The 134,496-nt window shown below is 42.6% G+C and overlaps 1 protein-coding gene and 1 long non-coding RNA gene across 5 annotated transcripts; one reads left to right on the top strand and one right to left on the bottom strand.

Moving 5' to 3' along the window:
* Positions 1–13,938: 13,938 nt before the first annotated feature.
* LOC124175423 (N-acetylgalactosamine kinase) lies at positions 13,939–87,771 on the bottom strand. Of its 4 annotated transcripts, none has more exons than XM_046555664.1 (10): positions 87,662–87,771; positions 33,637–33,811; positions 31,079–31,246; positions 27,312–27,513; positions 23,059–23,167; positions 20,006–20,163; positions 18,567–18,707; positions 18,209–18,323; positions 16,797–17,001; positions 13,939–14,695 (listed from the first exon to the last, which is right to left on the bottom strand). In XM_046555664.1, the coding sequence occupies exons 2-10, from the start codon at positions 33,807–33,809 to the stop codon at positions 14,530–14,532; spliced, it is 1,437 nt and encodes a 478-aa protein (XP_046411620.1). In that variant the 5' UTR covers positions 33,810–33,811; positions 87,662–87,771; the 3' UTR covers positions 13,939–14,529. The 4 variants fall into 4 exon arrangements, with proteins under 4 accessions (XP_046411620.1, XP_046411619.1, XP_046411621.1 ...); XM_046555663.1 differs by lacking the exon at positions 87,662–87,771 and adding an exon at positions 37,721–37,890; XM_046555665.1 differs by lacking the exon at positions 87,662–87,771 and adding an exon at positions 35,396–35,414.
* Positions 43,988–133,357, top strand: LOC124175425. Its single transcript, XR_006869161.1, has 4 exons — positions 43,988–44,096; positions 79,575–79,656; positions 107,292–107,500; positions 133,289–133,357. It is a non-coding gene; the product is annotated as an uncharacterized LOC124175425 (long non-coding RNA).
* Positions 133,358–134,496: the final 1,139 nt, after the last annotated feature.

Below are 134,496 nucleotides of genomic sequence, written 5' to 3'. Positions count from 1 at the left end.
TTACGGTTTAATTATTCTCGTATAACGATTCGGAAATTTTCGTCTGATCATGTACGGAAGATGACGCGGCATTACGTGGACACGAAATCGGGGGCGTTTGTGAAACGGGTCGTAATTTTCTTTACAGTCAATCGGCAGACGCCGGTACTGCGTAATTACGATTAATTGGATAAAAAATTCGCGTGGTTTGACAACCGTCGAATAATTCTCAACTGATACAAGTTAGGACAACGTTCAACGGCTAATCATTATTTTTTCACTTTCGATCGACGTGGAATATTCGAGCTTTGAAAGCTTTTTTCTCGCGTTTATGAATTCGCAATTTCGATGGTATGGGCGCAAGTTTGGTCGACCGCTACTGCCTGCAAGATATAAGTGCGTCCTAAAAGGCGGTAGCGAGTTTTTTCTTTCATGTTTCTTGAACGTGGGCGATAATCTCACACCGGAGTAAACTTTCGACGATTTTTACTTCTGAGAAACCGATGCTTGAGTATATCTGAAAGCTGGAGCTTCTCTCTATGAGTCTGTGTACTTTGCACGCATTCGGCGCCCCCGCACTCCTGAAACCCTTTTACGATTAATCGTGACAAGTTTTAATTGGTCAATCATACCGAATGACTACTTTCGCTATTAAGAGTGATCATTGTTAAATAGCAATCCTTCAGGTATATAAAAAAAAAAGAAATGTTCTGGTCGAAATGGCAGAGAAACGGAATTTTCATGATTTTTTATCACAAAATGCAATTTCGGCAATCATTCCACATAAGCTACACCCCTCATCTTTTGAGGGGCTTATTCTTTTTTGGCCAAAACAAGCTTTTCAGGGTACAAGTGCGATGAAAAATGCGATGAAAAATTCAGAATTGAACGCAGAATTTTCGGTAATATTTTAAGAGTGTTCGAAATGTTGGGATATGGTCATTTGTTTGTTCAAAATGTTAAGAGTGCTGAAAAAAAAATAGAAGAAAATATCGTCATGGGATGGGTGTCAGAATAATCAGGATGAAAGATAAGATTTTTGAGAATTTTCTCGGGTTTGAATAATCATAGAGTATTAATGGTTGGTGGGAACAATCTGAAAAATTTGACGAGTGCTTTTTTGAGACCGTAGAATCGTATGAAAAATCGTGAAGCGAATCGAAAATGGTGAGGGAATGTCGTTGGTCGAATTGACATGGAGAGACCTATGTACAATAAAAAAAATGACTGAATACTGCCTACTATTCGAAAGAAAAATGAAAAAGAAAGATTTGTTGCACCTGAAAATGTCAGGAATTAAAACGCGGGTTTACATGATCGATGTTACAACTTTTTGTCTCTCTCACTTTCAACCGAGATCCGACCGATCAGGAAAGCCATTATACACACAATGTATTTTCTTTCTATCTCTACTCACGTCACGGCTCCGAATCGTATCTCACCTGGTGATACATCGCCCAATTTTACTGACACGCGTCTGAGATACCGCGACTCTATTTCACACGCGTGAATTACGTGACTGTTGAACGATCGATAGATCCGCCATTTCGAACAAGATGGCGTTCACCGTACCGATCAGCTGATCGATTTGTGCTCAACTGTGCGAACGCAGTGAATCTAATAACTTCGTTACGAACTTCCGGGCTTTCGTTTTATTGCGTCAAGTCGATACTCGGTAAAAAATGCAATAATATAAACGATTTATTATAATAAATTTGATGCTCTTGAAGTGAAATATCTCAACCAACCATGTAAGCGTATTTTTACTTATTTTTATTTTTTTCTCTCCTTGTAGATATTTCGGACCCTTGTATATTATAGAGTTTCTCGACGTTGCTCAGGCGTAAGAATTAAATTGCGTGCGCGAAAGTTTAGACAACCTAATTACACGTATAACGTCGTAGACTGATTTGCACGGTTTCTCTAATGAATGTATAACTTATATACGGATAATATAATACTTGAATCGTCAAGTTTATACTCGGTAGAAACAGTGCCTTCGTTTGGTATGCAAATTGAATAATTAACAGGTGGAAGTCGAGCGACGAGTAGAATAACAGAGGGAAAAGTGAGAGGTAGAATTTTTGTTTTTCAAATCATTTATCAACGATCACCTGGTAAAATACGCGCGTTTAGAAATCAATATTTTCAACTGAAAGCGCGCATTGCATATACCGTTGCTGTCGATGTTTTTTGACTCAACAAACAAACAACGAAAAAATAACAGTTGTTTAACAGGGCGAGCATCACTCGCTAACCATTACACTCGACTCGTCGTTTTTCGAGGGAGAATTCATCTCGTTAAACCTATATCGTCGAGCAGCAGCTGCAATTCTGTTTCGCATACGCGTGTTTGCTATAACGAGGATAAAAGTTGGCAAACTGATATTATTAGAAGGCGAATGAATGATTGAATTTCATTTATTATGCCGTGGTATCAAGTTGGATCAAAGGCCAATGAAAGGATACAAGTAATGTACAAGTGGATGAAAATTACAAACTAGAAAGCAAAGACGACGTTTTTTTTTGAAAATTGACTCGTTTCGTCTTGTTTGCGTATTTTCGCATCGAAATATACTTATAAATATTATGAAAATTGTGTTGTCGATTCGGATCTTAGAAAAACTGATGCTTTCTATATCAAATTTTTTTTTTTACAGATGTTTTAAATTTGTTCCAGACTTTTTATCAATACGAAAATCAATTGGTCTTATTATATTTATATAAAGTAGTCCTTAACGAAACTGTGCGTAATCTTTCGACTAGAGTGTAACAATTATTGTATCTTATTGGAGATTACAAAATCAGTATTTTTGGATTTTTACACCCAGCAATACTACACTCTTATTGATCTGTATTAAAACGTGTTATATATACGAAGGAGAGACAGATAGATAGACAAATAGATTGATAGATAGATGGATATTTTATTATTATTCGCAACAATATTGGACAAAAGTACTATATTACGTAAAAGTTTACATACATCACGTGGTGACCAAGAGAAAAGAAAACAATTTAAAAAAAAAAAAAAATAACATAAAGAAAGACAAAATCGTTAAATTGTTTTCAAACTAAAACTTGCCTAGAGAGAGAGAGAGAGAGAGAGAGAGAGAGACTGTGATATATCGACACGCAGGCAGCAGCTAGTGACGAAAAGTAATTGGAGTAATTGGGTCTCTGGAGGGGCAGCAAACTTCTACATTTTATTGATAAATTACCTTTCACCTTGTCAATCATTTTGTGCAGGCGTGAATTTCATCCTCGGAAATTTTGCTCAGCAGCAGCTGTGTGATGAGATTTCGACGATTGATTTCGGCTAGAACCGGTTTCATATCTAGCCTTAGGTACAGCATCTTTCTATCGTAAGATCGTTTAACACTCGAATTGGATGACCGTTATAACTGCTTAAAACCCGGGTCAACGATCTCGGCGATCCAAGCCTGAGATACCTAACTACTTTCGTCTTGATATATTACGCTAGAAATTATCGGGCTCAAGTTAGTTCGCTTTACCGATCATTGCGAAATTCGTTCACAACTCTCTGCACTTTCGAGCGATAAAGTCCCTTCAGTTACGACAAGACTGATTGCCGGAGATAAACTTTATACATCGAAGATTTTCGAGTAAAGTATAAAACGTTCCCTAACGACCGGGCCATTTGAATCGGCGAAACTTTTGGGTCGAACAGAGTCATTATCCTTTCCAACAGAGGGCTTTCATCATACTTAATATACATCGCTGATTTAACGCCGGAGATCGAACATCAACGTTCAATTTACGTTGACATAACTGGAAGTCGTTTTACAACAGGAAACGATCTGCTTTTATGTACCTATAGATGTCTACAACGTATAAAGATCGCAACGATTAACTCTACAGGCAATTCCGTATAACTATTTGAATTGAAATTATATTCTCTTCCGACTCTGAATGAAGAATTTTTCATTTTTTTTTTTTTTTTTTTGCGTACTTTGCAAATCAAGCCTGAGCTTGTAAACAGAGTTCTGAGAGGGTGACTTGATGTATGGTATTTTTCTCAAATATTCTTCACGTCATGTGGTCATATATGCACCTAACGCTGCGAGATAAATGCGAAAACGTTGTTGAAAATTCTTCATCCGAGATACATATTTTTTTACTTCAAGGGGGATATTAATCGCATTATATACGGAACATTATTATACCGGATTTATTATCCGACGTCAAAATGTATAATACCTTTCGTTTCTTTTCATAGGATTATTATTATTATCGTCATTGTTATCAAAAATTTTTCATTTTTTTCCCCCCTCATTGTTCTTGTGGTAAATTACAAAAGTTGGGCTGCGAAATGAGTTACACTGGTAAATGGTTCGAATTTGTCAGGCTGCAGATTGAGGGAGGGATGTGGCGGTGTATTTAGGTATCCGAAAATCAAACCGAACTCGAGAGTTTCTAAGCCCGTGGAATCAATACGGCGTAACATGACTCTTGAATAAATCTTGTAACCCCGAGGGGCGCTGGATCGGAGAAACGTTTCTTTCTCTCTCGCTTGCCTGCTCTGCCATTTCTTTTTTTTTTTATCTCGACATTGCTGGAAGAGAGACACAGTGAAAAAATTGGAACGAGCAAAGATCGACGACTAGCGTGGATGAAAAATAACTTCGAGGAGGATGGCGGCAAGCTCCGGTATCACCTTCCAAATCATCCGGCGTTAAGATTGACGTGAAACTTGGTCCGCTGGTTTCGATTCGTCGATTCCTCAAATTTAAGCCCTCGGCGACTGGGTTTCAAATATATACCAAAAACGAATAAAGCAGTCGAAGCGTGAGGCTACGCGTTGAAAATGTATCCAAGAATTGATTAAACGTGATTGACAAACTGCGCGAATATGTCGTACCTGTAGAAAATAAATTAATGGTACACTGCGTGTCACATCATCGCGTAAAGAAAAAAAAAAAAAAAAAAAAGAAAATGCGTCTACTTTGAGAAAAGATTAAATTTGTTTTGAAATGGTATAATTCACACTATATGCTACGCCTCTATATAAAAATCCAGAAAATAATCTGCGGGAATAGAGGAGTTTTCCCTCTGGTGAACATGGAAAAGTCACGGAAACTCATTTCGAAGTTCGAGTCGTGGTTATGAGTGTCCAACCGAGTTAAGAAGTGTTTGGAAATAGAGGGAAAAGGTCGCATCACACGACATAAACTTATATGTCGAAGAGATGTATCGACTGTTAAACATATGAATTGGCGATCAGTCACCATGAATTTTATCCACCTCTCGGGATTTCGTGTATCACCGCCGTCACGTGTGGATAGGTATGCATACACGTTATTCATTCCTGCGTGCGATATTTGAACGAGATTGACAAATAGTCGACAGCTGACACTTACCGCAGACAACTTGAACTTATAGAACGATCCGATTTTCAACAACGTTTCTTCCCGTCATATTTTTCTAAAATTCTGATGATAAATTTCTGATGGAACGTCGCTTTACGCGTCAGAGGTTAAAAAAAGTGTCTCATTTTTACCTCACGTGGTGATCTACATTCCATCTACACGGTATTCACACGTCGTATTGCTGTTTTTTTGTCTTATACGCTGAAGTATGTAGACAATGAAATTTTTCATAATTCACAGCGATACGTGCCGATTTACAGTCTGAAAAGGAAATTATCTGACAGAATATGATCGTTAAAACTGAAAAGGCCTAAAATTGTCACATTTTTCTAACTAAAAAATTTGCAAGTCAAAGTACTGTCACTTCTAAGGCAAACGAAACCTTTACAGTCCTTGAGAAAGTTGACGTTCCAAGAAAAATCGTTCCTATGTTTATGCTTATGCTATTTTTAAGCCAGCATGTAGAGAAAAAAAATGTTTCTCCATAACATTTTAAAATATTTACCAAATTTGTGTAATTACTACGCATATTTGTCGAGACATGGCCCGGCAGAAAATTGAATTCAAACCGAAAACCGGAGGATATATTGAAGCTGAAGTTTCGCAACCCAAGGTTGAAATTTTTGTATCCTCGAAAAGAGATAAAGTAAATCATAGTGGGCATATCCTCCACTTTCGAACATTATAGAAAAGGGTTTGTGTCTTGGCTAAGTGTCGGTAAGTGTCGGTAAAGAAATCGGTATCCAGAACCGGCCTTGTATATTATCTACTGTAGAACAAAGTTGTTTAATATCGACGCAGAGTACCGTTTGCAACGACCCTTAAGATGGTCTTGATGGATTGTTTGAAAGTTCTTGTACATACGTGGTTTGGAACGTGAAATACCGAGCTGCCGTATTATCATTGCACATATTATGCAGAGTACAGATCGAATGTTGGCCAAGGTGTGTAAGTGCTTCGTCCGTGAATTGCACACATACTCTTAGATGGTACACCGAGTCCGCGTCGCGAAAACTTTTCCGCTGCGGGGGCCGGTGGCTGTAGGAAAACTTTTCGTTCCACGGAGTAAACAAATTGTCCATAAGGGAACGTGCGGCGTTACGTAACTGATCGCTCGACTTTACACATCCATGTGCAGTATCACCAGAGACAAATCACTACGTTTCGTCGTTATTTTTTCGATGTCGCGTACACTTGTGTTACTTATTGGGAAATATCGATCCCTCTTGAACACGGATGTAGGATATACGCAAAAGACGGAGAAATTTTTACCTCGTTACGTAGCCATGTTTACCCACCGTGGATCATTATGGCTGAAGAATGACGTCTGATGATCACCCCGTGGAGAGTTCGAACGCGATTTTACTCCGCGAGCACTTTTTCTTATACGCCCCGTTTTTGCTTCTCTATTTTTCTTTCTCCACGTCTTTTTCTTCAATGCGGTGGTCCAAGCGGACTCGGACCAGGCCGAACGAACTCCGAGACGACGAGCTGTCATCCTGATTACATTCTCGTTCAATTTACCCTTTCGTCGGCAAATTATTATAGTCGGGTAGTCACTGCGGCTATATCTTCAACAGCTAGTAGAGGTGGCTGGAGATATAGAAGGTCGTCAAGAGTAACTTCAGACCGTAGATATCAAGAAATCAGCTGTATTATAGACGATGTAACGAACCTCCTTTTCAATAAACTTTTCATCAACAAGGCTTCAACATACCGGGAGTCTTATGTTGAACCCGTCGTTTAGTTTCGTAAATCTCTTCAAGAAGCACCTATGGTTGCCTGGTCCTAACATTGAGCGGGCAGTTTCACAAAAAACTTCTGGCAAAATAAGAGGTTACCGGGACAAAGTAGACGGAGCAAAAAAGAACATGCCGCTATGGTTATTTGAATTACACTTGTCTGTTTCTATTCACTCAAAATTAACCAAAATATTATTTCAGTGGGATTTAAATTTAATAAATTAGGATACGATCACTGGTAAAAATTATTCACGTTTGAATTATTTCGTGCAGCAGAATTAGCTGCAAGGAACAGAAAAACGGATCTAAATGAAATTGGGATTGAAAATATTCTTGTTCGACCTGCGCATAATTGAAAGGTATAATAATAATATTAATAATAATAATCACGTCAACAGCGGCTCTCTTAGAAACGGCCAGCCCAGGTAATAGCATGCGGTTTATTACCTGCAAGATAAACGTGGGTGTGGCTTTTATAGGTTGTAAAATCCTTGCAGAGCTCATTCGAGGTCGACTTGATGACCGCTACCACATTTCCACAAGATTTTCTTTGCAGCATTTCTCCATCTTCTTCTTCTGATTACTCTTCGTTACTTATACTTTTTCTTGTTGAAGAGAGCAGGTTTTTACTTTCATGGGCTATTCGTACCCCACTTGGTGGGCTACTTTTTTATGATCGTTAAAAAAAAGTGTGCAGTTGTTATTTTTCACCACTTATCATTTGGTGACTGCACCTGTATAGTGGGTGACGAATAAAATTGAAAAAGAAGAAAAAGCAACAACGTAGATCGGAGAAAAGTGAAGAAGTATCTAATAATCTTGGAACTCAACTCAAGTCTGAATTTTTTATTCATACGGCAGTATAAAATCCGACCAAGCATCACGCTGTAAACTAACTTGGACATCTGGTCTAATGGATAGAATTAAACTATATTATACTAACCGCATGTCTGACACACAGACTATTTGTTTTGAAAACTTGTGCTACGGTACTCCATCAGGACGGATGGAAATGAAGGGCGTACGTTAGGTGTACGTGAAACTATTCTGCGACACGAATAACTGTGTATAGATAGGTACTCGTGATGTTACAGAGTCGAAAAGTTAAATTGCGTTTAGTAGACGCACGAAACTGCTAACGTTACGCAAACAACGCTGCAACTATTGAACGACGTTGAGACGAAATTAATTTTTAATTATACCAAATTACTTTGTGAATAAAAAAAAAGCACAATAAAGTTTTTGCAATCTCGTATACATAATGTCCCTCGCAAAGTTTGTTTCATGATTGAGTTTGTCGTGTAATTTTTTTTCATGCTCTCAATCGATAACTCCGTGTATAAGTAACGGTGCAAAATATATACATACATTATTGTAGAATCTGTGTTGAGTGTTGTACCTAACGCCGATTTATGACTCTAAGGTGTTTCAAACAGTTTTATTAATAGCGCGTTAGCGTCAAGGCATTATTCAGTATATCCGAAAATATACTTCAGACTACCATTCTAACATGAAATTAAACCCAAATTTGTACACCTTTTTACGTTTGGTCTCACGAATTGATAGCTGATTTGAACGATTTTTTTTTTTTTTTTTTTTTATCAACAAATCAAACTCGTCAAACGTAGTTTTCACGGCATGAATTTTAAAGTTTGAAAAAAGTGTCCAATTGTTTATTCCTCGCGAACGGATACTATTAAAGAAAATCGCCAGACGGTGAGACGTTTCGTATTTTCTACGTCAATCATACACGGGATTGCAAAAATTATAATTTGCAACAAAAACGAATTACACCAGAATGTCAGACGATTGTTGTATAAAATGTATCTGATACACGAGTAATAAGGTAGAGTGAGGGCACAAGAGTGATGTGATATCAAGTAATATAGTTTTACCAGAGTTGGAAAACATTTTATTGAGCTTGGATATTGTGTAAGGGCTGGTGAATCCACGGGTGACGTTTCTCCTCTTTTATTCTGTCGTTCCGAGTTTTTATTCTACATTTTTATTTCCCTCTTTTTTGCTGCCATTTTTATTTTTCTTCCGCTCTTTGGTATTGTACGTATTATTACAAGTCCAAACAGAGGCAAGTGATTTTAATACTTGCAACAACTGTGCTTTGTACAGAAAACCGTAAAGTACGGTAAAGGAACGAGGGGAGAGATTTACAGGGAATAAAATTGCTGTAGGTATCGCTTTATACCTACGTTTTCTCGGGTCACTTTTTTTTTTACTCATTCCAAAAACACAAAAACTCGATTTGTGAACAAATGGCTATAATCATTTGGTTTTAAATTTTTTTCAACAATTCGAACGAGACAGTTAGATTAGGTTAGGTTGGGTTAATAATAAATTTAAAATATATAAATTTACCCTTATACGTTTTTTTCTCACTTTTTAATTACTTCTTTCGCCTGTAGCTTCTACTACAAAAGCTTGCCCACTTCCATCTTGGTCTAAAAATTTTTGTTTCTCGACAAAGAATTCACGAGAAAAACTTTAAGCTAATCTATTGCAGTTATCCGTTCGAAAATTGATTTTTTTTTTTTTCTTTGGAACAGCAAAAATCACACCCATGGTAAAAAAAACTCTGAAACCAGGTGAAAGATGTTTTTTTGTACACTACATCATATTTAAAAATAAAAAAATGTCACCAATGGTGAGAGTCACACGTAGTTCGGTTTGGTGTGAAATGTCTCATGATAAAATAAAGTAAAACGTCGATTTTCATCGATACTCGAATATCGCCGTTAATATTTAATTATTCCTTATTCGCCCCTCTTCGGTTGCTATCCTTCGTCTTATTGTTAGATATAGTGGCTGAATGATTGCCAGACTCGGCAAACGCGTTGGAACGAGACGCAGGGGTGAAACGGCTGATAAAAAGTAGGAGAGCCGCTTGAGTCGCCTCATGACTTTATCACAGCACACCGAGACATGAAAAAAATGAAAACCCTGAAAATAAAGCAAGATAAAAAATATAGGTGAGTGAAGAAAAACACACCCTTGGGTACTGATCCTCGTACATACTCCGCAAGCTATTCAATTTCACCGACAACTTTTTCATCCCCAAAGGAGCCCTTTACCTTTTCTTTCATATTTCCTAATTTCATAAACTTGGAAAATTAAACGAGATGTCCAAACTTTCGAACCCTGACATTATTTTTTCGTTCATTTCTTGTGTTGTTTTTTTTTTTTATTGTATCTCTCTCTTTCCGGTATTTCGATATCAAATCGCAATTTCATCAATTGTTTGTTGTAAGTACCTCATACATCGAGTATTTAGTTTTTATCTACTTGAAAAACTGTTTTTGTGCTTCTCAGCTTTAAGAAAACTTACCCTCGTTTCGCTTCATCGATAAATGTATTTACGTTTGCACCCTGGTTTCCCGTCTCTGCAGTTCGTCTTGTCAGCCCAGTTTTCTCCTGTATACATATATTTTCGTTGGGTTTGTTAACGATTTTGCGCCCGCCCTTTTTGGGCGGTAAAAACGGCAGATGGCTGGTTGAAAGAGGAAAAAGCAGAGATGTATAGATATATCGAAGACAAGAAAAAGGGAGAAAGCAGGGTGAAAGCTCGGTTCATTTTCGACCCGTAAAGTTTGATCCCTTGGCTTTTCGTTAGCTCGACTCTTTCCTTCCGGCGTTATCCGCGGGCTTTCACTTCGCTTCCTGCGAACACGCTTCTGTATATTATACCTAAATCAAATGTTCGGTACGGAAAAGTTGGAAAAAATTTTACGGGTAAAAAAAAAAGAAAAATAAAAATGGAAAAGAAGAGGAAGAGATGACGAGAAAAAACCGCGTCAATTTCCTCGACCTTTCACCCTGATTATCACAAGTCGTGTTTACCACGGGCTCTGTGCACAAATATAACGTGTCCTAGTACTTCCGCCTATGCAAACTTAGCTATGACTCGGAGAGCTAGGGTGGCCTTTGCACACAAATTCATCTCTCTAAATCCATCCCATTGTGTATAACGGGATCGTAAACATTTACGGTAAACGGAGTGAAGGGCTTAACTGTGTTTGCGCTCCTTGAAATGAGCTTGCATGCACTATACACTCAGGTTCACGTGATCGACGTTGACACGGCGACGGGACTGCAAGCTGCATAAATGCGGATCAGGAAAGCTGATCAACCCTTACTCGACAAAGGCGGTGAGGATGATTCGGATAATCTTCGTCGTCGTTACTGCTGTTTAATCGCGTTATCAATCGGCGGGATGTACGCGAGCTTTCGTGCGAGCGTGAGAACCGTCCGACACGGGTTGAGTCGTTTTTGGTGCTCATACCTTACCGGTCCCATCAGCATCATCCAACCACGCGGTGCTCGTCGTTTTCGCCAATTATCAAAGCCCCTGCTACAGTACTCTAACGGAATTTAACCAAAAGCTGAACCTAGATCAAATCCCTTCACTGATGCTCTGTTGTGAAGCTTCGTAATCTCGTTTCGGAGATTGGCACGTGATGAGGGTGGTTCCTGTTCAACGGAGGCAGAATGACCTCTTTTTATTTATCTGTTTCAACGTCCGTTCGATTCAAACGACGATTTTGATAGTGTCCAACCCTAATGCCAATCGCTTGACAAAATTATACGCATGCAGGAAACGGATCTTGTTTCGCGACAAAGACACGCTTGGATCGAGTCTTTCTATTTAATTTTCACTATCCGTGCGTATAAATTAATCTTTGCTGAAAATGTAAAGTTGAGAAAATCAGATTTTCCGCACTGAAGCTGGAATTATCGACTTTATTGCCCGCAGTATGCCTGGAATGGTTTTAAAGCAGGCAAGAAGAGCACGCTCAGCGAGAGCACGTAAAGGACGTTGGAAAGATTTTCTAGAACTTTCGAACGCCACGGTACCTTAGATTGCCAATATAAGTTAGTGCAGTTTGAAGAAAAAAAAAATCTTTCACGTTTTATTCAATTCTTCCTGACTCGAATTTATTCTATATTTATTGATAAAGTTCTCGGTCGCTTTATTATACTGTAATTTTAATTTCTTTCTTTTCTTTTGCAGTATTACATTTTGTTAATTGCATTGTTTTGCAATAACTGAAGTCCTGTTTCTAAATAATACTACAAGAGTTTTAGAACAAATCTTACTACAATCGTATATGCTTGTACTTCATCTTTATGAGAAATAGTCAGGAATAATGTAACCACCAAAAATTGATGAAGAAAGCAAAGCTTTGTATTTTATTATAATGAACGTCAGAAAATTTATTGTTATCTGTAGGTACCTACCTTTTTTTTCTCACCCCTCGAATTCTATTCTCCATTTTGGGTGGGTCCGAAGCCATGATCCAACGTGATCTACGAGACCGAGTGAAGAAAAGCTCTAGATTTCGGCTGAATAATATATATATATATATATATATAAGCCGCAATAGGCGTAACACAAATAATTTGTGAGCCCTTGGCATTTCTTCTACGTTTCAGTTTTTTTTTTTTCTCATTTCGTTTTCATCGAAAAAGTTGCGTGTGCGTTAGAAAAAAAAATACGTTCGTTAACCGAGTATTCATTACCTTTCTTTTTCAGTCCAAGACCCTCTAGTTCTTCCCACCTTCTAATCAGTCTTCTTCGCTTTGAGATATTCTCGGGACGCACCATAGGTATAGGTATACATATATGTATACACCGATAGACGCCGAGTACTTGTAGATTCGACGCGAGTCCAAGGTTCTTCATGGCGCATAGCTGTCGTGGTTCTAGAGCAGCGACTCTCTCAGTCTTTTCATACGCTTAGATCCCAGGTATAATTCACCTATTCATGGATGTATATGTTTTGTATTTAGACGCGTATGTATAGGTACTTAATTCCGGCGAATGAAACACGTGTGTAGACGATTCGTACAACAGATTGCAGCGTGACGGGCAGCGGGCTACCTCAAGGTTCGAGAAAATGAAAAGCTACGTTACTCGAAAGCACAGATTATGCTCAGTTCTGTACGAATTATCGTGTAGACGTATATAAAATTTTACTAAGGCCCGCATAGCTTTCCTTTTCACGGTTTATATACCTCAACCTTTCAAAGTCTCTTTCATTTTTTCAGACTGTTCAAGCGATTTCTGTTAGTAGATAGACAACGATACCGATTGCGAATGTAGATTCCGTCAGTGACTTTTACCAACAGTTAAGCCAAGACGCAAACCTTTTCCTAGAATGATCGGTGGTGGGGCAAATTATTATTAAAGAAATCATTTGATGACCGATATAGTCAGCCAGAGTAGGGACTCGAAAGTTTCGAAATAAGGCTTGTGACTTGGATTAAGTGTCGGTAACATGTCGGTAACGAAATCTGTATCCAGAACTGGCATTTCCCATCAACTTCTGTTATGTCAACTTTCGTTAGTTGGATTTCGAGTCATTCAAAAATTTACTATTTGATGACTTGTCCCTCTTCTCCTTTTTTTGGATTAATTCCGTATTCTCTAAAATCTGTATTACTGCGGTATTGACCGTAGTTGTAATACAATTGCTCGAAATCGCGTGAAACGATGTTCAGCGAGCTGGAAATTGGCATATAATTATTCCTACTATAAATTGGCGTTTTATCTGTACACGAGGCAAAGAAATTCCTGTTTTCATTTCTTCTCTCCGTTCTTCCGCTTGTCGTATTGAAAGATACTAAGAACTGCAAAGTTCATTTCCATACATTACTAATTAATCGCATGACCATAAATAATGCTTGTCAAGTGATAAATGTAACAAGGCTGCGTGAACCTTACGCGAAACACCCGCCGTGTTCCGTTGCGTTTTTCTTGTTCTTTTTCCACCCCGCTATTCGACCGCAGGCCATGCGGATAAACACAAGATTAATTTAATCAGCGAGCTGTTTGTTTTATCGTTTACAACTTTTTCATCATATTTGTCATAACAACAATAATAAAGTAAAACAGGTGTACAGTATTATATTATATTACAAGAAATGTAATTCATTTGCTTGTGATTCATTTATATTTTTTCGATGTTCACCATGTATTGTTCCGAACGAAAAACAAAAAAAAAAAAATAAATAAATAAAAAATACGGAAACCCTGTTAAAAATAAAACTACTGTATAGGCAAGTCTCACTTCTTTTTTTTTTCTTTTTTTTTTTTGTTCTCGTCAATGACAAACGAATACCAATTATTCACTCGTTTCGGTGAGACTCAGAGACGCGCGGAACCGCAGCTGCGGAGCGGGGATTAGGGTTTGACAAAAAAAAAGTGAAAATTAATCGGTTAAATTAAACGCTGGCCGTAAAGTAGATATAAAGGTATGTGTTTATTTAGTGAGAGATTGAGGAACTTGACCTTGGAAAATAGCAGGCTGCAAGGTGGTACAGAGTAAATTTACGAGTAATTAACTGCAATTACGGCCATCCCAGTAGCAGCTGCGCTATACGGCGTGCTGGACGAAACAAATCACCTAGGGGATGTAGATGGCCGCGCCCTGATTGGGTTCCGTTGGGAACAATAGACCCTCGGTTTCGGAAGGCTTTATGCCTCGGCGATGGTAGAATTTCTCTTTAAGGGACTCCAAGAACTCTGGGACCTTCTCCTTTGTCGTGAGAACTACTGCGCATCCGCCCCATCTGCAACCGCATTACGGAAGTGTTATATGGTTATTGATAATTAACTTACCGAGAAATCCTCAGAGGTATATGTACAAAATGTGATGTCCGGTGAAACGAATCACGCCGTTACTTTCCCATTGCTAATTATTGGGCAATATTTGATTCTACGTTGAAATGGTTTTTTGATGACCTGCAACGGAATTATCACGCAGGAAGTTTTAAAATACGAGTGATGATATAATCATGAAAGTCAAATCAATGGATAGGATTAAGTATTTACAATATCGAAAAAGAATAGAATAGTTTCATTTCATGTTGTGGAAAATTTTTCTGATAGATTTTGTATTCGAAGAAAATTCCTTTTACGCATTTGTCCAGATGTTAAACAGAATAGAAAAATATGCAACCCGCCGTCACTGAGTAATGATTGTGTAATAGATTCTTGGTGGTGTCTATTCGGTTAGAATCAGAGGTGAGAACACATCGATTATAAACTGTATTACGTGACATCTATGTAACAGAGTTGATTGAAATTTCCATTAATTGAGTAAACGTATAACAGGAAACCCGTCGCGATCGTTACGACGGTTCGTCAACGTGGTTCGCTCATAACGAAACTTCTCTCTATTAATTGTAGAACATTGATTTTCACGAGCGATCGAACCCGTCTCATATATTAGTCACAAAGTTACTTGCAGACGTGGCCTGTAATTAAACTGTTTCAGGTTAACACAATATTTTTACTTTTCCCCATCTTTGGTGATACGAGGCAAGTATTAGTTTTTATCGAAAATCACTTTTTCTAACTTCAATGAATCTTCACGTTTTCGAATCTCTAGAACCCATACAACAGATTTTTGGATTTCGGTTTGTCCGACAAACTCCCGCGATGATCTCGGAAACGACTTGCTGAAAAGATTTGAAACTTATTGTTAGAGTATTTTATAATCGAATGATGGACATGAAAAATTGCTATTAATGAAATCATTTCATGATTTCAGTTTCAGATTTTTCATTCGTCCGTTGTCGAGATCAAAGCAGAAGCTTGTCTGACAGACCGACAGACTCTTACCCCTTTTCGTGGCGACGAAAATTCTTTTTTTTTCCCCCTTTTATTGGAACGAAGTATAAACATTAGTTTATGCCGAAATAAAAATCTTCCTAAAGTATAGTAGTTACGTTTTGGCAATTAGACTGGCTTCATTTCAATATAAATAATAAGACAGTCGTTTACGAAGATCTGTATCTGGTTTTTCCAACTTAAAGAAACGTGCTGTTGTCATTTTTAAGATAATTTAATCGTCTGCACTACGAGTCTTATTTATCCGTATAAAACCGTAGTCACAATTATTTTAAAAAATTTTCCGAAGATACTAAAACGAGTGTCTTTGTCTGACACATGTTACTTGAATAGGAAAAAGTCATTTTCACACTCACATTGTAATTTTGGTCATTTTTTTTCTTATATTCCATGCAAAATCCTGATTTTTGTTTTTAATTCAGAATGATTAGGATATTTTGTGAATCCATAATTGTTTACAATCGTCGTAAATAGAAAGATAGAAAAAAAGGTATAATCGTGAATGTAATTCGTTAGCGGAAAAATTTGATAGTAAACGTATATTAAAAACGCTGGGAATTCATTGATTGACAAAACAAAGATCTCAGAATGCCGATTAAATTAACAATATTCAATGCATAGGTTTAATTTTCACCCTCCTTAGGGGTTCATATAAATAGTACCGAAGGTTGCATCTATTCTCGGTCTAAAATTGTATTCCGTAAAAATAAACATTCACGTAAATCTCATTCAAGAGCATTATCTAAAACAATGTTGATAATTCACCCGGTATTCACCCCATTTTAGGGATTCTTTACAGTTTCAATAAATTTTTCACATCAAATTCGCATTCAGTATCGAAGAACACTCAGGACACGTGTAATTGCACTTCCTTACCAACAACGACTGATTAGCGTGAATGAAGGGGTTAAAAAACTCCTTCGCGGGACATCGGCGTGGTTATGTCGACAAATTATATCGTAAGGGTGACACCACGGACAACCGTATGAGAGAAAAGAAGAGAAGGGGGGATAAAGGGATAAAAGGGGGTCGACTCACCCAGCTCCAGTTAGGCGAGCTCCAAGGGCTCCGCACTCCATCGCATCTTCGACCAGACGATTTAGCTCCGGATGACTACACTCGTACATCTGGTCCAGGCTCACGTGACTTTGGGTCATGAGATGTCCGAGATGACGGAGACGCTCCTTATCGCTTTTCCCATCTCGCTGGTTTATTTCACGAAATTCAATCACCCTCGCTGCCTCTGCGGATGTAATTATTGTTATAACGCGTCGTATCGAGGCCGGAATTTGACACTTGTGTTATTCGGAAAAAAATACCACCCATCCTGACTGTCGGGAAGAGAAAAAGAGAAATTCAACGTTGAGAGATTGAGGATAATATTGATCGACTCATTTGTTTGGAATGTAAATATTTTAATCTTCATCGCGAATAGAAGATGTCTTCACTACAGATGGAATAAAAATGTTGATACAGTTGTTTCGTTTTAATTTGAACGAAACAAAACATTTTATTTCATGTTCGAAACGAGCGGTACGTATATATTTTATCGCTACAACTTATCTGTGAAATATTCGTCGAGTAACGTAATTGGTTAAAAAGACTCGTCTGCTTTTTGCTTTATCTCAACAAGTTACCAGCGAATCAACAGGAGCTGCTTTTAAAAATTTCTAACATTTATGAGGCAGGTACAATTTTTGAAAACGATTTGAAACTTGAAAAAAGGGAGGGTAAAAAGTTACAACGAACGACCGAATTCACTTTATTGTTAGATATGAGATCAGGGAAGATAAATATCGTTGAGCAAGAATTTATCATGGATTGACTCGGATTACGACATTTCAATTTTCGTATCCCATTACATGGTACGGACGTACTACATAATACGTAACTTATGTGTGTTGGAGAGCGCTGACTTGCGTAAGAAAAGTTGTTGTGCAACGCAAAGACGATTTATTGGCTTGCAATGAGTATATAATACACATATCAGATACCTATGTATAATAGAATGGATGGAGTTTTTGGTAAAGTAAGAAATCGATAGAACCTTGGCTGCAGAATTGCGACGAAACGGTTCGTCGCTGTTTCGGTAATATAAAAAGTTATGGCATCGTATAAAAGAGAGAAGAATGGCAACTGCAAGATTGATTGTACAAGCGGTACGTCGTATATTGCGTTATAATTAACGAAGACGAAACACGCAACGTTGAAGAATTAGGGTAGGGATTGTTTTCTCTCTCTCTCTCCCTTTCTATCTCTCAAATAAGGGTGTTCGTATAGAAAATTTGACAGGGTCCATCCTCGACCCAATCTCAGCGTCCTCCGAAATCGCCTCAGTCATTCATTCCACAGTCTGCACTCATTTTTTCAATCATATTTTTTTTATCGAACTTGCGTAAATCCGCCAAAACTTTTCCTCACACGGCGAATGTGGAATCGGGTATATTCACCTTGGAACACGTGCAAAGCTCGCTGTCTCAGTTTGAAGGCTTGCGAATTCTTGAAACTCTTCGTCAGTGAAACTTTTTTCAAGTATTCGAGCGTTGTTTCGAGGGTACTGCATATCTGTCCGGGATAATGTTAAAATCATCCATTAAATTCACCGTTGAAGGATTGCCTTAATTTAATAATTACGCCATTTTTTGGCGATATATAAACGCGTATTAAAACAGCAATAAGCTTAATTTTTAAAGATTTCTTTGCCGAGAGGCAGACGAGATGCAAAATAAAGGATCGTTACTTCTGACATCCTGATCATTGTGTTGCAATTTGTGAATCGATACTGCCATTTTTTTAAATATTTTATACCTCTTCGATACTGTAAGAATCTTGGTCCAATTCCCGTTCAACTATGCCCGCCATTTCGTTCAGATTTTTGTTGAGCTTCGCTTGAACGTCGACCAATTTCTTCACTTCGTCCCATTTCAGCCCGTTTCTTTTCGCTATTATCTGCGATAGAGCCAAACTCATGTATTTAACTGCAAATTTATACTTTCGTTCGTCTGCGATGTAATTATATGAAATTTCTTCTGCAAGAATTGTCGGAATTTAAGCTTCGAGTTTCCCAATTCGGAATTCTGTTGCGTTTTAATTATTTACGGAGGGCTATAATGGAATGTGAGTGAAAAAGGAGGACAGTGATTAAACAAAGTCTAGCACTGTCATCCGCCGGAAATATTTTGCGAAGGACAATTTTGGCGTGACAGATGACGTTTTTTCACGCGATCAATACACGTACAATAAGAAAAGGTTACAACGAGATATTAATTTTACAGAGCAAGGAACAAGCATATCAGTAAAGAGACACAAGGGTTCAATTTGAAAGTTGAAAAACGTTTCAAAATCACCGGATCCTGTAATTGTCATAGTCAAGACAAGTGATTCTGAAAAGTTACTCGTTTGCGAATCATGTATTGGTTTACTTTTATGCGAAAATTGGTATTAATTGTTCCTAGAAAATAAAAATTAATTAAATCACCGATGCGATGTTTGGCAAAGTTATAAAACTAGGTATTATTCAAATTTTTGGAAAATCGAACGAAAGCGAAAACGCGAATTTGATGAAATGAAAAACGTCGAATTATTAAAAATTTTAAGATTTTAGGATTGAAAATATACGTGCCATTGAATTCTTTATCAAACAAGACTTTTTACAGTAATTTTCGATGAACTTAGCGCAGCGAGGACAAAATTGATGTTTACTATTATATATTCACTTTGAAATTTAACACTCAATTATTTGCCAAAATACTCTCCACTGTCCACCGAGTTCAACTTTCTGCAATCTGAAGTTGAAAAAGTCGACTATGTGCATAAAAAAAAATAAATAAATAAATAAACAATGTATGCGAAGAAAGCAAAGAAACCAAAAATAATCAGTTCACATTTTATGTTTTCTCGATTCAGCAAAAATTAAAGCAAATACGTCGGATCGAAAGCTACGTCAGTATATTTTATAATCAAAAAAAATAGTGAAATTTATTTTTTAACAAAAAAGTAAAAAGTACGACTTAATTATTCAACGTTTCTCTGCTTCATATTATTACTATAATTATTATTATTATTATTATTACTATTATTATTATACCCATATAAAAATCGGAGTTTTTATTTTACGCAAAGACCCAATTGTCGGTATAAAAACAATCTCGTTTGTGGTTATTATGATTTTATGGTAAATCGTAATAAATAAATATGATAAAATTATGGGGGAATGGGGGAATAATATTGGAGGGTGAATTCGTTACCTGGGCAGCGATTCGGCACTCCGCCACCCTGAGGTTATAGTCGGAGGTCGACGCCTTGTTGTGACGCGCCAGGGAATGAGCTATTACGAATACGGCGCTTCTGGGTAAGGTTACGTCGAAAGCTCGAAGGGGATCGAACTCAATGAGCTTCGCACAGCCTGAAACAACCCGTTTGAACACCTCTCGTTAAATTAGACCCATTGTCAGAGAATTTACCGAGAACGGATAATGGATATACGAGATCGAAACAATCCGGTCTATTTCCGCAATCGAACAACGGTCTGCCGGTGATATTCCTGGCTTGGGAAATAACTGGCAATTAATTAGCAACACATTTAGCCAACATCCTATTTCAGGTACAAACTCCACTCGGCGAAAATCCCTTTCCGGTGTTACGTCTGTGGCGGTTGTCTATTCCCGAGCGGTAAAGAATTGATCGTTTCAGCTTCGCTTTTACGCTCTAGAATAACCGGAGGTTAGGATAAGGGTGAAATAAATATAGGTAGTAGAATGGTTGAAAAAAAATCAACCATTTGTTTTTTTAAATCCCCTATGAAATATTATACTTTGGGGCGGGCGAGGAAAGGGGGAGGGGGGGGGGGGGGGGGGAAGATGCCTGTCAAAAGCTGAGCTCTTGATGTTAGTATTTTACAGATCGTTCATCGCGGATTTCTTTTTTCCATTTAAATAGCATAGGAATTTTTTTTTTTTTTTTTTTTTTTATCATAGAATTTCTCAACTCACAAACAAATTTTAATGCAATTTGAAATTGTTTTTTTTTCCAAAATATGGAATGGAAAATTATAAACTACAATGTTTGAAAAGGAATTTACCGTTAAAAGTAGAAATGATTTCAGTGAGGTTATTTATCATTGAAAACAGAGCTTTACAAATTAAAAATTGCTAACTGACTTCCCTCCTCATCGAAAATCGGAAACTATGGAATTTTTAAGAAAAAATTATGACAGGCATCTTTTTTATTCCTCCAAAAGTATTTCAGAGGGGATTAAAAAAAAAAAAATTCTAACAGGTAGGTTTAGAATATCAATTATATGCACTGAGAAAAATTTCATTTGTTGTAGTAACTATAAAAATTCAGTGAAACAGGTATCGTTACAAAAACTGTTTGAATATTGTTGAAATTACGAAAAACGAGGTACGCGTAACTATTTTGCGCTATTGTCGATCCTTTTTTGGTAATTGCAACGCAAAGTCAGTTAGCTTAGTTTACTCTACTTTTTTAGTTAAACAAGGCTTTAACGTCAATTTATCGTTGTACAAGCATTAAATTTCCGCAACAGTTGCAAGAAAATATAGCAACAGCGATCGTAATGAGAAAGAATAGCAACGGATGCTAGACTTTCCGGTAACAGCTAGAAAACTAATTTTCATTTCGTACCTAGAACTATATCATTCGATCGTGGTAAAAAATGAAAACAGTCAAGGACTGAGCGGTAATCGGAACTAAAAATTTCTCTCATTGTGGTTATTGTGAGGTACTTAAGGTAGTACCGTGACATGTAAAGGACACCAATAGTCAATGGCTATTGTTTTCTTTCTCACTCACTAGTGCTGTCTTTCTTTACCGACTATCGCTCACTTACTTCCACTCACGTGAATCATCGCAAGTCACCAACTTTAAAAGTTATTTACAAAAAAATGAATACCGCTTGTTTATGTTTTTTTTTTAAAAATCACTTGTTATATCCTGAATTAATAATTCTCAGTTTTTGAAAACAATCCTAAGAAAAATATGGCTGTTATTAAATAAAATGCTCACTCTAACTACGGTCGGGATAGGGAATACATGTTAAATGTACGACTTTCGATTGCTAATATTTCAAAATTTAGTACCGCAAGGACTATTAAAAAAAATTCTTACGTATAAAGCACACTTAAAATTATGTGTATTCAAAAATCGAAAGATATTATAAGAAAAGTGATTTATCACGGTACTACCTTAATGGAACAGTAGAAATCAAGTGTGCAGTTCGGGAGGTAAGGAGTCTAAAATGTGAGATTGTTGAGAGTTGGGAGGGGGAGGATGTTGGTTGATCAAAAGCGATAGCGAAAAGCGTGATGCTGGATGGATATAGTAGGGCAGAATTGAGACTATGGGCGTGACGTAAGAAATGTGAGAGTAGGAAGTAGTAATAGCCGGGTGGTGGTACGCCGGACGTAACAACAGTTCGAAACAGGTCGCTGAACGCTGGTATAGTTCGTTGTTGGCCCGTCCAACTTCTGCACGATGTGCATTTTGACACGCACGCGACTATTGTTTCGCATTGTTCGCATTTCATTGCTGAGGTTTTTATTTATAGCGAATTTTTGCTGTAAATCTTCTGCATGCTTTTAACTTTGTAAAATAGCGCTTAGTCGGACGAATTCTTACCGAATTTCCTTTTTATATTCCGGTGATATTTACAAGACCGTGTTGGATGTTTTTTTTTTTTTTTTCTCTTTCGACAACACGTTGACATTTACAGTCCTTAATTTTCACCAAAATTTTTGCGAAATTATCCAGGCTGCTGAAGTTTCACGAGTCGCGGGTCTGAGAAATGTTACGATTGAAACGTATCTGAATGTCGAAAAAGAAAATTGAAACACAATTTGGGAGAATTACTCTTTTCGAATGAGAATTATGCGGAGTTTTGGAAAGAATTGCAAAAATGAAGATCTCGCGAAGAACGAGATTACAAGGAAATCAAGAAGAAAAAATAATACAACTAACACAGAATTTTAAAAAGTCTAAAGAATTTTCGAATACGGAATTTCGTTTTTTAAAATTACGCACATACGCCGGCAATTATCTTTGGAAAGAATTTTTTTTCGACAATAACTGATTCGGACAACTTTTTTGCAACAAAAAATTTTCACTCGATACGAGTTTTTTGTTCCTGTCTGTTCGCACATTGACCCAAACTACTTCTGACTCTTTCAACTCGCATACTGTATGTTTTACGCTTGAAAGGCGCAGTAAATCATAATGCATCGATGATGTTTTCAACCGTCGGCGGTTCAAGATTACCAATAACGAAAAACACGATATTCACCTTCCTGGCCGAGAAAAGCGATTGCCTGGTCCATTCCACCGCCCTGAGTTCCAATGTATCGTTCAGCCCTTGCGCTGATTGTTCCCATGTCTTCTTTCGACCGGATACACTGCAATTTGAAATCTGTTTAAAGCCTCGTCGAAACATGCGATGCGTGTACGTATCAACTTTCTGAAACGAAAAGCTTCTACGGGATCAAAGAGTTAAGGTTGATCAGTTTTCTAGTAACATGACATATTTCTGGAATTATGAACATGTAATTAAACCAGTTTTGGGCATCACGAAATACTTTCTGTAATTGACCGCATTCTAATTACAAACTATTTTTCCAATTTGTAAAGAATTACTCTTTTTACTTTTGTAATTTGTGATCGAACGTAGAAACGATATTGCTTACTTTTGTCATTTATAATTGGGCGAAATAGCGATACCAATTACTTTTGTAATTTTGTAATTGGGCGAAAAAACGATGCTAATTACATTTGTAATTGGGCGAAGAAACTATACTAATTGCTTTTGTAATTTGTAATCAGAATAAAACAGAATACCAATTACAATTGTAATTTGTAATTTGAGGAAGAGAAAATGCTGATCACGAATGCACCATTGCGAGCATTTACTCGCTTGCTTGAAGTGAGCGAGAGTCGAGGATAGAAAAATAAAAAAGAGAAACAGCGCGTTGTTGTCAACAAAATCTAATTAATCATAAAGTTTTCTGCCCGCGTAACTATAACAGATCTAGGTTTATATTCATATCGACTCTATCCTATGGGTATAAATTTTCCCAAGCTATTGCTTTCCGTATTTCTGCCGATAATTAATCTATGCATTGGCACGCCCATGTATTGCATACCTACGCACGTTTATATAGTATAACCTGGAGCATTCTACGTGAATTAAACCTGTCTCTGACTCTCACTGGGTAAATTTAATTTTAATGAAAGTTCGACTCCAAACTCCTTGATTTGACTTGCGAATATATTCTTAACAATACATCTTTTATGAAGCAGTAAACATTATCGTCAAATTCAAAAAAAACCTTTCTGCTCGTTTGATAAGATGACGTATCGATCAATAATGCCTAGGTTTGGGGTCTTTTACTATTTATCATGATTCGACGAACACAAACCACATTTCAAAAAATCAATCAAATTGTTCCGAAAATTAATAAAAATCATTTGGTCGATAATATAGTAAGTAATAAGTAATAATTTTGTTCAAGTTGTATGAAGTTTTCCAGAGCGTATTTAAGTAAGTCAAACTGTTAAATAACATACGAATCACACGGTGAAAAGCTTTTCTCTCACTGCAGTTTAGTAAAAGCGAGTCGCTCATTGCTTAAATAGCTCTCGGATACGAGTCACACATGCGACTCATGCATGACATGAACCAGGCAACGCATGTTGCAAATTTTCGCGGACAAAGCAGCTGGGGTTGAGTATATTTTTTGCTCTAGTTTTTTTTCACTCTGTCTTACGATAAGAAAAATAACCGGGGTGTGAGTTGTGCCCGTGGAACAAAAAGCTGCTTGGAAAAAAAAAAAGAAAAAAAAAAAAGAAAAGAAAAGAAAAACGTTAATTAAAATAGCTTTTTACTTCATTGTTGATACATAATTAATAGCCTTTATTTTTAGAAGTTGGTATGTATATTATTTATATGCCGCTACAGGCGTGGCGAGTGATGCGTTAAAAAATTACGAAACGGATGTATGAGTGAAAGGTTTTTGCCCGTCTGCAAGTTGCCCCTGAGTGAAAATCAATGTTTTACAATTAGTAAAAACATGATTAATGCGGGTAGAAAATTCAAAATAATACGAAAACAAAAAATAAATAAATAAATAAATAAATAAATAAATAAAACAACAGAAAACACACACGCACGTGTATAAAAACTTTTTACACGGATAAAACTTTACAAAATCATTTAGTGTAACCGAGTTGGCAATTTTGTGTGACATAAATTGTCCGGGACGCATTTTCATATAGAAACAGCAGATGAATGATCGTAACAATTTAAAATATATGTATCATGCATTCGTGACTGCTTTTTGAGTAAAAAAGAACTCCTATCGAGTTATTCGTTACCATTCGGTATCGTTTAATTTATATTTATGTCGTTGATCCGTGGCAAGTGAAAACAGCAATGGGTTAAACTTCCGTGATACTGGGGTAGTTTTAAAGTGGATTAGTTGCGGGCATCAAACAAAGGAACAAGTTTTGGAACTGCGGTATAATGATCTCGTTTTAGGAGTGCGAAGGGACGGAAGGCTGAGCTCGACGCGAATCTCGTGAACACTAAACTCGCCAAATTTAGGCACAAACTTTACCCGAGTTTTAATATATAATACACGGAGAGGATTTCCTGCGGCGAAATGTCCGTTTTGTTTATACTTAATTTATGTCTCACTTGAGTGGAAGAAATTCTAACCGACGTTTTATTCGCGATGTTTATTGCAATAGTTTTATCCACCCAGAAATTTTTCCAACATTTTTCCGTCGCTTTATTGTGTTTTAGAAAAATTACGCTGTCAGTCTTACACAGAATAATGTGTGAGACGTGGACTTTATATCGTGTTGAAGTAAAAATACAAAGTGTTATTAGAAATTATGAAATTCCGGAAAATTTACCGACTCGTAATTTGCATGAATTGAAATAAATTTATACGACACGAATTCTGAACAGACGGATAAAAATTCTCGTCAACTCAAATTACTGTATAAATATTTGTCGGAAAGGGGAGGGGTAAAAAAAAAAAAAAAAAAACAGGAAAGTGAGGATGGATGAAAAAACACTTTTGGTCATAATAAGAAAACAAATATTGTTTTCAATAAAATAATAGTAATGGAAGTGTATTGTAGGTATTAAGTAAATGTCAGTTTATTAAAAAAACAAAAAAAAAAAAATTCACTTGCAAAATGCTCGAATCGAAACGTCTGATGAAAAATTTCCATGGAACATTATTTAAACGTAATTTTGGACCAATGAAAGATGAAAAAATGTTCGGCTGTTGATTGTGTTGTAAATTTTTCGAGGGATTCGTTGCGTGTCGGAAAGTTTTAGCCTCGCTACTGTATCAGCAGCGCCCCGCTTGATGTTCTTAAATCCTAATACGAGTTTCCGATGGCTTTTGATGAGAAGTTGTAGATGCCGGAGGGCTCCGCAACTTCGATTGAGGGGTTGAGCAAAGAATAAATAAAAAAAACAAAAAAAAAAAAAGAAACTTTCCGACCAAATTGGAAGTTGACGAGGCGAGAGGCGTTCGGTTTCGCAGCTCTGCTACAGACTTTCAGATCGTATCCAACCCCAATTGACCCCGAACCGCTACGGGAATTTATTTCCCTCCCTCTCACTCTCTCTCTCGCTCTCTCTCTCTCTCTCTCTCTCTCTCTCTTCCTTTTTCTACTTCTCACCCCCTCAGCTGCGCACACTTTGTCGCCATATAATTTCATTTTCTATTTTCCTCCTTTCTCCATCCCTTTCTTCGCTTTCTTTCAGAATTTCTCTCCGTTATACATCGAACGTATAAATGGAAGAAATTCCTACAGCTTTTACACCATACCGTAGATTACTCATATTTTTGTCGGATGAAAAAATTTCGACGCAATGTATAATAAAATACAAATATTAATTCTACAATTCTCAAAAACTCGTCGTTGAAATTAATCTGTGCATGAGAAATATCGCTGGATGAAAATCAGTTATCGTTATTGAAACGTTCGAATATTGTGATGCTTTGTCACGTATTTCCCGATGATTGAAAAATTAATCTGTCCCTTCAGTTGACTCGATTTTTCCAGCGAAATAAGTTTGTGTCAAGGGAGTTGGATGGCCTTTTTCAAACATTATTTTTTACGGCACGAATAACGATAGACACTTGATTGTTTTTTTTTAACTTGAAGCGTTCATTTATCAACTTTATTCACATTTGAGAAAAAGTCATTCAGCTGTAGTAATCAAAAAAAAGTTATTTGTACATTATTGAACATTGTACATAAAATCTCGAAAACTGCTCCAACTGTTTGGATGAAAATTTGAACTAAGGCAGACAGTGAGATTCCCTGCAGCGTGTTGGGTGCGGAATTTCGGAGAAAATCTTGAAAAATAAAAAAAAACTTATAAAAATAAAAAAAACTTTGCCGAATTCTGAAAGTGAAAGAGGGTTTCAAGTTTTATTTTTTCAAAACCTGCTTGAATCAAGGTAATCAAGGACTGTCCGTTGTACGAGTTAATGAGAAAAATAAATGACAGCTTACCTCGCTGAGATGCATGGTTCCGAGTACTGCGGCTGAAACGAGAGCACTGGAACTGGAAAGTCCGGAACTCGGTGGAACGTTTCCCCAAACAGCTGCAAGCATCCCGTTCGGTTGACGTCCCTCGGGAATCTCGTCCAGGGCACCCTTCACACCGCATAGGAAATAGTTTTGCCACGCGGGACTTCCGTCGAAAGAACTGGTCCTAGGATCAGGCAGATTTGTCTAGTCAGTGACGATGCATCGTGAATATGGTTAAAGCTTCTTCTTTATACAGTTGTAATATAGGTATATTCGGTGGAACGACGATTGGGTTCTTTTCGATAATCGGATAAAGAGACGCAGTGCTTGTTCGTCAAGATTAAAATACAAACACTGGGCAAAATGAATGGCATTCAAATCCGCGCCATGGAATTAAGGTGGGGAAAAAAAGTGTCCAATGCCCCTGTTCCAGACGAAATTCCGATCAACTGTTTATCTCTACTTTACACAGCAAAAAAGGATATTACAATGAAAATCGCTTATAATTATGCTTCAACGTACGTTTATTCGCAAATTAAAATTTCCCGGAATTAGAGTGGTTATTATACCTAACAAAGTGATTTAATAAAGCGGAAATTTTTTCACCCTTGATGCCAAGCGAATCTGAGAATTAAAATTTTATAATATCGTTATCGGCGGCTTTGTTTGTCGGCAGAAGAATATGCTTTTCAGGATTCATCTTTTGTTTAACCAAAGCGAAAACAAGAGTCCAACACCGAACCGTTCTTGAAAAAATTGTAAATCAATTCAGGAATCCTAAATCGAACGGGTGAAAAAAAAAAATAAAAAATACGCAAAAATAATACGGGGTGTACAGTTTCGTGTATTTGATATCGAGTCCAAATCTGAGTTGGTATCAACGTTTAATTATAAAACAGCAGAGAGCGAGATGGTTAGAGAGTTCGTACGCTTTTTTGAATTTGAAATTCCCTGACTTTTCCAGTAACCATCCAAAAAATATGCCGCTAAATAATGACAACTTTTTTTACACGTTAATATACCAATACCTTCAATATTAATTCAATAATTAAAACTGTTTTGTACTGACTTTCATATCCAAGAATAATATTTACTCACCTTCAATATTACCTACTAACTAACTTACTGTCTAACTATCAATTTACAAACAGTAGCCTGCAATTTTCCGTAAGGAAATAACGAAAGAAGGTTTGTTATTAACTAATATATGCTACGAAACAAAATTTTGAGTTCAAATTTTTTTTTTTTTTTTTTTTTTTTTCTCAAGATCGATAATACTTTTTATAAGAACGAGTTTGTTTCTTCGACAGACTCGAAATTCCAGTCTTATTTGCGAGACTCCCTGATTTTTCTCTGCTGTAAGAAATTCCCTGAGCTTTCCCGGTTTTCCATATTTTACCTGTGCGTACGAACCCTGGGTACGGATATATCGGAGGTGAGAAAGTTGGCGTTGATACACCTGTTTCTGGTAACGACCCGCCACGGGCGGGCAAAGCAATTTCGTCCTATTACTCGTATCACCCAGGACAAGGCGACGGGATGATCTGAACCGAGACTTCATTACTTCCGTTTCCCCGTATCTACTCGTCTTCTCCAACCACTTTCGCAAGCTTCCGTGTCCCGCGACATGAAGACATTCCGTCGAAAAGGTAGACGATTTCGAATCAAAATTGATCCAAGTACGTACATAAAAGTATCCGACTAACAATAAGACTGCATACGATGAGAAAAATTTTATTCGTTACAGTAACTAGAATAATTCAGTAAAACAGGTATCGTTAAAAAGACTGTCTGAATATTGTTGAAATTACGAAAAACGAGGTACGCCTAACCATTTTCCGCTATCGTCGATACTTTTTTGTTAATTGCAACACAAAATTAGTTTGTTCGGCTTTAACGTCAATTTATCGTTGCGCAAGCATTAAATTTTTGCAACGGTTGCAAGAAAATATAGCAACAGTGATCGTAACGAGAAAGAACAGTAACGGATACTAGACTTTCCGGTAACAGCTAGAAAACTAACTTTCATTTTCCACCTAGAACTATATTTTTCGATTGTGGTAAAAATTGAAAATAGTCAAGGACTGAGCGGTAATCGGAACTAAAAATTTCTCTCAGTGTAGGGCATAAACACCGTCGACCCTCCATTTATACTTTGTAAGACAGAGAACATGGCGCTGGTGAGAAGTGAAGAGTAACGAGGATCGGACTACCCTGCATTCTGCGTTCGGATTCGTATTTTTCGAATATCAATTTATATACGTTTTGGCTCGGCTTGATTTTGCCCCAGCGACTCGAGAAATGACACTATCGTTTATCAAACTCCGCGCGATGATCCAACCGAGATATAATTTTCTTCTACGGTTATTAATGGACGGTCCTCGTAGCGAAATTTTTTGCCACCTTTCTAGGCTCTAACTTCGACGACGGGACTTGACAGTCGGGAGCTTTTCGCCTACCTCGATATTACGGCGAAAAGCTTCGCGGCGATGTCTGTAGGTACATCGCTTACAAATAGAACCGCGTTACGATATCGGTTCGTTGATTAATTGTTTGTGCTTGGGTGTATAGTCGAAACCGAGACTCAGTAGTGCATAAATTGTATCCTCAGGAGGATTCTACTGTGAACCTCGGAAATTGACTCTAATAAGGATTCCACAGCCGTTATTCGGTCGAGAGAAAGGATCGGGTGAATCGGAGCGTCGCTCCTTTGTCTAGGGACGGGGTTAAAGTTCCCAATTTGAAAAGTTCCGAAATCGTCTAATTCCGAATGATTTGAAACTTGAAGTAAAGAAGTCGAAATTTGAAGAAACGACAAGATTTCGAGTGGTCGGAAAGCCGATGGCTCAAAGTTCCGAAAATTCAATTTGCGATAGAGCAAAGTTCCGAAAAGTAAAGCCCCGATAGAGCAAGATTCCAAAAAATAAAGTTTCGGTAGAGTAAAATTTCGAAAATTAAAATATGCTTAACAGCGCAGTTTATTCGACGAGTGGTTACGACAAATCAGAAAAACCGAAATCAGAATGAACTGGATTCCGAAAATAAAAATACTTAAAATCCGAAACAAGGAAAAATAAAAATAAAATGTTATGACAATTTCACCGAGCCAGAAATTCACGGAACTGAAAATCTTGGATCATTCAGAATTTCGATGATTCAGATTTTTTAATCTTCTCATTCTCGCACTATCAGAAGTTTGACTTGTCGGAATTTTTACCTTTCTGAACTTTGCGCTTTCGGAACTCTGAGCGTCGGGTTTCGGACCATTCGAAACTTTGATGTTTCGTCAAAGTTTAATTTCTTCGTTTAATTGTCGCGACAAAAATTCGGAATCTAGCGCTTTCGGAACTTTTTAAATTCGGAATTTGAACTCCGCCCCCTTTGTGCAGCAGCCTCGAGTTGATACGATGAAACGCTTTCAACATCTTGACGTGTTTCTTCGGATGACAAATAGGTAGATAACCGTCGTAAAACTAGCCTTCTAGGTTGAGGCGAAGAAATGCTTAAAAACCTCAGTCCGTATCGTCTATGATATGTCTATGCCACAGGGATTTGCGAACGGTTCGGTAAGATTGGTATCTTTGATCGGACATTTGTCGGGTGATTTTCTGTCAACAAGCTCGGATTCTCGCCTGACGAGGGTGCTCCGAAAGACCGATGCTTCTTTTCTTTCCGAAAGAGTAAGGGAGAGGAAAAAAGACGGAGCAAGAAAAAAATTGACATAGACAAAGGATGGAGGGCTTACTCACCGGATGTGACCGAAATCGCACTCGAAATCCGAGTATTTCGCCTCCAGATTTGTCAACCGCAGCATTCCGTCCTCCGTCGAGGAGACCGCCACCAATACGTCCTGTCTAATGGCCATTGGACACACCGCGTAACCGCAGTAGTCGATGTGTTCCCCGATCAGGTTCACCCTGCGGCAAGTTATCGTCATTTTATGTCAAAGTGGAACGGATATTTTATCCTTACACGCACAACTGCGTCGTGGTCCAAGATCTGAGTTCAGTGTTTGAAATTAAATTGCCCGATTATTAAAGTACGAATGCATGTTTTTAATATCTTTGTATCTGAATTATGAACATTGGAAATTAACAAGCGAAATTCTTCTATTCGGAAGAAAAAATCGTCCGTTATGGCATTTATTTTATTTATTAAAATTTTCACCAGCAATTCATACAAGTCAAAGTCATCCGTATTCTCACTTATTTTAAGAGTTCTGGTCCTGGATTTGCAATGAGATTTCAAAAATTGATTTGATATGTGAACATTGAATATTTGGTATAGTTTATAACCTAAGGGTTTTTGCGTCGACTCGTTTAACAATATGTAAACAAACCGAATCTGAATTCAACATGTTAATAATCTTAAATTTCTAACATCTTTATAGTTGTAAAAATTCTAAAGCAGCGATTTCAGACATTTTTACATCCATTTTTATACAGTCCAGACAAAGTTGCAGAGCAGATTACTTCGATTGAAATTTTGTTTCGTCGTTTCCAACTTATTCGTTCAATGTTACATTTCAAATTAAAGTAACTCCTGTAACAACCATTAGGATCACTTTTACCGTTCGGAAATACCCGATGGAGGGTGGTTAAGTGCTAATGGTCAATCTCTATTTCATCCCTAATTTCAAGGGATAATGGGGTGCGGTGGATTAATTCTGAGGGCCGATTCCAGACTTCTGACGGTCCCCACATTTTGCCATCGTGGTTTTCGATATCCGCTGATGGGCGATTATTACGAAGCTTAAATTTGTCACGAGCGATTTGAAATACAGTTATTCGGCACAACTACTCCGAGAATTGCCCGCGGCTGGGATTTATGAAAATTGGCAATTTTCAGCATGCGCACGGGTATTCGGAAGCAGCACAGCGATCCAGGTATTCGCTCCTGCAGCGCGGTTTGCCAAATCAACCAGAACGTGATTTGCAATTTTCCAATTTAAAGTACAACCGCGGTGCTGATAGAAATAAAAATTATGAGGTGTAGAATCCCTGGACTTTTCTGCACATCACTTTTCTGAATCATAAAACTTTTCTCTGAACTGTGACAATTTCACGCTGAAAAATCGCTTTCGTTATTTCAGTTCGGTTTACTTGTTCCGGAGTTTTATACACAAGAGAGGTGAAAAATTTTGTTTACGAACTTAGTTTATCAATAGAATCGTATAACGGTAGGTACTGAATGCGCACGTAGCGATGCTTCTTGAATTGAGGGCAGTAATGGAATGCGCGAACGATTTCCCGAATGGTCCCATACCTTTCCCAAATGGGTCCGTAATCATTGCTTGTATATATATACATATATACACACACATGCACACACGAAAGCCATTCCAATCGTTCAAAATGACGCGGGTTACCGAAACTGCTCATATGTCACCGATTCGCGGGTAATATTTTCTCGAGATGAATGCAGACGGTCTCAACTTTACGGCAAACGTTACCGAAACGATCTTGCGTAAACCAGAGTCCTTGGTGGATTATAGATATATGCGCAAGGTACACTTTTCCGCAAAGATTCTGAGACGGGTAAGTTTTTGAACAAGTTCGTTATGTTGGCAACGCGGAATCAACCCGCAGCGCCACCGCCGACCGACAGCGAAACTGGCTCAATCTTTCTGAACGTAACGTAACTTATGACGACCTCACTGAAAATGTTGATGTGTTGAATCATAAAATTTTATGAACGAATTCAACGTGTGATTTTTTCACACGATTTGTTATGTAAATTTGATGAAATATTTAAGAAATAACTTAATAAATTACAAAAGCACGAATTGTCATATATGCTAGATCAAAAATCATATAGTGTACTTTTTTTATTTACAATATTATAGCGTAATTTATTACATTATTTTTCATGTGAATTTGATGGAATCTTATACAAGAAATCACCAGATCAAAAATACACTATATGATTTTTGATCTAGTATATCTGTTGATTTGTGCTTTTGTAATTTATCATGTGATTTCTTATATATTTCATCGAATTTCACTCATTCTCAACTTATATGATTTAACAGGTGAACATTTTCGGTAGGGGGTGGTCATGGATTATGTTGTGTTTGGAAAGATTGAGCCTGTTTCGCAGACGGCCGTTGGCGGCGATGCTGGTGGATTCCGCGTTGCCAACGTAACCGACTTGTCCGAAAAATTGTCCGTCTTAGAATCGCTGCGGGAAAGTGTACGCACAGCGTGCGCTTCGATCGATGTAATTGGTTACAAAACAAATGATTCGGCCTGCCGCGGTGATATACGATCGTGTTTGTGTCATTTGGTTTAGTAGGGCGAAGACTAACCTTCCGGGAACTCTGACGAAGAATGAAGGCTCCCGGTGAAATCGGGCGCTAAAGTGATTACCGATGGTGCTGAGCCTGGCCGCATCTCGGCTCTCCTTCGCAGCCACTATCGATACACCGACGCCTCCTTTGTCCCTCTTCCTTGATTCATCACCATTCCTCTCCTTTGACATGTCTGGAAGCCACAACATGATAATTACAGTGTTATACCGTGGATACCCTGATTGATAGCCGCTGCGTACTTTTCACTTATCGGTATATCCTCATCTCGGGGGGTTCGTCACTTAAAGCGAAATAAGTTTATTAGGTTCGTTTGATCTTTCAACTGATGAGTCGGGTTGAATGAAAAATTCAATATAACCCCGGAATTCATATCTTCAGCCATATACATCGAGTCGATATTTTTTAGTCGGTAAAATTAATCCAACTTATGAGCTAATGAGTAACAATGCATTATTAAAAATTGTGATGAAATTTTCAAGGAAATCACATCAAGTATAATGAGAATCGTGACAAGTCGATGAGATAATTTGAAAAAATTTCGGAAATTGTTGTCGATGTTACGAAACCTTCGAAATATCGTTTGACGACATTCTGATGGGCTGAGAGGATCAACTTCTTCGACTGTTGTGGAATGAGTTTCTGATTAGATTTACTCGCAAATGAACTCCCTAAAATTCATCGAAAATTATTCCTGAAACTATATTACATTAATCAATGAAAGTTTGTATTTTATTCCAGCTTTGGCATCATCTTCACCGAAGATGTAAGCTAAATGCACCGTAAAATACGCATTCGACCATCCTTACATTGAGATAAATTTCATTTGTTACAGTAACTAGAAAAATTCAGTAAAAGAGATATCGTTAAAAAATCTGTTTGAATATTGTTGGAATGACGAATGACTCTCTTGCCCAGCTGCACGGTGAAACCCAAGAAAGTCATATTCCAGTTTAATTTGCAGCTAGGGGGAGGCAGAGAGGCGGGGCAACGACTACTGCAGGACACTGGATGTGCCTGATGCTTGTCTAGCAGGACTCGGCGCCGCTCCTGACGGCGGGAAAGCATCAATCCTCTCCCCGGTCAACTCCGAGACCAAGCTTGCGCGAGCTCGTTAGCTATTCGGTCGATTATACAACGTCTAGTCGAGCCAAAAGACGACAAGATAAGGTCGAATCGCCCCGGAGCTTCGGGACTCCTGATCTAAGCTTTTCGCTCCTTTTATCCGTTGACATGGTGCAAAAAAGGAAAAGCTTTCTTTCTTTTATTTTTAAATTTAATTTAATTGCTTACATAAATACGCGTATTCAGACAGGAAGAGTTGAATGACTTCGATCATTCCATTCATCCGTTACGATACCTTTTCCTATATTTACCAAGTTTACGATCGTTAAATTTCATACCTTGCTCTCGAGTCTGGAAATCCAATACCGGACGATCGTATAGTCTCGACGCATAGTTGCACATCGGTTTGATTGTCAACCGAGCGATTACGATTTCTATCGTTTATGGGTGAATGTTTATTATCCTTCTTTTATCGAAGAGAATAAAATGCTCATGCACGACCAAAGTTGTACAGCATGCTGTAGACTAGGGAATGTTCAAGTGGATTGAAACTTTTGGTGACGTCGTTCCGGGTAATTTTAATATTATCACGTTACACTCGACGGGCAGACTCGTGATGACGGTCACGAGTATTCGCAGTGACAGGGAAACAGAGACAAAGATTTTGAACGCGAAATTGAATTACATTATTTACACACGGCTATCGACGGATATTAAATTCTTCGATGCAAATTCAACTTTGGTGTCATATTTCCGAGATAGTATCGGATGTTGGAAATAAAAATAACGCGATGCTTCATTCACAGCATGATGAGAAAATAATTACAATTGTAACTTTCACTTTATTTTTCTTTTGCCGGATTCGTATAATCATAAATTACGTGGAACAATTTCGTTTTTTACTGTGCAACTGTAGTAATATCACTAAAAACAGTTTCTTGGAACGCGATATCGCAGCGATCGTAACTGTAATAAAACATTGATACATGTACATACATATATACGTACATATACATATATATATATATACGTTCTCTTGGTAAACTGGCAGCATTCTATATGTATATACACGAGTGTGTGCTTGTGTGTAGTTAACTCGCCGAGATATTTCGCCGCGTATGCACGTTATATACGCGATAAGACACATCGTTGAATTCGCATTCTTCGAATAACGCTGGCGAGTGTAAGGATAGCGAATACAATAAAAAAATGAAATAAAGGAATGAAATTTACTGGTACTCTGCAGATCACAAAATAATAACTATGTCATATATAAGTCTGCATCAATAGTATGACAAATTACAAAAAAAGAGTTAGGCGGTTGAAACTTGATGCTTTGATACATCGTCAAAGGGTCCTCGTAACATTTACAGCGGAGTTTTAAAGAAAATTCCAAGTAGATAATAGCTCCATGAATTATACGTACATTGTTCTATACGGCAGTTAAATTTTCAGAACATTGTACTCCTCAGAAGTGGATAACAAAAAAAATAAAAAAAAATTACCCTGTCGATTTGAGTGCTGCTTTCCTCGGCTTCTTGGGGGAACGAAGTATGGATTATACTACACATATGTACGGCGGGTTAGGAATACGAAAAAAGAAGAAAAAAAAAAAATAGTTACTATTCGAATTCGATTTCGTTAAAACGAGGATTTTACTTTGTTCGTTAAACAATTTTTATATCCTAAAGTCCGTTACGCAGCTTATTATCTCGGAACGCGTTCGCCGATTTTTTGCCTCCCCCCCCCCCCCCCCTCCCTCCGTGAAGCAGATATTTCATGAGCTAATTTTCTAATCGAGGTATAATTCTTCAGTATATATACCCGAAGGCATATTATTTTTTTTACCAACGAGCGTACTTTCACGTTGCTCTTTTTTTCCACACATGTATTTTCTTTTCGTCTCCTTTTTCTGTTGTTTTCATTTTAAGGCTGCTGCACGTCTCTGGATAATTAGAGGTTGTGCAAATATTCTGTCTGCGGCTTGTATGCATAATATGGACGTGTTAATGTACGTACAAACGCATATATGCATCTGCGATGTGTACGTACAGTCGTCGATGAATTCGGGACGTTGCGTCACGCTTTATAACTCTCGTTACATATGGAAATCAACGCTGAATTTGTGTAATTGTCATTGCGAAGCGACAAGAGTCAAGAGTAACTATATAGGGTGGTTCATTAGGCTGATCTTGAAGGAGCAGCCTACAAATTTCTCACTCGAATGCGTTTTACGCTCAGAAAATATAAACGACGCGATGTAAAAGGAAATTGTTTTTTTTTCCACTTTGGTGATCCAAGTAACTCATAAAAAAAAAACAATTTTTATCCGTATGACAAGTTGTAAAATCGAGTGAATTTCAATTATAACATGAATTATTGTATCCTATACTCATCGATACTCTGTTTGTATTCACTTGACGATTTTGAATGAAACTCACACACACACAAGTAACCGGAAATCACTATCTCGTACGACGAGTGGGGGATAGGAACAGAAAATATACTATCAATTTTTCCGTGTGTAGGAGTGAACTTCGGAAGTTAACCCAAAACGATAAACAAACTGTTTTGTAAGAGCTAAAGACGATTGTAGAGCCAAAATGAAATCGCAAGCGTGTCAGAGGTGGCCATTATGAATTTTTTTTTTTTTTTTTGCAACCATTTGAACTCATTTGTCAAACGTTTTGCAAACAGTACACTTATGTAGGACAACCATTGAACGTTATCTCTGTTTCACATTTCACGCGGTAAATTGGGCTTAAAATTTGGCGCCCAATGGACGTATACATACAAATATGGATTGCGCGCGCAGTTCTTTACATCGCCAAGCGTCGCGTCTGCTGGCCTGTCGACGAACCAACGCACCGGTTTCTACGTCAGCATAATATGCAATATTTAAAGTACCGGGTTCCGTAAAATTTTCATTGCAAAGTAGCGTATAAGCCAGCGTAAGTATGGAATGGAAAGCAACTTGATATTAACAGGCGGTAAAGTGTAGTTTTTGGATAAAACGTACCGTCGAAAGTTCGTCTGTAGCTTCGGCTTGCGTATAGAACTCAACTGCAAGTTGAACACCACCTTATCGAAACAGATTAACTTATCGCGCTATTGGTACAGTGTGAGTTTATTTTCTTTCTTGTATGTTAAACAAACGCCTGAATAACATTCCCGGTTATCGATCTGTTAACACAGCTGTTTTCAAGAGCTTTTATACCCTGCCACGTTAGGCGTTGCTTCCAACTTGCCTTGGCCATCTTTTGACAGAAGGCAGGAATTATCTGGTGAAACTTTGACATGGAATAACCAAGTCCTACCATGAAAAAACTCAGTTTTTTACGTTGAAAGAAATTTTGTACATTTCGCCATCAAATCAAATCCAAAATTCGAATTTCATTTTCAGTTGGCAATACATTTTCTCGTTACTGTCAATCGATAACTTATCCAGTGACTGGAAATATACTGAGATCTCGCTTACTGGCTGTCGGTAACTTATCTACACGGTCGTATGTGTCGGTAAGATAGATTCAGTGGTCGATGCCCTCCGAGGTCAGACAAGACGACTTTCTGGAATTCACTGTCAGTCGGTATCCAACGAAAGCCACACACCGAACCGATGAATACTCATCGGCCATGCCGTCTCTGGTTCGTAAAAAAATTCCACAGATATCGCCAAAGGTTCGGTACAGACGCAAATTACATGGTTTAAATCATTGTTCGGTATCTACATGTTATGATTTCTCGGAAACAGTGTCAATTGAAATTGATGGGAGGAAAGTGTCTCTGAATGGTGAAAAGTTACGAGAATAATTAATTGGATGAGTTTCGTAGCTTACACATGGTTTTATCACCCTTTCTTTGTCAGTGAAACTATTCTACCGTTGATAGAATCGGAAGACCCGTTTCCTGGGGTTCGCAGGCCAGTTCGAAGCCTTATAAAAATGCTCGCGAAGGAGGATTAGATTTGTGCAGATGTTTGTATGCGCGACGAGCATTTGAAGTAAAAGAGGAAAAGAATGAAAGTGTAAAAATAAAGGTACACAACCCTCAGCACGCAGTTGTAACGCATCCGCGGGACGCGTTATACGCGGCAGGGTGGCGTTTGTACATCCCTTATAGTGGGCATTAATGTCGTCGTCCCCCCCCCCCCCCCCCCCCCCGTAACTTTTATTGTAGCATCATAAGGCAGACGTTAGTTTAATTCGCATTACGCCCTTCATAAATCCGGCAGATTCGTTTGGGGGTTGAGGGAGGGAACCGCGCTGGCGTGTATAAAGTAAAGTGTACCTCCTGCACGGTTAGTTGAACGAGGGGAAACCAGCCCTGCAGAGCCCCTCAGCTTTCCTCCGATTTCGAGACAGTTTTTGCTGAAACATCGCGCCAGTGATCCGGCATTTTCCAGGCCGCTTGGTTTATCGGCACGCCTGATCCCTCTGTTCGTACCGCAGTGTTACAAGCCCCTGGGCCCCGTGCAATCGATGTTTCCTCTCTCTTCTCCTCTCCACTCCTCTCCTCTCCTCTCCTCACCGCTCCTCTTTCTCCTTTTACCCCTATTTTCTCCACCCCCTTTCAGGAGTTTTCGTATCAGTATCTCTACCCGGGTTCGACTACCTTCCGGACAACCTGGGAGAGATTTTCACAACAAATTTCACTGCACGCCCCGAACGAAAACTCGATTCACAATTTATTTCTACGTGATGGTTTTTGATTTTCTTTCTTCACAGTTTCTCAACGCACCCCGTCAGCTCTTCTTCATACATCCACAACACGTGTCGTCTGGACTTCTTTCGGGTTTCCAAAACTTTGTTCTAGCTTATATCGCAGACTTCGGAGGTTTGGATAATATCGATAATACTTTCCTTGCTGTGACACGGTGAATTCTGGTGTGTGTAGGTATAGGTATATAACACGTATCGTTCTCAGATATTTCGAAACTTGTGTTATACACGCGAAACAAAACTCAAGAGAGAACATTTTTTTTTTCTTCTCTTTTCATTTCTTTTACTCGATTTATTATTTATTTTCTCTTTTCGAAGTCTTGCTGGTGCGATGTTAGCGTCTGGGTTATAAGTATTTAGTCTGATCCACTCTTACCTATGCCCATCCTTCTATCACTGGATATTTCGTTCCTTTCTTGTCGATACAACTTCCAATTCAGCTTCCAATTCAATCGTTTTGTCCTTATTTGACGACTTCGTTCAGCGAGAAAGAATGTAGCAGTTTTTCCGCACTTCCGAATTGGTTGATTAAATCAATTGAAACATTCAGTTGCGGGAATTTTTTTCCCAAAGTAATCAAATGATGAAAAATTAAAAGTCAACTTGATGAACAAATCGAGTTTATTTTCACACCATAGAGGCTTGATATATCTGAAGAGATAGACACCCTAACGACTGAAATTCTTAAATCAAAGGTCGAGACATGAACTTGACGATAATTCATCGTTACTCGTGAATGGTAATTTATCCACTTCCGTGCAACTTCCATTATATACATATTTTTTTTTATTATGAAGAAGTTAAGTTTTGGATCAGAATAAAGCTTTACCTTCACTCTGCTTATTGCTTTATCTCGTTGGAGTTCAAAGAATAGGGCATGATTAAATAATAAGCTATAAATTAACTGATTTTGGTAATTTTCTCAATACTTTTCAGAATATTTCTTTATATTACATAATTGTCAAAAAATACATCCAGACTTATTCTAATTATTTTCTTACATAGTAATTCCTCTCTCGAACCATTGAACGGAATTATTTGTCCCACAGCTGGGAATATAATGACAAAGTTGACAGGATAAACGCGCGCCCGTTCCGCAGTTAGATCTCGGTAAAACTTATCGACGTTTTCCGTTCGGTAATGGTTGTGGCTACGATGCATTCTGCAGTACGAGAGGGGTTGGTTAGTCGTCTGGGATTTAAAGGGCGTGCAAAGCATTTTATGCGTCCGGCGCGTCGCGTCGGTTCCTATACGAATTCGATTTCACCCCGGTTCTCCGGCCCGCCGAACTTCCGGCTGGCGAATCGGCGCAAACATATTTCGGGATTGCGGCACTCTAGCGGTATCCGGTTAGCCGGCTAGCTGGCTCTATGATATATACATTCTCTCACTCTCCAGCTTTCTCCTCCACACATGTAACGGAGAAAAGGGAAAATAAATTCTACTACAAAATGGACCTCAGATTGCCTTCGCCACGCGTCGGTGATCACCGATTGTCGCGACGTCTCGCCTCCGCGGATCGACAGGCATCGCGATTACTCCGCGGGACTCACCCTCTCGTTTTTACCCTCAACATCCATCTTTAAACCCACGTAAGTACGTGTCCTCTATCCATATCCGACGATTCCGGTAATCCAGTATCGCATTCTAAATCACACAGTGCTTGGACATCGTCTCGAAGTCTCCGCTATTGTCCGACTCACGCAAAACTCCACCCCATTCGGGGTTTAAATCGGGATCAATAAGCCGAAACCGATTAATCCTTGTACTTTGTTTCCTCTTCGCACGAGGTATTCAACGCGACTATTCATTTTTCATGCAAAAAGAATTAATATGCTTCGAATGTTTTCACCCCTATTTATTTAATCCCGTTACAAATGGTCTGAGTAAAACGTGACTCGATCTGTGTCACTTCCCCCGATTCGAAGCGTGATGTATAACGATTAGACTGGTTTTACCCACACGTTACACGTGTATGGGTACCATGATTTCACCGTCCGGCATCGAGATCCGAGTATTCCGAGTCGCTGCTGCACCAAGCGTTGAGATATTATGAATACGGAAAGGGTTAAACGGTCGCAATTGTAATATTCCGTGGTGTAAACAGCTCGTGACGACAAATTTAATAGATCGCGTGTCTTATACTCCTGTGTCAGGCCATACAAGCCGGTGCTGCAGGGTGTCGGGTATTTCGCCGGAAGATTCGATATTTCACCGGGGTCGGCGGCGCCCTAAGTAGTAAACCCTTCGAGCGCGGCTCTGGCCTGGCTAATGTAAGATATACCTACACTATAAAGTTAGTTCCTCGCGAGCGTCTACAGATTGCGGTACATAAACGCTACTTCGCTACTTGGTCGGCTGGTCTATCGCACAGGTACAAGCATCGCAGTCTTATGCGACTCGCGTGACAGAGTCGCGTGACTTATGCTTTTACTACCCCTTTTCTCCGTTTGCTCAATGCTTCTCTAATTTTTCAAACGTTATACCAAACTACCGGTAAGGCTTGTCGGACACGGCTCGAGCTTCCTGTTTTTCCCGCTTCCTCTTTTCTCCTCTCTGTATACCGTTCGCTATATCGCGATTGCTTCCAAATTGACTGATTCTTGAATTAGAATTTTTCAAAACTTGCAACTAAACGCGTCCATATCGGCTGACACATCCACCCAGCTCTTTCGTATAAGCCAGTGGTCGCCAAACTTTGAAGCCACTGAGCAACCGTAATGTTCGTAAAGCTACCAAAAGAAATCAGAACAAAAGTAATATTTCTTTCTCGATCATACATTTATTTATTACCTGTAAACATACGTTTCTAGTAAATATTACAAAAACTTGAATAAAATTGTTTATATTGTAAAGAATTTACCAACAAAGTGTAAGAACAACATTTTCTTCATCTGACTAATTATGTTTCATGAGAAACATGGCACTCTTTTTTGTCATTAATAGTGTTTTTAATGTGAGGTGAGTAGATCATAGGTGCCATTCGAATGCAGTTGACCGAATGTTCATCGTTTAATCTGTTTTCGTGAGTCATTGGCCTGATCTGAGTAGTTCAACTTCAGGTCAGCCAACCTGAGCATGATCACGATCTACTTCAAATTTCCTCGCGTAGTTCGCGATCGATGGGACGGTTTGGCGATCTGTGGTCAAAGCTGTGTTCGAAAAGTGGTAAAAAGGGATCCCTACATTATCGACCGACAATAAGTCGCGACTTACCCTCGGAGGATTTGAATGTCATTAGAAAAATTAATCTCACCGAAGAATGGATGAGTTGGGGTGAATGGGCGACGGGCATTTTACCGCCTGGTCACCACGTATACCGTTGGAGATACATACAAGTGTACTAGTAACCAACTCTGTAAACTGGGATGTAATCGTTGTAAGCCTGTCGGAATAATAATTGGTACAAATGTAACCATTGGACCGAAACGAGTAGTGGGAATGCGTATGTATACGGCATGACGGTACCTCTTAACCCGAAGGTTCTGCGGCGTGCGAAATTCAGGCTCGCGGTCAAGGGACCGCACGGACCACACACAAATATTCACGGCTTATAGACTTAAGCTCCTCTCTTCTCCGTCCGCGATTTCAGCCCTGTTCTTCCTTCCTTCTCTCATCCTCTTCAGGGACGGCTAGACCGCGACGGCCGCCGCGTCGTGGTTTCGACCTCTCACTCCCTGTTCCTTTCCACTTCCACCCTCCTCGCGTGGGCAAGCAGACGACGCGTTTCTGCCGCGGTGATACATCAACGTCATAACGGACTCCCATAAATCCAGCTAGCACGCGCCTCCTCTTTTCCTTAAGCCCAGCACCGCGGACCACCTCGCGTTTCCACTCGTACGGAGCTCCGCAAGGGTTTTCTCCGTCGTTGCCGACCACCAAAATCCACTTTCGTTCACTGCCTCCCCCCACCCCCTCTTTGGAGTGCCCCTCCGTCACCCTCCCAAATCCACTAGAAATCCTTCTGTATCTTGCCCGCCATCCTCGCTTATCCCCCTTCCAACGCTTACCCGGATATGTAACGAAACCTTCCGGGTTCCATGCGCGATCTTAACGAGCGGACATAGGTGTGCGTATAAATCCCACCCCAGTAGTCTATGTCGGTATTCTTTTATCCGATGTACCCAACAGGTCTGGTGGATTATTGTAAGGAGTTGAATGTACTTCACCTTCTGGCAACGACGTCCATCGACTTCACGGATCACGACTTTGGGTTTGTATCATAATGTGGCCGTTAAGACCCGTTTACATCCTCGTTTTCTCGTGGGTCATATAGTCCGCGATGTCCACCACTTACGATCTGCGGATTGATCGTCATCCACCTTATCTTGGCAAGTGAAATGTCTTCGGATGAGCGGTTCACCCCATTGTCGTATAAACCGCGATATAAACGAACGGCGTTATTCGTTATTGCTCGTTATATGCGGACAAGGGTCGTCGTTACTTCAACTTTTGTAGCCAGTTGCATAAACTACTCCATCAATGATCTATGTGTAACTTGTATGTGTCCATAAATACCTGACAAAGTGAATTTTGTTGTTATTGTTTCAGGCCTGACAATTTCAAGACGGCAAGAATTGAACAGATGTCGTCAATTGCTTGAACCGAAGAAAATTTTCTCATTCTGGTTGCAAAATAATTTACCTCGGTGTGACCGACGATGGCGAGTGTAAAAGGGTAAGTACAAACCAGTGCGAAACAGCACGGAGTACGAAAGAATATTAAGTACTACACACTTTCGGGGTGCCGAGTTTTAAACCTTTTTAATATGCAAACGGACGGCTCTCAGCGTGTTATAATACCTTCAAACATATATCTCTTCCTCCCCCTTACACACTCTGTCCGCATTTTTATGCTCGTCGCCGATTCAACGCCCCCGCTGCTATATGAGCGTTGTTTTTTATTATAGTTTCTATGGGAATGGGTATAAAACACAGGTAAACGTAATCTGCCGCGTGGTGATTGATCGTGTTAAGATCGACTAAAACTGGCCAGTGTGGACTACTTTGTGACACGAAACAATCGTTGCGATCGATACGAAAATTCGATATCAGATGATGTGTAGTACAACATCAACATCAGATTGTAATCTATAGCAGTCCACGCCGTATTTTTCTTACAGCCTGCTACATAACTTCCTTTCCCCGTGCTACATGTGCATATTGTGGGATGATCAATCTCTCTCCGTCTTGTTTCTCCGTTAAGAACATTTTATTTCTGAAATCCCATTGAATTAAGGCACGACTGTCTTCGAATTAGACTGAGTCGAGCCGAAGACATGAAATATTCGAATTCCCAAACGGAGTATATCCTCCAACCGCCGGTATCGCTGCCCTGGTGTAGCTCAACAACAATTCCGCTTAGCAAGCCGCGAGGATCGCGAGCGCGGTGTTACAGGGAGGATGGAGGATTTGGGGGAGAAAGAAGAGGGACGCGAGGCAATGGCGGTGTCACGGGGGCGTCGCGGGGGCTGACGGGGAGTCTGGTTGGTGATGCATTGCGCGGACTCCCCGCGGGTGGGGTCACGTGACGCGGCCTCCTCACCCCCCCAACCCCTAACTCCCACGTCCCCCACAACCTACGACGTGGTGTCCTCATTGATCGCTCCCCGGAGGAGCGTCGGACACGCTGCGTGCCACCGCCTCGCATCCCGCCACCCTCCTCCGCCTCTTTCTTCTCACCCCATGCAGGGGTGGTAGCATCGTCTTTGAACCTCTTTTACCCGCGTCTTTGATATCCGAGGGACAACGTCGATCAATCTCAAAATTAGACTATAAGCTGAATTAGACTATACGTATAGGTTCGATCGCTTATGCGATTGCAGCGGAGTTTTTTCTTTCGTTCGTGGCACTGTTTTTCATCAATTTAGGGTTCAAAGTTTGTTTTTACTGTCGTAAATTCATGGGGAAAAAAAAAATAAACGTAACTATTGTACCAGCACGAATATTTCGCAGTGCAGTTACTCCAACTGATATGGTTAAATCTGGATGAATTTTGGTAAAATCTCATTAAATAAGTTTTAAACTTTAATTGTTGTATAGATTTTGTTAAACAGTAATGCCAGCATGGTATAGATAATTTTGTCCACGTAGCGTGTTCGGTTCATTTGTGTTAACCGTCATCTATGATTCAAAATTTAGATGCATTTATCGTAAACGATAAAAATTACGCCAATCACTTGTATCAACGAATGATTTTCGGACGCTCAATAATAATTAGTCAGTGAACGATTAATTCTTATCGTTCGTCTTGTATCTTGCATAGTTCGTAGAAAATAATATTTCTATACGCGATTTCATTCCATGTGACCGTTTATCGTGAAATAACGATATTTATAATGATATCCGAGCAATCTTTTGCAGAGGCTTATTGAGGGCAGCTCACTCTTTCATTAAAGTAACATTCATAAAATGACCTATTCTCACGTATACAACGATGATACCTACGGGATAAAACATATGGCGGGGCATGGGGAGAATAGTATGTAAGATTTTATCAGGCAATGCATGCTACCGCCGTCTGACTAGCGACTGACGTTACTACTGGCCGTTGCAGAGCTCCGCTTTATCGGCGGACTGCATTATTGTAGATATATTGCATTACAATGACGCTGTAATTATACATTTGCAATGATTAATTGAACGGAAATATTCTCTACGCGTCTGTGATGATTTTAACGCGTAGTGAAGTATATACCTGTACATGTAAAGCATCGGATTGAAATACCGCCCAAAGCTTTGTTTGCGGTTGAGACGAGGGTGACGAAATTTATGAAAATTAATTCCAACTCATCCGTCGGCGAGTCGATTGCCGACTGATAACCGCGGACATGTCCTGCCTAACCCAACAAGGCGGCACCGTCTCTTTGCGAGTTCACGAACGTTTTCATCGATGTTGAGCACCCAAAGTAATTAGTAAATTATATTTGAACTTGTAATACTCCACCAGCTTTGCGTGTACCGACGACAACGGCGCGGCTTCCAGAAGCAGCAGCGGTAGCACGAGGTACTTACTCCTCGTCCTCCTTCGGCTACTTCGGCTTCCTCTTCCTCTTCTTTCTTCGCTTTCTCTCTCTCTCTTTCTCTCTGTTTTTCTCATATACGTACGTGTATCTCATCTCTTCTCTCAGCGGCCGACCACTCGCCAGAATTTGTTCGATGTAATTATGAAAATGTTGTTTATTTTACAGTGGGTGGTTTAGGTATACCTAAGGCTGCAGATATGCTCGTTCTCTCTACTGCGCTCAGTTCCCTTGTCGCGTATAGTAATTTGTATTTTGTTTATTACCATGCTCGCACATTCAACACACTTTTCAGAGCATCATTTTAATTCTATGTGTGATTGCGTGTATGTGTGTGTGTGTGTGTCTGTGTTTGTATAACCGCTAACTCGGTGCAGGGACTCTGTTTTTATTTTTATCCCTGGTTCCACTCAGTTTTAATTAGTCACGGAGTTACGTTTCGCACTTTTTTATTTCCGTGAATTGGGTATACATGCCAACTTCTTTCTTACTCCAAACATGCGGTAGCTCTGTTTAAGCGTAATAAAAAATCAAAACTTCTCCGATCGTTAAGTCAAAGCAGTTAGCACTAAAAAGATACCGCATTTTTTGTGCTAAATGGATAATTTCTTTCGGTAAAGTCTTTTGACACAAAATCGTGAGAATCAATCAGATAACAAATGCAAAATATAATGTGCGACAATTTTAGAAGTAAGAAAACGAGATTCAAACGAAATTTCCAATCTGTCAACAGTTTTAATTTGGCAAAAAAATTAAGCTTGTGGCAAACTTTGTGTCTTCATTATTTTCGATCGGAAGTAGATCAATTTTTGGAAATTCAGTTCCTAGCATTGATATTCTCCTAATTGCAAAAACTGTAAGTTTCAGGAACGTTTTCAGGAACGAACAGGAATTTTTTGAAACAGTTAAAAAATATGGCTATTACAAAATTTCAGGGTCTATGATTTCGAAATGTCTCCAAACCGTTGGTATTTAATATTGTGAAAAGTTGAACGGGTGAAAAATCTTACGAGTTTCATCATGAAACTTTGTACCGCAGTAGTTTGAACTAACGTAATAAAATAACGAGCTACAATATCTCGAGTGTCGGTACGGGAACTGAGGAAGGCTGCTGTAGCGAGATTTTTGCCAAGAAAACCTCCCGCGAATATTGTACCCGGGAATTGGAATTTCCTGCGGTTCTTTTGTCATGCAAAATGGCGAGGTGGTGTCCGCTAGGTGGTGTCTTTGAGAATTAAGTAGTTATACGACGCTTTCAAAGAAGGGTAGCTCGCTAAGCCCTCGCGCCGATCCTCCCGCTCTCTCTTTCTTTCTCTCGTTTTCTCTCTCTCTCTCTCTCTGTCTCTCTCTCTCTCTCTTCTCTCGTTTCGTCACCGGGTTCCTCAGGCCTCGGCCTGAGCTGAGCTCAGTGAAGGCTTCTTTATCCTCGAAGAACTCTTTGAACCGCGGCGGTTCTTGCCTCAGCTCTGAGATTATTAAAAGGGTGAACAAGTCCGGGGGCGGTTTTAATATATTTTGATTAATAGGATTAGAACTTTCGAATTTAATACCACTTCGCCGTTATTAGGCGACTTGCTGAAGTAACGATTATCTCGATGAAAATTTCAACCCTTATACCTCCCTGCAACGAATTCAACCCAACTATACGTTTACCTCAATCTTAGAACTGTATACGAGTATTATTATATATACATATATACGACGGTAAGTTTGCTTAGAAATGTCTTTTTCACCGAGCTAGCTTATAATAATTTGCGAAAGAGAGCGAGATATAGTGTGTGTGTGTGTGTGTGTGTGTGTGTGTGTGTGTGTGTGTTGATATTATACGACAAACCGCCGCGTCGTCGAAAGTACGGGCAAGTTTTTAAAATAAACCCATTCTACTCGAATTAATGTTGTGAAAATCCCGACGATAACGTTCTTGGTATAGAACAACAAAGAAAAAAAGTCTGATAAAAATAATGGAGAAAATTTTCCGAGAATTATATTGCTTATCGTTGTTCTCTCTCTCTCTCTCCGGGGAATCCAATAATTACCAAAGTCGGTTAATCTTTTTCGATTCGCGTGTATCGTTTCGTTTTTGGAACCGTTTTTTTTTTTTTTTTCATCTTCAGCGGCCAGCTTCCAAATTGAAATCTAATAAATCGCGTGTCTCGTGCTGAGAGGTGAGATCGCCGTATGATATTGATCCAGTTTTCGTTACTCCATTAGGAATTCTTTTATCCTTTTTGTCTTTCCCCGTACATATCGTACTACGATATGAGATAAGAGTAAAAAAAAAAAACTTTCTCGCGTATCACACGTGTGGGATTGAATTATTTTTCCGCGGTTGACTTTGAGCCTCCCGGCTCACGGCTCCGTATTAAAAAACTGTTAATATTCGTGCTACGAAAGGGATCCGGTCCGCTGGGGAAAGTTTGATGTATTTTTTATGTATGCAAATTAATTCCGCCGCTTTTGTAATTCCATAAATTCTGTGTTCGTCAGAAGTGCGTGACAGGCGGGCGCACCGTGCAGACGCGGTGCCGGGTGCTGCGGCACCGAGTTCCGAGCAAAACGGGCGAGTGTCGCCGGGGGTTGACGGGGGTGGGAATTGCCGGCTCGAAGGGCGGCGTGAGGCGCCGGGTGGGGGAGGAGGAGGAGGAGGAGAGGAGTACAAGAATAATTGAAGACGAGTTTCCTTCGGTACGAAGACGCGGAGGTTGTTGATGGAGGCAGCACCAGATGTTATCTTCCGTCTTCGAGGGTGCGCGGCGTCGTCAACTTTTAGACAATGCGCGGTAGAGACTTTTGAGCGAGAGATATGAAACTCTTGTCAACTGTCGTGGCGGCGGCGTCTCTGCCGAGAGACGCAGTCTCGCCCCGTGTTGCAGATTATTAAAATGGAAATTTGTTGACAAAGTATTTTTCGAATTTCATGCCTTTGTACGTTGTACGTGATTTTTATTCACGCGAGATATTTCTCGCTACTTACGCTGTCGATTTTTGACGATGCAAGGGATTTTGCGGAGTTGTATTATTCAGGTGTTTATGTAAGTTTCGTCGATTTTGGTCAAAATATATTTAGTTTCTTTTCGCAATGACTGTAAATGTTTTGTTTGACTTACTGACTAGTTTAATTTGTGCGGATACATTTGCTTGCTGAGATTGTTCCTTGTACGACTCACATGATTGTTATCGCTGTTAGACATGGCGAATTATAAAATATTTTATCGAAACAAGACATGTGATACCTCGTGAAAGATATATACAAGTTAGAAATTACAAAATTATTGACTGTATTAATGGATTTCGTCTCCAGGAATGAACAATTGTTCTTTCTTCGGATCAAATCTGTGTATTTTCATTCTTCGAAATGACTGTGAATTGTAAAAACCGAGCAGATAAGGGACAGATTTCTAGTTTCGCAGAACTTTATAGGAATCGAAGTTATAGTTGTGGTACGTGGTTTTGTTGTATGAAAGAAGGGAAGATGTAGCACTGATTCGACAACGCGGCGGGATCATTATAATCCATGCGAAAAGGACGCGTCGCGGAGCGATTGTTGCGAAGCGATATCAATGCCGATGAGGTTGTAGTTATTATGACGCGATGGCCGTTGTTGTCGAGTCGTCGCAATGAAAGTGAAAAAGAAACGAAAGCGACAAAAGGGAAGCGATTGCGACCATTCGGCTCGAAGAAGGCGTCGGAGAGTTAGCGTCCGGAATTATTTGATCTTGCGATAAGATGGGGGTGAGTGAGAGAAGGCAGGACGAAGGCGAGAAGGATAAGGGCAAGAGAGGAGAAGGAGAGGCAGACGGCGAGTCTGACCTGCGAGAAGCAGACGCCTGCACTGCCGGGCACGAGTGAACAAGCGTTTATTGACGCTATCTTCCGCGTAAATTGAATCAAAGAAACGAAATGAGTATGAGAGAGAGAGAGAGAGAGAGAGAGGAGCAGGCTCCGCACCGGCATTCCCGGAGTTAAAATGGGCTTTTAATCAATGTCCCTCCCCCCTAACTACAACCCATGAGATAAACGACCGGAAATGACGCGCTGATAAGAAAATTGCTTAGCCAACTTGGCAGTTTATCCGCGACTGTCGCAGTTCCAGGAAAATTGCCTGAGAATCCGTTATCAAAAGGGGATGCCGCAGTGTCAGTCGGCTTTTCACGGGCTCGCGTATATATATATATAACCGACCAGACGAAGAAGCCAATTCAGACCGTGCCTCAGACGGATTCAATGCTTTCAACGGTAAATGCGCGTAGCTCAACGTTGAAAATATATCCTCCTGAATGAATTGAACAAATTATCCCCATCTTTTTTTCCACCGCTCTACGTGCAGAGACGATTCTTATATACCAGTTCGCTTATGAGCCTCAGCCTTTACGCTTTAATTGGCGGTCAATTAGTGCCGTACACACTGTAGGTATATTTTATATAATGTATACCCTGAGATACCGTATAGTTCTCCCAATTATACGTCAATTAATTATTGCCAATTTATAGTCCACCCGGCGATCTGGCAGACTATTGAGAAAATTGATCCCACTCGGGTAAAGCGAAGCGCATAACTTGATCGGTGAGATCGCTAATAAGTGCAAAACTGCGGTGTAAGGATAAGGGGCAGGTGACGGTTATCGAATAACGATTCAACCGTCGTCGTGCGCTTTGAGGCAACCTTAAATATCGAAAAGTATTTTTCATCGTTTCGAATAATTGTTAGTGTTTTGCGAAAAAGCACGATTATCGCGGATGAGGGAATCCTATTATTTTGCAATTATACATAGACGCATATGAGACAACCCACCCCAAAACGATCTACGTATGTATTTTATTTATTTTCAAGTGTATTTAAGAGTGTACAAATAAATCATCTTTCACTAAGTTTTAGATTTTTTTAGATCACGGGTTCGATTTTTACTCCTCCGAAAAATATAAGAACCCGATTTTCAAATGAATAGCCCTGATCGATTGGCTTTAAATTTTTTTCATGAATTTTTTGTTAAAAAACGAACATCTTGAGACCAAGATGTATTCTAAAAGTACAAATTTATATTTTATACATCTTTTCTCACTTTTCGATGACTCGTTTCGATCACTTGTAATGTCTAAACCAAAATCTTGCCCACTTTCATCTCGGTCGTGAAAACTATTTAAATCCAATTGATTAGGTTCCAATCTATTCGTTAGAATATTCGGTTTTCGTGTTTCTGGGAGTTTTTTTTTTCCCACTCTGAACCATACTTAAAAATATAAACAAAATAAAAAAAAAAACGCCGATGGTTAGGTTCGTGCGTAGGTCGGTTTTCCGTGGAATGCCTCATATACACCTATAATGCAAAATGATCGGCAACGAATTCTCGCAGGCTGCGTTCTACCGTCTTGCGTGCAAACGACTGAAACGCACGATAGGCACGAAGTGCATGGTCCCTCTGCAGGTGCTTCTGCAAGGCTCTCCTTATCAGTCGACGGCATGTGCCCGGCGTCGGGACGGTTTCCGTCCCCGTAATACTGCACCGCCGGGTTGATTTTTACCTAAAAAGTGCGTGTTTCTTCATCGCATAAGTGTGTGTGTGTAGAATACCGATGAACCGTGCAGGACTCATTCAGCCCCGTTCATAGACTCGACCAACCGACTTCGATAACGAGCTAATGGAGGGTGCTCCTCTTATTCTCGATTCCCGATCGTCTCGATAACGATCCCCGCATATTCTCCTTTCTCTCATCGCTGTCTTTCGTTCCGTGTTTCTTTCTACGGATAGAATTGAAAAGTAACAAGCAAAGGGGGACGAGAGTAGAGAAGCGAAGAAACGAGATACACGAAAGAAAAGGAGGAAAGACGGAAAGAAGGAGACAAAAGTTGTGTAGGTGGTGTGGCTGTTGACGCGAGGAAGAAGCACACGAGGTGCCTTGACTCGGCTCGGTTCTGCTGCATGGGAATTAATGTATTCTTAATGTATAACCCACGGGTAAAGAGGCCAAGATTCGAGCGGAGATAGGCGGACAGATATTAACATATCATTTACCGAACAACTTGTTAAAATAGCGCACATTGTTATCGTGAATAGTAGTATACAGGAAACTATTATTATGTAGGTTGTTATAACTGCCGGGCAGGTATAACTAACTATCTTTCTCTTTCTTGCTTGTTCGTTCTTCAAGCCGGCCTGCAGTGAGAAATCCCCTTCGTTGTTTCAACGATATTCAAACGCACAACGCGTTACTGTGTGTTGTAATTCTTCATACCTCGCGGACTATTATTTTTATCATAGAATTTTATATCAGGTAGACGAAAAAGAAAAAAAAGAAGAGAAATAAATAATACAGAAGTCTCTGATATTTCAACGCGAATGTACGTACATTATATACGCGATCGTATAACGGACTAACAGTAAAGGCGTAAATTTATTATATTTTGTTCCCCTCTTCCTTTCTTTTATTATACCTACCTCATTTACATCCGTTTTTAGGCATTCACATTTGCGGGTACACGCGAAGTATACCTACTGTGTACCTAAAACACGTGAGAAAATTCACTCCGTGAATCATTCGCCACGGTGTAGGAACATTGCTTTCTTTTTTCCTTCTCCCGCTTGAAACTCTGATGCTTGAATATAAAAAGGTTGTAAAGCGAATTGTAGTAATATATTTCCGGAATTCTTGTCTAAAATTAACCGATGGCCTTTTGAACTTCTTCAGTTCCCTTCCAGCGTGCTGAATAGAGACCAGAAAAAATAAACGAAAACAATTAAAGCAGACGAGTTTTGTTCCGAAATTGATCAGTTTCAGGGGTGTTGAAAATTATCTCTGATTTTACAGGGTGGGCAAATTAGGAATTCTTATCAAAATATCGATGTGAGTGAAGTTATTGATCTTGGAACAGAGGTTAGCGATGAATTTACGTTTTGATTTTTTACCAATTAAACAATCACTCGCCAACTTTTCTGCCAGATGTTAGAATACATATTTTTACAAAGTGCAAAATAATAATCCACGGGTATAACTTGATCAAAGCTTGAATACGTACCTAGACACCACAAATCATGAAGTCGTCAAAAAGAAGTCTAAAGGACGTCGTGTACACTATTTTCTGACGTCTATAAGGCCCCACGGACACGTTTTAGGCACGAAGATATTCTTTAGGCGTTAAAAAATGGTGCACAAGACATCCTTTAGACGTCTTTTTGACGACGTAAAGTTTCGTGCTGTTTGGGTATCCGTACGTAGAACGCGCATGGAGTCCAAGTAACGAAAGCGAGCAACTCGGAAGGGTTAAACGCGGATAAATCCCTGGGCCCGCTAGTCGTGGATGGCGAACGCGATGGTCAACGGGGGAGAGTGACGCGAAGGGGAAGGAAGGACCAGGTCCGCGGTCAACGCTACATTCCAGTTTGGATTTATGTCTCGACCTGGCGGAGTGCTGGAGCAGGGTATGGAGTACGTACAAAGGCAGGTCTCTCCTCTCCTCTCTCTCTTCTCTTCTCTTCTCCCTGGTATCGGCGCGGTACCCGGGGCTTCGGGGCAACCGGGTAACAAATATATCGTGGTATTTGCTGCAGCTTCGGAATTGAGCGCGCGCGCGCGTTACCGCGAGGTCACGCAAAATATGTTCATTCCTTCAACAATTTGATTCCAGAAACAGATAGCATTGTGCCCCTGCGCGCGGGGTTCAAGATATTTATAACCGCGCCAGCTCTGCTCGATCCAGGGTCCATATACATGCAGTTCGGCTCGGCCGCACAGCCACCATCGCGACTTTTCTCCTCTCAATGTTCCGTGCTCTCAGGTACCCACCTCGAGCTGTGTTCCAGCTTCGGTATACCGTTTCATGCCTCAGCTGGAGTTCCACCGTCTCCGAGTTCGCTTTATTAAACCCTGTTGTAGGCCCGCTGCGTATTCTCATACGTACGTGTTTATGAAAAAAAATCTAATATTATACACTCCTCAAGCTTTCCCGCGATCCCGTTTCACCACCGCGGCTACGTATGTCCGTGTTCACCGGTCGTAACTCGACAGCTAACGTATTGGTTCCTATATCGTGAAGAGGAGAGAAGTCAGAAGTTGGTGCAAGTTGAATGGAGTTTGGAGTAGGAAGTGAAAAAGGTACAGGTATAAGTACAAGAGACCATCGACACCCGGCTCCACCGATCTTGTTCACCGAGAAATAATCGATCGCGTTCACTTTCTTTATTTTCAATTCGAACCACGTACCTTACGCTCGTTTCTTCGGTTCTCCAGTGGCCCGCTGGCCGCGCACGGTAGTGTGACTCCTTTGCACCACTCAGCGATTATACATACCTACTCTCTTCTCACACCTTGGTACACGAGACCGTAGTGGCCGCAGTTGTTTCACTCCTTCGCGACATGAATTTATTCACCAGGATTTAGCTCCTCAACCTCCTTTCGAATTTCATTACAGGTGTGTATAAACTTGGTGAAAAAATCAACGGAAGTCAACATACAGCGAAAAATGGCTTAATGGACATTCTGGCACCGATGATACGTAAGGTGCTCTTCTTCGTGTCAAGGTCACGATGCCAATTAGCCTGGAGCACAAAGTAAACAGAGAAGTGGTTATATCATGTGTAGGGTCCTTTTCGTGTCCAACTTCCAGTACGAACCGGCGATGGAACCGAAAAAGGATAAACGCGACGGAAAAGAGGTCCAGGTGCACTCCGGCAACCGGTCCATAATTCGCGGCTCGTGAGTTATGCTCCTTGTCTACAGATGCCAACGGATGCCTACGGACCGGTACCGATACACCACCAGTCCCCCATTGCGGACGTGCCGGAACGTGCGCCGTATACAGGGTGGAGCGCCAAGGTATCGTGACTGGAGCCACAGGTTCGCATTAAACGCGATATACCCACACTCGTCAAACGTAAATTGACCACCGTCTGCACCTTCCAAGAAGCCCATCGCGGAACGCGGAACAGAGTCTGTCCAAATTCAGGACAGGGTTGTCCAACTTACGGAAGAATGTATTCTCTGTTTCTGGAGAGTAAATTGCAGTGGCCGAAGAGCGGTAGTGATCACCTGGTACAACTTTGGACGATCGGTAACCTTGGGCCACGTTCTCAGATACGTGTTTTCTTTTCTTTTTTATCATCTTTTTCAAGTAGTAGCAGTTCGATGTACATCTACCGAACGTTGAGTTGTCCTCACATATTTCTCAGCGGTACTTTAATTAAATTCTCGAGCAAGGTGACACCGAAGAGGCCGCTGTGACACCTGCCGCAACACATGTAGCTACCTACGAGTAAGTCTGGATAGGTATACCGATTCACGCCAGTTGCTGATGCTCGGCACTACGAAAGTGAAGGAGAAAGATGGACACCTCATCTCACATTTACCTGTTTCCATGTGAATATAAGTAACTGATAGTCTAATTAGTTGGGCTCGATCGATCGGCTCCCGGCACCCCGCCTCACATCGACCTCGTGTCAGTTCAGAGTCTGGCGGTGGTACTGGTTACCGTGCGACGATGCATTATGTAGCGCTTGATCTGATCCGTCCACCCGTCACTGACAGCCTCCAAATCACTTGCAGCAAAAAAGCCACGATCAATTTCAAATTTATAGTCCAGGTACGTTAATTAGTAACCCGGGAAGCTGCTGCTGCTGCTACTACTACTGCTGCTGATACTCATCTCACGAAAAATAAAACTCAACGGAGAGAAACGACCTCTGATTTGGTTTTGCTACCTTACCCGTCGCGTTACTCTCGACAGGGACAGATTGAGGAGAGCAGGAGTTACAAGGTATAAAGTGAAACGAGAAACAGAGACACGACGAGCTTGGCTCGTTCAGAGCAGCTTTGCATACACGATAGCTATAACCAAGCGCGAGGATGTGCATTGCTGCAAAAAGTCCTGGTCTGGACTATGACGACTATGCTGGAGTCCGGACTGATACCACTTTGCGTCCAATTTAGCGCTACAAAAAGGAGAGTCACTTCATCTCGACGAGGTTTATCACGAGTTGGACACCCTTCAGGATGTCGTCGTGCAGCGTGTGAGCCGATTTATCGAGAAAGGTAGATAAAAAGAGGGGAGTGATCTGTGGCTAACTCCGGAGAGACGCATCTGTCGACCTTATAGGTGATACTCACGGTGCGGGGACGCGATCCGGTCGGTGCTAACTAAGTTGTCCTCACCTTCGTAGCCCCGGGGAGTCTCGGCGCGTTCCGCTTCACCATGACGGTGGCTCTTGGGAAATACAACACTGTCTGCATCCCGTCACGCTGGCTTTAATCTTATATATTTCACAAGCCTCGACGCCATCACTTTTGACAACCAGACCCGTGTGTCGGTTGTAATTTTTCTCTCGTGCCGGTTCAGCATCTCCGTGAACATATTTTACATCGAGTAATACAACTTCGTTGCGTTAGCCTTTTGCCTATAGTTGGAGAATCGAATTTTTCAATGATTTTTCTTCGTAAGAATCTTCAATTTAGTCACAACGTACCGACGTTGGGAAAGTAATTCGAGTAATTCGTACAACGCAGCTGCTGATTCCTTCCTTCACATCCATATCGTTTAGCGCAAAATGTCACAGTTCTGTGAACATAGATTTTTTTTCGTTTCTCCATGTTGGTAGCTGGCTGAAGACATGACCAGGTGATTTCTGCGGGTATAAATATAAGTATATGCCATAATTCTTATATGCCAAGTTGGCGCGCGAGCGGTCGACGAGCTGCAGTGAAATACGACTGAAATACGGCGCCACTTGCTGCCACTTGCCGCCACTTGGCACAGCTAATGGCGGCTTGTATCACCCTCATCGTGGTGTCAGTTACTCGGCACCCTCTACCCCGCCTACCTACCGACTGCTTTCCTTCCCGCCCACCAAGCGCAGCCTGCCTGCCTGCCTGCCTGCGTGCACGATATCCGCGTTACATACGCACTCGGCACCCATGCGCTAAAGCGTTAGACTTGCAACGTGTATAGGTATAACGTATGTAAGTGTAATGTGGGCAGGCAGGTATGTCGTACACGGGCCCAATCTATCAGACTACCTGCTCTCGAGGTGCAGGATGTGCGCGAGGTTTGTCGTTGCTGAAATACGCACCAAGGGAACGGTGCATTAACAAGCGTGATTGCATCTCGCCGTTTGCTGTGTATGAAAATTACAAACGTTCCCTCCACCATGCACTTGGAGAGTACACGCTTTAACTTCTGCAAAAAGCGTTCGCGGCCATGTCGGAAGCGCGCGGTAGTGTTGGTTGAGCATGTCGAGTCCTCTTCGAGATCCTCTTATATCGACAACGGCATGCTGTTGAAGCGCTCCGCGACTTGGAAATAATCCACGAACCGATCCCTTGGCGAGATCTCCCTGCACCAAACACATGTCCAACATTTTTAATCGGTGGATTAAAATAACCGATGCCAAGGTGTGTAGCATGGACCTCGCGTCCCTTATCCCCAGAGACGAGCCTGACCACCCGGGCGGTCGCGTGTCCCCGGGGACTTCTTTCGTCTCGACGTCCGTACGTGATCGCGTACCGGAATCCGTTCCTTCTAGGAGAGACGCTAAGCTGATTCGAACTACTCAAGGAATGCGGCTTGCGGAGATGACAGGAATGAAAAAAATATATTCCAGGCAACTGAAACAATTATGGAATGCAGGCCTTGATTCTAATTCTTGTTGAACATTCCTCCGCTTCATCGTTATTATAGGTGCGCGGTACTTCCGTGTAATGGAAGCTCTCACTATCTCGTAGTCTTCGGATTATCGTGCTCCCGCATGATGTGCATTGTGCAACCCATGCATACTTTCGCTTCAACCATCGGGTAGTACCATTAAATTGTGGTGGGAAGAATTCTGATAGTAACACTCGAGGACTTGGAATGAGGAGAGAAGCTACCTTCGTTCTCGTGTCGTCATGCATTCCTTCATTGAATCACCGTTCTAGGTGTCTCTATGACTAGACGATACACATTGTGTAACTGTTCACTGCACCCGTGGTTGCCCGGGACGATATGTTTTGATAGCTAGCATGCTTCGCGCTATTTATTCTTACAAGTGGAGCTTTGAAAACGGTGACTGGTTGTAAGGTGATTGCGTCGATTGTGCTCCATGGGATCTTAATCGATACAATCGTGATCATGATTCTGTACAATAAAGAAGAGGAATAATACTTAAAAGAACTTGCTTCGATGAAGAAGGTATAGGTACTGCTGCTTTTATGGACCCCTATAAATAGCTTGTTTCACACTGTAGAGCATATTGCGGTTACTCTTAGCTATATTATATACTCTGTTGCGTATACCAGCAATCAAATCGGTGTTGCAGTGAGCGGTGCGAGAGTTTTACTACAACAATTATCGTCCTTTGAAGTGCCAATCACGTGAAAGCCAAGATCTTCGAGATTCCATCCTTTGTAGTTCAACGACCCATAAGTAAAGCGGACGAAAAAAATAATGAAGTTCTAAGATGTTACAAAGCAAATCCTCTCGTCAGAAAAATGTGAAACTATTATGGTTGAAATATCGCCTCGGATTGTTCTCGTTGAACAAATATTAATTAACTTGCATCGTACCAATTGCAAAAATTTGTGGCATTATCGCTACGCAACCTTTGACCACGTCACGCCGTATCGAAAGGATGAAGTATAAAAATTCTGACACCACAGGCAGCGCAAAATCGTGGACTACGGTCAGAGCACGGAGTTCTTGAGAAGAGTAAACCGGCCGATGTTTATTTCGAGAGGATCATCACGCGACGCGACGGATTGTCAACGAGTGGTTGTACAAGATTCGGGGTTCGTCAGGCACGTAGGTAAAACGTAGCTACGCACTATACGTGCTACGTATATCGGTGAGAGGAGGCACCGAACGCGACACGAATCGACTTCCGGAGGGCGGGTCTTTTGGATCCTTCGTGTACTTTAACCTGGCGGCCATGTTTTTCTTCTTGTTAGCCTGAACTACAATACGGAACACGGGTACCGCATCGGCTGCCGTTTACCCAACCGAACCCTCCCTTCGCCTCAGGCGTGATTTAATAAACGGGTGAGTACAGACAGGTGCGTTAATGAACCACCGGTGATAATTACGTGGGCGTGTACCTTTTGCTGGCCACAATGAACGCCGCTCTACGCAACTATTATAATCGGGACTCGCACGGCGTTACCCAAAGTCTTCGGCCCGTGACCCCCGACCATTATTCGCCGGAGGGTAGAGACGAGTGTGGTATAATGTAGGTATAATCAAGGTGGGAAAGAAGGGACCGTTTTTGCGACTATGAATACTCCTGCATAAGTTCAATCTCGGGCGTAATTCGTTCGACTCTGCGAGGCAGAAAGAGAGCCGAGGGACCCTGCGGTGGCTTGTGGGTAATTCTTGCCGGAGATCGCGGCGTAGGCCTTCTGCTCCTCGCGCGAGCTCCTCTGCCAGCGTAGGTCTTAATTGGGAGATCTGACTCTAAGCCACCAGGACCACACGCATTTGCTCTTTATTGCCCGTCTAATTCGTGCTCCTGCGGGACAAACCGATCCCATTACCAAGGCTAATTAATTTGCCTCTTACCTTTAGGAATCCCCCGCCCATCCTACGCCGGCGTATCTTCGGCCGACTTTACTCCCGAGTCATCAAGGACGGCAAATGAATTGGCTTCCTCAATTATCGGACCGATTTATATACTTCCTTTTTCTCCTGTTAGTCATATTTTCTATTCACCGACCGGTTTCGAAATTAGAAAAAGACCGGAGAAGCTGTGGACACGGAGTATTTGCTCAAGATGGACAAGTCCAAGGTTGACGGATATCCCTTGTAGCCGGTAGCCCGTGTTATTCGTTCTTAGAAAACCAATCGAACGTTAGACGCTCTTAATTGCTCAGCGTACACCGAGTGCCTCGTTTCAACTCGACTGCCGCAAATGGTCACAGTATTTACGAAGACGGTTTGTGTATCTAGTTGAAACGCAGATCAAAGACCTGCGATCCTAACTTCTCGATCATCCGTATCGAGGAAATATGAAAATTTTCTTCTCGCGATCGGTTTATGCATCAGATTTGATAATTAGTGAGAATTATTTTTTTTCACGCGTACTTTTGCACAGATATAAGTTTCATGCCTGTCGGTTAAATTTTTTCAAAGTCTACGACTGCAACGAATTGTCCCTTATTGATAAATAGTATGCTCAAAATTGTTCAAACAAGTTCGTGATGTAATTTTCTTCCCTTCATATTTTCAACTTTTTAACTTAAGGATAGAAAAAAAAACATGGTTCCGTGTGAAAATGTTTTCAATTAAATTAAACTACCGTGATATTTTTTTGAGTAAAAAATGTATTTTTATGCGAGCCGCGACTTTTGTGGAAAACGAAGGAAACAAAAAAAAAAAAAAAAATAGCGGAATATCAGAATTCTGGTAAATTTATCAGTGAAAAAGTTCGTTTGTCTAGATAGTATGCGGATGTGAAAAATTGCCCGAAGCGATGGTTGATGTTAATTGAAGACGTTTCAACAGTTTAAAATCGTTGTAGATTTGTCCGTTGTCACCTCACTCACAATCATCTGCTTCCACGAACGATCGTATAAATTCCGAAGTCGCGAAATGAATATCGCCGTCAGCCACGTCACTCGGCTTTCAGCTAGTTAGAAGGGTAGTATAGATATACAGGTATAATACGTCTGCCATTCGCCTACGTGAATTCCGCGCGATAATTTACCAGTTAATAAAAATTAAAATTCAGTTGAAAGCTCGCTCGCTGGGCTCGCTCGCATATCCAATTAAAAAATGAAGTGCTTTTTCATATTCATTCCCCTCCACGCCGCTGACTCGGCACCGACGTTGAAAACCCGTCCTTCTATTTGTCTGTGAATAATAATTAAAAAATACTCGTCGCAATCCCCGTCACGGCGATGCTAATATTAATCTAACTGCAACGCGCGCTCCGTTCCTTTGCCGTTATCGCTATTCCATCCCAGGTTTACGTATTATATACATGCTTATATATATATATATAATATGTATATGCATGTATGCAGTACACACTCGCGTCAAAATCCCCGCCTTCAAGCTCTCTGCAAATCCCCGATTTCTTTTTCTCTTTGTTCCACCATCGTGGAGAAAATAATCTAATAACTATTATTGCGGTGGTGAAATCCATCCGCGAATTATCGCAACGAAGCGGAATCGCGTCGGTGATTTTCTCTCACGATGCCAAAGTTCGAATCATCGATTATGCAAACAGCTCCTACGCGCCCAAAATATGCGACGACAAAGTAGCCAGCGAGTCTATATCAGAGGATTTCGTTGTAGTTAGTAGTTACAACGGCTTCGAGCGACGCACGTCGAGAGCTTTCCTGGGACTGCAAATGCTGGGGGGGAATTGACCGATCCCCGTGACTGATCGAATCGCCCCCGTGCCCCCGGGGCGCTCTAATGAATGGGCAAAATAATGGACGCGGATGAATAACACCGCGGGCACGCCGCATTTTTGATGGCCCTTAAATCGCGGGGCGGATTTGGTCACGTGGCTGAAAAGCCCCTGCATCACTAGATTCGCGGCGTGGCGCGTGAGGTTTTAAGCTTCAGCCTCGAAAGACCAGAGTATGAATCCGATTTTGGTACGTTTAATGAAATTTTTCAAACCCGGATTATAACGTCGCGTTGTTCGAAGCCGAAGGTTCTCTCGGATCCTAATCAAGGATCTCGGATGGAAGGAGCGTAGGAGCGCGACAAGTGATCGGACGTGATTCGCATAGTACGTTGCCCGGTTTTCGAGCCAATTGATTGGAACGTTTCGACGCCCTCGCATCTCAATTAGACACCATCGGGGACTTCGGTATGATCGGTATGGAGTTATTCATACTTGAGGTATGCTGATAAATAACGAGTATGGCGTTTCCATACCTGGGAAAAGTAGCGATACACATTTGCAGATTGGACATTATTCGTAGGCGAAGACTTGAATGGAATCAAATTAAAAACTTTCGGTGAATATTATGGATACAATAGCTTCATTGTCACGAACTTTCTGCCTATCTATGTCTATAAAACATTTTACCTATTTGCATAGCATCCAAAATTGGTTTTTTTTTTTTTTTGAGGTTGAAAACTCGTATCATATATTATTGATGGTATCTAGATTAATTGACACAGCGATCCTTTACATTCGGGCAAAAATATTAACACCAATCAATCTAATGTCCATCATGAATAAGTTAAATGTTGAACTTCAAGCTACTTTTGATTTCATTGACGAATTATGTATAAACGAGGTAGGTATAATAAAATGTTTCTAAAGCGTAAAGATACGACGTTAATTACAATACCATGTAACTACGATATAGTAAATAAACGACCCCCTCCCGTTCTCACTTCTATAATGAACTCAATACCTGAAAAAGTACAAGTCGTCGGTTCTCCAGTGAATTAAAATACTCAGCAGTTGTTTCGCGATTGTGACCGAGGTGAAAATCTCACATCCCATAGTTTTAATCGTGACGATAAGGCGACGCGGCCGCAGATCTGTGTTCGCCACTCAGATTGGACCGTCGCGTCTTCTGCGGGAAGAAGAAAGCGTCGCGGTGTCCTAAACGAAGGGATATCGAGAGACTGGCGACGCCCAATCGACAGGGGAAGTATAGGGATCAACCATCTCCGCGTCACAATGGGACCTCGATGAGAATTCGCCGGCTTATTGGAGCTACGGTTACCGATACAGCTCACGTCCCTCGGGAACCCCGCGTCTTTCGAGAACGGGAAAAGCTGCGGAAAGTTGCGAACGTGTATCAATGCACGCAAAATCGTGTTTCCTCTTTCCCTATAGCTTTTAAGAGCCGCACGGTTCGTGTCGAACGGAAAAAGGAACATTGATTCCAAGATTTTCGCACCGATAATCAAGCTGGAGAAAATTGTCCCGATTTATGAGCTCCATTTGCTCAGCATTCAATCGATTCACGTCGGTGTTCGTTTTACAGTTTCAATTTTCAATTCGTATCATCCGAGATACAGTTTTTATATAAAAAGTGTAGGTTGTTATTCTACCTCGAGTAATGAACTCCGGCCAAAAAAAAAGAGAAAAAAACGCAGCTTTGTGAAATTGTGAATTTGATCACGAAACGAGAAAAGCTCGATTTGCGATATGTCGTTGTTTTGACGGATGATACACAAGAAACAAACACAATAAAAACGAAACCGTCTCGTCTGCGCCGTTTATCAGTTCCGTCGTGAGTTTGGAAAAGAAAACGTCGCGTCATAACGAATATTTTTCTTCCCCTCTGCCCCCGAGGATGTGGCGGGGTGGTATATAGAGACTCCCGGGGTGCCGGGGGGATGACGTCGAGGGCTCGGGGGCGTAAGGATGCAGCCGCCTAATGCGCGTTTCGTGTCGACTATAGAAAGAGGTGCGAGGAAGATGGGGGACCTGATGCTGCGTGGCGTTGAGGAAAGGCGACACGTGTTCACAGGAACCCGATTACCCACCGCCTTACACGAGTACGTCACTATACGTACAGCGGTAATATTCCTGTCGATAATACACCGTCCCAACCTCTCCCATACGCATTCATCACGTGTAGGCGACCTCCTTCCATGCGATTCGGCTGCATACGCTCAGACCTCGAGTTTGCGGAAATTACGTCGAAGGTTGAAGCAAAACTACATCATGTTTCGAAATTCGTTTCAAGAACGCCGCGAAATTCCGTACACCTACTTCTTGAAAAAATAATGTCATCTTAGAATTCGGTCGGACGAGATCGTGTCACAGGTCGAAGATTTAACTTACGAAATGTGATTGGCATTCGGTGGTATGCCAAAAAATGTAATCTGCATATTTAGAGCAGATTTCATTCAAGTCCCCAACTTCATTATTTGTGACGTTCACTTTAACTTGACGATTTTTTTAACCCTTTGTGTCACACCTTGTTGTGCTCAGAAAAGTTTTGTAACAAGATAGCATTCCATGGTTTTTGGGGACGCTGATTACGAATCTTGTTTCAGATTTCAAAAATTCAATACGGGGGGTCCAATAAAAAGAACAATTTACATTATATCGCAATAATTACTCTCGAGTAATGAAAACCTATCAGTATACTTTCAGAAATAGGGAAAAACCGTCCAAGAAATATGTTGAAAACTTCCCTAAATATACAAAAGAAAAATGGATATGAAACAAGTGGCAAGAATACTCACCACTGTAATGACTCAAAGGGTTAATCACCATTAGTGTAGAATATCTTCTTTCTACATCCTATTCCGATGACGAAAAAGAAGAGGTTGTCGTTGTACGATGGTATCAAAAGCTACGTCGCAGTGTGCATATCATACACGTATGTCGTGATATCCCGATCCTTAAGTCTAAACACAACATGAAACAGGGGGTAAAACCGGTGGGAGTGAGCTGCAGGGGTACTCAAAAGCGGTATAGAAGCAAAGTGATAATAAAAAAGGCGAAGCATAAACTTTCATTCTTGTATATTATTCGTGGTACGTGGGTAAATTTTTATTTCTCTACCGGAACTTGCATTAGCGACTGTGGTCGGGGGCACAGGGGCTACAACTTCCTGGACAAAGTAACCACCCCATTGTCGCGACGATCCTTCCCCTTCCACCACGCCTATCCCCGCGACTATCGCCCCCCGTATTTTCCGTCGTCTCCATTGTGCGATCTTCGTGTTAACTCACTTACGTACACAGATGGGTATTTTATCGGGAACGCGCGTCGGCCATTACGTTATATGAAAGTCTCTTTAACGTTCTTGGATGTGCGAGGCGGAGAGATAGAGAGAGAGAGAGAGAGAGTGAAGTCGTCTAGTTGGTATAACATGACATTCGAAACATACGTACTACAGCTTATACACACTGAGAAAAATTTCATTTGTTACAGTAACTAGAAAAATTCAGTAAAACAGGAATCGTTAAAAAATGAAAATAGTTAAGGACTGAGCGGTAACCGGAACTAAAAATTTCTCTCAGTGCATGCGGTTCGCTTCGCTACCAGCCAAACCGCCGTGGGTACCTATAAGTATGGGTATACATAAGACAGAGATCGAGCTCTGCCGATTTCGGCAAAACCGGTTGCCGTTATCGGTCTCCAGCTGATATCTGACCCAGGCGGCGGGGCGTCGCTGATTCGGATGAATTTATCACTTAATTCACGCCTCTTTGTGTTTCATAAAAGTAAGAAACACCTTTAATAACAGGGTGGATGGCTGTCGATGTGGCTAATAAACGGGGCCGCATGAAACACCGCATCGATCCGCCCGTTCGATCGACGTTGGCTACCGCAACGATTTAACAGACTCTAAAAATTCCGACCACGTTCATCCGTTGCTGGGCTCCAGCAGCCGGCTACGCGACGAGACCTTTTTTCCTCTTAAATTCGATCTTCCGGACAAAGTGTATACACGGTAATATATATACAATGTAGAACGAAAAAGTGGAATCGATTTCCGCTGCGTGCGTTCAAAAAGTGGACGTGCACCTCAACCGCCATAACTACTATAATAACTGTGACTGCACGAACACGCCGCGAGTTATCATCGATTACTTGCAGTTCTAATTTGATGGGTGAACGGCGTTTCGAGTCTCTTAGACTCGGGGTGCGGCGATGCCGAAGCTCGCTTAAGATGCAACGATTCAAGCCTCAGACTCCAAGCTTGCAATCAATGCTCCTACTTCAACGAATTCAGGGAGTAGAGAACCGGGACACACAGTTTTGTCTACCCGTGAAAGTTTCGCGATGCTGTAAAGAGTGCTCTCAGACTCGGTGCAAACCGGCACCGGATGCATCAATGAGCTGATGTCAGGATGGGAATTTAAGTCATAATTTCACGTTTTGCTGATGAAATTGGTGTAATTGTTAATTTGACAAGTACGGAAGGCAACCATTGCACGTTAAAAAAAAAATACTAGGACCGAATCATCCGTTAAAGAAAATGGGTGATTCAATGCTTGCTTCTTGAGCAACGAACTTCTTGAAGAATATAATTCTAGTGTTGAAGTTCACGCTCTACTGCTTATCGAACTAACTCCATATTCCGGCAAATTGATGCTTCATTTGGTAAAAGAGGAGTTCCAAACGTTTCCCGAGTCCATACACGCGGGAAGAGAATTTAAGTTTTCTTGTACCTGATACTCGTTTATAGCATCAGCCGGAGACATTGGGATCGGTGGAGTTCCCATCAGGCTCGAATTAATCTGAAATTTATGAAAGAATCATGGGGGGCTTAACTGACGAGTCCGAAGCTCACCCCGGCTGGAGGTAACGGAGCCCGTGGCTGGAAGATGGGACGACTGGATCTGGTAAAGTATCCGTGGTTGACTCTTATTTTCTGCGGTCCCCGGCGATGAATCGTTGATAAGAGAAACTGGTTTCCATTAAAGGACCTCTCCGCAGGGTTATCCGCGATGCACAGATTCTCGAGGCAGGCCGCAGGTGTGCATGAGAAAGAGAAGGAGAGAGAGAGAGAGTAAATCTCGCGTGTAAAGGGTCGGTCGAGACGAAGAGGTCACCTGCTGATCCTCGGTCGAAAATCACCCGACGCGACGGAGGCGGAGGCGTCGGTGGAGGAACTACGCGAGTTCGCGATGGCCTGGTACACGTGTCCTGGGGGCCAAAGTGTCGCTGTACCATATCGATGATGCTATTAGGAGCCGGTGGTCATTTGGTAGGATTAACGGCGCAGCGGGAGCCATTAGCGACTGCGTGTCACGATGTGTGCAGGGTACTCAATAGGTCGTGTCAAAGCGAATCGAGCTTCTGTCTGACAGTTGGTTACCACAGGGTATCTCCTATTGATGTTCCAATTTTTTGAGCCCGGTTACCGACCAATTGGCGGACTGGTACCGAGCTGCCTGTCACCTCTGGCTTTGTTGGCACAAAGAAGCCCGGCCAGATGCGGCCGAGATCCAGGCTCTCTGTCTCTTTGCTCACGCCTGACCAGGTCGTATGTGCACAACGTCCACCGGATGACACATGAGTCGAGCGTTACCGAAATGTTAACCGCATTTACGCGGGTTCTATGTTTATTGTATACACCTAACCTGCACCAGTTACATTCTCTCGTGTATATAAAGCACTTTCAGCTCTAATGGAGCGGCCGTGGATGCCAATGTTGGCTGAGCAATTAAACCGGCCCAGTATATGAACCGAGAATAAATAACAGATATACACGAGGTTACCCAGTGAGATACGGCTCGTCAAAACGAGGCCTTATCCGGTAGTCACATATGTTCAATAACACTACAAACACCGCTCTGCAGGTCTCATCACCGCAGGAAACTTGTGCTCGCTTGTACAAATCCGTTCGTTCGTTACCGTCTGCATCCGGAGTTGACCTGTTCGAAACACCTTCCACCTTCATCCGTTTCCCCGAAGGCCTTCGAGACCCTCTGGATCCTTCAATCCTTACTCTCTACGCTTGGCTTTCGCCACCCTCGAGTCTTCCAAAGAGTCGCGACTTCGCGCGAGGTGTTCGACCCGGGCGGTGACCATCTGCAGCGAATACCATACCATGTTTGCTGTTCATTTTTGCCCGCACCTTGACCAGTTTACAATTAACTGGTGACAACTGTTGAATGAGAAGAATTAATCTCTCTTTGGAAAGAAGCATCCGATTGTCACTGGTTTTTCACGGAGGCGAGTCGTCTTTTTGGCCGGCATTACACGTGTTTTTAGCCGCGCAGGTGGAGCTTGGCACTTGGACTTCGATCGCCGTGCCTCACGGTCCAATTATCAAGGTACGCGGACCTCCCGTGAGTTTACGACTTATTAGGGCATCGGAATGGTCAGCTATTATTAATCATAAACGTGCCACCACCCAATAGCGCACCCTAGTCGGGATGAACTGGGAATATTACATTTTCCGCGAGGCGAAGAGAGGCGAGGAGAGGAGAGGAGAATGTCTCTCAATCCCGTTTTCTTCGGTCGGTGCTTTTTCCCTCCGTGTGGATATCTCGGAGCGTTAGCTACGTTCGTTTGGTAACTTTTACGATTCTTGGTCAGGGTTTATTCCTTTACGATCCTCACTCCAAATTGGAAGCTGCGGAGAAACAAGGTTCCCTCGATACACGAGCTATGTTACCCTCGATAATATTCCTTCATCGAATGTCCATACGTGTTCAGCTGTATTGGCTCCTATATTCGTTCGCGCGCTTCTTACCGTACACCCTAAACTCCAAAGAGGGGTGCAAACAACCATGGTAATTAACTTTTATATCCCTCGGATCGTGTCGCGATCACTAACGAATCCGACCTCAGTCCATCTCGACGTATCCATGGTCTCTTCGACCCTCGTTTCTTTCGTCTAATAAACATTATTCACAAACACGATACGGTGATCGATACCGATCAGCCCAGTCCGTACAACCTTCCTGGTACTTGGTACTCGGTCAATCGATCGCGATAAAATCCACTAATGCGAATACCCGCCTCAATGTCGACGCAAGAAAAAATAGTATCAAGTTATAAATTATGATGGAGGATAAAATAAAAAGAAAAAGAAAAACAAACAAATGAGGACAGGGATCGGAGCACGGACAATCGAAGACGAGGATTAAGGAAATAGGGTCCGACTCCTGGTCCCTCTCCTCTTGTTTTTCTCTCTCTCTCTCTCTCTCTCTCTTTCTCTCTTTTACTCTCTTCTCTCTACCCTCGCGGTACGCGGCGAGGCCCGCCGGCCGGCATTAATGACGCGACGGCAGTCGTCGGCCTCGTTACCGCCGCCCGGGGGCGGTGAGCGTCGACCACCTCCGCTTCTTCGCCGCCTTTCGTAATGCAGGATATTATTTGTTTCCACTTGTTTGTGCGCACGAGAAAAAGAAAGAGAGAGAGAGAGAGAGAGTGCTTCCAACAAACAGACAATCTGGCTCTTTCGCCCCCCCCCCCCCCCTCCCCCGCCCCCGCTTCATCCCGTTACCGACCCTGCAATTCCACCCCCGGAGGAATCACTCCAACAATACTGACTCTCGTTACTTTGTGGGACAAATATGCGTGTATATGTATACTGTATCTGCACCGACCCTCATCGTAAATTGACGCGATAATTATTTTTGTTTGTTCGTCAACGCGGTAATGGCTCATTCACTCTTACTGCATCTTCTTTGCTGTGCAGTATCGCGCAGAAGCTTATAACTATCTCGTATTCATGGAAATCGTCTTTAAGAGTCAGGCCCCTTTTTAATTACAATGTACACGATGCGTTATGCCGGTTAGAATCTGTAGGGTGAAATAGGTGAAATAATTTAGACGATTTTTTAGTGAAAGTCAGATTTCTTGAGGTAGTACGGACAGTACCACGTGAGTCATAATAAAATTTAGATTCTTCTTTGACTAGAATAAAAAATGCGAACATTTAAATTAATAATAATTTGAATTCAGATGTTACCTGAAAGAACTTCTAATCGGATTAATTTAATTATTTATTTGCTAACGATAGTAAATAAGTGTCTTTTTAATCAAGTGTTTTTTCGCATAAAATATATCTGGCAACAGCGCATCTAACAACTGTATGTTGTTGTTGCTAGTGTTTTGTTGAATTTCATTTATAAACTTACAAAATGAGTAATGAAACAACTCAGTTCCGACACAGCGGACGATTTGCATAGAAACAAATTGTAAAATTGGCGCATTTTTTATTCGACGTTGCCACACTTTTACGTATCAAATATATCGTTCATTTCTGAGTATAACTGACTCGTATTTTCGATCATTTAGATTAAAATATTTATAAAATTACATGTCAGAATACTTTTTTTTACAAACTTTGAGTAATTTACACGAATTGATTAATATAAATTGCAGTTTTTTGTATTCTTATCTTTAGAAGTTGTGGTTAAATTGTATCAAGAATGTTCGGTTCACGCAAGATTCTCTGTAGACTACATGTTAAATATCTAATTTTTAATAATTAATTGCACAAAAACTACACGTCAGATGATTCTCAAAAAATTATTTCATACGTATTTTTGGCGATTAATAACGTATCAAAAATTGAGCCATTTATCTTTACGTTGCCCCAGTGTCTGAACAACCTTTATCACATTTCACATTTCAACAAGTCGAAGACGACATGATAAATCGAAAGCTGAGACAGTTTTTTCTACTCTTCCTTTTTCTTTACTTTTTTCTGTACATCTTATCCGTTTTACAGATTCAAAATTCAGTTTCGGTCACGAATACTTCCTACTTTAATATATGTATTTTTCACCGTTCAATTTTCAAGTTGACCAACTTTTAACGATACCAAATTTCCACCCACATTTTGTGCAGCTACAGCGATCGCAGGTGGTGAAATATGAATTTTACCAAACAAAAGTATCGATGTTTGAAAAGAAGAGTATATACGTATACATGGGTCCGAATGGTGAAGGAAGGACGAGACGAAGTGCCCCGAGGGTTTGACGGGGTTAATGCGGGGAGGGGGTGGGAGTGGATGAAAAAGAAAGATAGAGCAAAAGAGGGCGAAAAAAGTCTGTGAAGTCGTTGGATGCGGCGGTCGACATGTTCGACAAAAGGCAAAATAGCCCGCGGAAAGTTGTCTCGACTTCGGGTTGTCTGTAGCCGGGTAGTCGGAGCTTCCTAGTCGCTTTTTCCTCCTTCCTCTTTCGTTTCTCCTTCTCTACAAGAACCATGACTCCCGGTTCTCTCGCCCTCTAATAATGGAGGGCCCCTCGATCCGCGCAAAAGCCCGGGAGCCTTTCCTTATATATGTATATGCGATGCGACGTGTATGTGTAACGCACATTGGACGGTATGCTGTACTTGCACGCCGATAAGCACCGCAAAACGCCGAATTACAGCCTCCGTCCGGTTTTACATAAACGTCGAATTATCTAAATTATGCAAACCATAAGTATTTCGGGGAATAACAGCACGGTGTTGCTTTATCCCCGTGGCGCTGATCACCGTTTCAGGTGCATCATGCATACCTCGAATTTACACTTTGCTACACACGAAACGAGCTCACAGCTGTCCGATTCTTTGAAACACCGATTATTGTACAAAAATTTAACGCAACATCTTCGTTTCTTTCCGCGAGTTACTGATTTGAAAATTTACGAGTTTTATCTGCGGAATAAAATGGAATTTCAGACGAAAGCTTGTAAATAAAAATCGCCTGGCACGGCTATAGGGGTGGAAATGGTGATGAAATTTACACAATCGCGTGGCAGAAATAAGGGCAGCACGGTTTTTGAGAAAGAGATTTCGCTGAAATTCAAATCATCTACGAAAGAAGAATTAACGACTGACTTGGAGGATGCTGCGATTACTTTAAGTAAAATTCTAGCTCTTGATTCAGTTTTGCAAAACACTGCGAATTTACAACTCATTCCAATAAATCATAAAAGTCAAAATTTTTATCCTTCAACATTCATTAAAAAACTACGCAGTTTCACAACTGACAATTTACTTACGTGATTCACAATATGGAAAATAACATGGTAAATATTAGGGGCTGATTAGAATTCGCTGGGAACTCCGTGATCTAATCATTAATCGATCGTGATTTGGGTTGAGAATAAAACAAATTGTTCGATTTTTGACGAGTAATAATTCCGTGAGCACAAATCGTTGCGTGTATCTTACCGTTCTGAATTCGTTAGGCTCTGCGTATCAAAAGCCAGATTTCGATATCGATTGAACCTTGGTTTTGATTCGACTGCAACCGAAAGACTGGACAGGTTTTTCACACCGTTTCTTATAAACTTTGAATCACTGAAACCGGGAACAATACTCATAAAATGCCATCACGTCAGGTTTCTTCTTGAACTCGTGTTTGTAGTTACATTTTGGGATTTTGGCAAAAAGTGGAAACAGGGATTTGGGTATTTTTGATCACGCAGAGGTTTTTTGTACCGAGTAGCTGAAAATCGATTTCCCAGCAAAAAATGGCTCTGGCTCAGAAAATAAATTGTTGACAGGCCCGGCTTTTCTTAAATAATATTGCTCAATATTTACCAAAAAACATCCCATCCAGCTGAGATAAAATATTTTTTCGTAGACCTGTGTTCTTCTTGTTCCGTAAACCTTAAAGAGCGACGAGAGGTTTCTCGTCCCAAGACGTGGAATATCCTTAGGGGTCTCTTAATGCGTCACAGAGCGGGATTTGAGCCGTGCCTTCGGATCCGATTAGAAGACGGGTTCCTCCGCTGAAAGCAAAGTCACCGGGAGAAAGCATTCATTCGGTTCCGAAGGTGGCTGCAGGCGGATTGATAAGACTCGAGAGAAACCATGACAGGTCCGTATCCACCCCGCTGCATCGGCACCCGGTTCCCCGGTAAATCTTCGGCACAGAGCCGGAGTCGAGGGCCGCAACGCGCTTGCAACGCGCTCTGGCTAAGTGCGCGAGGAGCCCGAAAGCCCGAAAGCTTCCTACGCGAGTCGGACTGCAGCTGCGTGCCATCGGACGTTGGCCACCTGTTCCCGGGATCAGGAAGTAATATTAGGGAGGAGACATATCTCCGGGTTACAAAAGTGGACCACATTTTGGTCAAAAGCTTGTGGTACCAAATTTAGCGATGGCCAGAGTTAAAAATAATCGGCGATGCAGCGATTATTCAGGTTGAAAAAAATAATCGAACACGACTCGATTGAATCGGTGAAGATCAGTCGATTAACCGATTATTTCGTTGTTTTATTTTTTTGTGAATCGGTGTATTTGACAGCAAAATTTTGTAAATTTCAGTAGGTATATAGTTTTAATAGAGGAAAAGTTTGTTTCGATAATTTCACTTATTATGTCAAATAGGTATTTAGTAAGTAAGACAACGATAATAATTGATACATTAATCGCGTAAATTGATGTTGTATTACGTCGATTATCGGAGTAAAAAACAAAAACCGAAATTGAGGAAAAATAATCGAGTCGGTCGATTAGTCGAGTTTGAAAAATAATCGTTTATACTCGATTAGCCGAAAAAAAAATAATCGATTTAATCGAAAATCGAATATCTTTGGTCATTCATAGTACACTGAAAGAAATTTTTAGTTCCGGTTACCGCTCAGTCCTTAACCATTTTCATTTTTTACCACGATCGGAAAATATTGTTTTGGGTAGAAAATGAAAATTAGTTTTCTAGCTGTTACCGGAAAATCTAGTATCCGTTGCTATTCTTTCTCATTACGATCACTGTTGCTAAATTTTCTTGCAACTGTTGCGAAAATTTAATGCTTGTGCAATGATAAATTGACGTTAAAGCCTTATCTAAAAAAGTAGAGTAAACCTCGGAAACTGATTTTTCGTTGCAATAACCGAAAAAGGATCTACGATAGCGCAAAATGGTTAGGCGTACCTCGTTTTGCGTAATTCCAACAATATTCAAACAGTTTTTTAACGATACCTGTTTTACTCAATTTTTCTAGTTACTGTAACAAATGAAATTTTTGTGTGTACCAGTAGCGTTATTCGCAGCGCTGCTATCGTTTGTTGCACTGCGCCTGACGGCTGGTAACGTTAATAATCGTCAAACTTCCACGCGCGCACATTTCCGGAGCAACAAGAGAAACTAGCGCAGCGAGTGGCGGTATCGTTACTACGAACTTTGTACACGAATCTGTTCCACTTTTGCCATCCGACATAGCGGGGATATACGTCTCCTTCCTAACGTTACTCCTTACCCGGGGATCGTTTTCTCGATCGTTAGATCCCTCGATCTTGTGCACGCGCGCTTTCGGTTCCGAATTTCTCACAAAGAACTTTGTTGCAATCCGCGGGAGATGGCGGCGGCGGCCGCGTTTTTTTCTTCACCCGCACCGCGGTTCCGCGTATAATATTATACGTAACCACAAGCACCGGTCAAAATATTCGTCGCGGTCCTTCGCCCGCGGTTAATCGGATCCCGAGATCGGCTTCGGAACTCCGTTCATAAACTTGCGATCAAGTTTTTGCCCCGATCTTCGACTCACGAGGAGATCCATCGGCGAAGCTGGGAACGAACGAGAGAGAGAAAAAGATGGAGACAGATAGAGGGAACGCAATGCCGGAGAGACGGTGGACGTTTAAACGTTCTTTTAACGAGCATTAAAAAATTAAACATCTTTTTAGCTCGCATAACAAATCGCAAGGTGAACCTTACACGGGAAGTTATTACCGATCGCCGTGCGCATATCATACCTTTTCATTCAAACGACGGCCTCTTTGATTCGAGCCTCGAGGCTGCGGGACGCGTGTTTCTCCTTCCAAATATCCCCCAGATCTCGAATTCGATTTTTCTTTTCACCGTCCTCTGAAATCGGTCATATAAATTCCACGTACCGCACGTTTTGCCAAGCTTCTAGAATCCGCCTTATACGTACATACGAAGAATACTCCAACGATCGACAAAAATATTCCCTAATTGTCCGGTCGCCTCCGTTTCGGTCCGTCGGATCGTGCAGAAGATTATCGGATACGTAGGTAATTTGTGGAACTGTATTTTGACGGTTTTTTTCCCCTCCTTATTACACCTGCTCGAAATTTAAGCCCATGAAAATAGTTTTGCAAATCGCTTTCACGCGTATAATTGTATCGATAAATATTTTCATATTTTCTGAAATTATTTATCAACGAACCGTTGTAATTAAAACGTTCCATTTATTCATTTTTTTTTCTCTCACCCCAACAGAAATACACACGGTGTCTTTGTAGTTTTTTATTTCACTGAAATAATTCTTTCGAGAAATAGTCGCGTCGCAGTGCAGGGTACAATATCAAATGACACGTCTCGGGTTACGACGAAACAGGTGTCCGCCTCTTGATGGCGATTACGTCAACCAGATATAAACGCACCGTTCTTCACAGTAAATTTATTCACCTAGGTATCGAGGAGTGGTTTCATGCATTACGTACAGCGATAATTCGAAATAAATTTAAGAGAAATAAATTCTAATTCAACAGGATAATAAAAAACTTTTATATCGATAGTCAATATCGTACATCCTGCGTCTTTTTATTCGACAAGTGTGAATAATTAATTCACCAAAAAGTATCGACATAGTTACATACCTGACTTATTATTCCGTGAATAAAACGACTGTAAACTTTTATAAACTTATCAAGTAGCCAGGTATATTATACACATACATGTATACAACTCGCCTATCTGTGTATCTATCCTACGTCAGTGTGTGACATGCGAATGCATGTATTTGAATATCATTTCGTCCCGACTAGCCGATGAACAGACCGATTTAAACTTATTGGCCACACGCTCAACCTCGCGTTAATTAATTCCTCTAGCAAGATGTTGTTTCGGACCTATATATTACGTGAATAGATGTAAGTATACCCTAGCGCAGAGGCTGTAGATGTGCTTTTAATGAATTATTTTTATCTCGCGATTAGCATGATCGAACCACAAACGGAAATTTGCAAATCTCTCAACCGCTCTCTCAAACGAATATCCCAGAAATTCTTTATTTGAAAAATAAATCGGATCAATCATTTACGAAAATTGCATTAACGTTTTGTATTTTACATCTGCACAAGGTACAACACTTGTTTTCCAGTTGGATGAAATGTAGATGCTTAGATTAAATAAAAAATTCAGAACAACGCAGCGGGTACGTATTGAAACTCGATGACAAGAACGAGTTTTGTTAAAAAATTGAGAAACATTTCTCAATCGAAATTCATTCCCATAATCGTGAGTACTCTTGATAAAATAGAATTTCTAAAATACATTTACCGATAATTCAAGGTGTCGATAAATACATTTTAATTCACTGCGTCGGGTATAGAGTGCTGAAAGATAAATAAAGAAACAAGAAGGAATAAAATTATTTATTTTTTTTTTTTACTCAAGTCACAACGAAGAAGAAAATTAATTCGACATAGGAATTCTCATCAAGGTAAATTGATTTTATCACGGTTTCAGTCTCCGCCATCGTATTCTCGGGATGTATATATATATATGTATACGTATATATACTCGTATATATGTATATCCGTTACTCGTGACAGAAGAAGTCAGGCAACGCGTTTGACGCGACATGTACGTGTATTCGACGCTAGTTACCAAACATCCGTTAATTAGTCCAATTAGAATGACGATACGATTGCTTCTAATTAATTCTGAGAATGCAAACGAAGGTCCGGTCGGAAGGAGCAGGAGGAACGATGATTGCTTGCGTATATCTGGAGAAACGATCGCCTCGACGCTCCGAAACGTCAACGCGACGTACGCTTCTTGTACGCACCTTGATCGGTAAATAAATAAATAAATGAATGAATAAACGAGCAAAGAGTAGAAGGTGTGCAGCAGGCATGTCGCAGACGGAGCCGTGTGTACGAACGTATGTAGGAATTTACCTACTCGTCCCGATCCAGGAAATCGTTGACATCCGATTTTACGGTCGAGCATTCGATCGATGCTTATAGCTTATAGGCTGCCTTCCTGCAGATTAAACCTGGCCAATTTATATGTATATAACGCACGGTCAAGTTGTTTGTTGAGATTACTATTCCGTGGCTGCGTGCCAGGTGCGTGTGAACCGCTATCTGAAACCCATAACGCACCGACTCGGAACTGTATAACGTGTACAAGCTTTGTCGAGAGGAAAGAAGAAGAAAAAAAAAAAAAAAAACAAAATGATAAAAGATTACAGTACGTAGAAAAGGAGCAAAAACGCTGAACACGAACTCGGAATTACAACCGCTTGCAACTATGCGCCGTCAACATTAACACCTTATATACTTACTACCGCGGTTGATCGTTGAATTTCGCGAAAGATAATATCCCGCCAAGTTTAAAGTCCTGAGAAGAGATGGATACTGCTTTGCATGAATTTACGTAACTATTGATTACGCCAGCACAGCTATATGTATATTCCTACGGCTGTAACTTGGCCTATAAATGCACTTTAAATACTCCGCTCTCGGAGCTTAGCTATATGTACGTGAGAAAAGTGTTACAACTCGATGAGAAATCGTTACACCGAACACGCGTTTTCCTATGCACGTATAAACAAGCACTCGGTAGGCGGGGTACTTTGATGCGAACACTCGTCGCTGCGCTGCATGTCAAGTATCTACCTAAGATCGATGTAAACGAGTTTGTTTAAATTACGCAATTCTGTAATTATCGACACAATCGTGGACACGGGATGGGCACGATATAAAATCGAGCTTGCACAGCGAGAAAATGTTTCATTGAACCGCGTTGAGAAGCTGTTAATGATGTGATTCGTTTGCCGGAGTATAATATTCCGATAATTTCAATAGAGATACGTATCTTTTATTATCTTAATCAAGAAAAATCTCAACCAGCCTGAATAATCGAAATCAGTTTATCATTCGACGCAAATGAAATTCAATTACCTAATTTTATACGAAACCAATAAATAGCTTTACGTTTGCTGCAGTGAGCTGTAATTGATTATTTTGAAATTCAATCAGCTTGTTTTTTCTTGCTAGTTTCGGGGATTGAAAGATCGTGCCGGACTCGTACGAACGAATTTTGAATACCGAAAAGACGTGCTCGCGTAATTGCAACTGTGTGCAGCAGCAACCCGATAAAAATGCTAAACGAAGAGCGGCAGTAGCAGCATCGCGGAGATATGTAATTTAAATTTTGTTACGGATTCTTTATATGCGTAAATGATAAAGTGGTAAGCGAGTCATGTAGAAGTAAAAAAAAAAAAAATGAAAAATTACGCACCGAAGTCAGACGTCTTGCGTATAAAGTATACTATAATACGAAAGGATCGAATTACGTTTAATCGGTTTTTTAATGGCCTGACCCGGTTGTGGCTTCTACATTCATGTAATTTTACGCATTTTAAGTATAGTCCGAGGTAATTGTTATGTTCAACCGAAGAAGCAGCGAAGCTCGTCGCTAATTCTCGATTAAAAACGATCATCGCAATTCGCGTGCGTTTATAAAATATACCTACATCGATGAGTACGGGTATCGATATATGCATATATATATATGTATATATATATATATATATATATATATATACATGTACAATACAGAAATTACGTGCAAACTGATTACCGAAAATATATGGAGCAGCATTTTGCGAATCGTGCAACGAGTTAATGTAATATACTTTGTTCCTTATCCTCCGTTCGGTTTCTTTTTTCCCTTACAAGCGTTTTGTTCTCTTTTTTTTTTTTTTTTCTCATTCTCGCTTAGCCGCACGGTTGATCGACTGATTAAACGCACCGTGTGCAGACCTGCTTGCTTACTTAGACACGCGGACCGATACGCAATAGTAACATGTATGCAAAACTTGCTCGGGCTACAATCGAAGTCGTTAATTGTCAGTCTGATTCAATCTCGAAACGGCCAAATTGAATTCGCGTCGTTAGTTATTTTCGCACCGGCGAAATTGTCGACGGACCGTGTCCAAATATTCATTTAATGAAGACGAGGCGACGAAGCAGCGAGTTTTCAACCTTCGATTTACAGCATTTGTAGTGAAATTATAACCGCTAACGATTTATTTATTCATTCAATTTATCTAGTCGCTTCATTATTAATCACAGCAGCTGTTAATCGTGTTTTTTTCCACCCGATTCTCGCCGGATAAAAAAAAAAAAGAAAACCCCCCGCCTCCGTTACTCTCGCGTTATTTTTCTTCTTTTCTTTCTTTTTCTTTCAACCGCGCAATTCGTCCGCCGTAAGAACGGATACACGTTTCAACTCGGTGTAATTAGCGCGTTTGGACAGTTGTAATACGTGTCACCGATTCTAACCGTCCTCGATACATGCGTGTAACGCGTTACACAGCTTTTTTAATTGCATAAGTACACACGGGGACTGCGCCAGGCAATCTAAACGCTCGTTATAATTTCCTATCCGATTCACGTACGGGTACGGTGTGTACCTTTATAACCCATGTTGTACCTACTCGCGGTATCGAGTATCGCACGCACGCACGCACGCTTCGCGTTACACGGCATGCGAAGGTAGTGAATTAAAATAATTATTTCACCCTACAGAGCTCGTCGCAATTTCAATACCTACGTAATTCCCTTCGGCTATCTGATTAATGTTTCACGAAATATCCGGGCGCACCTGAAGAATGAAATAAAAAAAAGAACAGTAAATTAAAAAATTGTAAAACACTTCTTGCATTCTATTGTTATATGATTTCAAATTTTTTGTTCTAATCAATTATACGGTCGACAGGAAATTATGGTTTGTAACTACTTGTGTGTAAATTTTAACCATGCAGGTTTAACTTTGAAATTATGGGTGTTGGTTTCAGGCCTACATTTGTAAGGGCGACGAGATGTTACGGCAATAAAAATCAAGGCTCACGGTGCGAAAGGGAAACAGGAATTAGATGGGTATGTATGTGTAAAGTTAGCCCGAATCAGGGTATTTAAGCATGAATATTAGCATGTTGAATTTAGCACGCTGTTTCACATGTACCTACTTTAAAAGTAATCAGCCGTTGGCTTGAGGATCGCGCGGATCGCGTGTTCGCGTTTTGACGTGCGAACAGAACAACGGTATGTAAACCGTGGTGCGGTTCACGTGAGTACAAAAGAAGCCACGAGTCGAATAGCACCGTTCAATAAAATCGCTTCTTAAGGAGGTTTGTTGGCCAAAAATCGATGCTTCTTATTGACTTTTGTTATACGAGATAAAGTCGTACGTTGAGTATTTATCAAATAATTTTATTGGCAAGCTACGAAGGTCTTTGCGATGTAATAGAAGCAACATGATTGGGATGTTATAAAATAAAATATTGAACGATGCCGACACGATAAAACTTGTTGAAAGATTCAACTAGATTTTTAACAATTTCGAAGTGGTATGAAATGAAGGATCTTTGATTATAATTTGGATATTTTCTTTATTTTATATGATTTTGAATAAATATTCGTAGATTTTACAAATATAATAAAATGATAAATACTCAACATGCGACTAACCTCCTTAACCCTTTGAATCAGTCATTATTGTGCTGAATCAACTTTTATAACAAGATAGTTTTCTATGGTTTTACGGGTCGCTGATTGTGAATGTGAAATCAAATTTCTCAAGTTCGGGATGGCGGATACAATATGGTGGATCCAATATGACGGATGAAAATTTAGAATTTGATCGAATACAGTCACAAAATTCATTCATAATTAGTGACCCCAAAAGCTTACGATTTGTGTAAAACATGTATATGTATAGATAGGTAACTTTCTCGGATATGAATTATTCCTTCAATTTTCACGATTTTCATGAATAAATTTTTTTCTAACAATACACTATCCGAAGTAGGAAAAAACCGTAAAGCAATATGTTTCAAAGTTCGTACTACTTAAGAATACTTACCACCACGACTCAAAGGGTTAAGGCTTAAAACCGTTGAAACAAGGAAACAAAAAATTTGGTCTTACGTACAAAAAGCTTCACGAATTTTGGCACAAAATTAAAGTGGTTTTTATTTATCATCACGCGGGACGGAGGCGAGGTTTAGAGGTGAATTCAGCCCGGATCGAAGGACGGTCGAGGATGAGGGGCGACTTCTAATATCCCCTCGAGACTTTCGGATCAGATACACATTGGTGGGGTTCGGGTATCTATTCAATATGCCTCCATTATTTGGGAGGTGATAAGGCGCGTGAGTCGAGCCCCTTCGCAGCCCAACCGAGGTTCTTCGCGGGCAGAAACGACGCTCTGGACCAACCGGGGTGGCACCCCCATCACCCTCCTACTCTGGGGAGTCGTGCGATGAGCGATAGCACCGCTGCCGACGCCTCGCTCTATCTGCCCCCGAGATATTCCACCTTACCCCCGAGCCGATTTCAAGGGCGCAAGCTAGAGCAAGCTACCGTAAGCTACTGCAAGCTCTGCTCGCAATGTCATGTCACCGAAAGCCTCTCGACACGCTATCGATTCGAGCCGTGTAACATCGGCTGCAGAAGCATCAATTTATTGTTTCATTCGGAATGTTACAATTACGAGTTTTTCAGTATTCGACCTGGTTCCATATGTTCACGAAAGAAAAGGATCGATCATGAATTTAGATTATAATTTATTCGACATAGTGACATCATTTTTTTATTTCACTGATCCTGGGATTTTCTTGAATATGAGGTACATCAAGAGCATTCTTGCTCCTAGTCAGACCTGGTTCGGATCTTTTTGATCGAGAATCTTACAGTCTTTTAACAAATGCATGAAGTCACTTTTTTCCTTGCACAAGTAGCGATATGATTAATTTTCTATTTTATGACATGTTACGTTTGGTATTACTATAGAATTGTGTTTTTTGAACAGTCTTATTTGTGCTATCGATTTTTTTCAGTCTTAACGGGATTTTGAGTTTTAAATAATTTTGCTGGCCTTAAACTGGGCTTATACCATGATATACTTTTCCAAAGTGAAAATAGAGTGATATTTTTGAAAACTTTTTGAAACGATTCTCAAAATTCTTCGATCAAAGACGATTATTTTAGACCCAATCCGAAATTGAAACCTATTTTTGTTACATTTGTTTGACTGATTTCAAAAAAATAGAAAATACCCAAATTAGCTTAATTTGGTATTTTTATCGGTAATTATTCATTCTTGTACTTCAAGCGGATGATTATACACATGCAAAAATAAATAATCTTTGATCGAAGAATTTTAAGGAATTTTTTCGAAAGTTTCAAAAATGTCATTCTGGTTTGATCTTTGAAACTGTGTTTCTTGAAAAGAAGTAAAAAAAATTAAACAGAGTTAGGAAAATCGTAAAAAAATTACGAACGAAATCGAAAATGGTTAGGGAAAATGATTTGTCGAGTTGGCGTGGAATACCTCATTTGGAAACTCTTTCAATTACGAAGCAATCTTCTTTTCTGCTATATTCGAATGTAACAACGCAAAGTAGGAATTGTTACCGTCCATGGTTAACATCGTACAGGTATGCGAAGTGTTTTGAAAGTGTAAAAATGAACATATTTTTTGGAAACCCAAGAGCTTACGCGTACAACCATGTTGCGGGAAGGCGTTGGCCTTCCTTTGGTGCACCGTTGAGAACACGATGTAGTTTCTAAAAAGGTTTTCCCGCGATATCTCGGCTCGTATCTAGACGCCGTGCGCGTAAAAGCGACCAGGGGTGCGTGGTATAAGGGTTCGCAAGGGTGTGTGTACAAGTAAGGGCTGACAATGGGCCCCATATGTTTGCGGGGGTGTATATCGTTGCCTACTACTTCCCCTTGGACCCCTGGGGATTCCGGGGCCTCGATCAACCCCTCAACTCTCGCCGATTTTCTTATTCTTCTCTTCGTTTTTCACCCCCTGACACCCCTGCGAGATTCTCCACTCGCGGCTATAAGGCGTTGCAAAATACTCTTGCGAATACATGCGTGGCGCACAAATCGTTGCGAAACGAACTCGAAGTGAAAGATTTCAAGCATCCAGATCACTCGGAGCATTGCAACTCAATTAAATTCGTACGAAAATCTCATTATTGTAAATATTCGACGCTACCTAATAATTAGATATTCACGCGATGTTGTGGTTGTTAAAAATAATTGCCACATTTTATGCGGCAGTTCGCGGCACATATATTCTAATTTATACACACCTTCCTTGGGGAATCTGGGTCGTCACGCATACGATCTAATGTATAATCGTTTTATCGCAATCTTTTCTATATTTTCACAAAATGTTTCTTGTAGAGTAGATACGTGGTAAAAACTTGGTTAGAGCAAGCCTTCTTTATTAATTAAGCTCGTCCGAAAGGTTGTGTACATAGTTAAATCAGATTGCTTTATAATATACATAAAACAGAGATAAAATACATACTCGGCTCTCGTAATATCTCACGTATGCTAGTTTTTGGTCTTACCGTTAATCTCATACCATGCGTATACTAATAATATTTATATACTGCACATATATAGATGGCCATCTCACAGGACACACTAGTTAGGAGTACCTAATTATACTTGAACAGTAGATTTATTGTCTGACAGTTCCTACTTCCATGTGTTTTAACATCGTGCTACCGGTTTCAGATTTCACTAAGAAAAATTTGATTCCCTCGTAACCGTAACATAGACATCAATTCTATTCTTTCTCCTACTCGGAATAGAATGATTATAACCACGTTAATGTGAATGTGATCGGCAAAAGTTTCCGATTGGACCCTTATCGGGTATCTCAGAGTGGTTCGAATGCTTGTAGCAAGATCAACGATACTCTCTGAATGGTTTTCAGTTTGAGAAACGCCCTGTATTACATCAATCGAATTTCACGCTTGAGGGTAGAAATTTTTACCGCGTCTGTACCTTTCCACTCTCCGCTTTGCGGCTGGGCTGCCACAAAGCACAACAACTTGCTTTGGTTCCGCGATACCAGGCGAACGCTTATACTCTGTTCTTTCCTCCTGGCGAACTTTGTATAAAGAATTTTTCTCTTCCTTCATATTTTTCTCTTTCACGAGACTTTCTCGCTTCGAAATGAACTTTGATCCAAACATCGGTATCCACGTTGCGCGTCCAATTACTGTTGACGTTTGTTACACGATGATGCAATGATGTGATCATGTGATTATGTCTAAGAACACCGGTTGATCATTCTAGAATCGAGTGTTCACCTGACTTCGGGTCGACTCTAATTGCTTTTAATCACATGTGTAAGATCTGACTTAAAATATACGTCATCTGTCACTCGGGACAAAACGTCATATTCGTCTGACGATTCCTTACACTGAAAGAAATTTCATTTGCTGTAGTAACTAGAAAAATTCCGTAAAACAGGCATCGTGTATTTCTCTCAGTGTACCGATTCCTGGCCCGATCACTTCTCAGATTCATAAAGCGAGTCCTGATGTGTTCGCTTGTCGTAAGTTTGCCAAAATTTTAAGGAGCTGTGACGGTTTAGCACTAGACCCAGCAAACCTCGGACCGAAACGTCTGACGGTGTGTATTGGATTTGTTGGCGGTGTGTTGAACAAACGATTGCGGCGGTGCCTCCGGGAAACTTGAAGAACCGGGGCGTCGGTTGGTCTCAATACCCATTCTCCCGGTTCCGCTTGCTTCTCGCTCGGCGTTTCGGGCTTTTCTCCAGTCCGCTTCGGCAGCCGTTTCAAATGGCTCTACACCGCCGTTTCAAACTACCATTTACCATTTGGCTGCCGCTGGGGTGGTGTTGAAATTTTGGTAAAGTTGACGCATACATATAACGCTTTCCCAGAAGTTATTATACCCTCTGTATTCATACTCCTCCTTGGGCGTATGCCTTTTCCAAAGCCCTGTACGATTAATTAAATCTCACAACAGAATTAAACCCGATAGTTTACGCCTCTTCGTTCCCTCGCCGACACTTTCGCGATATATTTCTGTTATTGGATATTTATTCGACGATGTGGAATGAGGGTCGAACCTGCGATTATACTTCTTCGAACGATTCCAGTATCCGGCAAACTGCTCGGGTTAACCACCTACGATGCGGAATATCTGATTCATTTTTCGGTCAACGGTTCGGCGGACCCACGCCCTGTTCTTTTATTTTCCCTCTCTTCCTCGGTATATTCTTTTTTCAAAAATATGTTGACGTTGCGGCAAACGTCAATCCGTTTTGTTTGTTATACATAGTACGAGCGGCGCGTATACGCGCACGCATTTGAACAAACTAAAATCTGTTTCAGTAAACGGACTAAAGTAGAATACAAATATGTACCCAGTGATCGTCGAAAGGCCTCAGCGCGCTTTGGTCTCCCTGCGGTCTCGCTGCCGATCCTGCGGTCTGTCCACATACCGTATGTGGTCCTTTACGCTTGCGGTATGCTTCAGGCTTGTCCTTCTGCCTCTTGACGTGTTGACGTTTCCAATCTCTTATCCCCCCACGCATCCCCCAACTATACGTAGTCGTGTTCCAATACTTCACATCAGTTGCAATCCCATTGATGGGCTTATAAAAATTCTACAATCACGCACACGGAATGACGGGATTACTTGAAACAAGTGATATTCGTTTGATTCAACCAAACGCGGTGAACACAATATCACTCACTCGATACCGCAAAATACTTTTGTTGGTTTAACAAAATTTAGACAGACGATTCGAACCGAGACAAATAAATATTCACATCGTCGCCCGTGACCAGACGTTTAGTCGATTCGATGACTTTTTTCTCTCAGTGATTTATACCCGTGAATGGTGTGGTTCGTGTATTGATAAAACCGCTTCGCCAGCGAGCAAGAAATATTCAAGTCTTTTCGCACTTCGTAAACTGCTGGACAAATCAAATTCCACTCTGTCTTTAACGACTAAAAATCACGAGACTACACCGCAGTGACGCCGGGAGCTGCTTCTTGATGCGCGGACGAACTCCTCATTAGCGTGACAAACCACGGGGGCTTAATTATCGCAAGACGGGTGGCCCAGACGGGATCGTCGTGAATCCTGCGAGCGTAGTTTCGGCAGGAGATGAGCCGACTCCTCCCCCCCCCCCCCCCCCGTGTACCCACCGACGGAAGAAAATCATTTGCAATTAGGCAGATCGTTGAATCTTATCGAAATATCTCCGGATATCTGTTGAGATTGAAACAGTCGCGTCGGATAGTTTGAAGGGTCTTCGCAATTTGCCACAGAAATTTGTACCCACGGAATTGGATTGCCTTGATCGTTCACCGAAAGCGCGGTGCGGGTATATCGAAGAGGTATTCTTCAACGATCAGCAAAAATCTCGGGAGTCTCAGAAATCAGATTCCAAGATTGACGTATTGGGATTTCCTGCCGGGCGGAATGCGCCTGGAATAAAGTGAGGCCTGATTCAAAGGGGGAATATATTTTGCGTATTATCCGTATCGTGGGAACGGAACCTGGACCAGCCGGGATTGAGGAACGCATACAGATAAGGTGACGCTCCGGTATTAATTGACGGGCGTCGCGACGCCGCCCCCCCCTTTGGCCGCGTTACGAACCATGGTTATAAGGTCCCTTGCAGACGACCAGGATCCCTTATGCAGCCCACGCACTATCTGCATTCTCTTCTTGCGCGCCGCGCATTATTAAGTTTGATCGAAGCATTCCAATGAGATCCGATTGAATAATGCGGCCAGATTTTATTCCGAGGGAATCTGGTCTGCGATCTCTATAGACTGCGGGAGGGCATTGCGAGGTGGGGGTTGGGGGGTGGCAAGCAGCCACCCGGTACCGACAATACACGTATATACCACCGAGCTTTGCTCTCTTATATACTTTATAGGCACGTATACGTATTTCGGTTAGCTATATACATATATATATATATATATGTATGTATGTATATCGATGCCCTCCCAGAGTAAAACAATATTATACCTACCCACTGAATATTGAATATCAAATTGCGGCCTGTCTTTTCGCGAGGTGGGGTTATGCATATCAATGCAATTGCTCACGATGACATATAGGATATAACGGCGCTTAACTCGCTACTCCTGGGAACCCTTTTGCCTCGGAACTTGTATTTGTACTGATCATCCACCGGTACCGAGAATATTTATTCATTGCCGATTGGCCGGATCACTCTCCGATGAATTTCTATCGATCGATATTTAATTCGATTCCAATTTTCTCCATGTTATTATGCTACGCTTTAAGAAATTTGGTGACGTTTTTTGTTCAGATGACAAAGCAATTTTTCTGAATACTCTATTTGAGACACTGTGATCGAAATTATTGTGACGGAAGCGGTTCGAAATTCTGTCTTTCGGTTTTAGGGAAGTCAAAGTAACTTGAAAAAAGCTTCGTGCAGGTGGATCGTGTGTACTAATTTCTATATTACGTACTTGAATTGCAGGAATTACATTGTGGATATATTTGAGTAATCCGATTTTGGAGAGAATTAAATTTTAGAATAGTTTGAATATAAAACAGTGCAATAGGCAAAAATCTCAACGATTTCTCTGCCTGACAAAAAAGTTTGGCATCGTTATACGAAACCGGATTATCATCGTTATGTCGAAAATGATATTCCGTAAGAATTTAAATGAAAAGGTGGAGACCTGTATACAAAAAGAAAAAGAGTACGCGAAAAGTAAAGAGAGAGACATGCCGTGCAAGAATCAAGCGACTCGTAGAGTGGCGCCATCGCCGGTAAAAGCTGACTCGTCAAACTACGCCGTGTCCATCCAGGACTATAGCGTGTGGTTGGTACACGTGACACATGTAGCCATACGAGAGTCGTTGGTCAGGTAGAGAAACGGCCGATGCAGTTACGAAACGGTCGCAAGAACTTGGTCGAATTGAACGAGATTGATTTGCGATGACGGAGAACGCGTCTTGACAGACTTCTCGGGCAATTAGACACCGAGCTAATTTTAGAAATGAGTTTGAATCCGGTATCGAGGAGTGCAGACTACTGATACTCACCGTGTCAGTCGGTTGGGGAATTTTTGTACGACAGATATTTGTATCCAAAGTGTAGCAGCTCCTTCATTTTCACCGACTTTTCTTTGTCCCGGTCACCTCGTCTATGAACTTTGTAATTTATTTTACTAGCTGCTTATCGCGACACTGTCACCGCCGCTTGATATTCCATGTTGCGAACCGTCGGCGAATCCACGATGTTGGACGAACCGTAGCAAAACTTTTCATGTACTCGAAAGAAGCCTCGCGACGCGTCGATGCCTCGAAAGACTACTGCAGGGACTGAAACTGGCCGAGGTAGCAAAGCAGCTCGAAGGGCAGCTCTCAAAGTTGTTGGGTACAGGTCCGAGGAGCGGTCCTGCGGCCTGTCTCAGCGGACACGACTCGCTTCTTCCACCATCCGGCGGAATGTTAATAAGGAAGGTATCTCGGACGCAGTTTACGAACCTCCGGGGCTCCGCAGATAAACCAACGGCACCGTCTTCCCTTTGATCAGATAAATTTTATCCTCGTCTGAGGTAGGGCCGCGGCTTCGAGAATCTCATAGAAATTCATCGAGCCACGAGTTTATCACCAATGAATGATAACCGTCCTCAAGCAGGTATATACGTCCAACAATCGCTGAACCGGATAAATTTGTTGCCTGTACTAACACTGCTACTTATATTCAAAATCGTTCCTCGGCAACAGTGATTTATGCGGCACTTAATGTACCTACTAGCTTCTAACAGAGCTGAGAAACGTGTATTCGTACGACATTCGCGTATAAATGTCAATTAACCTGATCAACTTAAGTACTATTAATGCTGGTGATACACGGAAAACTGACGTTCAGTATGCCTAGAATCATTTGGCGATAACGCGATTCGACGTAAGTATCAGATTCACTTATACCGTACGAGAAAAACTACTTAATGACGAGGATCGGGAATCGATAAGCCGTATTCATCAGCCATGGCTCGTAAATTACAGTCCGTGAAAATTTATTCCTAGCCATCGTTCCTGTGGTTCGCAGACACCTATGTTGCGTGTTTCACAGCACTGTAGACTTCGCAGATCGTTTTGAAGGATCGAAATCGATTGTCTTCAAGGTAGATCGACGAAAGCGTCTGTATAGAACTGGTGATTTGAATTAAGGTGGTACCAAAGCAGCCTCGAAGTAAATTTTAATCCGTACCGTTGGTGTGTCGATTTCTCTTGTCGGACACGTGTTATGCCGTCGCAAGTTACACGTATCGTACCCGCCTTATTCGTCTCTTAAGTTGAATTGATATTGACCGATGATGGAGGACTGTATTTTTTCGTACTAATGACTCGCTGAGCTCCCAACGTCCGGGGACGTGGACGAGGACGAGGACGAGGGTGACGGCGAGGGCTGGGTGATGGACAACGAGAACTCGGACGAGAATCGAGAATGCGGGCCGCCGTATAGCCGCCGGGCGGTTTTGCAACGGGTATGTAGTACCTGGTATACACCACAAGCCCCCTCCGGCCCCGTCCGCCCCTCGGCCCGTACGTTGCATGAGGAGAGGACGCGTGTCCCGGTTCAGTTGCGGAATGTTATCGCGTCGTATCGGCCATGTTTTCATTACCATTTTATCTCGATGTAGCCCGTTACTGAAAAAGTTATTTGATTTATCGGCTCCACTCTCGTACAAGCTTCACCTTCTACGAGCTCGTTCACCCAGCATCGCGCCCGAGGACATGAACACACTTTTTCGAAAACATATCGTTTCCGAATATCTTCACAGCGGCTTAATCGGTCGGTACGTTATAGTTCGTCTCGTTGCAGGCTGATGCAACCGTGTCTTTAACGCGCGTCGAAATGTAATCCTGAATCATGTAGGCACAGTATCATTTCGAACTTCACTGTTACGATCTTTTCGGTTCGCCTTATAATTCGTTCTGGATAGGATCCACCATAAAATTGGGCCAGGTGGGCCTCTTCGCCCGGTGTTGGATTGATCGATGGCTCCGTGCTGGGAGTTTAGCGCGGCGGTATAGAGTGAGGGCCGATAATTCTAGGGTTATACGGGTATCCTTATTAAAGTGGAGGGACGACCGGTTGATCCTGATGGATCGTAATTCGAACCACTGGCGTAAAATTTTTAACTCACGCTGCTAGGGATATAAGCTGCAGTGTTTCAGTTCTGACTTACCACGTGTTGGGTGTAACTTTTTTCAACCTTGTTAGCGCTGTCCAACCGGGAATCCAGTTTCGGTTAGATGTTGCCGAAAATCGGCAAACGATTTGACTGAGGTAATTCGCAGTTTCATCTTCCTCCTACTCCATTTACACTCGATCAGTTAACCAGATGAACCACTTACCATGAAAACGTACGCTTTGCTACAAATGGCAACTTTGAAAGCATGGAAATTGTAAAGCAGGTTAATTCCTTCGTCGATTTTCAAAACCAAACAAGGGTTCCGTTCGCGTTCTTGATCGTGCTAAACCGTGTCTTGGGGTAGGTCAGTTTCGTGAGATATTTCCAGTCAATGGTTCAGTCAACGATGATGTCGGATTCCTGGATTGATCAGACGCGGGGATCGGAACATTTCGGAAAGTTCTTTATGATTCGACTAACACGGTGACGGGGTAGGTACCTACTATGTACGTACTTGGGGGTCTTCTGCCATCCAGGCAAATGAGAAAAGTTTCAAGACTTTAGCCAAGAAGCAATTTTACCCAGCGTGCTCGAGCTTCTGTTCTGAAACTACGGTATACAGTAGGTATAGCATACGCGAGTATATACTTTTATACAGTTATACATTACGCGTCTATATATGTATATTCACCTGCCATCTTCCATATCTACTGTTAAAAATTTTCTTCACAAAATTTACAGTATAAACGCGCACGTATCCAAGTGACAAAGTTCCCAATTCGCCCGATTATACGCTCGAAGGAACAAAATTGAAAAAACGAAAAATTGTATGAGAAACAGCTAAGGTCTCAAATGTGTTCTCGAAAAGAAATTTCTTTTTGGTTGTAATACAGTTCGGTGGATTCAACAGAAACCGAACTTTTCAACGAGCCCCCTTTTCATGCCATCGGGCACAAAGACATGGGTTGTTGTGCGCGTTAGCCTTCTCCCCGCCCCTCACCCGTCACTAACTCTTACATTTGTCACTCTTTTAATCCCTATTAGATCAGGACGGATTTGATCTTCACCCTTCACCTACCCGCCGTTATAGTCGCCTACAAAGTAAAGAGTAAGCTTGTTTGAAAAGTGAGCCATCCCCAGAAGCACTCCGAACCCCGGGGGTAGACTGGGTTTCTACCACTCTCTGCAGCCTATCTACACGCTTACATATATGTATGCATAGTGTCTCGCTTTCAAACGTCATTCCGAGTACACCAAGTGAAACGCTCAACGCCCCCCTTGTTTTCGAGTGCGTCGCTCGTTTGCGCGCGTGTGTGTGCCTGTGTGAATACGTGCATAAATACTTGCATGTATACCCTCGAGTTCCATCATATCTACTATTCCATTGGACTAGTACTTTGAAAACGAATGTCGTTGAAGAGAATCGAAGGGTTTTAATAGATTTTCTTAACGTCTTCAATGTTTGAAATCAGATACAGAGTCTGAGTACGAAGCGTGGAAATTAGTAATTAAATCGAGTCCAATTGATGTAGAAGATACTTTGACAGAAATCATTCCCGAAAACATTCACGAAACTACGAAATGTACGTATGCCAGCTGCTCCTGATTCCTTGTACTATCTTCATTCAAGTGACGTAGACATATCATCGAAAGAGTTTCACGTTCACCCGTTGAATCATCGTACCGAACAATCAGTGATGAAAATCTCAAGGATCTGTAGACGAAGCTATTGAATTTAACCACTCGCGGCAACTGGTTTTACATTGACTGCGAGTCGGGGTATATAATGAGCTGCGGCATGTCACGGATCTCTCGACTCCAACACGATCGTCCTTCGAAGGAGGATCGAACCGGTGTGCAAGAAGAGATCGTTGTTAAAAAAAAACTCTGGAGATACCTCAGTTGGAAAAAATATCGAGTTAATACCACCGTGACAAAGGTGACATACCTACTTATACACGTGTCTAATACCCGATTCCTGGTGACTTCCAATGGACGACGACTCCGTCTCTCGCTCACTCCCCGAGTCTTGTCTGCCCGGAGACGTGGACAAGCTGGAGGCAGCCGAACGGGCGACACGTCCTAATTCTCATCACGAGTTACTAATCCTTTAAACGGATTACCAATTAAACACGTCGCTTCGGGTAGTGGGAGCCATGCGTTGGGGCTTTGGAACCCCGGTCGAAAACCCTCGAGCCACCAAACGTCGCGCCCGTACCCCGGGATGAGGGGGGGGAGGAGATCACTGTAACGGGTGTTACGTTTCAAATCTCCACGGCGTTTCGGTTCGCCCATTGTACGAAGGGCATTGCAGCAGCTAGTCGAGTAGAGTCGGCTGCCAAGTGGCGCGTATTTTCTGTCACGGCGGGAATCGGGGGAGCGAAACACGACACGCCGTGCCACCGATGACGGTGACGACGTTGACGCAGACCTAGTCATAGACGAGCTTGAAGGCCGATGATGACCCAACCTAGCAGTGAAGCCCGAGCCCTCGAAGGACCAGAATCTCCTCAGGCATTAACTTGTTACGTGGTCCATGGCTGTTTTATTTTCAAACCTACCCGACGACAGGCTCGCTCCATCTGTCTCCTCGTCTTGGTTATACGTATACAGTTATATACCCACTCTTCTCGAGGGAGAACCAGACCAGCACCAGACGAACCTTTCACCCGGGGTCCCCTTGACATTTCTATATTCTATTTCGAACGAATTATCCTCGAAAATAGACTGTCAGATTTTTTACTGAGATAAGAACACCGTGGCGTTCAAATAATCTTGCATTTCATCGCGCGGTAATTAGTCAAAATCACGTGCAATGACTGAAGCATTGACGCTAAAACATCGAAAACGGTGCTTAAACTACAGTCTACTCTTTTTTTTTTCTTTTCTTGTACACAGAGAAACCCGAGACGTCACGCATTTTTAGCGTACACAGGGTCAATTTCATCACCAACAAAATCGTTCGCGCGGCAATGTATTCGGTGACAGATGCGTCCTGGTCAATCCTGGTCCACGAGGGTCCCGCCGGCTTGATTGACGTATTTTCCCGTTTTCGCGATCCGGACGTATTTTTTCCCGAGTGAAGTGTTCTGTGCCCTCCGACGAGGGGAGAGGGACGCGAACGTCAAATTTCTGACACAATGGCTGAAGCTAAAGTCGCCGGATACGATTGAAACAAAAAGAAGAGAAAAAAAATATTTTGAAATTTTATATCTGTTATAAATATTTCGAATAATAGTCTCGTCGATTGAGTACGGGCTGATATGGCTTGACGCGATATTACCAATTCATAGACAACCGAAAGCCGTTGATGCGGGAGAGTCCAGCTCGATACTTGACCCCAAATTTCAACCCTCAACCTTTCACACTGTCCGGGGCTGTCGACTCGGTATAAGTAGCAGTACGATGACCACAGTGACTTATTGTTTGCTAACGATCCATCAACTTGTCGGATGGGATAAGAAGAAGCATCTCTTCTCTACGACGACGTGACCATGACTTATGGCCTCGTCATAGTCAGCTCGCTCGGTATGTACCTTTTGTCGAAAGCTTACAGGACCGAGGACCAAGTTTATTCCACGGTAGGCATGAGCAGTAAATAAAACTACATTATAGGTATAGCGTATAGCGACACGAATAAAATGTATATTTATGTTGGCGATCATCATATTTCTCGGAACAATTTTCTCTGACAGTCATTCAGTCAGCGTATCGATTAGGTATGTACGTACAACGTATTCGAACACAGCTATTTAACGCAAAGAGTAAACATTTTGACATCGGTAGCTCCTCAGTTCCGAGTTACCACGCAGCCTCAGTGGTCATTATTCTTCTTCGCGAACCCCATCCCTGGTGAACTACCGCGAATTTCGGCGAGACTGTCCTCCCGTCAACAGGAGTGGGGAACGAATGACTCGGCAAGACTCCATGGCATGGGGAATAATAAGACGTTTCGTTCACCGCGTAGAAATCCCAGAGGTGATGGATGGACGTTCTGGTAACAAGGGGGCGATATTATCTCAGGTGACGAGGAAGTGGTCGCGCGTGCAGGAGGCTAGCTGGGTGATGTCACAACACCAGTTGGTTATCTCCAGTTCACACCTTTCGGCCGAAGTCATCTCGCTCCTACCGTGCCTGCGGGAGAGCTAGGCGAGGAATGAGGAACGGGGAACGAGGACAGTCACAGTGACTAGCCAGCGTCCCCCGGCCGGCGAACAATCCATATTGAAAGAAGTGCTTAACGAACTGTCGACGACGCTATTGTTGCCGCACTTGTTGTATGTACCTACGTACGTTGGCGACTCTGCGTCCGGCGTGCCCATTCCTTTTATCGGATGTGCTGCCTGCGACGAGAGATGGGAGGTACAAGCCTTCCATTGCCCGGCCGTGTTGCTGCGAGGTAGAATCTCGTTTCGAGGGGTTGGTAGGTATGTATATCCCTCCCCATTCTACATTCTGCATTTCACTCTAATGCCTCGCCGGCGTTAATTAACTCCGGCGTACTGGATTCAGCCCCTCAGGTTTCGCGTTCGTATTTACGTTTGTTTCACCCGCGTCCGACAGCGTCGCGGCTGGACGAACGCCCTCGGCTACCTAGGAGAAAGTCATGTCCTCTAGACGCGGAGCCGGGTTTTGCGGTCAGTTATCGAAGGCTGGCTGGGTACGCAAAAATTATACTTAATCAAGGTGTAAATCGGACCTCCTTTCCTGGATATGCACGGTCGGGGGAGGACAATTTTTTAACAGCTGTATTATACAGCGCGGTGTCGTCAGCCATCTTCCCCGGGATTCATTAAGACTTTTATCGGGAAAACACAGAGCCGTCTATGTACCAATTCACTTAACGTAACCAATCTAAAAATGCTCATCAGCAATTTAAAACGACGACGGTTGGGAGGGTACCATACCAACGATCTCATCGCTGAGGGGCGCGATGAGAGAGAGAGAGAGAGAGAGAGAGAGAGAGAGAGAGAGAGGGAGAGAGAGAGAGAGAGAAAGAAGCCTTGGAGAGAGGGATCTATTTACGAAATGCTCATCGACCGCGAACCGCTGCGGCCTTTTTAGAACGCTCCTCCCGGATTACTTTGATTCGTTTTGGTTTGCAGATTTTTCTCCCGTTTTCGCCTGTAGTACCCTCTTCTCCTCCCCGCCTCGGTCGCCTGCGTCACCAGATCCCGGGATTTCCTGCCGGCAGATAAACCCGACTGCCACGTAACGCGCGGCTGCAATGGCGGTTTCCGTAGGTGTCCGTGAAATCAACCCTTGTACACCTCGGTCCAGGCTTGCCTCGGTCCTCGGCTAGTTACCGGGTTTTACGAACCGCCACCAACGCGGGCGTTGATCATGATGCACCTCTGGCAGGCGGACGTAAATCATGCGGTGTTTGCATAAAATATTAATAAGCGACACGAGTCAATCCGAGATTAGACCGATCGTGAAAGGGGATTGGCACGGCACCCCGCGAACCGTGTCCCCCGTCACTTTATCTATCTCGATTTTATATTGTTTGTGTTGGCTTTTCCCACGACGCGGTGACGAGGGGGTACCTCTGTCTCTTGGCAAACAGTAATAATGCGAAATGACACGTGGCACTCCTGTCGCAACATCAACAAACACCCACCGCTACATCGAAAAGGCAATCGTGCCCCGATGCTCTCTCTATCTCTCCTCACTCTCGCCCACGTCTCCACCATACGCGTTATACTATTCCCAGGAATCACTTCGGCATTACGATGTACGTACGTACATGCCTAGCTGTTCAGGGTGTGCGACGCGCGCGTGTGTATCTTTCGCATACTCGCGAACTCGCGGAAAAGCCCTTGGTTTTCCATGATTCTTTGTTATTATAACGCCATCTCCAACCCTCGATAGATTCCTCACTCGCCTCGCTGCATGATTGAGCTCTGGATTTTCAACGTGCCTGCATCCCCCTCACACACGCGGACCGAATGGCACTCGTGTAATAATTGCGAATGCCTGTATCAGTGGCTGGCAGACTTGTCGACACGTGCCGACTCGTGGCTATAAGACCTTATCGTCACTCCTATATCGCTGTTCCCTATTATCCATAATATATAATATATTCTTCTTGTAGCCTGCTCGGCGAGACGAGGGGGTTGAATTCGCCCCGTTCACCCCTCGCCCGTCCCTCGGGCCCGCTTCTGCTTGCCAGTGTCGACACCCACCTACTTATGCAAATCATTTAATTTAACCCCCAGGATCGAGATGGCATCTACGGTTACTATTCTCGTATTCATTGCCTACCCGGGAGACACGCGGATAAACGCGTTTTCGGCCCAACGATTGATTTTTCCTCGCGTGCGTTCTTCTCTCTCCCGTCTAATTCTAAATTCTCAAGTACGTTTATCGTAATTTTAAAAAAAGGAAGAGAAAAAAAAAGAAAAAAAACGGAAACCTGTGAAACGAAATACCACCGGATTTATGACCATGGCTTGTTCAAATTATAGGATTACGAATCATCGAGATAACTTGAGCGGGTAAATTGACTGTGGAAAATTACCGTTATATCGATTAGAAGTCTGCGTGCATTAGCACATGTGTGCGTTCACTGAGGGAAATTCGGAACGTCCGGAATGACGCATCGAAAACGGGATCATTTCGTCGTTTTACAACGGTGCGAACGAGCCGGCTAACGCTGGTGAATATCCGTGTCTACAAATACGGATATCACGCCCCGGGATACCGCACAGGGTCGGTACCGAGTCGGTCAGTGATCGAACACGAGTCCAACTGACTGCAGTTATAATGCCGTGAACGCAGGCTCGGTCATTCGATGATTCCGCCCGCCCGGATCAGGAGCATCGTGTGATACAACGTGTCCCAATCACTCGAACGCCGCGTCGTATCGACTCCTTCATCCGGCTCTGAGACCTGCGGAATTATTTGCTCTGTGATTTTGGCAGGATTGGTATATAAAAAATGCACGCTCTTGCGTATCCCGACCGTAACTGCAGGCGAGATGCGTTGTTACGCGATGCATGGAGCGCGGAATGGGACGACATGATGCGTGAAATTATTCAACCGGAACGATGATTTGTTTCAACACGAGGAGTCCTCATCCGCCGGCACGTTTTCACTGTTTGTCGCACGTCGACGTCCCGCTTGTTTTTCACGTGTTAAATGAAAAACAGATCTAGCACCCGGTTACGGGGGATTCCTCGAGCATCCCGAGGACCGTTCGTCAAAATTATTGCGGTCGTTTCGTATTCAAAGCTAAAACGCGACGGTCCGTGAATCACTTGAACTGATCTATATACAAGCGTTACGCGTTTTACGGTTGAATCCCATCTTTCAAAAACCGGTTGACGCTGTTTTACGCGTATTATAGGTACTCGAAAAATCGGTGTCTACTACAGATTTTTTCCGCGTTTTTCACCCGGCTTGTTTTGCCTCGCATCGGTCAGATACGCCAGACAGGAATGAAAAAACACTCTGCTTTATTCTCGAACGAAACTGGAATTGGATAAATTCGTCCGCGCGTTGATGTAATCACCGCGAGTAAGAAGACGCGGATGCTGTTTCTCGTGCGACGAAGATCACCCCCGTCATGGGGTATAACAATAGATTAAATCGCTTTAATCGGATGTAATAAATCGTATAGCAGCGGTTCAGCACGAGTGTATAAGTAACGACCGTAATTTCTGGGTAAGCATCGCTTCTGGAGGTTAGATTATGCTCCGCAGGTTTTGGCCCGGGCGAGACTCAGCTTATTTTTATTGCATCTTCCCCGCGCGCGATCGCGCGAGGTAATAAGAGAAAGAAAGAGGCAAGGGAGGAGTACATTTCAGACAAGACATTAGCTCCGCGTCTACCCCAAACTATATTCCAACAACAATTTTCCAAGCGAACGAGAGAACAACAGAGTGTGTGCCTGGGACATAAATTCGTTTCGTAGTGGTTGGTAATAACGGGGCAGATCTCGAATAAATATTATTGCAGCAGCAATCGACGGAGCAGCGGTCTTATCCCCGTCTCTTCCTTTCTCACGTCCCGGAGGCCGGCCGGACGAGCGAGAGAGAAAGAAGAAGATGGATAAGAAAAAGAAGAGCAGAGGAGGAGAAAAATACGAGAATAGAGTAGTCACTCCACTCTCAATATACTCAATAATAAAATGGCCCCTTTGTCCCCTTTCCAGCAGCATCTCGTATGACAGAATGTTTACCCTTGTGGGCCGCTGATATATTGAAAGGATTTCGACAAGACTGGGACCTCGTAGCTTGTATCACGGCGTTGCAACGTCTCCGGATAACGGTATGCGTTTGCGTCTGTGTCTATGCGCGCGCGTGCGTGTGTGTTTGCCGCTTACGCCAAGGGTTGGTCGTCCGGGGGGTGAAGTTGGCAGCAGCACCGACGCAACAGCAGTGGCTGATACTCGACGAGACAGCGTGACGTGTCAACGAATCCCCGTGCGCGGAAGGAAACGCGAGCGAAAGACACTCCGGCATCTTTTGGCAGGGAGAAGTTCGACACACCGAATCCTGTCTCCAGACTCCGTTCCACCCTTTGCCATTTTGCCTAAGCATCAGACGGTGCGGCATGCTTCCGATTCAATCGGTTTCATCGAACAGTTCCGAACGGCAGCGGCGCATCAATCTTGATCTCTCGCGGATTCTGACGGAAACGCGTTTCCCATAATCCGCGGTAATCTCATAAATAACGGCGTCGATGTGTGGACCCCGTGTATAGGAGCGGCGACATATGTAGGTACATCGTACGTATTTCCAACTGCCCTTTCGTTCCCGCGAACCCAACTAATGCCGATTCGCATGGCGGCGTGAGACCGACTAAATCTGGCCCGTCATTTGACGCAGTGCAAACACATCAGCCAATTATTTACAGCTTCCCTATTCGAGGATCACACGCGTTATACCCCCAACCCCGTCGAATGACGCTATCCATTTCTCTCCCTACACTCCCTCTCTTTTTCCGTATATCCGGGCGGTTCCGGCTTTACATACGTTACATTGTCCGTGTATGTACGTTGTATTTCACACCGAATGGAAGAAAACAATCGTGCCGGATGAAGGGGATGTGCGGTTCGAGAACCGCACCTGCGCGGATATGCCGCTCTTTATTCTCTCTGCCTGTCGGCGCAATGTCGGCAACAACGTTGAGTTACGGATGTCCGTCAAATTGCTGTAATAAGCGAATGCGTGCCGAAAAACTAACCGTACTCCTTACGGTTAAACGGATCGGTACGATGCGCTTCTCGCTTTACTTGTAGCGGTGGGTAGGCGAACGAAACTAGGTACATTAATTCGGATGAAGAAGCTCTTGGTGGGGGATGAAGGAACTTTGATACTCCTATTCACGTTGCGTTTCTCTACGTGTATTATAATAATGACTTTGAGCACAGAATGGAGCTGGCTGCACGGTGCCTTAGTCAGCCTGCTTAGCTGCGGATTGCGTGAAGCACACCGGGGCGTGAGAGACGACAGTAGCACTGCACGGCAGCGGCCATTAAGCGACGGAAGAGCGAAGAAGAAGGGCGAGCGGGGTGGCCTCGAGGGAAACTCGAAAATCGGCTGCTTACGACTTGATTTATTTATCGCGGCACACAATGCCGCGACGAATTGCCCCCGGTTGACTCGCCACGCGCCGGATTAGCCGGCTAAGTGTGTTCAACCCGTGTCTCTAGACGCGGGTGACTTTTAAGCACCGGGAATTTTCAAGGTCCTTGTAAAGATTTTTCATGTTCCATGCGAATCGGCCAGAGATTTCTTACGACAATGCGGCAGGGATTGAAATGCTGGAGGAATATTCCTCGCTTCATCCCTCAACCTCTGCTCGGTGATCAACCGAATGACGAATGGGGCTCGGAAGCACTTATGACGTGCGATTGGAAGCGACGGGGATCACCCGCAGCTTTGTTTTCTGCTCCAGTGACCCTAATGCCGCTGCGCCGCTCGGGATTACCCTGGGTGATCAGCTATGAAATTAACTCAAATTCTTAGATATAACCTCCAACGTTATAACCACGCGTTCGACGTGCTGCCTGGCAGCCTGATTCCGGACCCTTATATTCACCACCCGAAAACTACCCTTTACCCTTCCGCTAAACTCCAACGATTGTCCAATTCTCATTATTAGAATACGAGGGGTTGATCGTTCTGTTTCAATTGCATGCACTGCTCGCTTATAAAGACTTCAAGCGAATTTCCGCCACTCCAAACTCCTCTACGTGACTTGGAGTGATTTGGTACGACTTGATGTGCGTTCGAAATAGGTACTTTTCACTACGACTCTTGGCATGTTTGATAACGCTATCCGGAGTGAGGGAATGAACAAGATCGGTACATGCTTCTGTAACAGTGGCGATTTCACAGTTGGAAGAGTGGCACGTTTTCCTTCCATTCGTGAAAATCATGCGGAGATATTTACGTATGTATCTCGTGGGTGATAATTACGTCGTGATGGTTAATTCGCCATTGAACCTTATTTCCCCACCGCACAGCAAGCACCATCGCGTCGTAGTCTGTTGTTTACGTGTCGACTGGGGGAAAGATTTTCATGGCGTGTAAGGTAGCGGTGCCAGGAAGCATCGTCAGCGACGGGTAAAATCCTCGGCGTCGAGGATTCGTCACGTTTTCGAAAATGCGATGAAGATATAGAGCCAGACTGGGGCGGTCGGGTGGGTTGACTCTGGGTAATGGGAAATTTCTTCGCGAACCGTCGAGAGCGTCGATCGAACGTCCGTGACGTCGAAAACGTAGAAATCTGCTTTCCAGATCCGTTTGTGCATGCGCTGCGATCCGGAAAGAGAGTCAGGATTAACGCCCGCGGATCATCCTTGCAGCTGCACCAGCCGTCTCGCGCTCTCGAACCATTGTGCGCCGGCATCGGATGGATTTTCTCCTTTTGTACGAGTCCAACGATCCGGCTCAAGCTCCGTGGTATATCCGTACAAACTTATATATTTTGCCAATATTGCAATGACTGCGTGATATATCTACGGCATACGGACGTATATGCTAAACGAAACTCCCCAGGATGGTACTACGGGACGAATTGCAAAACGCGGTGATCCTTATACTCCGAAAGAAGAGTCGTTCGCGTTTGATATCCTGTGCAATGGAGGAAGATGTCTAAAGTTTCAATGGTCATGGCGATGGGCGGATTCTCGCTCGCGCGAATGTTTTCCGTTTTATTTTTCACTATAATACAGTGACGCAGCTGAGATTTGAAAACTCGGTGAAAAATTTCTACCGCTTCGAAAAATCGCATAGTACTATAAATACATACTGAACTGGGTGCTACAAAAAAAAAAAAAGAAAAAACTACTTCAATAGCAATGCGTGTTTACAATTTAAAGCCTGAAACAGGACTATTTTTATACTGATGTTGGCTTTGTTCATTTTGTGACGTATGAAAGCTTTTACACGTCTTTTATCTATGACGACTACTGGATCAGAAGGGGTGATTTCATCTTTTGTAATAATATCCTGGCAAATTATTCACTCGAGGAATAATGAAACTCGAGAATCGATCTTTGTCTTCAACACATAGAAGATCCCGGTGGATTAGGTCTTTCCAAAATTTCCCCACAGAGAGAGGGTGTCTTAGCCTGGGTATCTTGGGCTGCTTATATGCTTACTCAACTTACGAGGCAGGTAAGTAGCGTTGTAAGTGGTTGTAGACAACAGGCCCGTCGTCGTAAGCAGCAGCCGTTGCCTAATGAAACTACAAATCTCTCCCTCAGGCGCACGAGTATGTAGCACCTGTTTTGTGTTCCTGGTCTTCGGACGACGGGGCGTGGAACGTAAAACATGCTCGTTGTGTCCGCACGTGCGAGCCATTCAGAGTGTGGAAGGTGAAAGATTTATGCAAAAATAAAAAAAAAAAAAAACACGGCCAATTTCTTCACCACGAGTCAGTGTTGCGACTAGATTCGAGGGTGCGATATCACCATCCAACCATGAATGATGCTGTACGTGTGTGACTGACGTTTGCGTCGACGCCACGTGAATTTGAAAACGTACGTATCGGTGGATGAGCATTAAACAGCGCCGTGTAGTCATTAATCCCAACTGTGTAAAATCAGTGTCTGATAATAAACGCAGTTTATCAACGCTTCGGACAAGTCGGAGAATTCATTGGTCGAAACGCGCGTTATACGACATTCGGAGTTGTACGTGTAGATAGGTATGTGCAGTGTGTACCGGCGTAACCTGCAAGCTCCGGCCGAATTCGAGTGCCAACAATAATCATGACACGCTGGATTGCCTGCAATGACAATAGAATTGATGATTTATTGATCGCCCAGCGACACCGTATAATTGTTTTACAACGTGCTGGTGTGTTGAGCGTATTGGTGGCCTCGTAAAACCGCTCGCAAACTGTCCCCTGCCCCGCAGTCTGCTCCCCCTTCATCCCCCGGAGCTTTTCAATCCGTTCCATGCAACCACATATTGTACCGTATTACGAGAATTATTGCGAAACACCAGAGCTGGAAAATTCTATTTGTGTGGTAATAGCAGGAACGAAAAAATTGTTTTTTTTTTTCTAACAAGAAAGGTATCTCCCAGATCGATCTTTCCGATTAGATTTCTTTTGTAATATGTTGTAGTAGATTAAAAACTAAGCGTCACGTATTTTTTTTCATATGCCATTAGACACTTTGAGGGGGTGAAACTACTATCCAATGTAAAGCATGTCTGGGGGTGATTTGGCAGTCTTAGTCACAAGAACGTAATATTTTTTAACCAATCCAACTGGACAAGTTTTCTCACAACGAGAAATGAAAAATGTAATTTTTTCAATACAAAAAAAAAAAAAACAATTCCCAAATCGTCCCTTGACATGCTTTACCTTCAATAGAGTGGTTTCATCCCCCTTCAAGCGTTTAATGGCAGTTAAAAAAAATACGTGTCCCTCAGTTTTTAGTCTACTACAACATAGTGCAAAAGAAATCGAATTGGAGAGATGGGCCTGAGATACCTTTCTTGTAAGTAATCTGATTATTGAGGAAAGTTGAGTAAATTTTCAATGACCAATTCTTTTTGAACCAGTCAGATTGAAGTACGTGGCTCGAAAAAAAAATTCTGATCAGTATCATTATAAGACGTGGTGTCGGATCTTCCGCAGTCTTTCGATTAATGACACAATTGTGGTGCGTGTAAACATCGTACGTGCAGCATGTTGGGATGAATACGGATACGCGCGAAGATGAGCAGAGGTTTGATGGCTCGTAAAATGATTAATTTGATAAGAGTACGCGGCTGGGAATGTTTGCCACCGCCGTAAAGTCTGTTTGCACGTTTGTCCGTTTTCTTATTTGTCAGAATTTATGTTCAAGAGCTTATTTGTACGTCCGACTATCCGGTCGACTGAGTGGTTGGATTCAGATGTTTCGTTTATCCGATTGCTAATCAGTCGAGCCGGTCCGTACGTCGCTGATAAATTTGTCACACACTTATTCACAGTGCACGCCAAGCGTAACAAGCATATCAGCATCGATTTGCATATGAGTTACCTATTCCTAATTCTACAGTATGTAAAACAGCGATACTGTATTACGCATCGCAAGACCTAAACTCCGGGTGAATTTGTGCCGGGGAAAATAACCCCTGGCTCAGAAAGGGGGTGGGGTTGGTCCAGGAAGGAAGGGAACTCCGCGTTACTTACATCTAGGCCTTGCCACTCACGGTTATGGGGTCTAGAGCCAGGGGTGGGTAAGCCTGCAGCGAGTGAACGTGGGGTGTATTTGGTCGCACACGCATAGAGACTCGTATTTTAACGGGGGTGACTCGGGCTCGACGGAGACTCAAATTACCCATCATTTAGAACTCGTTTTCACCATGAGTGCAAGTGCATACAAATGTATGCTGATTGGGGCGACGGGGGGATGCCTTATTTGATTATACACGCATATCAACAAAAGCTCTATTCGATTATATCGAGCCCGTGCCCACCGGATGGGAATTCCCCGGTATTAATCTAGCGCAATAGCGCGTAGGATCGTTTGTCATTTGCCCCCCTTACCACCGACTGCCTGCGGCCGTGCTTTCCGACCTGGCGAGGATCTGCGTCTCAAGTATTTTTCCAGGATCCACCTTTGAACAAGTCCTAAATAAGCGCGGTGGTCCGATGCCGGGTGAAAGGAAAACGGGCGAGATCGAGTGACCGTTGAGCACTTTGCCGGGCAGATGGTGTTACATTTTTGGCTGCAGATTCATTGCGGTGAATGGGAGAGGCGCGAAACGGGTACCTTTTGACAAATTCGATTCGCGTGTCACAGCCCGTGAAACACGGGAGTGGCTGGAAAAGTGGCGTAGGATGTTTTTCTCGGAGTCCTCTAAATCAGCTAAATGGCTGGCAAGCGGGAACCGGTGTAATGCGCCTTGTGACAGCCATGGCAGGCCAGGCCTTCGTGCTGCCTCCTCGGGGGCCGCTGAATATTTCATATCCGGAGCGAGAGGAGAATCGGCCCTAGTAGACGAGGAAGGATACCGAAAGAGAGCGGGACGTCGAGGGGGTGCAGAGCGGCCGCCACCCTGCACTGTCACCTCTATCCGAACGTAAGAGCCGTATGCCTGTTCATCAGCGGCCCCCGTTTCGTTCGTCTCCTCGACCTCCGACCCACAGGACTTCTCTCGCGCCTTGCTCCTCACACCAGAGCACGAGGGAACCGGCAGCGGGAACGTACCACTCGACGACTCCGAATTATTCACGTGTAAAAGTGCTTACGCAGAACAGGGAGATCATTTTTTCATCACTCCGCACTCGGGAGGATGGATCAGAGCAGGTGTACCTGATCTCCGCGTTCCGTGCCTTCGTGCATCTTGTATAGACAGTCGCTCGGGTGGGGCAGGGCATTGATATAGGCGTGGGTTGTTTCACTGGGAACGCAATAATTATGCAATCACACTCGTAATGGGCTTTTCATGGCGTCCAGTCGATCGATGTACTACGCCAAGTATGGCATACAATCACACGGTGGCTAGCTTGGTACTATTCTCATAACATGGCAGCGATAGTGGATGATATGAGTTCTCTAAAAAAAGTAATTAAGTTCATCGATGGGCTTGCATATTTTGTTTCGCTGTCTTGTATGGACGTAATGGATCTGAAGTGTTCAAGTGAAATTTCGCATAACTGTAATTCGAAGAAAAGCGAAACTGTGGAAACCTGTCGAAAATTCGGTACATTACGCTATGACCAAACGGATTTGACAACTTATGTGGAACCGAATCGAAATGGTAAATCGGACACCTGGTCTCGTATGTGTTTAAAGCCTCGGATCATAGTTTTGCAATACTTGAGTACGGAGTACTTTGCAATTTTTATTATCACTTCGTATCCTCAAGTGAAACGTGCGTTTACAAAGAGACTCCTTCCTTCCTCAGTGGCACATCTTTCCACACGATATGATTTGTATCCACTCGCGAATCTTTGCTGTTTAATTGCATTTTAGATGATCTTACGTGTAATGGAGAAAAAGTTTCTCGCGTAGGGTAGAGTTGTGATTCACCTATGCGTCCCACATCTACGAACACCTCTTCCCGGACACGTTAATTAACGCTCTACGGAAACTCGAATGTGTGTAACCACGCACGTGTACGTACACTCAATTCCGGCACGGTTAGGTATCATCCGCACATTTACAGTGTCCGCACTTGCCCGTGTGGATTATTAATTGGTGTTTGTTTCTAGTTCGCTGCGGCATGGTTAAGCTCTGGCAGCTGATTGCAATAATAATTCCATCCTGTCAGGACGCGGCACTATCACTAACTTCGATCCGTTGCCTACGCGCCTCCACACATGCAGCGGATCGTCACGTGTGTGCAAATTATCTTACTTTCGCCTATGACAGTGGCGTCGAACAGAGATTGGGAACGCGTCTAATCATCCCTTAATTAGCGCCAAGCTTCCATGGGCTTATCGCGATTACCGAGCCTTGCAAGGGTCCTTCAGGATCCTGCGGTGCAACTTCGGATGTGCTACGACGACTGGAGGAGAAAATCGAACCGTATTTCCTCCGAATTCTGACAGTAGAAACCGGGAAGGCGAACGCTTGTCGAGAGTAAATAACACGTTGGGTACCGTGGAGATTAAATTTCGATTTAACAATAGGGAGCTGCAGAAGCGAACGTCGGGGATGTATGGCATGTAAACAAGTTGTTAACAAATCGATTCTAGCTGTCCGCTTTCACTCAGAGTGAGTGACTGCAGTCAGCCACCTCGACAACCTAATACCCACCTTGGGTACCACGGTTCCCTCATCATTTTAGCGCACACGCATACATTTTGCACCTGGTCCCGATTCTGCGGGACCTTCTTCGCTCGTCAACGGTGTCTTCGTTCAACCGTGAAATTTCAATACACTCGAATCACGAAATTTTGACGAAAGGTTCTAAGAGTGGAGACACATTCTGGCCTACGTGCGTTGGTTGTGATTTTTCAACTGATATCCTCACCTGTCTGACTTCTTGGTCTCGATCTGTACTTTGACTTTTTGCCTATCAAAATAAACAGTTTCACAAAGGGCTTACTTCTTTTGGAATTACCTCAAGTGAGTTGATGAATTCAAAAGACTTTGAATAACGCCAACTAATCTCGAGTGGACTGATGCAAATTTAAATCACTGTATCGATTGCAAGTGAACTCGAGTGATTCGAAATGAATTGAGTCGACTCCTGATGGAATCTACACCTGGTTGGCACTGCATGATTCGAGTTTGAGCAACGTTGAATCCATTGCTCTAAGCGATAACTGAAACTCCGATTCGAACGACTTACGTTGAAAGCTCAAGAGAGACTCCTCTTGAATTGGAGTGCTTTGATGAAACGGGTAATTATAATAATGCGGCGAGGATGCAGCCTGTGAGTAGGCAACCGAAGAGGCTCCTGAGTGCGCGCAGCAGTCGGATTCGAAGCGAGTGGTTCGTTTCTCGCTCGCCTCGCTCGATCACTCGGCCGTTTGTCTGTCTCTATGTATGTCTGGTTCGTATAAAGCTTGTTTGCAGAAGCAGCGAGTTGTTTCGACAGCGCGCGGTGCGCAGGCGACGAGTGTTTGTCAAATGTTTGACCAAAATGTTTGACATTTCCGTACGGTACCGAAATTAAATGCGATGTTTGATTGCCAATATACAAAGTGTATATGCACGAGGCATATAAGTAGGTACATATGTACATGTATGTGGGTATATTGTGCATTAGTGTTCGATGCTGCGGCAGTCAGGAACCCTCTGATGTTCGTTCACTGACTAGCCTCGTATATTCGTCAAATACAAAACCACACGCGTTCAAACATACATGCGTACGCATACATTATATACCCCGTCGTATATAAGTATCAATATCATATACAAATAATGGGGAATCTCAGTGAGCTGACGTTATCAAGTACCTGCCGTCATTTTTCCAAACCGCGGCATCGTTGCACAATTGTCAATCAAACCAGGTTGATACGATTCTTCATTTTTTCCATCACCTTATGAAGTCGCAAATTTTTCATACCTACCCAAGAAACTTGATTTACCGAAGGAATTGAATCAGTTTATTTTTCAGGTTAGCGGTTGTCAAACTGGCCTACTGGTACCGTCTCGAATTGAACCTGAGAAGGTCTTTCATGTCGGAAGAGGTGGGATTTTTGAAAGCTCCTAAGCCATCGCTGAGTACTTTTGCGTGACTCCGGTCTTCCAAGTAAATTGAATTCGGAGTACAGCACAGAAGAGAAAATTTCGGAAGGATAACGAGACGTTTAAGGCGTACCAGACGTGAGTACAATTACAGTAATTGATAGAAAAATGCATTGTTGCCATAGTTGTTGTCATTCCCAAAGCCCGGTATTAATTTAGAATCACAAACGTGATTATACAACAATTTTCGTACAATACTCGTTACCCTCGATTGTCTCATGAATTCCAAATCCAGCCGAGGTGCAACCGAACGCGTGTCACAAATCACAGTTTATTCTAACTCCAGGCATACGCTGGATGTTGTGGTCGTTCCTTCAACCTTGAATGTCGAAATTGTGTTGTTACCATCACCGTCGACAGCCACTGAAGCGCTGAATTACAGACGCGTGCATCGTCATGCCTCGTTGGTTCCCGTTTCCGTTCGCATTATGCTCCTTGTCCGACCTTTGATGCGGGAGCGGAGCGCTAGATGAATGAACGTCAAATGATGCTGAGTGGATGTCAGATTGGCGGTGACTCCGTATTTTTCAACAGTCGAGTTCTCTCGCGTGCTTCCAATACTGGCACGCATCTCCCATGATTAACTGTTACGCAGTGATACCTACCTGTGTTCTTTTTCTCCTTTATGGCCGCGTAGCTACGGTTATAAACGCATGCATTCGATAAAGTTCGACATCAGGAATCCTGTGCAATTTCCCACAACCAGCACGTCAGACTTCCAGACCCTGGGGCTGCAAATTCATCTCGTCTGGTCCTTCGCGCATACTTATTCCCAGTCCTTGCGCGCGTACTTAAAACGACTCGGTAGGCGCACCGTCTAGGTGAGTAGAAGGATGTATACGGTGTAAGTACGTGGGTGAAAGTTAGGAGAATGAAAAAAGTTGGCACGCCCTCGAGGGAGCGTACCGTAGTTATAACGGACTTTGGAATAATCTTCATTGAAAAAGTTTTCTCAAATCTAGCGACGTGAAAGTGTAGCCATCCTCCTCGTAATACGTACAATACCGTGAGCTGTGCCCCCACATTCTGCAGAGACAAAGCTCTCGGTCTCGTCGCACCGTGGAAGGTGTGTAAAAACGGATGAGGCAAAAAACGGTCGAGACAGAAATACGATAAAAGGTAATCGAGGCACCGAGTAATTTGTCTGGTAGGGAAATTTTTCAGGCTCTTATGATCGGTTTCAAGTATCTTTCCATGCATCTGTGGATAAACTTATGTACAGCAAAGAGACCAAGAAGATGGCATAGCTCTCTTTCGGCTTCCATATCGGACCGCTTTCGGTTTGGTTTACAGTTTAGTGGTCCCTGAGCTGGTAAACGAGCGCGGCAGAGTTCTATGGAACAAAAGTAAGTGCCGCTCCAGTTACAAGGAGCGTTTGTGATCCTAAGTAAACAGGGACCAGTAAAACAGCTCTCCAAGCGGTTGTATAACCAGGATTAATCTTCGCACCTGGCCAACTGTCGACTTGAGAGACCGTCCCGAAGAACTTTGGACAGATTTTCATTTTGCCGACGTGGCTCGTTCAAAGCGGGTGATTTCGACCATTTTTTTTTCTCTCTTTTCCTTTCGTCGCGCGTTCTCAGGTTCACAAATGAGATCCAACGTCATCAGAGTTAAATTCTATCACCATTCCGGACCGTGCGTTCACTACAATACAATATGCATCTTCCTTTCCGGACGTTTTGTCGTCTATAAATATTACCAAGTTTTAAAACTGACAGCTGAAATACGTGTGCAGATTTTCTCCAGCGATTGACGGATGGACCGCCTAGGTATATACACATATACGCTTGCGCACATTTCCGTATGAATAAAATAGAATCTATTTGTCTCCTGGCAGCAGAATGCAATTTTAACTTTATTGGCCAGAGCGTAGACGGTGGTACGTTTGCATTAATTGATTCCACTCGAGTGTAAAAATCAGTGAAATGTAATGGATTAATTTTTTATTACTCGATAATCAAGGTTGACGGTATTCTTTTTATTTTTCGTCAATATATGCGACGAACGGCGTATTCGAGAAACGAATGTTCGTATCTCGGGATGCAACATGCGACACAGATTACACAGACCGAAAGAAAGGACCGACTGCAGGGGTGGAGGGATGAAAATGAGACTGTTGACTCGTTTAATAATTTTGTTGATGCCAGCGACATCTGCTTCTCGGTGACAATCCTTTCACTCGGTTCGCTTTCTCCGTTACTCGTTTCACCCCTTCACCCTCCCCCCGCCATCTTCCTGCAGCACCTCCTGTCACGGTTTTGTTTAATTAATCATTTTGTATTAATAAAAGCCCTCCTAATGAATTCACTGATTTCACACCGTTAATACGAGTTTAATTTAAATTGAATGAAGTGCCGGATCCCCTGCAACGCGTCCCCGTCGCCACCCCGATGCCCGCCCCGTCATGGAAGTGAGAGCTCTACCCCTGTAGCAAATCGTTTCTTCGTTCTTTTTCCCGCCCTGTTTTATCGATCTTCATTCTATCCGCAGCCTCGTTGCTGCTGAAATGCTCTCGAACGCTTTGCTAAAAGGTTGTCGATTTTTCAAACCGCTTTATTGCCCTCCTCTACACTCGATTCGCGTTTCTCCGGCACCGCAAACCACGATCCGAGTATAGTACCTACCCTGTCTATATGCCATCAGCGCTATTGTACAAAACCTTTCAATAGTAGATTCTTCTGTCCTGTTTGTACCTACTACGAGCAAAGGTTCCACAGAAGCATTCCCTAGAAACTGCTGCGACACGCTCATCGTTCCCATGACGAACTCTCAGAACTATTATCGAAAACCCGATTTTAGGATTAAGGTACTCTGTACAGTTTCATCGAAGTAAATTTTTCCAACCGATTGAAATTGATGTAAAATCAAAAAACGATTTTCCAAAACTTTTTTTTTAGATGAAACTGTTCATTTTTGAAGATTTTTTGTTTTCGTTTCAGTTCAATATGACCCAGCTTTTACCTTTAGCATCGGAATATCACTTATATTATAACAAAAATTTATGAAACTTGAATTTGATTCTATAATACGTTGAAACAAGTAGCTTTAATTCCTTACCTGTTTGACGTTCAATAACCTGTCAAATTTTCGATATCAGAATCAGCGTCAAATAAATTTTCCCCAAAAAGCATTCGTTCTTGGTTTTTTCTTCAATAAATAAACATCTCGCACAATATTCACGCGTTACAAAAAGAAGAAGAATAAAAAAAAAAAAATAAAAAAAATATCCATAGGTAGACAAATATTCTATGAAATTTTTCAACGCACAAATTCATTGAAAACTCATCGTTCAGAATGCCTTTCTTAATTATATTTAAAAATTCTCATATCCGTCCGGAAAAGCGTCGAAGCGAACAATGTATTTAGAAAATAACGATTATGAAAACCGCACGTTAAATACGCAATCTGTATAAAGGATCTCCGAGTGCGTGCAGGATATTTGATGTCGAGTCGATGAATGCCGGTGTTTCTTGGCGGGTCGGTCAGGGTGCGCCACAGTGCCCGCAAGCTCGCGGAAGATCCATAGGCGCAGACCACCTCCTCGAGCAGCTTTCAAGCTCTCGTGGGCGGGACCAGGAAAGCCGCACCTCGAACTCCGCCTCTCCACCATCATCCCCCAGGAGTTGTTCTCCCCTCCATCCTCCCCCCCCCCACCCCCCGCCCCCTTCACCCCCTTTCCCCCCTTTGACCGTCTTCCTCGATGCAGTCTGTTTTTCTCTTCGGCTACGTTACGTTGTGCGTTGGCATTAGTATTTGTCGCTACATGTGCGAGCTGAGACGGCACGGGCTCAGCGACGATGCTGGTCCATCTCCATCTCCATCTCCATCTCGACACGCCAACGCCCACGAAGAAGACACACACAGACACACACAAAATATACACTACACCGAATTGTACCCAGTAGTACCTACACGTTGTCCTGGCAACCTTCTCACAGGGTCCTGCATTATGCTATCGTTGTTCATACGCGATGCATATAATACCGTATAACATCGCGTTCGCGATATCCTCCCTACTCCTGTTCTCGTCTCCCTCCGACTCGAGCTTTTGGCCACCCTTGAAGTGAACCAAAAATTTCATATATCAGCTTTGTAGAAATTTTTTGGATAATTTTTCGTTAATCTTTTTTAGGTCGTTCATGATTTCCAATCACGTTAAGGATTCATAGACAATACTGAACCGTACATTGTACCCTTTACGAAATATCATGAACTATATTTTATCATTCAATAGATCAATAGTTTTCGAAAAAACAAGCATCGAGATTTTAAGCGTGAGATTCTCTAGAATGTGCTTAGACGGTTTTTGTTATTACTTGGCCGCAATTTTGCGAGAAGAAAAGTATCTTGAAATAGTTCCGGATTTTCATGCATCGATCTATCTAGATATTTTTTTCCCCCTTGCTCTCAAGTGTTGAAAGAGTAGATGGATTAATGAATTAGTTAATTAAATTAAATTAATCATATTAGTCTAAAATAATTGAATTTTCCATTGATGAAGAGAAATTTATAGACTGCCTCGTACGTTTCAATCGCTGCAGGATGGTTGCACGGTTATCTGGTTTATAACCAGCTCGTATCATATCGCCCAGCCATGGGTATAAATCGCATCTTTTAATTTGCTCCCAGTCTTAATCCGTTCGCCCAGCGACGGACTGAGATAAGCAACGCTCTTCTTCAACTGCACAAATCTTCCGTTTAATATTTATTTTATTCAAAGTCTCGGATAACGCGTATACATTGTAGCTAGCTAGCTTATCAGACGTGGCTGCTGCTCACGAATGCAGAATGAAACTTGTGCAATAATATTAAGGTGTCGTGCTTGCAGCCAATGGTAGATTAAATACGTTTTTCTTATCCTTCTATTTTTTCCTTCTCCCCCGTGTTCACCCCTCCGTCTTTCTGTTTTCCTCGAAAATGTTTTCAATTGTGAAACACTAATATACGGGAAAAACTATTTTTTCGCATTGAAATACTCACGCTTTATACTCTGAAAAAAATATAACGCCTGCGGAGATCAGATAATTTTATTTACCGATTTAGCTGAGTGTAAGCTTTGTATTAAAACTGTTTGCTCGCGTAACCCTTTTCATACCGAAAATATCAAACTTCTACGTTATCTTCATCTATAATAAATTCTCCATTCAAATTAAAAGCTATCTGAAAATAGAATCTTGCTGGAACAAATGTTGAAATGAAATAATCTTTCGGTGGGACGGTTATTCGACTTTGTGATTTGTATGAGAGAAAAATTTTCGACATCTCGTTCCCCGTTATTTCAGTATTCAGAAGTTTCAAATTCCAAATACTTGTGAGCATTTCTTTATTCTACATATTTATAATTTTCATCAGGTGCAATTTTAATTCTGATAAATTTATCGAAAGTAACATATTTGTGGTCGGTATGGACAGAATATTTTTCTCCACTACAGCTGAATAATCAAACAGCGGAGTAATTTTAATAATTTGAATTTGGATTTTATTAAACGAAATTTTTCACTTTTTTCAAAACTTACTGTCAACAAAAATTAATTAGTACACAATGAAATGAGAAAGAAACTATTTTGTTACATAAAGAAAAAAAAAAAAAAACATACGAGTCATTCGAACAGTCGCGTATCGGTAGGTGATCCCACCCAAAATCATGAGTCATTACAAAATCGAAGATGAATCGTTTTGAATAAATATGTTGTATCGGAGAAAACCACAGTAAGAGAGATTAAAAAAAAAAAAGAAACGGATGTGTTAATATCTGCTGTAATTCGTCGTTAAAATTTTTTCATCCAGCGTGCACTAAACTTTCACAGAGGGTTGTGTAAATGAGAGGCGTTGATTTTATTTCGCGATTTTTTTTTTTTTTCTTTTACTCTCATTTCCTCAACTTACACGGCGAGTGGGGTTCGAATTGGCCTGTTCGCTTTTCCGCGGCAGCTAAATAATACCCGAGGCAGCATCAGAGACCTTCCGACGGAGGTTTTCTAAGTCGTGCGAGGGTTCTCCCACGAATTTATTCAGTCCACCAAACTTTGTAGTACATCGTGTCCACCCAGAGGGCAGGTCTTCGTCCCCGTGTACCTTACAGCGTACGCGTTATACCCACACATACACACACGGACACGGACGCACCCGCGAAAGCAACACGGAAAGCCGAGTTTCGTGCGGCCAATACACGCGTGTCTAAACCTCCGGGCATATATACACGAGTCGCGCTTTGTCCGGTCTCTCGCTCGCAATTAGGGTGGCCCCCATCCCCCCTTATCCCACCTCTCGCGGCCCCCGGCCGGCGGGGATCGCCGCTAAGTAGAAAAGCGTGTAGCCACCCCTGAGCCCAGGAAAGGTGGTGGATGGCGGCGGCATCGGGCACGTCGACGGACGGCTGACAGCAGCTGACCACCGTGCCACACACAGTCGTCGGGAGGGGTTGGCCTCGACTGGGAGCTGAAAGAGGGGCTGAAACTTCACGTGCGATGTGTCGTCCATCCCCCTTGTCCGTTCTCCACGGTTTATACGCGTACCTACCTTTTATAATCCGACTCCGGGGCGAAGAGTTTTCCGCCAAATTTTTTCTTTACACACTGAGAAAAATTTCATTTGTTACAGTAACTAGATAAATTCAGTGAAACAGGTTTCGTTAAAAAAACTGTTTGAATATTGTTCGAATTACGAAAAACGAGGTACGCCTAACCATTTTGCGCTATCGTCGATCCTTTTTTGGTTATTGCAACGAAAAATCGGTTTCTGAGGTTTACTCTACTTTTTTAGTTAAATAAGGCTTTGACATAAATTTATTGTTGCACAAGCATTAAATTTTCGCAACACTTGCAAGAAAAACTAGTAACAGCGATCGTAATGAGAAGGAATAATAACGGATACTAGACTTTCCGGTAACAGCTAGAAAACTAATTTTCATTTTTTATCTAAAACTATATTTTTCGATTGTGGTAAAAACTGAAAATAGTTAAGGACTGAGCGGTAACCGGGAATAAAAATGTCTCTCAGTGCGCGATTATTTTGTAGATGAGAAATTTTATTCAGAGTTGATGTGCTTTCGGTTTTTATGATTTTAGGCGGTCAGTTTGAGGTACCAGAATCGCCACGATAACGAACCAGGGTCGCAATATCCGATTTTCAAACAGGTTTAGATCTGATACGAAGAATTTGAAAATTAAAATCTTCGAGGTATAGAAATGATCACGTTTGGATCGAAGGTGAAAATATCGAGGGGGTATTTACTTACGGATTAGGTGGCAAACGATTGTAGGATTTCGATGATTTCACGCGATTTGCAATAATTTTTCACGGTTTTAAGCTATTTCACGTGATGTATAGCTACTTCCAGCGATTTCAAGCGACTACTGATCGAAAACTACTCTCTAAATATGAATCACTTACAAGTATACTGCTAGAAAAAATCAGTGTGTACACTGAAAATCAGTGAAGTATCAGTGAAAAGTCACTGGAATAGTTAGTGTATACGCACTGATTTTTTCCAGTGGTATACTTACAACTGTGAATCAGCAAATTTTCACTGACTTAAATTTAGAGAGTAAATAATTTGTGCTTGGATTTCGAAAGATTTTGATTTTGATCAATTTTCGCTTACGATTATTATTTCATTTCTTTGTTTCCATTAACTTTTATCAACCCCCTCGATTTCCTCAATTTGCAAGATTTTCATCTTCGGAAAATTTTATTTCGACAAAGTGTAGGTTATACGTCAGGTCTTCAATGTTAGTAAAAAGTTCCAGATCTGTAAGTACAAAATGTACGACGTATGTCGATAAACTTGTATAAAATACACAAACTTTTATGTACTTTATACGTGCGGATGGAAGCTGCTACCTCTATGGATATAATGGATACGCCGTATCGTGTATCTGTATAAGCTGGATACTTTGTCGGCACCAAATTCTCTGTTCTTCTATTTTATTTTCCTTTTTTTTGCATGCGTCTAACATCGCTATAATAATACATATAATATATATAAACATACCGTATGCTTGTTCAACAAGAGAATTTCATACCACCATCCATCTTCTCGACAAAGTCGTTTCCCCCACTATTACGGTAACTGGGAAAAATTTGTAAAAAAAGCACGAGCGAAAGAAAATTTTCGTGATTTTCGAGAAAATAGCATATATCTGTTAGTTCTAATATTTTGTAGGGCAAATCTGGTACGCCTACGTGCAGGTATTTGAAACTATTGTCTACTGTTTGAGAGATGTGAAGCTACAGTCGCAAATCCAACTCGCAATGACGAGTCAATATCACGGTATACAAAAAATTAATGAATCAATCTAAGCGATAATCCATTATGAGGACTCGATTGGTTTTTTCTCAATTCCGGTATTTGGAAAATTGTTTAATTTTTTCGAACGAATTTATATCGAGTTGATAATTGAGACCTTTTTAATACTATCTGGTAATGAAAATTCCATAAAGAAATTGATGCCGTGACGAACAGTGGTGGATAAGAGAAGAAAAAAGTTTAACTTTAAGTCTCCTTAACGAAATCGATTGGTTGGAGAGAATGAAAATGGCGATTGGCACAACTCTACAAGGTAAAAATCCACGTCTCCTGTGACTCGGCGAATTACGGACATAACCGATAATACCATATCCTAGGCGAAGGCGTAGTGTAAAAAGAAGTTGAACAAGGTGAGCAAGATGGAAAACTGATGTAGCTATAGATACGTGGCGAAGTAGTTACGGAGAATTGCCTCGGTGCGATACACTCTCAGGTTGGCATCGCCGCATGACTGTGTAAACCGGGCGTATAATGACACGGATATACGCACACAGGGAGAAGGGGATGCAGGGTGTACAGCTATATACTAATACACCTACCGTAAACGGGTCCCACAGCAAACTGCGGAACACTAATATTACTCGAGTACCTACATACCATTATACATAGCGCTGTATAAGGGGCCGGTGGACCAGCGGCTGGGCTGGTTGGTAGGTATCCTTCGGAACACCCCACAAGGGTATCGTTTGTCTAACCACCCCGGTAGGCGGTGGAGGGGCGACGCGGGGCGCCGCAGCTTCCCTCGTCAAATTAATAGTAACGTTGATAAGGCGTAAAAATACCTTACGAGATGTCCTGGACCTGATCCTCAAGGACGGAGGATCCGTTGCGTGGATAACGCGAGGCGGATTCGCGGATTCGCGGGTACCTGGACTGCACGCAACACGGAGCGCAGATAGCAGAGATTGTCGAGAGCGGGTGGAGGGGCGGGGAGGGGGCGTCGGGACGCTGCCGCCGGCGCCTGGCCACCGCTGATACGGTCAGCCGGAGGATAAAGTAGATATTAACAAGAGATGATCCGTTAATGAAGCGTATGTTCGCCACACTACCCGTTTCGCCTCGCTAGTTATAACCCGACCCCGCCTCACCTCGCCCATTACCCGCGAAGCCTTTCCTGTTATCTTCCGCGGACACCGCTTCCCCGGTCCCTCCGGGCACCCATCAACCCTGCCCCGACGGTTATTATTAAACTTGCCCAACTACGTCAACGCCCGCTTTCAATTAGCTCGTCTATAAAGACCTTTGGATATAATACGCGTGTACGCAGCTACCTTGTCACCACTACCAACGTTACCTCGACCATGTTCGAGTCCTTTCCGAAGAGACCGTGATTCCGCTCGTATATCAATGATGTAGTCGGCATGGGACACCAACCAGTCGATACTCAAATCTACTCCAATCCCTGTACACTTTCAGGATGCTGTATTTGCCGTTCTTCTTATAGCAAAAGTGAAGGTAAAGAAAAAGCACCGTTTTCACTTACCTCGGTAATTGTACTTTTGGCAAAGGGTCTGCAAATATTTCAGTATTTTTGAACGACCGTCCAATTTCACTGGTTTCTTTTTTTTTTTTTTTTGTTCACGTTGTGGCAGATCGATTATAATACTTCGTAATTCATCGACTACCATCGTTATGAAGATTGATCTCGTAAAGTAGTTTCAAATGAAGCAGTAACAAAAAGCTGTGCATCATCGCGTTCCTTTTGTTCGACGATTCCATTATTCGGAAGTGGATTGAACAAGAACTTCTGCACGGTCTCGAATTTGAAGTTTTCATTATCCGGCACCGGCAGAATTCATTGCGCATGTTTTCAAACGTGTAGTTGAGCTGGCGATTCCGAGTCGAGGAAAGAGATATTGCACGGGGGTTGAAAAATAGAGAGTATAAAGTACCGTGCAGATGCGTTATAAGCCGGAGGAGAGACTGTCGAGAAAAGATCGCGGTGCATGCTGCTCCAGCGACAGCGGTAGCGTAACATCAGTGAATGCATATTTCTGTAGTTCAAGCGACGTGACTACGTGTTTACTATTAATAAGCCAGCTTTTACAACCAAGATCAAAACGGCACCGGGTCTAACGAGCAGTCAGCAATAAAGATTCCACCGTCGAGAACCCGTGCGCTGATGATTAGAGGAAACCGAGTCACCGCGAGCACGCTTAACCCGGTCGCGAACACTCGTTCTTACACGCCTTCACCTCCTCACCAACTACCGAACTAACAGAGAATTATAAATTAACCACACTAGTCGTTCATTGGTCGGTTTGTCCGTCAACGCGGTTAATTAGATCGCGAATGGTGCAGGAAGTAACAAGCAGCTTGGCCACCAGCGTCAGCACAATTGTCGAAAACTCCTGCCAAAGATACGGTAAAGGTAATTCGAAGTGTGAATGCAATTCGCGAATCACGTGTGCTTTATGTACTCATTATATTCACTATCCTCAGCCATGACTCTGTGTGCTTGTGGAACACCATAGGGTATAGCTCATCACAAGAAGCTTTGCCGATAGGAGTCCCTTGGTGCTTGACACTGGACTCATTGATCACAACTAACTGCTGCCTCTGACCACCCACGGAGAGATTATGAACACTTGTAAGAATTTTATTACGATAAAAAGCTTCAGCTTAGATGAACTCAGGCTTATCGTTGATGCAGCCGAAGTTTTAGAACTCTGCTCAAACTCTCCGAAATATTAAGAAAATGGTTACACCAATAGTTGATCCGCTGTTGAAGCGAAAAAAATGGACCTGGAGTATCATTGGATTTGTTTGTTTTTTTTCCTCTCTCTTGCCATTTTTCTCACCTAGAATTGGACGTGCGAAGTTTGCACACATTGCAGATATTGTGCGTTTATCACGTCGATCGTATGGCAATGTGACGTAAACAGCCGGCCTATGAACCGGATAAGCGACGAGCCCAGAAGGTCCTTAGAGACGCTGGAACCACGCAGGGAGACGGGGAAGGTGAGGCTAGGTGTTGGTTTAAGGAATATGGGACAGCTATCAAAGCGGGCATCTTTGCGGCGCCAAGGACGCGGCTAACGAGCCGCCGTCTGGCCATTCAGCTCGACTCTTCGCCTCGTTTACCTTATACCTAACCACCTTCGTGGCCGGCACCACGTGTACAGGTATACGTGCACGAAATTTACACCTTCGTGTTGTCCGAGGTTTCTCTATGCAGGTACCCGTACCTGCTCTCAAACCCAAACGATCGCCACTAAGATCACCTAGACTCCATCCGACCGGGACGCCGTGGTCTGAGAAAATCTCATTGAGGACGAAGAATCAGGAGAAGATTCGTGAGTAAAGGAAAATTAAGAAACGCTGGCAGTTGATGGTTCATGCTTCCTGATTATTTATTTCATTGCGCGATGACAGGCTTTGACCACCTTCTACAATTGGTTTGAACATGTCCGAAATTCGATACTTTGACCGACTGTTGTTTGAGGAGATTTGTAAGTTGTATATAATGATTTGGGGGGATGCGGACTTCAGTTGGAGCCCTAGTGTCTGTTGAATCCCATGCTCGAAATCCAGCGCCTCTCGAACGGGTCTCTCTCCCATTGAGTACGTGGGCGCATGGGATCTCTCACCCATTCACGCGGTGTTCTCGTACCTGGAAGTCGGCCTAATGATATGCCCGAACCCCGCTCAATGGACCTTTCGGGAATTCTCCGACGCTTTCGAAGAATTAGGAATTCCGAGGTCGGCTCCTCCGGCTCCTCAACTTCTCCCGCCTGCCTTTGCGCGGGAGCTGCTGCTGCTGCTGGAGAAGGAGCAAGACAGTTGAGAGGAAACGTGAAGAGAAAGAGAGAATGAGTCCGAGGTAAAGAAACTAACGCACGGTTTGTGCGAATCGAGATTCTCTTATTCTCATTCTCGCCAGATTTATAAGTGCTGCCAGTTTCCTCTCGATCGCGCCTCTACGGATGCCGCGCGTTCGTCTCTCAAGCCCGCGGTACTGGTTAACTTGACAAGTACATTTTTCAACAACTTCAGCTAACTGGAAGCAAAGTGTTCAACACAGTTTCTCTTCGGGATTGGTTAACCGGAAAATATTTATTCCACATAATGCAGACGGTAATAAATCCGATTTAACAGTTTAAATAGTTTTCCTTCAAATAGAATTCTACAAAGTTTCAATATTCTCAATATCGATGCCGTAGTAAAATCTGCAGACATTCGGCACATCGCAAGATGAAATCATGTATTAAAACAACGTCCCTCAAGGCCCACCGTAGTTGGGGAAATAAGACAAGTTTCCAATGTGTGCATGTACCCCTTTTGGCTGGTGAAGCGAAGCGAATGACGAGGACAGTATGGTGTCGGATGCGCACACTTCGAGGCGAACACAAGGTTCCAGAGATGGTGATGTCGATGTTCAGAAACAGGTTTACGGCTCCGTCGCCTGTTCCTTAATTCTGAGCCGTGCATGTCGATTGTTTTATGGTCTCTGAATCGTGGCTTCTCGACTCTCAGGTGTTGCCACCTTGGAACCCGGTCCGGTCCTGGACAAGGACCTAGGACGACGACTTCAAAGCCGCCAAGGTGGCGCCAAGTCGGTTCGCGCGTTCCGCGTTGAGGAATTAAACTTCTTGCCACCCGCGCCGTAGTGTTCGCGGGATTTCAGTAGAAAAGTGGCCTCGGTGTGAATTTTTTTCCCCCGCGTAGAAGAGCGGAGCTTTAAAGCAAACTCGGACTAACTGGTGCCAATTAAATGGAAATTTATCCAATCGAGAAAGTAACAAAGTGCCGACGACGTAAGCGCGCTGGAAGAGCCCAAGGATTTTCCTCGGCTTAATTTTTACGAAGCCACTGAGTAACCGCGAGGAATTTTAAGTAAATCAAGAAGGGGTGTTGCACGGCGTTTATTCCCAACTCTGTGCTCCCCGCCTCTCGTTCCCCCTTTTATTTTCCTCCATTCTATTCCATTGGCCAAACGACACGGCAGCGTGAGAATTCGTTTACTTTCTTCTCCTCTGTATTTCTCTCTCTCTCTTTCTCTCTCTCTCTCTCTCTCTCTCTCTCTCTGTATCTTTCTCCTTTCTCGGTACTTCTTACCTCGCCATTAAGCAGACAATGTCGCGGGCACGAGCTCGAGGTACCAACAGCCTTAGCTGACGTGTCACCGGGCGTTTTATTCCTGCCATTCAAAAAGTGCGAAAGTTTAATTAATTTAAACCTACGGTATCAACCGGTATTGCTCCTCTGAAGAAGAATAAGAAAAAGAAAAGAACTCCCTTGCTCAGCAGAACTTCTTTCCGAGATCATTTTACTCGCGGCACTTGCGGTCTGGTTAAAAATTGATAAGCATTTCGAGCTGACGAATGATTTCTTCTTTCACGGAACAACGAAACGTTTGGAAAAAGTTGTGCTCGAGTTTCGCGTGCATGGTTGGTTGATCCGTTGATCGAAGCTCAAGGTGAAGATCTTATTTTGGTCGTATATTGTTTGCACGGTGAATCCGTAGGACTTTCTCGACGGTGTAGCTCCCGTTGAGATAACATTACGCGTGTAGATATCTAGTTCTTAGCCCTGCGGGGTCAGGGCACCAACGGTTTGTTTGTTCTGGTTGCCAGGTTCTAAGAGAACGGTGAGTGATGACCCACCAACCCGCGGAGAGAAGCCACTAAGCTTTGACGACACGGGTCGCCGGCGTGGCTTACCAACCACCCCGACCTCCGACCTCCCCTTCCTCTTCCTCTTCCGCTTCCTATTTCTCCGCCACCCACAACCCCCGGGACCGTCAAGCCCCAGACTTGGAAGTAACAGTGACGTGCACACAAGTTGAGGAGTGCCGAGGACTTATAGGCCTAAAATACACCGAAGACTTCTTTCTCTACTCATTCTCAGATCATCGTCGAGTGGCGATTGAATGATTTCCAAGCAAAGTGGAGGGGCCCGTAGTGCGATTCACGAATTTGGTCGACCGACGGACGGCGCGTTAACAGCGTCGACAAGAGGCGTTGAAAGACGTGCGAATGGCGGTGTGAAATACAGGAACGCGACCTCCGGGGTCATCCTCGTTGCCGCGAAATAGCAGAGCGGCAAGCGCGAAGGAAGGAGCAGAAGAGGTGGAAGATGGAGATGTAGAAGAGGAAGTCGAGAGCGTCCGAACTTGGGCTATACTCACTCCGTCCTCGGTCGTCGCGGTTGAGCAGAAATAAAGGACGGGGTTAACAGCCGGGGCCGACGCATTCCAGGGCGACTACGAAGCGTCAATGCGCCCGTCGACGGCGCTATTCCGGTACCGCTGCAGTAACGCTCGAGTCGAGTTGCTCCGAATCCACGAACGCGATCCATCCGTCCGTCACTCCTTCGGCGCTGAGTTCTTGGGAGCTGTAAACAGCCAGGCTCCTTGTCGATGATTTGTGTCGAGGCGTTCCCCGACAGCACGCCACTGCCACAACTATCTTTGTGCCAAAACCATGCAATGCGTGCCTCACGTGCGGCTCGGTACCTTCTTCTTCGTCTTCTTCTTCCTGTTGGCCATCTCCAGGCTCAGTATCTACCGTCAGCCTGTTGTAGTCACGGTTGTCGTTTTCTCCGCGAAATTTAACGAGAGGATAAACGAAAGGTTCCGAATCACGCGCGAAGGTGATGGAGAACGGAGCCTTGTCTCTTCTCGAACCTTGAAGGGTGTCGGCGAAACTCGAATTATTTAAATGGATTACCCGCACGCTCGCGCGCCGGTGTCTCAGCGGGAAAGTTTTACGAAATTTACTAATCTGCTCTTAAAATTTAGATGGATTATAAGAGGAACGTCGGATGAGAGAGGGAGGGAGGGAGTGAGGTGAGGCCTCGAGGACTTCGTACTTATTATACTTAGCTGGATGACGTCTTTTTAGGAACTAACAATGAGGGATGGCGGACCCAGTAGACGGTTAATGCAGTGGAAAGTAAGAAACGGTAATTAATATCAATTATCTTTCTGTTTGCGACCAGCTCTAATTAGCCCTGCCTGCAGTGACTCTTTCTTCCAAGACAAAGACGCATTAGTGGGACGCCTTCGCCGCACACCCACTAATCGTCTCTTTTTATCTCAAGGAAAATTTTCAATACACCTCAACATATCGTTCTCACCGCAGTGTGAAATACTACATTTTATTAACGAGACCACAACTGCAGACTCGCTTCTGCAACATCAGTTCGCAGCTGACCATCAAGTCGTAACAGCCGTAACCACTAGGGTAATGAAGCGAGCATGGTATCGGGCTTGTTCGTTGTTTGACGGACACGGTTGGTTCGGTGGTGAGTCGACTAGACGTCTGCGTTGCACTTTGACGGGACAATGAAGCGCGTTAAATTTGCAGATACAGACGGCTCCGCATGCGAGCGCGATATACCGATGAACCTCGTTACGATGTCGTAACACTGACCCTAAGAGGCACCATTTCGATGGATGTAATTTCCATACCTAGAAGTCGGTTTTATACGAGCGGTACACAGACGCGGACATGAATCACGCAGTGTCGGCGATGGTGCTGCTGGTCTGTCAAAATCGTTGCGCTCACATGGGAAATATTACCATACGACGTGTTTCGCACTCCGTAAATCGAGCGAAACGCGCCCGTTTTACGAGCGAGTTACCTACGACGTGCATGAATTCCTGGCACCTCGATGGTTCTCCCGTGCAGCGTTTCCAGGGTACAGAAACTTTCGAGAGGCGTGCATCGTTACGAGCACCAGAGACCATGCAAAACCATGTCACGATCGAGGAGTTCTTAGGTCCTTTCTTTGTTATACTGTTATTATTCGAGTGGTGGTGGTTGTTTTTATCCTTCACCTACGCCTTTTTATCACCCCTTCTCTCCCCCCTGTCCCTTTTCTGCTCCGTTACTCCCCACTTTTTGTCCACCACGAACGAAAGACGAGGAGACGATCGCTTTTCGCCTGCAGCGTCGAAGCCGCGCCTAATCTAATGGGAGACACAACCGGGTCCCGGGGGAGTTGGGACATTTCAGGAGCATACCGCCTACCTGAAGGCGCTACTCTTCGCCGGCGCTTCTCAGCGGGAGTGAGCGAGACCGATCGAGGTGTGGATCGCGAGGGCGCTAGAAGTTCTCTTTGAACAGCACCGCCACCACTTGTCGTTCGATCGGCGGCGGTCCGTTTTAAATCCGATCGCTTCTCCACGCTCGCATGCGCGCGGTTGTATTCGTGCGTAGAACGCATCTCCGAGGATATGCAGGGAAGGGGTGCAGGCGCCCGTTTCGGAGGCGCAGGGGGTGGAGGACGCGTTCTTGTACGCCTCGTCGACTACGCGACACAGATTTCCTTTACATTTATAAGTCCGCCACAATGCCCGAATAAATTGTCTGGCGGTGGACAGCCTTTAGCGCCATCGGTTCATCCCCTGCTTCCCTAGCTGCATCCTGCCGTCAACTAAATACTTCGATACCATCTGCACTGTATCCGTGTGCTTATACAGGTATATATATATATATATATGTATACCTACGGCCGTTGTGTGTCGACGGAATCGAGGCTACTCACTGTAAATCGAGCGTTATTTATTGGATCAGTATTTTGAATCTTGAAGACCTTTGTCGTGCAACTGGGGATGTTGTCTTCTTGATAATTGAAACTCAAAGTCATGTCGATGTTTTCATCAACTCTTCGCATTTTAAACTCCGTTCAAAAGTGTCTGATTAGTAACGGACACATCGAGTACCTACTTACGTTTGTAATGGAGGGTCGAAACAGGAAATTTCGAGTAAGGATAATAGGGGGTGAGAAATTTTCATTAGATACTTGACTAGCGATATCTCGCCTCGGGGATATTCGGACGTTGAGTAAACCGATACGAGAACAAAGTTGTTGGGATACTCTTGATTCCCGAACAAATAAACGCATCACACGTCTTGGGTGCGGATCGATCGACGAAGCGGCGGGAGTCGAGCAAAGTAATATAAAGTCTAGAGCCTGCAGGTCATATAGCAGTCATAAAGCTGAGGGCTTGCGGCCCCTCCCACCCGGCTCTCTTTATCTCTTACTTTCTCTCTCTTTCACTCTCGCGGCGGAAAGTTCGGGGGTAACCTTTGGCCCTTCGACTCGGTGCGGTGAAAGCTCGCGCCCGACCACCGCCTAATATAAAGACGACTATGGCGCGGCTGGATGAAGCAATTTACATGGGGGTCGCGAGCCTCGAGTCAATTCCGGTATACCTACTCCCGTTTTCCTCCCGTGTCAGGGCCATCAACTGCCCGAGGGAGCACCGCCGACACGGCCGCGTAAACCGCCCGGTATTTTCATCCGAGAATGATATTAAGTCGTGCTTCAACTGCAACCCCGTAAAACTGACTGACTTACCGACTGACTGGATGAGTTTTAAATTGCACGTTAAACCACAGACGGCCTGCAGTCTCATACCCGCGTGCCTGAACGTCGCGTTCCTGAGCTGGTCCGTCGTCCGTGTACAAACGCGGGCTGGAAACTTGTGCGGAATCATGCTCGCCGGAGTCTCTGCGTGTATAATGGTCTGTATATATACGAAGATTTGCGAGTAACCAGCAGGAATTGCATATAGAGTGCGCCTCGGCTGGCCGGCGATATCAACAAGACCGTACCGTTCGGATATCAACGGCCACCGCGTGTCGACGTCGGTTTCTTTCCGCGAGTGTATAGGTGCGCAATCGCGGCCTCGGTACCAACCAGCGTTCGTTGGTTGCGTGTATGCGTTCACGTGTGTGCAGCCCATACGCCAACCACGGAAGCTGTTTGTAAGGACTATCTCTACGCGCCGTGTACTTGATAATGTCGGGGCAAAGTGTTGTCCGCCGACCACGTTACACGGATACCTCAAAAGCGGTAGGAGTCGAGTTTGGACCGGAGGAGGTGGTGGGGGGAGGGGGGGTGGGCAGGGGAGGTGGATATCTACTCTCGAAGGAGCCGCCGGGCGGAGGCGGGGGTGGAGGAGGTTGAAGAGGTGGTGTAAGGTGGTGGTGGTGGTGGTAACGCGGCGAAGGTTGTTAGCCGCGGTGGGAAAGAGAGCGGAGAAATAGCGGCCATGTTGGAAATGGGAGGGAAAGGAGAGAGAAAGGCAGAGTGCGCGAAGCCAGCGGCAACGATCGCATGCGACCGCCGATCGATCGCGGCTGGGACGCAGCACGCGGCCGACGCGACCGTCCAACCGCGACCGAACGCCCGACCGACCGCGGTGCCCAAACTCCATCTTGTTGACGACCACGTTTTTTCACATCGGCAACGACGCCGATAGGCTCGCCGGTACCGCGGTGGGCGTTTGTCGGATTTTTCCTATTTTGTCTGGTCGAGCTCCGCCTTGTGCTGCTGCTGCTGCTGATGCTAACTGCCCGCGGTCCGAGCTTCGTCCACCTCTTACCCATCCGCTGGATTGTCGCTTCCTATATGCCAACATTATCTACAAACAGGGTCGGCACTGCTCACGGATGATCGCGATCAAGCTTTCCGGTTCGTCGTATTATTGCGAACTTGGTACAGAACTATATGCCGGTCCGTCCATGGTCGAAGGCCTTCGGTTGTCAAGGGTGATCAAGAACCGCTGCAGTCTTGATGATCGTAACGCTAAGAGACAATCATCGTGTTCATGGTTTATCTGTCTCTATGGAATTGCACAATTATAATAATCTATAGTCGACAGACGGATGAACGTCAAGAGTTGATCGGTGAACCGTGGAAAGTCGTATATTTCTTGGTCACTTTATGGACGGTGGATGAGATATCGGTGTCAGAGGTGTTGAATTCGACTGATACGTGGAAGGTGGTAGAGTGAGAACGAGGAATATACACGAAGAGCAGAAGGGAAACGAAGGAATAAGGCAAGATACACATCCATTACCATCAGCATGCAAATTAGATCGAGGATTACCGCAAATCCTTTCGTTACAATCCTCTCCGCCACGAAGGGGGTGCCGGTCGGTGGCGTATACTCGGTGTCCTCCCTCTTGCCGCCTTTCCACTATCTCTTTGCCCGAGCATAGCCGGAGAAAGGGGCTGTCCTGGCTGTACAAACTCTTAACAGAACTTAATTAATGTCTGCCATTGCTTCTGGTGGTGAAATTTACGTGAAACGATGGATCCGCGCAGTTGCGAAGCACGCTGCTCTCGGAGGTGACTTTTTAAACGTGGATCGAGAGTCTCCAAGACTAATGCTATTTCTTTGTTTCCAATGATTACCCTTCGTACCGATGGTGAAGGTTTTCACATACGAAGCGCGGAGAAATCTTCAAATTCAACAGTTATCTTATCTGCTACCCTATGTTTCTTGGAAGAGCTGTAGCAGTAACTACATCACAAAGCTCGGCAATTTCAATTTCAACCAACGGTATTCTGACGAGGTGCTGAGAGAATGGACAACTTTTTGTCAAGTATGTATGTGTATTTGGCTATCTGCTCGAAGAACAAGGGTTCCATTCAACGGAACGAGGCAAGACGAGTGAAGTCTAGCTGCTATCTGTACATGGCAACTACGTTATGTTATAAGTGGAATAAAAGTGGAAACAGCCCTCATTCATTCCTTCCTTCGCTTCTTCGTTCGTTCGTTCGTTCATTCAGTTATGTACGCTCGTATATTAAGCCTCGTAAAGTTCATTGACGAGTATAACGAGCTGGCTAGTAAAGAGCGATTATCTGAGAATGTTTACGGTTATTATTATTGAAACTAAAAGTAACCGGCATATAAACGATAACTTGAGTGTACTCGGTAATCGCAACAAGGAACGTACGCGCGGCCTGACCATCTGCTTTTGCCTCGTACATCACAACTGTATTTCCAAATATTATAAACCCTTTACTGTTCACGCTGGTTTCGAGAAAAATTCAGTCACTGCCCATCTCCCAGAACCAGTAGTCATCAATGAAGATGAAACGACGTGCCGCGACCATAACGGAGAAATCGTGTTCATAAATTGCAATCCCGCGGCAAATATTGTCAAGTTTTCTTCTTTTATCTGTGCCGTTTGGATTAGGAATCAGAACGGTTCTCGTCATTAAACTTTGAAGTCATGTTTTGTTTCTTAGCGTATAATTGTGCATATTTTTCAATAACTGTTGGAACGTCGGTTACTGAAAGGTACTGGGACGATTGATTAATAATATCTACAACTCCAGGTTGCGATTTTTAAATTGATCACAGCTGTACCTAAAAAAACGATCCCATATCAGGAGAAGCTCAATTATTGAGACATTGTGAAACTGTAAACGAAATTTTTCAAATGCCAGAATTGCATAATTTGACAAATTCATAAAATTAGTCATAACTAACTTTGTTTATTAATAATGTTTTTAGGAAATCCTGTTACCACTTTTGCCTAGCTTGAGAGAAGGTAATTTTTCAATTAAAAATTAAACTTGAGTTAACGTCGAACAGACCTTTAACAAAACCTTTGTTTCGTAATTGTGTCATTTTCACGCTTTTGTAATCAAACTAGATAAGTTCGGTAAATTTAAAGAAAAAAAAAAAGGCAGACGGTGGCAGCTCCGCAGTTAGCAATCGGATTATCCGGTAAGCGGCGAATGAGTCGGAGAGGTCTGATAAAGCGAGGCATCTGAATTCGAAATAAAATTTGATCGCAAGTCTAACGATAAGTAAGGATATTTGGTGCGGAAAGAGGGTCCGCGAATGCCGAGCGTGCGACGCGCCTTGGAAAAGCGGAGGACTCTTCGCTGGGGTGAAAACTGGGGGGGGAGTTCTCTGAAGCTAGCTAAGAACTTTACCCGAGAAAATAACACGTATCGAAGCGATTGTTTTGCCTCAGTCTTGGTTTTGGCCTTTCATCCGAGCTGGCTCTGTTTCTCGCGGGCGCACCGCAAAGCTTTGCAAAGGGGGAAAGAGAGCTTTCATTAGAAACGGGATTGTCAGCTACACCCGCCCCCGACTCCATCCAGCCCCTGGTTCACCGACAAACGGAGTTTACCGGGGTTTTGCTCCGCCGCGATAAATAACACCACAAATTACTTAATGCCACCCAACTTACTTACTTATACTCACTTCGCTCCGCTCCGTTCAACTTCACTCTACTTTTACTCTGCTCGATATTCTAGTCCCCGCTCCGTGTAGGTACAATACGCTCCTTCCAAAACCCCGTGTACCTTACACCCGAGGCCTTCGAGGCGTGTCTATAACCGGCGAAATCCTCGAGTAAAATTATGGAAAGGAGCGAGTCGACTTTAAACTTTAACCTCTCTCTCCCTGGCCATTGTAAATTGTAACAATTATTCTCCTTCTCGCTTTCTCTCTCTCTCTCTCTCTCTCTTTCTCTCTTTCGTTTAATTCGACGCTACCAGCAGTGAAGGCACGTGATTATATCTTCCAAGCCACGAAGAGTAGGAGGATAAACCGCGCACACAAAGTCTGGATATCATTTTTGGACCGCGTTAAACACACGGGACTATTAAGCTTTAGCAAACACTCGTGAAGTGTGGCCGCAATATATTACTCTCTGATGGCCACTGGCTATGCTCGAGTACACTCCAGACGTATAACGTTGGACGCTAAACGTCGGAGGGTAACCGCACTCTTAAGCCAAGTCTATACACATTTGTCAGATTATATTTTATAAGTAAACATTGAAAATTTATTCGTTCAGAGCCGCTTTGCTAGGCTGCGCTTACACTTTGCTCCTTCAGCCACGCCGCTTATCTTCCTACCATAAATCTAACCGGCCCGCTTACTATGGAACTACCCGTCTAGGCAAAAATCGCGTCAATATTTTATGTAGCTTGACTGTAAAAACGGGACATCGCAGTGTCACTGTGAAACTGTAACACGTATCGAACCGAATAAATGAACCACCGAACCCCCGCGAACAATTCGCACAAAGATCGAAAACTTTACTGTGGGAATGTAGCCGTGTACACTGTACATGGAATTGTGTATAAACTTGAGAAGTGGGATATTTCCTTCTTCCATTTACATCTAGCATAGTGGGAGTCAAAACTTGGAAGCATCAATATTTGGAATTGCCGATAAATCGAAATTTCAAACATGCGAGAATAAAATAACGAAAGATGAACTGTTCATCTTTCCATTCCAAATATTGATGCATCTTTTGTTTAATTTCATTCTTAAACGAATGTACTTTCAAAATATTGCATGAAATAACAAGGTTTAAAGGGTTGTTAGTGAAATATAGCACGCTTTGGGAAGTACAAATCAGAGTATTCGGTGACATTCTTCGGTTTCTCCGGTCGCTCAATTCTTCATTCGCGTAGTTCGCGTCACGGTGTTCAGGTTTTGTACGCATGTGCCGATCATGTGTTACATGCCTTCGATGGCTACATAATAAAACGACATATCTGTGTAATATATTAAGCCAACAACCATAAGCTGAGTCAACAATCTAAGTAGGTACGTATATATCAAGTTGATCGTAAGGTCTCAATTATGACTCTAAGTAGGTATCTATTTATCTACGTATATATCTGTCTATAGGTATGCGCACCTGGTGAATTTACGAGGCTCGGTTCCCCTCAATGGGTTATTCGGTTTGTCGTTAACTCGAACTTTCAAAAGGCTCACTACCATCGTTTACGAGGAAAAAATCGTTTTTTACGATCTTATAACGACGACGGCAAAGCGGCAAATACCCAGCAGCCCCGAAATCGCTTGGTAAGAAATGTTATACGCGATTCAAATCGGCAGAAGTACATGTTCAGATATTTTTACAACGTACGCGGAACATAAAATAACAAAACAGCAACTTTTACGTTATCTTCAAGTGTTGCGCGTAAGCGTAGGTATGTATGTAAACGAACAAATTAAGCGTGTCATCCTCGCTCTTTGATCAACTGGATAAAATTTGTTACTTCGTACAAAGGGGTAATCGTACAAGTCAGAACAACATTTTTACCGTCGGGATTGCTGGTAATTATCGGTGAAATGTTAAGCAAACCATATCTAGTAAAACTGAAGCCATCGGTGATGATGTCGCAGTCGCGAAGAAATTACACGTTTCTCTTATCAACTTCTCTAAATCTTATAACCCTTGGAATGGAAATATTGCTTACAATATTTCATACAATAATCATAATTATAATTTTTTATCGATGCCTCACCACCTTTATATTCATCGCACAGTCTTATTTTTAAATTTCTCCCGCTAGTCTGATAGGAGAAACGTGAAATAAATCAACCACATGAAATAACGAAACGCGAAATTGGGCTGAGAAATTGTATTCGGGTAATACCGCGTGCAAATAATCCAAGGAATCCGACAAATAAACATACTTGCTTTTTGGCGAAGTTGATTCGTTGAAATAAATTAATGTATAAGTAATTTCGCAGTGAGTGTCGGAGCAATAATGTGATCGTATCAAAGAGTCGTTTCTCACTATGGCAAATCCCTAATTGCTTCCGACGGAACAACGGCGTTTGGTACATATATACGGTGTGGAGTCATGTATCTACAACCTATGTGCTAGTATACCAGGTCTATAAATTATTCTAGATTTCCAGCGAGGTGATATAAGCTACGACATACTTGAACCGAGCCTAGTGTTACCATTCGCGTTGCGTAACGCATAACTAGATACGTTTACAACCCGATCAGTCGGTCCCCTTCACAGTTTATAACCGGCTAATAAAAACTTATTAGTATATCTATACCCTCCGCCGAGTCGCTCGGATTGGCGGAATCGGCTCAGTCGTTCGGAACGATTTAACAGGAATGGTCTAAGCCCACACGGCTAGGGCGCCGTGTTTCTCGATTGACGATTCGGTAGATTAGCTAACAATAAGACAGTCAACGAGTAAGAAATATAAACATATTTAGAATAAATCTTCTTCGCAAGAATTATTTTTACCACTTCCTAAGCGCCAGAAAAGAAACAATAGATCACGATCACTTTGTAATTACTTTACAAATTAATTTTACGGACTGAGGTTGAAACATTCAATAAATAATTGTAATCCTACATGGCAAGGTAATTTCCCGAAAGTCGTGAACAGGTTTCGTTAATTGAACGTGGGTGATAACTTGGGAAAAAAATTTCGAGAGCGAAAGTCATTTTCAAGGTGGGGCTGAGGTGCATGTTCTCATTGTTCTTTTATTTTCAAGCGTCTGTACTTGAAGCGACGATGGAATCGGTAATAAAGATTACAAAAAAAAAAAATGAGGAGAAATCGATATCTCCACAATATTTTTCGATTGATTTTTATTTTTTGTTACACTGTACAGTATAATGGCAAAAATAAGCTTCACGAATATGTAAGTCGGTTTACTCTGCCGGTTCAAGTTCCTTCAGGTGAACTATCCAACTCGGGATCGATTTCCAGGTCACTCGCGACGTGTACGTTTCTTGAACACTTTTTTTTTCTCTTTCACGTCAGGTAAACTTATAGAGTATAATGTTTTGAACACGGTTTGTTTGAGTTGTTCATCCATCCGAGCAATTAGTCCAGAAATCTCCAAGATGTAAACCGAAGGAATGAAAAAAAAGAAAAACTCTATTTATCGAGAAAATAAATTTGTTCGAATTCGCCGATTCTTCCATCGTAGCTTGGATCATTATTCTCGTCCTACTTATAACATCCCAAAGCCTTGTTTACAAACGTCCGCAAGGTTTGCCAACTTGCCGAATCGGCCTCGTTCCGGCAGAGTCGCATTAAAGTTTCAGAAACCACGCGTAGTTCAGACGCCGATCACCGAACCAGTGCTTAATTAGCCCAGGAATTTCTGGTCAGTACTCGATTCTCACATCCAGAGGTTCATTGTCTCGACTTCTTGGGCAGGAACGTAATTACCGCATCCGTATAAGCTTGATAACATCAAAATACGGCAACGATTTGAATTACAGCGTTACAGTAACCGGCACTAGAAACAGCAAGTAGTAAGCTTCACTCGAATAATCGAGGCGAGGTAATTTATGGGGTTGTGAGTACGCGCGTGGCGGGTACCTGGAAGCATCGCACATAGCGCAAGCGTGAGCGTAATTGGCAATAATTGAGTGCTAATTGCCGCGCATTTGTGATAATCAAATGTAGTTCCTCGTAAATTATACCCGGTATATGTATATATATATATATATATATACGTATATGTATATACGTTTTATAGTTATACGAGTGCGTTTGTACGGTCGATATGTACAAAACCAGCAGACGACCAGCATCGCTTCGGCGCTACCGTCGCGACGCTGCCTGGCTATGGATGCTCGGTGGAAAAGAAAAAAGAAAAAGAAAAAAAAAAAAAAAGAAAACTATATACCTACGTGGGCGTTGCGATACAGCTCTGGAAGGCTCGATCCACCTGTGCAAAGCGGAGGCGCTTCTTCCTATCTACCTATCTTACCGTATAAATAGTTACACGCGTTAATATTATCTGCACGTACCACCTTTTCTCCCGATCCATGCAACGCGGCGACGCAATGATATGTATCGCATATTTACCGATCCGGTTGTATATAATATAATACGCGCTATGTCGCCTTCGCGTCCTGACTAATATCCGTTCATGTTTACCTTTCTTGCGCATCGTACGAGAAGGCGAATGATGCTCTTGATCGTACACGATATGTGGTCTAATTACCAAGCTGTGATTTGTGCGAGTTAAATACACGTCTCGTCTTATCGATTATAGATGACTTCGGGATGATCGACTTTGGACAAGCAGAAAGAAGACGATTCTGATGACCTAAGAAGACGAAGCGTGTCGGTATGTACAGTATTTACATTTTCAATGTTCTGGAACCGATTCAATTGCAGGCATATATTATCGTATTAAATTGTAATCGGTGGTGGTAGATTTAGTCTCTTCTTCCAGTGCAGCAAGCACTTGGAACTGTTTCCGTGATCTCGAATAAAATCACAGTCACGCTATCATATTCGTGATCAACGAGTCAAAATACACGGGTATATGAAATTTCCAATTGATCGGAGTTACGGGATTTTCGGAACTTTATCCAAAATTACTTGCCCTCGGATATCTGATCATTGTATAACGAAAACTTGGAACGATTTTTATAATTCTAACCTCGGATACCATCCAACTCAAATTGTCATCTAATCCAGGTTCTTCTGGATTCATCAAGCTTTCAATCAACATCTGAGTCTTTTTGAGTTAATTGTTGAGACTGACAGACGTGCTACTATTAAGATGCGACGACGGGACGAGCGCAATTAAGCGTTGTTTGAACCATCAAAGACCGAGTCACCGAGAGTTCGGGGCAGTGGTTTGGCTCGAGTTGTGGCTAGTTGAAAGGGGCGCGAAGAAACGCGAGCAGCGGTTGGCGTCTGGTTAGCGTAGCTAGCTCTCGCCTGGACTTATCGATGTTTATGTTAAGCCGACACATTTAACAGCTTCGTTTATCTGCTCGATAAATAACAAGTGGATTCCTTTTCCCGGTCCTCGTAGCCGATCCGCGAGCCGACGTTGCGCCTTGAACTCCTTTGCCTGAAATCGGCACCTGACCTCCGCTCTTCCTTACTTCGACCATTTTCCTCTTCCTCGAGTCAAAACTCGGAGTGGGAGAAGAATAGCCGCGCTGTTTCCTTGGACGAAAGTTTACCAAAAGAGGTAGAAATATTGAACAAGATTGTCGAGAATCTGTAAACTAGTCCAGAGGCACCGCATCTACACTCGCATACATTCAGACAGCGATAGCTGCGTATCGGTGTAATGTTTACGACATTGGCTATAAGGGAAGAATCGTCGAGGGAGCGTGCAGCCTGAGCAGTGTAGGTTATACGAGTAAAACTTCTGGTTATACTCAGACTCGTTTTCTCGATATCTCAAGAGCTCTTCAATCCTCTCAAACGGCGATAAGGTTGCTTTGGACGAAGACCAAT

This window comes from Neodiprion fabricii, chromosome 2, assembly GCF_021155785.1.
Source record: "Neodiprion fabricii isolate iyNeoFabr1 chromosome 2, iyNeoFabr1.1, whole genome shotgun sequence".
NCBI classification, from domain to species: domain Eukaryota; kingdom Metazoa; phylum Arthropoda; class Insecta; order Hymenoptera; family Diprionidae; genus Neodiprion; species Neodiprion fabricii.
The sequence above is the reverse complement of the archived record's forward strand: the minus strand, read 5'-3'. Positions and strand labels throughout refer to the sequence as shown.

What these genes read in the sequence shown, in the direction of transcription:
- LOC124175423 (XM_046555661.1), bottom strand. Translation starts at nt 35,103, where the DNA reads ATGTGCAACTATGCGTCGAGACTATACGATCGTCCGGTATTGGATTTC. An exon ending in TGCGATTTCGGTCACATCCG is followed by an intron (nt 27,514 to 31,078) that starts GTGAGTAAGCCC and finishes GCCTGATCCTAG; the next exon opens with GACCAGTTCTTTCGACGGAA. An exon ending in CGCTTTTCTCGGCCAGGAAG is followed by an intron (nt 20,164 to 23,058) that starts GTGAATATCGTG and finishes GGGTTGTTTCAG; the next exon opens with GCTGTGCGAAGCTCATTGAG.